This window comes from Dermacentor silvarum, chromosome 4 (genome assembly GCF_013339745.2).
Source record: "Dermacentor silvarum isolate Dsil-2018 chromosome 4, BIME_Dsil_1.4, whole genome shotgun sequence".
Taxonomy (NCBI): domain Eukaryota; kingdom Metazoa; phylum Arthropoda; class Arachnida; order Ixodida; family Ixodidae; genus Dermacentor; species Dermacentor silvarum.
In genome coordinates, this window is record NC_051157.2 from 182,597,919 (window position 1) to 182,742,097 (window position 144,179).

General features: G+C 48.5%; 3 protein-coding genes across 3 annotated transcripts; 1 reads left to right on the plus strand and 2 right to left on the minus strand.

Annotated features, from left to right (window-relative positions):
• Positions 1 to 3,616: 3,616 nt before the first annotated feature.
• Positions 3,617 to 101,384, minus strand: LOC119449094 (beta-1,4-N-acetylgalactosaminyltransferase bre-4). The gene is made up of 7 exons (XM_037712284.2): positions 101,138 to 101,384; positions 100,833 to 101,016; positions 47,265 to 47,497; positions 44,132 to 44,316; positions 23,152 to 23,274; positions 7,694 to 7,792; positions 3,617 to 3,948 (listed from the first exon to the last, which is right to left on the minus strand). Exons 1-7 carry the CDS (start codon positions 101,240 to 101,242, stop codon positions 3,816 to 3,818), a joined length of 1,062 nt encoding a protein of 353 aa, XP_037568212.2. The 5' UTR covers positions 101,243 to 101,384; the 3' UTR covers positions 3,617 to 3,815.
• Positions 93,943 to 96,633, minus strand: LOC125944859 (uncharacterized). The gene has a single exon (XM_049666258.1). It carries the CDS (start codon positions 96,606 to 96,608, stop codon positions 95,493 to 95,495), a length of 1,116 nt encoding a protein of 371 aa, XP_049522215.1. The 5' UTR covers positions 96,609 to 96,633; the 3' UTR covers positions 93,943 to 95,492.
• Positions 101,385 to 143,030: 41,646 nt separating the features above from the next.
• Positions 143,031 to 143,980, plus strand: LOC125945073 (uncharacterized). Its single transcript, XM_049666641.1, has 3 exons — positions 143,031 to 143,214; positions 143,292 to 143,388; positions 143,445 to 143,980. The coding sequence occupies exons 1-3, from the start codon at positions 143,031 to 143,033 to the stop codon at positions 143,941 to 143,943; spliced, it is 780 nt and encodes a 259-aa protein (XP_049522598.1). The 3' UTR covers positions 143,944 to 143,980.
• The last annotated feature ends 199 nt before the right edge of the window (positions 143,981 to 144,179 follow it).

Genomic DNA, 144,179 nt, shown 5'->3' on the forward strand with positions numbered 1-144,179 from the left:
AGCAACATATTCTGTTTTTATCTAGTTGTTATTGCTGCATCTGAAAACGGCAATGCGCATTCTTTGGATGCTTCCCACGAGGCTACCCCATCACCAGCGCGCGCCTAGACGGCGACAGGGCCCGACGCTGAAAATTGACAGGTAAGCAAATAAGCTCCCTTCCATGTGACAACGCCCACCGCATTCTGTGGAAGCGCTAACGACCGCCGAGGCCAGTCTCCTGACAAGCTGACCGTCACGGAGAGTCCAATTGCGGCAAGGAGCCAAGGCCGACGACTCCCGTGGAAACAGCGTGGACCCCTGTTGCCCCGATTGCCTCGTAGGCGGGTTTGAAGGTTGCACATCAGAGGCGGAGTCCAGCAAGGCACGTGGTGCGACCACGCGTGGAGCGCTGTGAGAGGCGCGACCCCTCTGATTGGCCGCAACAAGGTCATCCATTGCGTAGGGAACTATAAGGGACCTGAGGGAACTGGCTAAGGGAACTCTGACTGGAATCTGACTACTTCCTTCAATATGTACATAAACTTTTTCTTTCGCCGCTACTGCCGGGCATACTCGCCCCTATGGCGGGACGGTTCCTGGACTACACTACCCCTAGTCGCAACACCGTATAACGCATTCCGTTTGGTCTAAAAGGGCCAGCTTTGTAGATATATTCTTTCGGCAACCATTAAATAACGGGGTTTTACGTGCCATAACCACCATCTGATTATGAGGCACGTCGTAGTGGGGCACACCGGAATAATTTGGTCCACCTGGGGTTCTTTAATGTGCACCTAAATCTAAGTACTCTGGTGTATTCACATTTCTCCCCCATCGAAAATGCGGCCGCCGTGGCCGGGATTTGATCTCGCGACGTCGTGCTTATAGCAGCCCAACACCATAGCCACTAAGCAACTACGGCGGGTTCGGAAACCATATTGTGATTTGCTGATAATATAGATTTCGAATAAAGTAAGTGGACGACTAAAAATAATCTTTTCGAGGCCTTTGGAAAATACGGGAAGAACAAACACTGGTCGATGGCTCGAAGCGTCTAGCCTATCTCCTTTCTTATACACTATTATTACGCGCGCCACTTGTATTTTCAAAGAGAAAGTGCCAGTTGAAATACAAAGGTAGAATGTAAGCGTTAAGGCCTTATACTTATCTTATCAATGGAACATTTAACTGGTTTGATATGAAGATCCTCGGCATCACAGCTCCTGCTGTCCTTGAGAATAAGAAAACGCTGAACAGACTTCCTCTTCAAGTATTCCGTTCATTTAAAATGTACCTTCGTTTCCTATAGGCCCAGAGTGTGGTAATACAACGCGGAACAATCGTTAAAACATCAATAAACACAATAATTGTTAAGAGCATTGCCATTGCTTCCCCTGTAATTATTTTTCCATCGTGAAAAATTTCGCGCACCGGTTCAGCCTGTTCATTTCGTCAAACGAAAAAAAAAATTATTTCTCACAAAGCAAAAGTCTATTTTTTTCGAACGTGGAGCGAAAATTCGAATGTAATTGTTTCGATTTTTTTACCTTTTTACTTATGGCATTGCGGAAACGTTTGAAAGAAATAAGATTCCTTTCATCCCGTGTTCGCATAAGTTTTCAGAATAATCTATCTTTCCTATAATTTTTTTTTCAGGACCTCGCGCGTTACACCCAGTTTCTAAGAATATGTGATTTTCATCTGACATAAAAAAGTATCTTATAGATGCATCGAAAAAAGGATAAAGAACATTCGTAGGCTATATTTGCATCACTAACATGACAAACATATTCCAACACACTTCAGCAAAGCTTGCCCACTCATTCCTGAGCACAAAGCACCATGAAAAGAATGTTCGCATTCACTACAAAAATAAGACTCGCATCATTATGAATTTGACTGGCTCGGGCTTACCCGAAAGACCGGGCCCGGCCCGGCCCGTGGGCCGGGCCAGGCCAGGTAGAACAGTTTTTTCACGGGCTCGGGCCGGACTCGGGCACGGCGTGTGCTTTTTGATCCGGGCCCGGGCCGGGCTCGGGCTTTCTGGTGGTGTGCATATAACGTGCAGCGAGTTATTCTCGGGCGTCTCAACTCTGAAAAACATTATTTTTCGTTCTCGGGCCGGGTTCGGGCCGGTTTCGAGTCGGGCTCGGGCCGGGCTCGGGCCTAAGGTAAAGGGGTGGCGGGCCGGGCCGGGCGGGTAACGTAGATTATTTCCGGGCCCGGGCCGGGCCCGGGTCTCGCCATAAATGTTTTGATCGGGCTCGGGCGGGCAGCCCAACGTAAAAACGGGCCCGGGCCGGGCCCGGGCTGAAAAAATGGGCCCGTGCAGTGCTCTAATCTAGCCATGCTTCACGTCAAAAATTTCGGCAAGAAAGCATAAACTTGGCAAAATATATAACAAAATTCTACATACTAAACCTGTGTAAGTCCGCCAGTGTGTTGCCGTGGTACGGAAATATTACGCACTGAAGTACACTAACCTAACCCCCAGGATGAAGATGCTTAAAGGGCGGGTCAACTTGAAAGGCATGACAAGAGGACGACGTGGTGTGCACTGTCACAAAGGGAAACACAACACACCGCCTCGTGGTCACCACCTTCTACGTGGCAGCAGGATTTCCACCGTGGTTCTCGTGCCTCCGCCTTTGCCAGAAATCAATGTACCCTTTGTCGATTATTTTTCGGCTTCAGCCGAAAAACGCTGAGCCCTATATATACCATGGACAGCAGCCGGCCGGGCTGCGGTAGCGTCTACCTTCGTCACATCGGCATACGCATAACATGTGCACGTGCTTTATGCGAGAACCGCGCGCAGACGAAGCAAATGCGCGAGAAAAAAAAAATGTGGTAGGAGCAGAGGATAACTCAGGAAATGCGGCCTCATGGAGGGCTCTAACCAGGCGTGCCTTGCATGTCCAAATTGCGAATGGATTGTAATTGGTTCCGAGCGCATCTTTTACAGCTCGCCACGTGCTTTTTCACATCGCTGGAGAACTATTTAGCTTTGTCGAATAGTATCCTGAAACTCTGGACGTGGCAACATGGTTGTCTCCACTTTTCAAAAGTTCTGCGAAGCCCTTCCGAAGATCACGAGGCAGCAGTGTTTGCATAAATTGTATTGTGCGAACAATTGGGCTAAAGAACACCGACGGTATCCCGCCTAGCGCAACTTGCCCCGCACATAACATGCTGATGCGTAGTGCCTGCGGCGTTCGTGTTCGTGCACGCGGCCTCAAGTGTTACCTGGGAAGGTGAAGAGTTCGAGAAGCCAACTAACAAAATAACGTCGCACCAGCGAGTGTCTCCTGTTGCTCGCAAGGTACACGCTTCTTAAGATTCAGTGGGAGCCGAAGTTTGCTTAGGAATTTGTAGAAGTTCTTCAGGGGGCACTGAAGGGTTTTACATATTTTCCAGAAGGACTGCAAGGTTCTTCTTAGGGGACGTAGCAGTCTATAAACGTATTAAGCAGGAAGGGGGGGGGGGGGGGGCTTATCAAGTGCGTTGGCCGACATTCGTTTGAGGGATGAAACAGTCCCTGAAATTATCGCATAAACGCAAAAGACCCCTCACGTAAAACATACAGGACCGGATTATTTAAGTCTGCTGATGGGTGCATTTAGATTTTCACTTCACTTCATTTTATTACCTTAGACCCCGGTTAGGGGGGTATTATATAAGGGGTGGGTTTACAAATAAAGGTTACAGAGAATGATCTTCATGATAAACAATATGCAGTTAAGTTGTCCGCAAAGGTTGATGAACACGTGATGGCTGTTATGTCACGGGGAAGGCCATTTGGTATTCATTTGGCATTCAGTGGCACTCGAGCTTTAGTTTCCTTCTTTCAGGTCGACCTTTAACCATGTGTACAATTTCTCGAAGGATATGTGTAGCCTCTCGTAGACCAGGCTGTTGAGACCATCTGTCTTGTCCCGTTTGTCCCATGCTTCGAGAAGCTCCAAGCTGCAAGAGTAAGAAACCAGTTGCGTGCCAACGTCTTCATGTATGCATATAATGAATGCGTAAATAGGGGCACGAGGTGTGCCTGTTCTAAACCGTTGGCCGATTTCCGCTCAAATATCGCACAGATGCAGCATTTACAGCGGGGTCAGTTTAATATCGCATTTGCGGGCATCGTTTACCAGTTTGGTCAGTGTGTCTGCATGTCGATTTCACTGCAACTGAACGATGGTGCCATCTGCCATGGCTACGGTGAATACCATGTTTTCGCCGCAGTCTTCATAGATGGCACCACCAATCCGTTGCAGTAGAATCTATTGACCCTTTTCGTGGCGATCCCGTGGGCGCTGCCATGTTTGATCACGTGGTGACCCGTCCATTGCTTGCCTCAACTGCCTCCGTTGCCTCCGTGTTTACAATGGATGTGTATGACGCCGGTGCGGCTTAGCAAACCTCTGTTTCGGCAGATATCGTAGACAGTGATTGAGTGGACGACACGAAGCTTCGCCCACAGCTTCAGAGAACATGCAAAAGCGCTTTCGGAGCTGATTAAGCTACGTCCAAACGGCGCGAGCAGCACATATGGTGCTTGCTCTATAGCGGGGCTAAATATGAATTTCAAACTTTCCGCTCATGAAATGGATCAGGATTAGTGTGTTTTGCGCTTCGTTCTTTATTTGGCAAATTATTTTGAAGCAGCTCATATTTTTGACTCAGTAAAGTTCGTCGGTGAGGTCACTATATCTGATTATTTTCTGCCTAATCACTCGCGGTTGTGCTCAGTTTCGTTAGATTTGTTGTTGCTGCACTTAAGGCTTGAAACGTTGCTATTCTGTACACTGTAATACCTTGTAGCAAAGATGTATTATTGCTGGTAACTCGCTTACTCTCGTGGACCGTCACGAAACATTTAGCTTCGACCATTCGTGCGCTATCGGTGTAGTCCGTCATTTATTGTGTGTATAAACTGCACATATATTCAAGTGTGCGCCCATTCACTTATTCTTGACACATTGGCGAAAGAGTGGGCGTAAAGTTTCCGTGCCGGTTGGGGTAGATGGGTGTAGATACTGTGCGCGAAACCTACTATGACAGGAAGCGGCGCTACTCCCTTTATCATTGTTTAACGAGCGGTACTCACTCTTGCCAACGTACCGGGGCTGAAGCCCTATCATTGAAGGTTAGCGATACAACGCTGGCGGATGAGCAAATTTGTGTATCCTAGAGGAAAACCGTACATCTCAAAGTGCCGGTAACACGTACGGACAGTTGCAGCAGTGGTCCGCGAACTTGGCCCCACATATTCATTGCATTTCTTAATATGCCAGTCGCTATTTTTGCAGCCAACTACTGCACGCGTCTTCGATCCACATTATTCAAACCAGCATGAATGGAGCAGAGTGCGTTAGCGAAAATTCAGTTGCATTTCCGAAAGCTGCTCGCACAGAAGCAAGGTAGAAGCGGTAATAGTTTCGTTTTCGTGCGCTGTCGCTGAGGCAACGTATGGCGCACCGCCGTAAGCGCCATCTCGTTTCTCTAGAACAAACTGCTCCGCGAAAAGGGTCAATATGTTTAGAGTGGCGTCCCACAGGCACACGCATCATTCGGAATCATTGTGGACTAAACTGGTAGTGCCCGAAGATGTGGTATTAAGTTAACCTCGCTGTAAGATGCTGCATGTGTGCAAAAAATTAGCGCGGACGAGGCAGCGGTTTAGAAATAAAAGTGATGTAAACCCGGGGATCCTATTTATGAAATACTTAGTGTTTACGTCTGTGTCTATTGCATGCTCCATACAGCCGATAATAGATGCCCCGTCATCGGAGTAGAATGCACTGGAGCGTCAGCACAAGTGCAGAATGGGAAATTATTTTGGCTGACAACAGCATCTCTTGCCTATTTTGCTCCATCAAAAGATGTCCTTATCAATTATCTGCCATATTTTGCACGATACCGAGTTCCTATTGGTGACAAAGACATGCACATAACCTGATAAAAACTATCGAGAAATATCCTTACAAAATTCACCTTTTTTTAAATAAAATTCCGTGCAGCTTTAGCAAGACACTGTATTTGTGACATGAAGTCACACAACAACAACAAAATGATAAAGAGACGGTTAGCTAGGACATGGAGACAGTGTTCTTATTCAACACCGCAAAACTGATACAAAACTAATCCATAGGATACACAACTGATAAATGGAACTCTGTATACATACTGACGACACACAAACCATGGTGGGACATTGAGCGTCTTACGCTAAATCGTAATGACCGGTGCGAGCCGAACATCTCTCTCGCGGCGCCCGCGACTACAGCCTAACTCTTCGGCCGCACCGAGTCCGAAGACGATCCCGAGAATCCCGTTCGCGTCTGTCGAAGGCCGTAATAGTTAACTTTGCACCGTCGCTCTCGAGGCAAGCTTCGCTGTAAACGCGAGTGCCGGGCGCGCTCGTTCAGCGCCCACAGGTAGATCTTCTGTTGCTGCTGTTTGTGTTCGTCTTCGCAGCGTGGACTGAACGGAAGAGGCAGCCAAGAGCCACATCGCCAGACTGTATGTTTAGCGACGTCCGCATGCTCCGAGCATGCGCGACCACTTAGTGAATGAAATTGCTTAGACCGCACATTCGTGTAATTATTACGTAGGACGTTGATAAAGCCGCAGCCGACAATTCTGCGGCACCACACATCTGGTACATCGGGTACATGAGCTCGGACTGCTACTTACCGGAGCATTCTTTACCATTTACGCCCAGTCCAGCCGGCGGAAAGAGGGGGGTCTTCAGGCATATATGACATCCCCCTCAACTGGCACCTGCCCCTCCCACGCTCCTTCGTTACTACGCCACTGACCGCGAGTCATCGACAAATTAGACTTACAGCCCGGTGCTCGCAGTGGTCTTGAGCTTCTTTTCGAGTAATAAACTGTAACGTACTTCTTAGTCTAGAACGTTTAGATTTCAGTGCATCAGGCTTCAGTTTCCTGGTTCATGCACCATGGCTAGCACTGGTGTGCTCTACCTATATTCCCATTGCTTCTATAAATGTTTCATGCATTTTAAATAATTAAAGGTAAAAGTGTCTGCGCTATTTTAAAGAAAAGAGAACAATCATTGCATTCTATCGGTGCTAACATATGGGACAGAAAATTGGAAGTTAACAAAGAAGCTCCATTAGAGTTACAGATTGGGTGCCAAGAGAAGGGAAGCGCAGTCGAGCACGGCAGAAAACTAGGTGAGTGATGAAATGAGGAAATTTGCAGGTAGAAATTGGAATCAGCTAGCGCAAGACAGAGGTAGCTGGAGATCGCAGGGACATAAATGTCCCTGCAGGGACTTCGTCCTGCAGTGGACATAAAAATAGGCTGATGATGTTGATGATACTAGTCACCACCTATCTGAACACAGGAATGGTTACCGCTGTATAACTATAAAAAAAAAACACTCCGAGTGGGCGTATCTTACGCAAAGTAAAACAAATATTGGGTTGTATGCACGTTTTTTCTCACATACGTATTAATTGCCTTTGTCTCAATACTGTTTTACAAGCAAGTTTACGTGTACTGCAAAGCAGCTACGTTTTGAAGTGACGCAAGATCGCATTTCTTGTCGCACCGTTGTTCTTAAACAGTGTAGGGTTAGTCCGGAAGCCACGCACCTATTGTAACACACCTGCTGCTGCCTGCTCGCTGCTGTATCCTGTTGCGTTTTTTTACCACATGCAAGAGACTTCTGAAAGATGCTTACCTTCTATTGTTGGTAATGGTGGTGTGGACATGCAAAAGGGAAGTGTATCTCGCCACGTCAGGGGACCTCCTGTAAATCATCAAACCCTCGAAGCTCAACCTGGTACAGAAAAACACATTTTTAGTAGTGAAGGTGAACTCTGACGCTTGCAAAGGGTTAATAGTTAACTGCATGCTTAATTTGGCAACTAACGCACGAATATTCGCCATCAAAGCGTAATGTATAAATACTAATCTGTTTGTTCCCCATTCAATTTGTTTATTCTGTGCACGGCGCTCCAAGATTCTGCTACGTTGGTGGGAGTCAGATATATTCCCGGATCCATCACCTCGCCTTGTTAGCACATATTGGTTTGACTACGACGGCCCATTGGAAACCGTACAAAACTGTCCAGGCTTCAAGAAAATGCACTCACTCCAACGACATTTGCACATCACAGGACGCATTGGCTGTCTTACGCGTGCGTTCGCCTTTACGTTTATGTTCCGTGCAGGTTTAGCTGCTGTTCAGTAGGGCCAAATATTAGCTGCGTGCTCTGCTAGTAAACCAACTGGGGGCTTTACAAGAAAATGCCCCGATGGCTGCGGCATTCTGCATCTTTAGATGGCCTTTTTGGAAGTCTGTCACAAGCAATGTATGAGCGGTTCAGAGTGCCTCCTGACCACGCATTTGCGCTGCACTCTACAAAGTGCAACAATCAGCTCAACTTGTTAGCCTGTACATATAAATTTGCGCTCAAGTGACAGTTTTTCGTTGTACGCATGGTTTCCGTTGTGCGTTAATTATGCTGCTCCATCATGATCTTATCTACTTAAAAACCAGGCACGTTCCCAGGATTTTTGTTCGGGGACGACGGCGAAGAAGTGTCTCTTGTGTGGAACCCCATTTTCTACTACTGTCATTTTACGAGTATTTTTGCGTGTTTTCGGGAGGCGCCGCTCCCGAGACCTTCGGCGATGAAAGTGGAGTCAGCTAGGCGTCCGGATGAGACAGAGGTCACAGCGTCAAGCGCTCCGAGGAAGCGCAACCACCTCATGAGCGACACAGGCAACGAGGACACCATGCTGTACTACTCTGCTTCAGAAGATGTGTCGGATGACAGTGACTACTTGACAGTTGTAAGGCAAATAGGAAAGAAGAGAATCGTCACTGCTTCATCGTCTTCAAGAAGGACGACGGCGACGGCAAAGAACACTTACACGGTTCATACCATCCTCTTCTTTTCGGAGACGCCGACCGACGATTTAAATCGCCTAAACAGGCAATCAATATCTGTCACGCTAGAGGCTCATGTTCCGAGTGAGATTACGGATGTGAGAATAACTACTTGTAAGAATATTCTCGCGCTCGATGTCAAGAACAGAGCAGCGCTGGATATCTTGAGCACAGTCAAAGTTCTGGACACGATAAGTGTTCGCAACAGAATACCACATGACAGCGGTACTTCATCAGGTGTGATTTATGATGTCGATGAGTAAATCAACGACAACGACCTGCCTATTTTGGTCACACCTGCCACAGCAGATGTAAATATTATTGAAGTCCGCCGCCTAGGAGAATCACGTTCTGGGAAGATAACCTTCAAGGGAGGAAGCTTGCCGTCACACGTGAAAGTTGGAATTTTCCGTCATCCAGTGCGAACTTTCGTTCCTGCTGCAGTCATCATCCCGGCAAAATGTGAAGAAATCAAGTTAAAAACTTCATTTGTTACCACCTCGACGGGTGCAGAACTTGCGGCAATCCGTGCTGCACTTTATTTCATTAATCAGAAACCGCCGCAACAATGGACACTTTTTAGTGATTCCAAGGCAGCCCTTCAGTGCATACAAAGCCCAATGCGCCACGGACCCAGTGAACTGGCCTCAGAAATACGAGAGATAAATCATCGCAGCCATGACAAGGGACACAGCATAGTCTTTCAATGGCTTCCAGGACATTGCAACATCAGCGGGAATGACCACGCCGACGAAGCCGCCCGGTCTGCACGTGAAAGTGGTCAACGTGTCTTGATTCCACTTTCGCGAACAGACGCTGTGGTTGGGCTGCGATTGATGTCCCGTGAATTTATTTTGCCCCTGTAGGACTCGAACGCTTTCACTATGTGTCGTTTGTGTTTGTTGTCTCCGGATATACGGATGCATCTACCGCCTGGGTTACCATGACGTGAACAGACCATGCTGTACCGTCTGTGGCTAGGCGTTGAATTTACGAACTCGTATACTTTCCTGAGCACGCAATTGGCAACTACGGCATCGATTCTAAGAACACTAGAGGAGAGATGTTGGTAGAATTCGCGGAAAGGAACAGGCTCCGAATAATGAATACCTTCTTCGGGAAGCACAGCAACAGGAAGTGGACCTGGAAAAGCCTTGGTGGAGAAACAAGGAATGAAATAGATTTCATACTCTCTGCCGATCCTAGCATAGTGCAGGATTTAGAAGTGTTAGGTAGGGTAAAGTGCAGTGACCATAGGTTAGTGAGGTCTATGATTTCTCTCAATTTGAAGAGAGAAAGAATGAAGTTAGTCATGAGGAAACAGGCCAACCTAGACGCAGTAAGGGTAAAAGCAGACAAATTCAGGCTGGTGCTCGCAAACAAATGTGCAGCTTCAGAACAGGAAGATGAAGACAAAATAGAGGCAATGAATGAAACCGTAACTAGGCTGATCACAGAAGCAGCAATTGAAGTGGGAAGTAAGGCACCAAGGCAACCAGTAGGTAACTCTCCCAAGTAACAAAAGACCTAATAAAGAAACGGCAAAACATGAAAGTGACAAACTCGAGAGATCAGATAGAATTCGCTGAACTGTCAAAACTGATCAACACAAAGAAAGTAAGGGATATCCGAAATTATAACGTGGAAAAGATTGAGGAAGCAGTAAAATATGGACGCAGCATGAAATCAGTAAGAAAAAAGCTTGGCATAGGGCAAGGCAGGATGTATGCACTGAAAGATAAGCATGGTAATATAATCAGCAATTTCGATGACATATAGTAAAAGCAGCAGAAGTATTCTGTACTGACCTGTACAGTCCCCAGAGCAGCCACGCTACTTTCATTCGAAGTAGTGATGAACAGGATACAGAGGCTCCTTCTATAACTAGCGATGAAGTTAGAAGGGCCTTGAAAGTCATGACCAGGGGAAAAGCTGCTGGAGAAGATGGAATAACAGTCGATTTAATCAAAGATGGGGGAGATATCATGCTTGAAAAACTTGCGGCCCTTTATACGCAATGCCTCACAACTTCAAGTGTACCAGAAAGCTGGAAGAACGCCAACATTATACTAATCCATAAGAATGGAGACGTTAAAGAATTGAAGAATTATAGACCCATTAGCTTGCTTTCAGTAGGAAGGGATATTCTACGATGGATCATACCCATGTCATCAATCAGGTAATAGAGAAATCTGCGGAGTACAATCAACCTCTCTATATGGCTTTCATAGATTATGAAAAAAAAGCATTTGATTCAGTAGAGATACCAGAAGTCATAGAGACACTGCGTAATCAAGGGGTACAGGAGGCATACGTGAGTACCTTGGCAAATGTCTACACGGATTGCACAGCAACCTTGGTTCTCCACAAGAAAAGTAGAAAGTTACCTATTAAGAAAGGGGTCAGGTAAGGAGACACAATCTCTCCAATGCCATTCACTGCATGCTTAGAAGAAGTATTCAAGCTGTTAGACTGGGAATGCTTAGGAGTGAGGATCCACGGCGAATGTCTCAGCAACCTTCGGTTTGCAGATGACATTGTCCTATTCAGCAACAATGGAGACGAATTACAGCAAATGATTGAGGACCTTAACCGAGAAAGTGTAAGAGTGGGGTTTAAGATCAATATGCAAAGACAAACATAATGCTCAATAGCCTGGCAAGGAAACAAGAATTCAGGATCGCCAGTCAGCCTCTAGAGTCTGTAAAGGACTACGTTTATCTAGGTCAACTACTCACAGGGGACCCTTATCATGATAAACAAATTTACAGAAGAATAAAATTGGGTAGGAGTGCATATGGCAGGCATTGCCAAATCCTGACTGGGAGCTTACCACTGCCATAGAAAAGGAAAGTGTACAATCATTGCATTCTACCGGTGCTAACATACGGGGCAGAAACTTGGAGGTTAACAAAGAAGCTCGAGAATAAGTTAAGGACCGCACAAAGAGCGATGGAATGAAACATGTTAGTCCTAACGTTGAGAGACAGGAAGAGAGCGGCGTGGACCAGCGAACAAACGGGGATAGCCGATATTGTCGCAAGATGCGAAGAACGGCACACAGAACGACGGTGGTGCGACAACAAACACAGGCTCTATATTCAAGGCCCAACAATAATGTTCCGCGCCAACTTTATCTTCTTCGGAGAGAGAGATGCTTGCGCTCGTGTCCCTCCCTTCATTGTCTTCTTTAGTCGTGACATTGCCTCCCTTCTAAGAAAGCATCGTCCCGATGCTTTATCGTGATGACGCCAGGATCTGTCCACGTGTATGCTGCAGTGATTTCATTCAGACAAATAAGGCTTCATCTGGACAACGTGCACAATCTCCGGTGTATGCCGTCGACGCCTTGAGGAATGTGGACTATCGGAAACGACTTCATAGTTGACATCAGAGAGACGTCGTATGACTTTATACGCACCGAAGTACCGCCTCAGTAGTTTCTCTGAAAGGCCACGACGGCGAACAGGAGTCCAGACCCAAACACTCTCTCCAGGCTCGTAGGAGACTCTTCGGGGGTGAAGGTTATAGCGCCCTGCATCGTACTCCTGCTGCCGACGAATACGTATGCGTGCAAGTTGTCGGGCTTCTTCAGCACGCTGAGTGATGTAGTCAGCATCAGTTTCGACGCCATCGCATCCATGTTCATGCGGCAACATTGCGTCGAGCATGGTTGTGACATCGCGACTGTGGAGAAGGCGGAACGGTGTCATCCTCGTTGTCTCTTGCTGAGCCGTATTTTATGCAAATGTGACATATGGTAATATCTCGTCCCAGTTTTTATGCTCCACATCAACATACATGCAAAGCATATCCGCAAGTGTCTTAATGAGGCGCTCCGTGAGTCCATTCGTTTGCGGATGGTACGCCGTTGCCTGCCGATGAGATGTGCCACTAAGTCTTAAAACTGTGCCCAATAGCTCGGCTGTGAATGCAGTTCCTCTGTCAGTTATTAATACTGTGGGGGCGCCATGTCTCAGTACGACATTCTCTATAAAAAATCGAGCTGCTTCACTGGCCGTTCCCCGCGGCAGAGCTTTGGTTTCGGCGTAGCGCGTGAGATAGTCCGTGGCTACGATAATCCATCGGTGTCCCGTAGCAGAAGTTGGAAATGGGCCTAGCAGATCCATTCCGACTTGTGCAAATGGAGTTCTGGGTACTTCGATAGGATGGAGGAAGCCTGCTGGTTTGACGGCTGGCACTTTCCGCCGCTGGTAATCAAGGCATGTACGGATGTACTGTTGAACGGTCGCCGTCAATCTTGGACAGTAATACTTTTGTTTCACTCTGCAGAGCGTTCGTGTGAAGCCCAAATGGCCGAATGTTGCTTCATCATGGCATGCCTGGAATATTTCATTCCTGAGAGATGGTGGGACGACGAGCAAGTAGGCGCTGCCGTTCGGAGAAAAGTTCACTTTATAGAGGACGTCGTTGCGTAAGCAAAGCGATGGAAGTCCTCTTCCAAAACGTTTTGGCAGAGTAGAAGTGCGACCCTCCAGGAAGCTAATAATGGGCTCCAATTCTGGGTCTTCGCGTTGCTGCTGTGCAAGCGTAGTCGTGTTGACAACCGCAACAAACGCTGTAGCGTCTTCATCTTCTGTACTTGCAGGTTCGAATGGGGCACGAGAATGGCAGCCGGTGTCCGTATGCCGCTTTCCCGACTTGTACACAATAGTCATGTCGAACTCTTGAAGTTTAAGGCTCCAGCGCGCCAATCGTCCTGATGGGTCCTTTAAGTTCGTCAGCCAGCAAATTGAGTGGTGGCCACTGACAACATCAAACGAGCGGCCGTACAAACATGGGCGAAATTTGATCACCGCCCAAACCACCGCAAGACACTCTTTTTCTGTGGTGGAATAATTTTCTTCTGCGTGGGAAAGGCTTCTACTTGCATAAGCTATTACTTTTTCAGCGCCGTCTTGTCACTGTACAAGTACAGCTCCTAAGGCGATATTGCTGGCATCGGTGTGAACCGCTGTCGGGGCGTCTTCATCGAAGTGTCCCAGGACCGGTGGATTTTGAAGGCGTTGCCGTAGCTTGTCGAATGCTTTCTGCTGATCTTCATCCCATACGAATGCTACGTCTTCTCTGGTGAGGCGTGTCAACGGCGATGCAATGCGTGAAAAGTTCTGAATAAAACGCCGCTAATATGCGCATAAACCTAAAAATCGTCTCACTCCCTTTATGTCGGATGGCACAAGAAAATGTTTAACGGCAGCTATCTTTTCCGGATCAGGCCGTACCCCCTTATTACTGACAACATATGGCCTAGAAAAAGAAGCTCTTCGAAGACAAAATGGCATTTTTCCGGCTTAAGCGTGAGACCGGCGGACCGTATGGCTTGAAAAACAGCACGTAGTCGCCTCAAGTGCTCGTCAAATGTCGCAGAGAATACAATCACATCGTATAGATATACTAAGCACGTTTACCACTTGAGTCCTGATAGAACGGTGTCCATTAGCCACTGAAATGTTACCGGCGCGGAGCATAAGCCGAAGGGAAGTACCCTAAATTCATAGAGGCCATTAGGTGTCACGAATGCTGTTTTCTCGCAGTCTCTTTCGTGTACTTCTATTTGCCAATAGCCACTTCTTAGATCCATTGACAAGAAATAACGTCCATGCCGTAGTCTATCGAGAGAATCGTCTATGCGGGGTAGCAGGTGAACGTCCTTCTTAGTGACCTGGTTGAGTTTGCGGTAGTCGACGCCAGTAGCGCACCCAGGATCTCTGCCAGGAGGGGGGAAGCAAACACTTTGCATAATATGCAATTTCCTTGCTTTAGCCAGAGAAATCCAACAGCAAAAAAACCCTTATAATTATGATAATAATGACACCAAGGATGATGACGATGTTTATTTCTTCAGCGTTTTACTCAAAGTAATGTAAGAGTGAATGAATAAATACAAGACAGTGCGTGTAGTGATAGAGTGTTTTTGTTAATCAGGAAAATTCGACCTCAAGCCACCTCCTGAATAGTAATGACAATGAGAACAGAGCACTGAAGGTACAGTCGTTTGCGGACCTGGTGCGGGTCTCGGACGCTACGTGAAGACGGGCCTGGGGGGTGACGAGCCAGGGCTACACAGAATATCAGTACCAGACAGCGTATTCCCTGTTATCAGCTCTATTTTCGCCCACGCTGTTTTTGTTTTTTTTTTTTTGCGTGAGTGCGTGAGTGAGCGGTGAGGCAGCCATGGGACACAGATGCTTAGTCAGTAGGCCATCGCTAAGTGACAGTAGCGGCCGGGATTTGATCGCCTGCGCCCAGGTTTTGCTGCGCAAAGCCCGAACCACCGCGCTGCTATAGTGGTTACATTTAGAAAAATAAGAAATAATCGGGTGCGATGACTCTTTTTATAACCCTTTGCGACACGGCGTCCTCGTTTGGGGACTCGAACTTCGGAGGCGCGTCCCACGCCACGTGTTTCTTCAAATGACCTAAAACTCAGTGTGCACATTCGTGTCCGCTTCCTGATGGGACAACTAGCGGTCAGTTAACTTCATTGTCCTGCGTATTGCTGCAGATGATCACTTTGCTGGAGACACTACCATGTTAGACAATCGTTCGACGTGCCGCGTTCCAAGACCAAAGTCAAGAGTATTTTTTTTCTCCGGTCGACACGAATACAACCGAAAAAGCAAGTGTGCATGCGTTTCGGGCCTAATAGTTTATTCTTTTTATGCAAGCATTGAAGCTGACGGATTTCAGAATAATTAGATAATGAGTTATACGCTAATTAATTTTTTTTTTACTGAAACTCGCACAAAGCAGCACATTGCTTCGTCTTCTTTCTTGGAATGTAATAGTGAGCGTCTTGAAATGATGCCATGCGCATTTGACGAATTTGCAGACAGTGCATCATAATTCGTGCTGAAGGGGATGAATTTATTCACAAGACATTTACAGAAGTGTCATGAAACATAGGTCTCTCAATGATCTAGTAGGAAGTGAAATGTCCGCCGTTTTCTAGCACCTTATTGATGCGTGTGGGCATCGACTCGTACAAAGATTCAGTAATCTCCGGTCGACCGCGCAGGCTTTCCCATTCTTGTGCGATCGCTTGCCACAGCGTATCGGCCGTGCGGCCGCGGTTGGCTCGTGTGGACAGCCGTTTCTTCAACATGCCCCAGACATTTTCTATGGGATTCAAGTCGGCGCCACATGGAGGCCACTCAAGCTGGCAAACAGCATGTTCTTCTAGCAATGACTGGACGATACGTGCTTTATGGATCGGGCTGCGGTCGTGTTGAAAAAAATAGCAGCCGTCGCTGAAGGGACCGTCCAGCGCATACGGAACGAGGTGTCTAGTGATGACGTCGCAGTACCGTGACGCAGTGAAGGGCCCTTCCAGACGCACAAGGGGACCAAGGCCATCTTTGCTGATTGCTCCCCACACGCTCACGGAACACCGTCCACTGGATAGAACACTCTGTGTGTAATTAGGCAGATATCTGCAAGAAATAGCATACAATTGGGTTCCAGCGGCACGTCTAAAAATGTTGTGATTCCTCTTGCGTGTGAACTTTATAATGCTGTTATAGAGTTGCAATAGAAAACGTGCAAACATCATTAGATAGTACTGAAAGACCCACTGGCAGCTTTTAATTAGCTTCAGAGTAAGTAGTACTATGAAACAATCGTTAATGTTTTCAACATAATACCACTACAGAAAAATCTCGTAATGTCCAAAAGCTCATTTTACGTGAAACATGTTGTGATGCAGAACTAGCTTCGTGAATTAACTGCCAATACACTGTAAACACACCTGCAGTTTAGTGGACGCCAAACCCGCTTCCGTTGGTCCCAGCGCGTGGAAAAAGTTGACTCGTCGCTAAAGATGACATCGCCCCATTTCTCTGTTGTCCAATCTTTCATTGCTGTAGCGAACATGAGTCGTTCTTGTAGCTGGCTGTCTGAGAGGCAGGGCTTCTGTGCTGCTACGAAAGACTGCAGGCCAAGCTCACTCAGCCTTCTTCTTACAGTCTCAGACGATACCGTGAGCGAGAGCGCTTCTCGGATATCCTCTGCACTTTGAAAAGGATCAGCCACGATGGCGGCCGTAATCAGGCGGTCCTCTTCCTCAGTCGTGGCCCTTGGACGCCCACTGCGCTCCATATCTGTGAATCTGTCATCGTCGCGGAAAGCTTGATTAACCCTATTCACGGCAGTCCGGCTCCTGTTGGTTTGGCGGCAGATTTCGCGCTGAGGTATTCCCTCTATAAATAAACGCACAATGTGCCTTCTTTCGTCAAGTGGAACACGCAGTGGCATCTTTCCAAATAGGCAATCACCACGTGGCCTGAAGCAAGTCTACTACGTTTTCAGCGACTGATGCGAAGATGCGCCTGTGTGAAAGAAAATTTTCTATGCATCCGCTTTTTCTTTATTTTTGATGACAGTGAAACACCTCCCTACCCTTTCTCTCAAGACGCAGAAGCAGCAACACTCATTGGACCAAGATGCTGCCAACCAAAGTGCGCCAGTAAACGTCGCGTAAAAAAATCGTCGCAGCGCTTCGTGAAACTTATCTACCCACTGGCACACCAGTCGACAAAGGTTGCAGTGATTGCTCCGATACTGCTATCAAGCCAAATATGTGGCGGTCTTATCGCAGACAGCGCTCTGCGTCAACACAACGAACTAACAATGTCATGCACGGGAATAAAAAATTAACAGGCAGGCGAGTACCAAGAGGGCTCATATCCGGGAGAGCGCCCCTGTCGCCGCTAGGTGGCGTACAACTAGGTGGCGCGGATAGGCAGTCTGGCACGCGCTCGCGTGGTCCGCAAACTTTTGTGGTTGACTGTACACGTTGGCCTGGTGGGGCTGGACGCGTGGGGGGGGGGCAGGAGGTCACACCCCCACCCCCTCCCCCCATCGGTGCACCACTGGTCGACGCAGAAGTGCAAGCTGCCATCCTTTTTTTTTTGACTAACACTACCGGCGATGCCCAAGGACTTTTCGACGTCTGAATAACGTCATCTTGAAGCATTTTCCGTACCTGGTTTTCTATCGCTTCGCGTTCTCATCTTGCCACTCGGTATGGGTTTTGCCGTATGGGTCTGGCTGTTTCGTCTGTAATAATTGGATGTTTGGTCAGTGGCGTTTGGCCAACTTTGGACGTCGAAGAGAAACAGTTCCGAAACTCATCAATAAGCTCGAGGAGTCTTTCTTTCTGTTTAGGTAGCAAACTTGGGCCGACATCAATGGATAGAGGCACGTCCGGCAGACCGGGGGAATCGTCTTGTTCACCAGTCATGCAGTCGGTAACCTCATTCAGCTCTTCCACGTACGCGACTGTCATACCTATTGCAAGATGCCGGCGTTCAGGACTAAAGTTTGTTAGTAGGACGTCCGTCTGACCGCGAGTGATGTCAACGACACCTCTTGCAACTGATACGCCATGACTAAACAGCAGACCAGGAATTTGTTCGGCGATCATGTTGGAGCACCTTGGCGAGTCGCATTTACAGGCACAAGAGCGCTTGAGTGCGGAGGGATGGTCACATCGTCATCGAAGATACGTAAATGCTCACGTCGCTGATCGTCACAGGGAAAGACCGAATCTGCGTTCATCCAAAACGTGACCGACCTGTCCGGAATGTTTATAATAGCGCCGTATTCGTACAGGAAATCCATTCCCAGTATCACGTCTCTGCAGCACTCCAGCAATATAACGAAAGTTGCAACAAACGTCGAGCTACCAATATCAATTCTGGCCGTGCATTTGCCTGTAGGGGTCATCAGTTGACCTCCCGCCGTTCTTATGTGGGGACCAGTCCATGATGTCTTGACTTTATTAAGGCTATCGGAGAGTTTCTGGCTAATTATTGAGAAATCGGCCCCAGTATCTACTAACGCGGTTACTGGGTGTCCGTCTATGAAAACAGCGAGGTCGGCACTTACGACTTCCCTTGGGGTCGGCAGAGGCATATTGCACAGATAGTGTTGGGGGTGTTGAAGCATTTCGATCGTCACGGTCGGCAACATCCCCCCCAAAGGTCGCTTCTGTTAGTTTCCCCGACGAGGGCTAGGGGACCTGCCGCCCCTGGCTACATCGTCGTAACTGCGACCTTGCGGCGAAGAGCTCGGTGCAGGTGACGGAGAGCGGGTTCGACGAGTGAAAGGATGTCCTTGTGGAGCAACATCGTCACTGTAGCGCCTGTTTTCGAAGCGAACTCGAGGAAAGGTGGGTGGAAAGCTCTGGTATCCGGGGTCACGATACAGGCAAAAACGGTAAACGTGGCCGGCTTCTCCACAATGAAAGCACAAAGGACGGCGGTCGATGGTGCGCCACATGTCCGTCGTGCGAACAAGTGGTCGACTTGTGGGCGTCCTCTGCGGCCAAGCTGTAGTTGCCTGCGGAGGGAAGTAGGCCGATGATTCCACAGGAACACTAGGTTGCGCGGTCAGTGGCTGCGCATTGCACGGCGGAGATGGCGGCTCGTTGAAAGGACGAGCCATTGGTGATGAGGCTGCTGCTGGAGGAGGACAACGAACAGCCGATGCGTAGCTCAGAGACCGTTGGTCCGGTAGGGGTTCGGGCAACGAGAATGCCTACCTGATTTCTTGTCGCACAACCTCTGCTACAGAAGCCCCGACTGACTCCTGCGGGGTCACAAGGAGGTTGCGAATCTCTTCACGAACAACCTCCCGGATGAGCTCACGAAGCTCATTGCCGGCAGCCAGAGCAGAAACGTTGCTCGAGGCGTTGCTCGAGGCGTTGCTTAGTTGACATTAAGAAGAAATGGAGCTGGGCAAGGCATGCGATCCGTAGGATGGATAACCGGTGGACCATTAGAGTTACAGAATGGATACCAAGAGAAGCGAAGCGCAGTCTAGGATGGCAGAAAACTAGGTGGGGTGATCAAGTTAGGAAATTTACAGGCACAAGTTGGAATCAGCTGGCGCAGGACAGGGGTAATTGGACATTACAGGGAGAGGCCTTCGTCCTGCAGGGGACATAAATATAGGCTGATGATGATGATGATGCCTTTCCTATTGGGATGGCCAACAGCCCCACGTGCGACATGCGCAGCTGCGACGAGACGCTCGCACACATTATCTGTGTCTGCCCGCGCTATATTGCCGAGAGACAAGTGCTGTACAGAGTGCTGGACCAATTGGACAATCGTTCACTATCGGAACTGAAAGCTTTAGGTCAGTGCTCCGAAAGAACATCCGCTCTGAAGGCTTTACTCACGCTGCTAAGAATCCTAAGGTCTGCGGGCCTTCACGATAGACTATTAAAACACCGCCCCCTACCGCTTTATAGTTTACGCGGTTTGTTTGTGCTCGTCTCTATTTCTCTCTCTCTCCCCCTTCCACTCTCTTTTTATTCCCCTACTCCTTCCCCTCGTGCAGGGTAGCCAACCGGAACAGGGTAGCCAAGCGTAGGGTGGCTTGGCCACCAATTCGCTCGCTGCTGCTTCCGCACTTATTCACTCCAGCGTTTTGACAGTGAGTTTCCGCGGTCATCGAGTGAGATGTCTTCATGTTTGCTTGTGCGCACGAGACACCACATTGCTCGTTAATTTAGTTAGTATGCCTATGTTTACAAGTTTTATACGGCCTCTACACTACTATCCTTACTTGGTATAGCTGTCCAATAATTTGCTATCGCAACCGATACTTCGCCTGCGAAACTGCGATTTTTTTTGGCACGCAATTCCATTAATGTGCTGGAACACCCTCCTTACACGCCGGGTTTACCTCCTGTGACTTTTTTTCGCCGAGTGAAAACGGGTGCTTCAGGGGCGGTTTTTCTGGGAGGGACGAAAATTGAATGGGAAATGACATCGCTGGTGAAGTACTTAACAGAAGAGGACTTTCAAGGATGGTTTCAGCAATGAAATAAAAGGTAGAAGCAATGTATTGTGTCCAATCGGGAGTATTTTGAAGGTGACCACATTGATGCATCTGAAACCTTATGAAATAAATTTTTAAACATATGGCCCGAACTTTTGAGACAGACCTTGTATGTAGCGCATCGCTTCAAGCGTGCTGATGCTCATTGCTTGTATATTGTGCAGATACGTTTCGTTCATTCATTTTCTCATGTAGTTTCTGCATGTTGATTATGCAGTCAATGCAAAAGCTGGCGACATATGTTGCCAACATTTCCAATGTCATCAAATAAATAAATCGGTAAAAAAATTACACCTACCCATGACTGCCGACGGTAATGCAATTAGCATTCGAGCAGTGTAGAGCGGCATGACTGGAGTCGTATGACAGAGATGGAGCTACGACGATGGCACGACCTGATGGTATGACAACGGATGTAAGATAGCGACTGTCTGACGACCACACAGTGACGGCATATCATGACAATGGCGCGTCGTCGTCGTCGTCGTCGTCATCATCATCATCATCATCATCATCATCATCATCATCATCATCATCATCATCAGCCTATATTTTATGTCCACTGCAGGACGAAGGCCTCTCCCTGCGATCTCCAATTACCCCTGTCTTGCGCTAGCGTATTCCAACTTGCGCCTGCAAATTTCCTAACTTCATCATCGCATCTGGTTGTCTGCCGACCTCGACTGCGCTTCCCTTCCCTTGGTATCATTCTGTAACCCTAATGGTCCACCGGTTATCCATCCTACGCATTACATGGCCTGCCCAGCTCCATTTCTTCCGCTTAATGTCAACTAGAATATCGGCTATCCCCGTTTGTTCTCTGATCCATACCGCTCTCTTCTTCCATCGCTCTTTGTGCGGTCCTTAACTTGTTCTAACAATGGCGCGTATTTCTTATTAAATGAGGACGTCATAATTACGATAGAATGACTAAGACGGCTTGATAGCGATGGATCAACGAAAGCGAAATGGCGGCAACGGCACGACGACAATATAGGATAAAGTTACTGAAGTGATGACGATGGTAAAGTGACAGCGTGACCACGATGGCAAATACGACCGTGTTACCACGACGAACGTGTGACGCTTACGGCAGGACAAGAGCCTGATGACGAATTTACAACGACGGCGATCGAATGACCGTGACTGCACCATGGCAACGAATGCGTGACGACAACGCCGCGAAAACAATGGCATGACAATGGTATGGGGGTAACACGATAAAGACAAGTGTACGACGACAAATGCGCGTGACGACGACTGTACCACGAAGCCTGTATGACGAAGATGGCGTGACGACTGCGGCATGTTGAGAGTCGGATGACGAAGCTGGAGTATAACGACGACCATGACGGCTTCACGACGACCCGCACATACCTCGTGGCCCAAGCTATTACACAACTTCGGCCACTGGGTCGGCGTAGGCGTGACGGCGGCGGCACGACGCGAGACAGATGACGAAGTCGAAATGACGACGATGGAACGACCACGACAACATCACGACCCCGAACACACCTAGTCGACCAAGCTGGTAAACAACTGGGGCCACTGGGTTGGCGCAAGATGCTGGATAGATATATTGCTAGATAGGCTCAAAACGCATGAAGTGGGCAAATAATGCTAATCGCAATAAAACACGTTACAAGTTGACTACCAGTTGAAAGCAGCTCAAAAAAAAAAAAAAAAAATCACCAGCCCTTCCCCTGTCGAGAAAATGGGGGTAAGCGAAGCTTGTCGTGTGTGTATCTGACATTTGTAGTGACTTTCTTTCTTTCTTTCTTTCTTTCTTTCTTTCTTTCTTTCTTTCTTTCTTTCTTTCTTTCTTTCTTTCTTTCTTTCTTTCTTTCTTTCTTTCTTTCTTTCTTTCTTTCTTTCTTTCTTTCTTTCTTTCTCTCTCTCTATGTATCCTTTTTTCTTTCTCTCTCTCTATTTACCTTTCTCTTTATTTATTTCTATCTCTCTCTATCTATCTCTCTCTCTTTCTTCGTTCCCACTCTCTCTTTCTTTCTTGCTCTCTCTCTTTGTCCCTGGTATGTGCCATTGAGCTTGGACCCTTTCTGCACAATCGCCAAGATCGGCCCACTTTTCAGCGTGACACCACCACCACCACCACCACCACCACCACCACCACCACCGACACTTGTGAGCCTATAAAGCTTCGCTTAAAACATACCATCGTGACTCTTATTATTTTTGTTTACAATTAACCACCCACTCCCTCATATAATGTCTTAACAAGAGGCATTTGAGGAAATAAATAAACAAAAATAAACAAAAAGCGAGTACTTCCCGACAACAAAGGCGACATATAGTGGTGGATAGAAAGCTTTGAAGTTCCCTTCACTTAGCGCAACTAATTCAAGACCACTCACCTTTTAAACATGTCGTCGTCTTCAGCTCCCCACCCCCAGTACATATTCGAATATCCATTTACACGCAAGAAATGCTCCTTGGTCATTGCAGTAACGCCACCGAATATCTGACGGTAAAATACGCTGAAAAGCAGGGCAAGATGGTTATTGAAGTGTTCTGAGTTTCTGTCACTAGCTATATTGTTTCTGCATATAATTACTCAAACCTTGACCCAAAATCAGCGATAATGACGCTTTCTAATTTAGCTCTCCGTGCATCATGGTGAGGTATCGTTGCGCGAGCTACACTGGCCGCATTCTCACCCTTTCGCTGTGGCTGCACCGCGAGCTGAGCCGTTGCCTAGCAACCGCCGCAGCTGGCAGCGCCGCTGGCCACGCCATCTGAGCCACGCAAGCGCTTGCTATCGAGCCGCGGAAAATACCCTATAAGGCAAACGCAGGGGGAGACAACTCGATCCTCCGCCAGTATGGTGGCGCCATCTAGGTAAGATGCCTGCAAACGCAGCGTCCGCAGGCGCAGACGACGATATGCGATTCAGACGAGGCGCGCAATAAACGCGCTCCCGAGCTGCCGAGCCTCCGCCAGTATGGTGGCGCCATCTAGTTAAGGTGCCTGCAAACACGGCGCGCCCGACATGTAAGTTGCAGTTGTAAGGCTTGATCGGGCTCAGCACACTGCTGTGCAGAGAGCATTACAACCCGCAGCTCGCCGTCGACGCCGGGCGGACAGTTCAGATCGTTCTCATGCAGACTGCCGTACAGATCGATCGTACAGACTGCCGCGAAGACCCTGTTGTGCGTGGTGCTCAAATTGGAGCTAGTCTTGAGCCGTTCCACCAGCTTACGCTGTGATTGTAATGCGTGTGCCGCGCTGGCCTGTGACTTGTTCTTGTCACTGATTTCATGCTGCGTCCATATTTTACTGCTTCCTCAATCTTTTCCAGGTTATAATTTTGGATATCCCTTACTTTCTTCTTGTTGATCAGTTTCGACAGTTCAGCTGATCCGATCTCTCGAGTTTCACGTTTTCATGTTTTGCCGTTTCTTTAATAGGTCCTTTGTTGCTTGGGAGAGCTTACCTACTGGTTGCCTTGGTGCCTTACCTCCCACTTCAATTGCTGCTTCTGAGATCAGCCTAGTTGCGGTTTCATTCATTACCTCTATGTTGTCTTCATCTTTCTGTTCTGAAGCTGCGTATTTGTTTGCGAGCAGCAGCCTGAATTTGTCTGCTTTTACCCTTACTGCGTCTAGGTTGGCCTCTTTCTTCTTGACTAATTTTATTCTTTCTCTCTTCAAATTGAAATAAATCCGAGACCTGACTAACCTATGGTCACTGCACTTTACCCTACCTAACACTTCTACATCCTGCAGTATGCTGGTATCGGCACAGAGCATGAAATTTATTTCATTCCTTGTTTCTCCATTAGGGCTTTTGCAGGTCCACTTCTTGTTGCTGCGCTTCCTGAAGAAGGTATTCATTATTCGGAGCCAATTCCATTCCGCGAATTCTACCACATCTCTCCTCTAGTGTTTCTAGAACCGACGCCGTAGTTGCCAATTGCTTGTTCGCCAGTCTGCTTTTCCCCACTTTTGCATTGAAGTCGCCGATGACAACAGTATACTGATTTGCACCTTTCGTATTGCTAATTGAACATCTTCATAAAACTGTTCTATTTCTTCATCGTGACTGGAGGTTCTATACCTCCTATGCAGCTTTATTATGACGACTGCGGCCCTCCTATTAATGCTGTAGAATTCATCAATGTTGCCCGCTATGTCCTTATGTACTAGAAATCCTACTCCGAATTCTCTCCTACCTGGAAGACCTCTGTAGTAGAGGACGTGGCCGTTAGTCAGCACTGTATAAGCTTCACCAGTTCTTCGCACTTCACTAAGGCCAATAATATCCCAGGAAATACGTGATAATTCTTCAAATAGCCCTGCTATGCTAGCCTCACTCGATAGGGTGCGCGTGTTGAATGTTGCCAGGTTCAGTTTCCAGTGGCTGCCTGTCCAGACCCAGAGATTCTTAGCACCCTCTGCCGCGTCGCAGGTCTGACCGCCGCCTTGGTCAGGTGCTCCGCAGCCGCTGGGGACTAAGGGCCATGGGTTCATTGTAAGACTCATGAGGGAGGTAGTGGTGGAATACTGCACCAGGGAGGCCAATTCCTGTTCTGGTAAGGGAGCGATTTTGTTGAAGCTTAGGGTTCCTTCCTAAGTTGGTTGCATCTGGACTAGTATAGCCCCACTAGCTCTCGGCGATATTCTTTTTTTGCCGGTGTAGAGGACTGGAGGAGGAATCGAACTTACGACCTTTAGATTAGAGGCGGCGAGTGTTCTACCTCTGCTCCACGCCACCACTTTATACGCTCGTATTCTTTATACGCTAGCTTTATACGCTCGTAAATTCCAAATCATTATATGGCCCATGAAGCAAAAAATCCGGCGTTAACATCCGATGGTACCAAAACCCTTGAGACCAAGTGGCGACGTCATGTTTGACAAGATGACGAAACGTGATTACGTCATCCCGTTAAACGTAACGTTAGGTGATAACAGCATCATCAGGTGACGATACCGCCTGATGACGTCATGTGATGCCTTGTGAAGGAGCACACTGTGCACTTTCTGCTTCTTTGCATGGTCTCCGGGATCAGCCCATGATGACGTAACGTGGTTACGTCATCACGTGCAGTGTCGCCTGATGTGATCACGCCAAAGGTCGCGTGATTACAACATCACGTCAAACGTAACGTTACGTTACAACGGCATCGTCACGTGATGATATCACCTGATGACCTCAAGCGATGACGTCATCACGTCAAACGTGGCGTCATGCGATGACGTCAACGTCAAGTGAGGATGTCCCCTGATGACGTCATGTGATGTATGTTCGAGAAGCAGCACACTGTGCACTTCCCGCTTCCTTGCACTGTGTCTGGGTTCGGCCCAGATTCTAGTGTGAGCACGCGGCCACGGAAAATCCCGACCGACTAGAGGCTATAACAGCTTCGCTGTAAAAGTTACTAAGGCTTAGTTAGTCCCACAGCAGCCCGGAATGCTGCTGTGGGACTAACTTTTTTCAATAAAACGCAATCAATACAGAACAGCCATATATTTAGTCTAATTTATACTTAGATTTTACTTAGAATTTAGATTTAGACTAAATATTTCCATTAAAATACGATCTAAAGCAAAAAAGCCCGTCTATAGTCCCAACACCAAATGGGAGCAACGAATCCAAGGAACGAACTTTTCTTCTCCATAGTATTTCATTCTTGCCAGCTTCATACGGCAGAGTGTTGAACGTTGGCCTATGACGGGGAAGCCTTTGGAAAGCTCTTGCGAAAACTTTAGTCGGAAAAAAATGTCACAGTTTCGCCCTAAGGGCGAAGCAATGAATGCGATAGCAACACAGCAATGTCATACGAAGTAAGGTGAGCGGCTTTGGTAGCAATATGAATTGTAGTAAACATGAGCTGATTAAGTAAGCAGGTGTGCTGCGGCGTAAGTAGACCGACATGAAGAGAGACTCGATGACCACGAGAAGGCGCGTGTGAAACGGTGGTGTTGATGAGAAGCGCTTACCGTGGGCAGCGCGTGCGAAGGGACACACCTGTAGTGCTGCACTGCCGATCTGGGCAGCATTGCATGTGTAGCGTGCGTTGGAAAATGTGGCCCGACTATTACTAACTGAATGAACAAGCGTGGTGTGAGCGCGCACAAACAAACATGAATAGATCACACTGAATGACTGCAGCCAACGACTGTCAAAACGCTGGCAGCGAGCGCATACGCCGCGCAGCGGGCGAAGGTACGTGCGGTCTATCGCTTCAACGGCAACTGAGCGGCGAATGCACGGCGCATAAAGGTCAGAGCCGTGTGGAGATAAGAGACGGTGCGGGCGAGCGACGAGCGCGGTTGTTGGCAGAGTAGAAGTGCCCCCCCCCCCCCCCCCCCGCGCGCGCTCTCTCCGGCGCTGGCTTCCCGCTTCCTTGCTTGCGCGTGGGTGATTGAGTGCGTTCGCTCTCCGTGATAGCGCGCGTCCCCGCACGCTTCCGCTCGGGCATACGGCGCGCGGCGAAGATTTTATCTATAGGGAACCTCACGGCGACGGCGACGACGACGGCGACGGCAGAAATCCGGTTGAAGTGTCCATATAATTGCTATCGCAATAAAACGCTAATTTTTAAATAGTGGTAAGCAACCATGTGCCTGTTGCTTTGCGAGTTCAAGTTGTGCGGTGCCATCACATGGGTGCTGATGTTACGCGCTCGTTGTTAGTGCGTTTTGTGCTGCGGTTCTTTGTTTCGAGCTCCTTCACGCGTTGTGGCGAGGCTCTTGGTTTGCTGTTCATCATCCCACGAGGTATGTACGCCCAAATTTCAAATACAAGCTCGCAAACGGCTGTTTGTGCTGCTCGTGCGTGGAAGTGGTGTGATAGCCATTGTGCTAGTGAACGTGTGGTTCAATGTCACGACTTAGTACTATGCTTGTATTGCGAGGCTTAAATGAAACACGGGGGTTACAAAAAAGCTAATATGAACACCCTTGCGATGATCTAATCCCGACAGGGCTCATTTACTTACTAGTGTGGAATGTGCGGTCCGCCTCGTTTTTCTGCCTTGTGTTTCATTCCTGAACCATAGCGGCCTTCAAACGTAGACCACGATGATTTTTACGTAGTACCTGTTGGCCATTTAGTTGTGATTTGTCATGACATTGCTTTTTATTTTAATGCCCATCTCCAAGGAACAAGTTTCCGGTGGTTTTAGAGCGATAGCTCTACTACTCCAGGTACAAACCCAGAAAACGCCTGGTTCCGTAAATCTGACCTTCAAGCCCAGCCAAATTCAAACTGGGACTTAGCCTGCCACTACCGGCGACTGCTGCATCCGCTGCGTGGACGCCCATATCTTGAAAGCGATCTGCCATGTGGACAAAGTGCGTGGTCACGCTGCCTCATCTTCAAAGCGATCTGCGATGTGTACAAAGTGCGCCGAGAGCTGATAGCTTCGTATGCGCTGTGCTTTCAACGCTTAGTCCGCGTTCAAGCGAGACGCAGCATGAAGGTCAATCGCTCACTGCTGCTGCCGCGCCGAGCAGCGTCTATGTGTTGTCTTGTGGTGCAATTGTGGATGCGGTAGCTGCTCACGGCGCCGAGCAGCGTCTGTGTCCTTTCCCAAAGCAAGCAAAACCATGTTGTCACTCGACAAACTTGGTGTAACCGTGTTCAACCACGGCAAATTTTTTCGGCATCGGCCAAACGTCGCCCGGCTTTCCTGCTTTGCTTGCCACTTCGGGCGTCGGCTTTGTTATCTGATATGGGTAGACTCAATGCCTCCTCATTAGTGGACTTCGGCTACGCTAGACGCCATGTTTTCGCGTCGTGCGAATATCGCACTGTATTGGACGGTGCCGAAAATCCGCCAGAAGCTAGTTCCTTGTAGTTTGGGCTTTAGATATTGAAATACCGCATAGGAATGCAACGCGAACTAAGCTATACTCATCTAAATGCATGACACGGACGATTACATATCGGACATATAAGCTTTAGCGATCCAGCATGTATGTCAGCGTGCATTGTACCAAATCGCACGTCGCGCATTTTATTTGTTACGCGTGATCATTCATTAATTTTTGTATCGTAGTCCGGCCTGATGGTACATTAGAAACTTCCTGTCGAATTCGCACGACGCGCTCGCACCACGTCACGCGATCAATATTATGCAGGTTATTTTTTGTTTATGTTTTTTTGTTAGTGACTCAAGTTATTGATAACTATTTTTGTAAGCTTTTAGCACTCACAAGTGATAAAGAGGCGTGATAGATTTTATTCAACTTGTACAGAATACTGGATGAAATATCATTGCAGCTTTTATATTTTGCGAGACGCAAGCAGACAAGCTCTGCAGAATAACAATCAGAGGGCCAAATTTAACATTTACTATATCAAATAGTCGATCCCGGGCCATGGGAGAGAATGCTTTGCATGGCAGCCAACATTTACTAAAATATGTTGATTGATGCACCTTCACAAAAGAGCTTTTCAATTATGCAAGCCGTATTTTACTTAGCAAGAAGTGCGCGTGAACACTGCGCATTGCTTTCGTGTAGTCTTACGTAACTTCAAAAACCTTCTCTGAGCCCACAAAACCCAAACATAATCCCCCGCCTAGGAGAAGTAAATCAACTTAATCACCTTTATTTCTGGCAATGGAGAAGACATTCGAAGAAAAAAAAACTATAAAATGTTACTTGATTTAGAAATTAGTACTGCAATTGACTAACTAGTAAATGCTTTGCTGAGCTAGCCACATCTTAAAATTCCCTCCAGCATGTCAGAAAAGCTACAGTGGGCTTTATGCTAAGCTTTCCATTCTCAAATCAGCTATGTGAGCTATTAAGTTGTCGTGTTCAGGGGCTTCCATGAACGAAGAGGCAGACTGTACTTGAAACATGCTTTATTGCATGGCGGCAACTTAAGTGGCAGAATGACAGCCAAGGAATACAAAGGACTGCACACCCAGCCTTGCAGCCAGCGATTATATACACATAGTGGGCGAGGGTAATGTGATAGCGATATGGGCCGCGTGACAGCAAGGGAACGCTACCACGCAAGTAAACATACAAGCACGAAGAGGACTGAGACTGAGAAATCTAAAGCCGCGGAAGACTGGCCTGCGCTTCCGCGCAAACAGCCTGCCAAGGAGCCTCCCCGCCTGATGTCTACTTCCACGCACACTTCGGTGGATGAAGTACCAAGGGTTGACCGACAGATCATACCGATGCTGCGGTCCCTAATGAATGTCATTAAAGAGCTACTGACAAGTATTGCAACCCCAGCCGCTCGAAGTGGCCTGCAAGTGCTGGACGCGCTGAGCCCAGTCCTAGCAGCCCTCGAGTAGAACCATGGATGGCAATCACCAATCGTTCCGCCAAGAGGTCAGAGAGGCATCTATTATCCAGTGGAACGCCAGAGGACTTAAATGTCGGATGCCTGACTTTCGTCAGTTTGTATACTCTAACCGCTTCCCAATCATCGTAATCTGTGAACCAAAATTAACAAACCTAATCCGGCTATCCGGCTACGAATCCATCATGTCCTCAGCCTGCAGCGAAAGCAGCAAGGTCGTTGTATTTATTCGTTGGGAGCTTACCTACGTCGTTCAGCAAGTGCCACGTCATGATGAGAATCAGTATGTTTGCCTGACTGTTAAGAAGAAAAAGGTAGCCTTTACACTGGTTTGTACCTACTTATCCCCTTCAACCCGGTTTGATAGCAGGAGACTAGAAGACATCTTGACAGCAACCCCTGGTTCATGGATTATCACGGGAGACTTTAACGCCCACCACCCTATCTGGGGAAGCTCTAAAATTAACGCAACCGGCCGACGACTCGCTTCATTCGCATCTGACCATGGACTGTCCCTGCTTAATGATGGGAGCCCTACATTTTTACGAGGCTCATCATACAGCAGTTGCTTAGACTTGGCTTTTGTGTCACGTCGCTTGGCTACTCGTGTAAAGTGGTTTTTAGACATTGAGACACATGGGAGTGATCATATCCCCAGTTACCTTAAGATCAAGGGTTTGGCCAGCTGCCATTCTCCAAACACAATCCGGCGAATTGACTGGCCTACATTCGAAACCACCATGGAAGAAGCTTGTCGCAACGGTCTCCCTTCTGGCCATCAAGCAAGCTATCAAGAAGGCAACGCAGAATGCGATGTGCACGCTCACATGCAATCCAAGGTTCTCCAAATCCGACGTGGAGTTAGAGCGACTCCGTGCGATTCGTCGGCGGGCCGAGCGAAGATACCGACGCACAAAGTTCATTCATGATCTCAGAATAGCCAGACGCACGCAAAAGAAAATTCAGCGCCGAATGGCCAAACTGGAATCTCAACGGTGGGCAAAATTTTGTGAATCCCTAGACCCCCGAAAATCTCTTTCTCATATATGGAGAACCGTGCGAGGCCTACGTACACTCGGCGGCAAAATATTGCGGGGCACGCGAGCGCGTGGCGAAACGGTCCTCCTCGCCTACTGGCGCCGCACCCCTGGTGTCGAGACCGACGCTTGCGCGCATGCGCGTCCCTCCGTTACTGCAAGCGTGCATGTTTCTGCGCTTCTTCCTTGCGCGCCGGCGATATCGAGTGCAGCCGCGAGGGGCCCCTCTTGCGATTGGCGCTGTGGCAGCTTCGACGGGCAAAACTTCGTTGATATAACGGAAATAAAAAGTTCCTTTTATCTTGCCTGGCTCTTTCAATAGAGCGTCTTTTCTGCCTCGCTCTTCGGTGGGAGAACGTCTCGTTCGTGAAAAGAAATAAGGAACGATCATTGGCCACGAAAAGGCGCAGTGCAGAAAAAAAAAAGACTTGTTGCGTTCGTGACCGGCGATATGCATTCGCGCTCGTGACTCGACAAAAAGCGACCGGTGTGGCGCGCGCCAGCTCACGCTTCATTTACTTTTGCCCGTCGAAGCCGCCACGGCGCCAATCGCAAGTGGGGCCCCTCGCGGCTGCACTCGGATATCGCCGGCGCACAAGGAAGAAGCGCAGAAACATGCACGCTTGCAGTAACGGAGGGACGCGCATGCGCGCAAGCGTCGGTCTCGACACCAGGGGTGCGGCGCCAGTAGGCGAGGAGGACCGTTTCGCCACGCGCTCGCGTGCCCCGCAATATTTTGTCGCCGAGTGTACATTTCCCGAACAACGCGTGCCATTCAAAGCCTTGGCACTGTTCCAACGTCGAGAGGACATCGAGGTAGTGGAAGATTTCTGCAGAAAGATTGCAGGTCAATCAACCTACACAGGCTCCCTTGGTACGGATAGCACTGAGCCGCGTACACGGTACTCACGCATGGACTTGCCCTTCACCACCGAGGAGCTTGATGCGGCTCTTGCTTTGTGTAATGGGTCGTCGTCTCCTGGACTAGATGGCATATCGTACCGCTTCTTGTGGCACCTGGGTGAGCGAGCTCGAAATGCCTTGCTGGATATATTCAATGAATCCTGGCAGGATGGAAACGTTCCTCAAGAATGGAAGACAAGCCGCCGGTGCCACTCCTCAAACCTGGCAAGTCACCACTAGAACTCGCGTTTTACCGCCCAATCGCGCTGGCAAGTTCCGTAGGGAAGGTGATGGAACGCATGATCCTTGCCAGATTGGAGTGGTACCTGGAACGCTACCAAGTTTATTCAAATGCTATGGCCGGCTTTCGACGTCTCCGCTGCTCCATCGATAATGTCATCGATCACTTACGTCCAGCATCAAGAGATGTAAACGATTATCGCTCGCTATGTTTCTGGACGTAAAAGGAGCTTATGACAATGTTGCTCATGATGCCATACTTGATGCTCTGGAATCGGTTGGCCTTGGTGGCCGCGTGTACCGGTGGACCCGCAACTACTTACACATGAGGTCATTCTTTGTGCAGACCGAGTACGGTCCGACGTCTCAACACTGCACATACCGTGGTGTTCCCCAAGGTGGCGTCTTGAGCCCCACACTATTCAACCTTGTTGTTGTCGGTCTCGTGGAACGCACACCAAATGCTGTCCATATATCAATGTATGCTGATGACATCTGCGTGTGAACGTCAGGTGTAACACGTCCTCAGGCGCGCGCGAGACTTCAGAAATCTGCGACATCAATTTCGGCGTATCTCAGCGAACAAGGCCTCCAGATTTCACCTGAGAAATGTGCGCTGGTCGCGTTTACGCGGAAGTCAATGACGTCTTATGCCATATCCATCAATGGGCAAAACATCTGTTACGCCAGGACGCATAGATTCTTAGGGGTGATCATTGATCGAGACCTCAGCTGGAGTCCCCATGTGGCCTACCTGAAGAAACGCCTAATGGCCATTTCACATGTTTTCAAATTTCTTGGAGGGAAAACGTGGAGAGCGTCAGTACACGCAATGTTACAACTATACAGGGCACTGTTTCTCGGATATCTGAGATACAGCTTACCTGTACTGAGCAATACCTGCAGAAGCAACATCCGCACAATCGAAAGTGCTCAGGCGCAGGCACTAAGGGTTTGTCTTGGATTGCCACGATGCACATCGACAGCGGAAACAATTGCAATAGCTCAAGATTACCCAGTGACAACTCATATGACATTGGAAGTGCTCAGAGCACACATCAGGCACATTGCCCGCTCCCCTTTCCATCACCTCGCCACTCTGCCGAATGACCGACCCAATGCCTCCTTTTGCCAGGCGATATCGGCGTACCGTGACTGCCTCCCTCGAGATTATACGCTTGCCGAGAGATTGCTATCACCTCCTTGGTGCTTGGCTCGTCCACAAGTTCGACTCTTGGTACCAGGGATTCAAACGAAAGCAGGACTCTCGTCCCCATCTCTCAAGCAGCTATCTCTCCTAATGCTGCACGAGACATACAAGGACCATTTTCACATTTACACTGATGGCTCGACAACTCTTGACGGATCTACAGGGGCTGTGATCTTCCCCACAAAAGCTGTGACCCTTCAGTTTCAAACTTATCACCGGACAACGTCGACTGCGGCGGAGCTTGCTGCACTTCGCTGCGCACTTCACATGATTCACGAAGACTTACCACGAAGATGGAGCATATTTACAGATCCCTGCATTGTCTGCTATCCGCTCTACGTCGTGGACAACAAGACAAACTTGTGCTGGAAATAAGGCACCTTGTCACTAAGTAGCAGAAAAAGGACATGACATCACTTTTCAGTGGCTCCCAGGCCACTGCGGCATCATGGGCAACGAACAGGCCGATGAAGCTGCGAGGAGGGCTCACGAAAATGCTATGAAGGAACCCATCCCGCTATCAAGAGCCGATACAGCAACAAAGCTTCGTATAGTCGCGCGTGATTCCACATGAGTCATGTGGAACACAGCTGGTTCCCAACATACTCGACTGCACCGCCTGGACCCATCCCTCCGACGACGCACTCCATCTGGACTTCCTCGAATCGAGACAACTGCTCTCTGCCGACTGTGGCTTGGAGTATCATTTACGAATGCTTTTGCTTGTCGCATCGGAATGGCTCACAGTGCTGCCTGTGATACGTGCGGCAGCGAGGAAACAGTCCAACATATCCTGTGTCATTGTCCCCGCTACAGCTCATAACGGAGTCGCTCATAACGGAGTTGGCACGCCTCGACGACCGGCCGCTTTCTGAGCAGACGATTTTAGAATGCCGGCTGATACGGTCTTCACAGCAGAAGGCGACGAGGGCGCTACTGAAGTTCCTCCGGTCAAGCGACCTGTTTGAACGACTGTGACGCTCCTGAGTTCCTTTGTGTGTGTGTGTGTGTGTGTGTTTGTTTCTTTTTTTTATCTCCCTCTCTAAGTGTGTGCATTTTTCTTTATCTTTCTGTCTCCCCTTACCCCTTCCCCAGTGTAGGGTAGCAAACTGGATATTTACCTTCCGGTTAACCTCCCTGCCTTTCGCATCTCATTTATCTCTCTCTCTCTCTCTCTCTACCACGCAAGTACACGTGTACAGATATGCGACAAAATAACACGTAAAAATTGATATGTCTTTCTTTCTGGGGTTAAGTAGACACAAATGTTTGTTAGATTTTACCTGATAAAGTCGATCAAGAGCTGTTTCCCTTGTAATGCATGGTTACACAGTGCTACACGGCTGCTTCACATGACTGAACTCTGCTCTCACAATGGTGGAAGCGGGCGCGGCATCGTGTGTTCTGCCATCGATGGAAACATCTGGCTCTCCTCTCAAATTACTAGAAGCAGACATGGCATCGCGTGAGCACCCACCAATGGAAGCAACTTCTGGCGTGCTGTGGACAGCTACGTCGACAACGCTAAACTGAGGAAAGAGCTAAGAAATGTTAACACTTTAAATGTGAGGTTGCACCAACAAGTTCAACGCACCCTCCTGCAATTTATATGCAACATATGCAAGAAAAAAAAACATGGTAAAAGTTTCGGGAGTCTAGTTTGCAACGAGGCATAATCGATATTACGCGCTAGCGATTGTAAAAGAGCCGCCGTTACACTTGTGCATGTCAGGTTACGTCGAGTCAAACAGATGCATGGCGACAAATCCAGTGGTGCGCAGACAAATTCGAAGCACGGTAACAAAACTACACGGGGCCTCTTCTTAGTGTTCTCTCGTACATATTAGAACGTCTCAAGAACGTTGTATTTTGAAGCCTTAAAGGGACACAAAGGGCAGGTATTACCTTCGAGTGATACACCAGTATTTGTTCTGCATCAAGAGATGATCTATTAGCTGATAAATAACAATTTATGACACCGAGTCTCGCGCAGAGAGCAGAATTCTCAAAAGATACAGTACACTTGCGGTACCTTGCAGCAAAGCTGTTGTTTTGGGGCACTTCCACTAGCAGTATTTCTTCCTAAACCCGTAAATGACCCAGACACTTCAAACATTTTCCAAACGTCTCCACTTTGGTTCATGCCATTCCCTGGAGATTTGAACTCGGTGTCTTTATTTGAACTCTGAGATATATTATATCTCATAGAATATTATAGAATATATATTAATATATATTGAGAGACTGCGGGACCGGAGAGCACCCTCCACCACTTGAAGAGAGACAACGGTTAGGCCGCAGGTCTTCCTTTTGTTTCAGCCAGCGAGCCACCCACAATTAGGGCCCGAGTGGTGCTGATGAGTATGTACAGATGGGAAAGATAAAATGCACACGCAGCGCTCACAATATACTTTGTTGTATGTACGTTTTTAACACACACACACACACACACACACACACACACACACACACACACACACACACACACACACACACACACACACACACACACACACACACACACACACACACACACACACACACACACACACACACACACACACACACACACACACACACACACACACACACGTGGAGTTAAGGCGGATCCACTTGGAATGAATTCTCGGGATGGCACCAGTTTCGAGATATTAATTCCCGAAGTTTGCGGAAGAATGCATTGGCGTTCCAGTTAGTTCCTTAAGAAAACGTCGCTTTCTGCATTGAAGCACAAACTTATCTGGAACGTCAATGCATTTTTCCGCAATATATATATATATATATATATATATATATATATATATATATATATATATATATATATATATATATATATATATATTGTGAGACATCGACCGATGCGATGCCTTTATTTCCGAGCAGTCGCCCGAGTCAGAGACGAAGTACCGCACGAGACAAAATATGATGATGAGTCGTATTTACAGATGACGACGACGATATGCCCAAAATGCGCTCACACTAACTCCCCCCCCCCCCCCCCCCCCCCTTCAGGAAAGCGGTCAGCAAGACCGCAAGCTAGAAAGGGGAGGTACGGCGAATGTAGGGTTTCAGGCGAGATATGTGAATTTCCGTAGTGCGGCGGCGGTGGTCAGTAGCTGAGCTGACAGGAATGACGCGGTAGTTAACGGCCGAAGTTTTTTGCAAAACGGTGTAGGGGCCGAGATATCTGTGGAGAAATTTTTCACAGAGCCCCGGATGCGCGAACAGGTGTCCCACAAAAGAACTTCGTCGCCTGGGCGGAACAAAGCAACGCGACGCGTCGCATCATAGCGAATTTTCCTTTTGTCCTGAATGGTAGCGGTGTTGGCGCGGGAAATTTCATGGCAGCGGGAGATGCGAGCAGCAAATTCTTCAGGAAGAGACGCGGATGGAGCAGCAGGTGCTGAAAGGAGTGTAGTGTCCAAGACGAAAGACGGCGCACGACCGAACACAAGGAAGAAGGGACTGTAATTGGTTGTACGTTGGACGGCAGTATTATACGCAAACGTCACGAAAGGTAGGATGGTTTTCCAGTTGGTGTGATCGGGTCGAACATACATTGACATCATGTCAGACAAAGTTAGATGAAAACGCTCCGTAAGACCATTTGTTTGCGGATGGTACGATGATGGGGTCTTATGGGTGGTGTCCGAGGCCTGGAGGACTTCACGTAGGACATGCGATAGGAACGTCTTGCCACGGTCACTCAGGAGGACACGAGGTGCGCCGTGGCACAAAACGATACTGTCCACGAAAAACTCGGCGACTTCGGAGGCAGTACCAGAGCGAAGGGCAGCTGTCTCAGCGTACCGCGTTAGATGATCCACTGCGGTAACGATCCAGCAGTGACCAGCGGGCGTGAGTGGGAGGGGCCCGTACAAGTATATGCCCACAATTTCGAAGGGGGTGGACGGGCATGGTAGAGGCTGCAGAGGACCGGCTGGAAGGGATGTCGAGCGTTTTCTGTGTTGGCATGACGCGCAGGATCCAACGTATTTGGCGACAGAGGTGGAAAGGCCCGGCCAGAAACAACGCGTTTTGATGCGGTCGTAGGTCTTATGAAAGCCCAAGTGGCCAGCCGTCGCGTCGTCGTGAAATGCTTCTAATACTTGGAGTCGAAGTGAGCGAGGTATGACTGGTACCCATCGGTTACCGGAAGGATGGTAGATTGATCGAAATAACGCTCCACCTTGAAGCTTAAAACGCGAAAGTTGTCGTCTTAAGCGACTGTTGGGGGGTCGTGCCAAGCCAGTAAGTCGGTCGATCAGCGTACGGCAGTATGGGTCAGTACGTTGGAGTGAGACGAGGTCAGTAGACTGGAGAAAGTCAACTGAGGCAACTGACTGTCCCGGGGTACTGGGCGTGTGCTGAGACGTGTGGCTAGATGGTGACGTGCAGACCGAAGGTGAAGCATGGGCGTTTGGGGACAGCGGGCAGCACGACAAAGCGTCGGCATCTTGATGTTGTTTGCCGGACCTATACGTGACAGTGAAGTCATATTCCTGTAAGCGCAGTACCCAACGGCCGAGGCGTCCAGACAAGTTTTTCAGGGACGACAACCAACAGAGAGCATGATGGTCGGTCACAATTGTGAAATGGCGGCCGTAGAGATAGGGTCGAAATTTTTGTATTGACCACACGATGGCAAGGCATTCCTGTTCTGTAATCGTGTAGTTGCGCTCAGCAGGAGAAAGAGCACGATTTGCATAAGCCACGACTTGCTCTTCGGACTTCTGATTCGGCTGCAGCAGGACAGCGCCAATTCCATGCCCACTGGCATCAGTGTGTAGAATAGTCGGGGCTGTTGCATCGAAATGACGGAGCACGGGCCCTGACGTGAGAACTCGTTTGAGGGTCTGAAAGGCGGCTTCACAGTCGTCCCACCACAGAAAGGACGCGCTCGAAGTCAGAAGTTTGTGTAGAGGAGCGGCGGGGGTGTCGAAGTCACGGACAAAGCGGCGGAAGTAGGACGCCAGTCCTAGAAAGCTGCGGAGTTCTTTAAGTGCGGTTGGTGGCGGAAATTGCAGTACTGCAGCGATTTTATCGGGATCAGGTTGGATGCCATGCTTACTGACGACGTGGCCCAATACTTTAATGCTTCGGCTTGCAAAGCGACACTTTTTAGTATTGAGTTGGAGAACAGCTTTTGCTAGACACGCGAGAACTTGGTGTAGACGTTGTAGGTGCTGGGAGAAACTCGACGAAAAGATGACAATGTCGTCCAAGTAACAAAGGCAGGTCTTCCATTTTAAGCCACGCAGTACTGTATCGATCATACGTTCAAACGTAGCTGGTGCATTGCACAGTCCAAAAGGCATCACGTTGAACTCGAAAAGGCCATCAGGTGTAGCAAACGCAGTCTTTTCTTTATCCGGCTCATGCATTGGAATCTGCCAATATCCTGAGCGCAAGTCGAGGCTCGAGAACTACTCGGCACCTTGTAAGGTATCCAAAGCATCGTCAATACGAGGCATTGGATAAACATCATTACGGGTAATTTTGTTTAGTGCCCTATAATCGATGCAAAAGCGCACAGAACCATCATTTTTTTAACAAGAACAACACGAGAAGACCAAAGGCTTGCTGAAGGCCTTATAATGTTGCGTGTCAGCATGTCGTTCACTTGTTCTTCTATAACTTTTCGCTCCGAAGGTGACACACGGTACAGGCGACGGCGAATGATGCGAGAGCCGTCTGTTTCAATTCGATGAGTAGTTACAGTGGTCTGACCCAGGCCTCGCGAAGGAACGTCAAAACAAGCTTCATGCTTCGTTAAAATGGTGAGGAGTGCATTGGTCTGGGCCGGATTGAGATGTGCACTCAAGGTGGCCTTAATAGCACTAGTGTGGACCTTCTGCGGGCGTACAATGCGCGGAAGATGTGGCAGGCGAAACATTGACGACACATACCGGCGCAGCGTCGGCGAGCTTGGCGACAGTAGACCCTTTCGGCAGTAGTAGTGGCTCAGGAGTCGTATTAAAGGCTGTGAGGCTGGCATAGCCACTCGAGAACCGGACCAAGCAAGAAGCGATCGCGAGTCCTCGAGAAATGCAACGCTGAGAAGGTACAACCAATGCGTCTCCGTCGACAATGTCTGTTGACCCAACGGTAAGAATACGTTCTTCGTCTGGTGGGATAAGAAAATCCGCTGCTGCAATAAGGTTGGGACACGGGGAATCGAAAACTGGATAAGTCTCGGTGTCGCTGATGTGAATCCTTGGGTCGCCGCACGAAATTAGTGCAGAAGCAGCGGACAGGAAGTCCCATCCTAATATAATCTGATGAGCGCACGTCGAAAGCACCGCAAGTTGCACATGATGACGAATACCGTCTATCAGAACGCGAGCTGTGCACTGTCCGGTAGAAAAGATGGCAACGTCATTGGCACCACATAGGACCGGACCAACATACGGCGTTTGCACTTTTCGCAGACGAAAGCACAGTTCACGATGTATAACAGAAATAGCGGCTCCAGTATCTACAAGGGCGTCGACAGAAACACCTTCCACACAAACCGAGAGCAAATTGGCGGGGCGAGCAGGAGGAATTGGGATAGTCCGACACGATGCAATTTCTCCTCCAAAAACTGCAGCCTCTAGTTTTCCGAAGGGGTGTCCACAACATGGGAAGCAGCGCGCAAGGGCGATGAGGAACGGCGGTAAGGTGAAGGAGAGCGACGCCGGGGCGAGCGGGAGGCTCGAGCCATGTCCTGGGAAGGTGCGCGGACATGGCTCGGTCCTGGGAAGGTCGCGGTAAGCTTCGGCAGGTGGAGACTGAACGGTCGAGAGCGGCCGGGAGGCAATTTCGGCATAACTTGGCGGACGAAATGGTCCAGTAGACTTTTCCATTTGGGCGTTTGTCATCGACGCCAGTTCGTCCTTGATGATGTCACGCAGTCCAGTAGGAGCGGGGCGAACGGTCGCAAGCGTCGCAGGTCCAGAAAGGTGTCCGTGAAGTTCCTCCCTGATGAGAGTGCGTATCAGGGCTCGCAACTCAGCATCACCGTTGAGACGAGGGTCGCAAGAGGCGCGTGGCAGGCGAATAGACTGAGCGTGTCTAGACGTTGGCATGCTGTGATAATATCACCAACGCAGTTTGGGCTCTGCATGACGAGAGCATTAAAGGCGACTGTGTTGATGCCCTTCAGTATGTGGCGAACGCGGTCAGCTTCCGCCATGTCACTCTGTGCGCGGCGGCAGAGAGCGAGAACGTCCTCAATGTAGGATGTATAGGACTCGTCCTGTTCTTGTACGCGCGTTGCCAGCCTCTGTTTCGCGATTTCGGAGCGTCCAGACGACATGCCGAATATCTGGCGAAATTGCTGGGTGAATGATGGCCAGTCCGAAAAGTCATTTTCGTGGTTAAAAAACCACGTCTTCGCAACTTCGGTTAGGTAAAAGGAGACATACCGCAATTTGTGCGTGTCGTCCCAATGGTTGACGTCGCTGGCTCTGTTGTAGTGATCGAGCCAATCTTCCACGTCGTCGCCGCGGAGGCCGGCAAAGACGGGAGGATCGCGGTGTTTGGTGTTCACCGTCCAGGTAGGCCCAGCTGGATGAGCAGAGGTGGTAGCAGCACTGGTGGATGGGTTGGTTTCCGCCATCACCGTGTTAGGCGAGAGCAAACGATGACCGGACCGGAGCTCCAGGGGAATCGGGAAAGTAAGAGGATGTGGGAATCGAAGCACGCTCCACCACTTGTGAGACGTCGACCGATGCGATGCCTTTATTTCCGAGCAGTCGCCCGAGACAGAGACTAAGCACCGCACGAGACAAAAGATGATGATGAGTCGTATGTACAGATGACGACGACGATATGCACAAATAGCGCTCACACAAGATGGTGAGTCGTTTGTACAGATGACGACGACGATATGCGCAAAATGCGCTCACAATATATATATATATATATATATATATATATATATATATATCAGTGAAGTGAAGTGAAGAATAACATGAGCCGGCACAGAAGTAGTTCAAAAAATAGAAGCACGTAGGAGGAGGAGGAGTAGATTTTAATGAAGAGAAGGGAGGAGAGGTCGGCCTGGAGAGCGTGTCTCTAGCCTGCCACTCCTCACCGGGGTAAGGGGAAGTGGGAGATACAGGGAGAGGTAGGTGGCAGGTGATTATGATATCGTACAATGAGCTACTATTTACACACGTTGTCCAATACGCGGTTGTGCACTTTTCACACACTACACGCAGGAGTAGTGTTGTCCACACAAAACGTCATCGCACAAACACACTTCGCGCACTGCACACTGCACAGGTCCTAGAGACGACCGTCTAGGCCCGTCTCACACATAAAGTTCAAAAGTGATCTTATGGTGCGCTGGGCATGATCAATGCTTCTCCACGCGCCTAAAACCTTTGCTTCTGACAAGGGGCGGGAGTCCAAACAGTCAACAGTATGCTTTAGTGAAGCACATAGAAAAACATAACAGGACTTGTCCTGTTATGTTTTCCCTACGTGCTTCTATTTTTTGAACTATATATATATATATATATATATATATATACACGCACTCGAAATACGTGTAGCTGCATTGTACAAGAACTGCATAAATGTCTCTGAAAACTTGTCTGTCACGCAGTGGTCATCCATGTTTGCTTCTTACAGAACACTGAAAAAGCAGGCGTGCAGCCGTGCTGTACCACTTTAGGGTGCGTTTATTAAAATCTCCTTAGAAGCCTGTAATCAACTCCCATTAAAGGGACACTAACGGCAAATATTATTTCAACGTTGACTATTAAAATATGGTACCAGAAACCTCGAAACGCTTGTTTCGTGCCAAGAAAAGACTTATTTTAAGAGAAAATTGCGTCTGAAGCGTCCGCGTACGTTTAACGCAGTTCAAATCGCGCGCCCGAGCGAGGAATGGTGACGTCATGGCCATATCGTGACGTTGTGCCCCCGGTGAGTAAAACGGCGCCCTCAGACGGCGCTACGGTTTTTTTTTTTTTTTGCGGAAAACGCAAACGCGCGGCCAGAAACAGAGCCAAGACAGAGCCGACGGCAGTGCGAGAGCGGAAGTGTGGTGCCTCGCCACCATAGCGGAAGGTAAAGCGCGCGCCGAATTGTCAACACGGTGATCGTCGACGCTCGTTGCAATGTACCAACTAGTTGACGACCGTGACAACGACACATTGGCTCGCGACGCTGGGCTCGATTTTAGTGATTTAAGCTCCGATGAGCGTGACATGCTGCTGAGGGCTCGCGCTGCCGGCGTCGTTGCCTACTACGACGGCGGCCTCGACACTGGCTCTTCCGAGCGCGAAAGCAGCGAGGACTCCTGCAATGCGACGTCGGGCGACGAAGCTGGTCACCGTCTGGACGTGCCGTCACGACTCTCAAGCTTCTAGCAAATTCAAGTGCGAGTTTAGCGAGCCAGCAATACCAGCGCAGTCATGGAGTAAGGAAAAGATTTTCCCCCATGAGCGCAGTACTACGCGATAACGTAACTTCTGAAACTCGAAAGCGAGCGCGGCGCTGAGTCGAGCGAAAACGAAACCTTTTGACCACCCGCGTCGTTATCAAGTGTAACGTCAAAAAGGTTTTTTTTTCTAAAAATCTAGTAGAAGTAGACAAGTAGCATTTTCTTCTGTCATATAATCCAACGAAACAATCTTTTTAATACGAGTGGTTCAGTACTATTGACATAATTTTTTAGGAGTGCCTTCGTCATCGGGGGGCTAATCCTGCTCCTAAGCTTACATATTGCTCCGCATGTAACCTGAATGTCCGTGGGGAGTCTCTTATCGTGTCCTGCATTTACCTCAATTTCTCAATTACTAAAGCTCTGTTCGCGATTATATTGACGCCTTAGACGTTCTAGAGCATTGCTCTATGACTTTAGCTCGACTTTTTATTTCACTTTAGTGTCCCTTTAACTATGGCCACACAACCCCATAACAAGCCACCATTCTCTGCAAATTGAAACTTGCTGCGACATTTATTTTTGCGATGACAGCGGGCAAACTTTATACGCGTATACGCGCTTCGAGGAACGCCTCTAAAGAGAAGAAAATAAAGTATTCTGTAATTTTTCCGAAGGCATTGTTTAACCCACACATTTAAATGGGCACTGCTCGAGCTTGACTCCCAGCATCATTCCCTTCAATATTATACTCGGTGCAACTTAAAGAGTTCTACACAAACACGTCAAAGCACGTGTATAACGCTTTCGAGAGCTACTAGTCGCATTGACAGCTTCGCTATAAAACCACTGAAAATACGTTGGTGACAAGGTGGCGCCGCGAAGCCTATAGAGAAAGAATCCTACACTGCTTCATCCATCTCCGCAGTAATTATAGTCATATTAGAAAATTTTATCAAGTTCTCGAGCAATGTAACCAAGTTCTTTCGATTACTATTCGGAATTTCTATTCGAGCTGCTGTTTATTTTGAGCAGTTGAGCGATGCCTAGATATCAATACATAGATGTGACATAACCTTTCGTTCAGAGCTGCCTTCGCGTTTCCACAGTTGTAGGGATAATCCTGCTCCTAAGCTTACATATTGCCCCGCATGCACAAATGATCATGTTTTGGGGAGACTTTGTAACTGTTAATTAAGCCTAACGTTTGCTAGTACTACGCTTTAGAAGCTGGCTTGTAGAGATATCGTGTATTGTAAGACAAGAATGTGCATTAAGAACGTGAACATACTCACCCCGACTCGCCGTCTATAGTAACACACATGTGTCTTGGTTGCGTCGGGCACGTGTACAAATTGCGGTCGTCAATGGGCAGCAGGTCGACGTCGTGGAACACGAAGCACTGGTAATCGTAGAGCGCTGTCGACTCGACGAAGCCAACGTTGAAAAGCTTGGCACGATTAAACGGTGACTTATCTGCCTGCGAATATTGAGTATGTCGTTGTAACTGTCAGTTTATTGAAAGCTTTTCAGGTCTAGCTCTAAACCGGCAACGGTCACAGCCCTCACACTGTCAATTCCTATAAAACGCCTATTTGCGCATTCCATAGATTTTCGGTTGATCTTAAGCCTTTAGATTGGGGCCGTATAACGTAAAACTATTTTATTTTTCACTTTATTCGAAATTCTTAACGCCTAATTTACGCACCCGCCGATGCAAGCATCGGCCGGTGACACTCAGTGTGTTGTTCGAACAGCCGAATCAAATGCTCTCCGCGATTATAGGAGGTCACTTTTGTTTGCTTTGGAAGCGAGCAGCATTGAATATACCTTGACAGGTTTTTCTGATTTAATTGTAATTGGATAATCAGAGGTGAGGAGCGCGCACCAGTGGAGAGAGCTTTGCTGGGTCCGAGCTAGCGCAGTGAAAGTAGATAACTGGCTGAGGAGGGCGGTGGCTGGCGTCTATAGTTAGCCCACTTGCCCTTGCCTAGCTTGAGAAGGCTGGTCGGAAATTGTGGAAGGCTGCAACGGGAGGTTAAAAATGCCGCTCACACGGATCCTCAGAGAAGAAGAGTTGGCAAAGCGATGTCCTATACGTGTCGAAAGGGCTCGACAACGTATTAATTTTTCTTATAATTATACGCAGAAAAATTCTTTCTCGCCGGGAGCCCCGAGCAGCCAGTGCCAGTGCGATAGCTGGGAAGCCATCTTTTAATCCTTTCGGAACGGGGCAGTCTCCGGCTATTCCTAAAATAATTCAAATTTGTTCGGCATATTAATTTCAACTTTAGCTCGTACACGTCACTTTGACCTGGTGAGTTCGCGCGGTTTTGTGATCTCACGTAACAGAGAAGCGAAGTGGGAGCAGCCCCCCCCCCCCCCCAAAAAAAAAAAAAAAAAAAAAAATTGACCAGTAGCGTAGAGCTCATGGCGAAAGATGCGTAGGTTCGTGAAGAATTTTTTTTATGTTGTTTTGTATAATCATTCACAATGAGTGCATACGTGTCATATAAGGGGAGGGGGGGGGGTAGGATGGTGTTCACGATTTTTGTGACGCCGCGTGGCAGACAGGCGAAGAGGAGCGGCCCGAAAAAATTTTGACCAATCGTGGAGGACTAGTGGCATAAATGAAGTGGAATAACTATGTACATCGCCCCTGCTTAGGCCTCTATTAAGGAGCGATGGTAAGTTGAATTCTTCAGAAAAGCGTTTTTTTCAATCATTCCATCAAAATATATCTAATTTCACGACAAATATATTCGCCAAAGGCCATGTCATAACGAGTGCTAGACGTGCATCAGAAGCGGCAACAAAATTATCTCCCGCCTATAAAACAATCCGCTGGGCTTCATGGCCATCTTACACAACTTCTTCAACAGAACTTGAAAATTGCAAAGAACTTGTATTTTCCTTTTACAATTCAGAATGAGGCTTCATAACTCCACAGTTTGAATCATTCACAGAAAACGGAATTGCTGACCGTTGGAAACATTTAGCGCGCTAGATTGTGTACCTTAGCAATTTGTTCGTCGTAGTTCAAATTTTCAAATTAAAAAAAACAAATACTTACCTAGCTTTTTTCACATGCTACACTCTACACGCCAGGATGCTTCGTTTCTCATCTATAACCCGATGAAAAGTGCATTTTCTGTGGAAACCGGTATGCTACCCTGCAACGACGCCGCAGTCAGCCCGTGCTCACGAGGGCAAGTATCACGAAGATCGCTGCTGCCCCCCCCCCCCCTCACTCAATTATTAAAAAAAAAACCAAAGAAAAAAAAAACCTAGAGTAATTGCCAGGAAAATTTTTGCAATGAAAAGCCTGGTCAATAATGCTGAGAATAATGCCCCTGGTGCCTTTTAGGCTTGATGTTTCACAACCTAATACTTAAACGGCGATTTCTGGAAAAAACTTTTCCTCACAAAAAGAACATTATCACCCTTACTAACAAACCTTTTGCTGCGAGATATTGCGCAAAGGTTTCAATTTGTTTAATGCATCTACTGAACTAAAGCAATTGTGTTACATCAATAGGATTTCTAAATAAGCGCAACTCGTTTTTGAACATTCCAGGATTGCCTGATCTGAAAGCGGCCGGTCGTCAAGACGGGCCAACGCGGTCGCGAGTGACTGCCTGTGTGCGCGGTAGCAGGGATAGCGGCAAAGAACATGCTCGATAGAGAGTCCTGGCTGTCGCAGTGGTCACAAGCAGCACTATCGTCCCTTCCGATGCGGAAAGCAAATAATTTTGTGAAAGCTACACTGAGCCATAAACTTTTCATTGTGCCACAAGGAACTGCGCTCCAGGCATATCAAGGCACCCATCGAGTAAAAGAAAAATAAGCCAGTTCCACGTTTACGTAATCTGATGAAACAGCGGAGCTCTGCAAGCGTGGGTGCATAGCGTAGAGGGTATGACGCTCGCCTTCGGGCCATGAGTACCCGGGTTGAAATCCCGCCTCTCCCTCTCTCTGTTTCTCTCGCTCTCATTTTTCTTTCTCTCGCTCATACCCGGGTTCCAATCCCGCCTCGCCAAGAAAGTTTATTTTGTTTTATTTATTTCTTTATATATCTCGCTGTCTGTCTGTCTCTCTTTCTCTCTCAGCCCCTCTTCTCCTAATTTCACACTCCCTCCACTTCGCTCAAAACTGCGAACACCATCGCTCCGTAAGGATCAACCTCGACATTAAACAGCTCCGCTGTTAAAAGGTGCTTGAGATAAATCTGTTCTTAAAGAGTGCGCGGCAGCCAACGCGTTATGCACACGGTATACCAATTGCACATCTGTCTTACGAGCGAAAAGCTGGCCGGCCCCTTGGAAGAGCTATTTGGTGGTAAGATTATGTACTACAGAGCAGGTCTCTTGCAGATATACCGCAAGACATTGTCATTGCTTTCCGACGTTCTTCCAGACGTCAACTCACTTGCTCGATGATGAAGATGCCGTAATCGATCTGCTGCCGGGACAGGAGCCGGTGCATGTGGAAGAGGAAGAACTTGAGATGCACCGCACGGTCACGATAAGGAACAAGGATGGCTACGCGATGCCTTGAGGTGCACTCCTTGGGAGCGAAGCGGCCACCCTCGGTCACGTGAGGAAACTCCTTGTGCATCACGTCCAGAGACGGGACACGCCACTTTACCGGCAAGTCGCCTACTGCACGAAACAGACACAAAGAAAGGACTCTCTGGAAACAGCAACGTAAAACCTATTAGGCGCTAACTTTTTCTCCGGGGCCAAATACATGACTACGGAGAAATCATTTTACTTTGCGGATGTGTGTTTCATTTAAAAGCAAAAGTTAAAATCTAGTGAGCGCAGGAAGCAGATTTTTTGAAAATTGCAAAATGTTGAAAAGAACGAATGTATTAAGTTTAATGCTGTGTAATGCATCAGTGAAAAACAATCTCCCAACTCTATAAAATACACCTAATATAAATTTCAAGCTGACAAAACAAAATTGGTGTATTGGTGTACGACTAATTTTTGCGTGGGACTTTTGCAAAACCCTTGAATACATTGTAACAAGTTCACGTAAGTGGAAATTATTGAATCAGACTTGGGCGCTTTAGATGCTCTTACGGTTGCAGTTTTACATAACTTCGATATTTGTTTTTGGTGCGGAGTTCGCGAATTTTAAACTTTGCGCTATTTTTTTATTCACCAATTTGAGGCAATTTTTCTAAAAACCACCTGGATTTAGAATTTAATTTTCTCTGTTCAGTCTAACAAATTTAATTCAAATCGGTCCATTGATTGTATCATGAAAACGTTTCTGCGTTTTACGTGTGTTTGAATAAAGAAATTGAAGTTAGCCCCTACTTAGATCTAAAGCTTCCTCCTAAGGCGTGCATTCCTCCAAATGAATCTTATGTTCTCGGATATTTGGATGGATGAAGGCTATCTCATTGCTTTCTTTATAATTTATTGTCCGAATTGTAATACAGGTTCTTGCAAGGTAAAATCGCAATAACTTACAAAAAACTGCTAAGTTGCAGTGAGTATGTATACTTATACAGGGGCACAGGAAAGACATTGACGACTGTAGTAATGTGAGCGATACAAATAATTTTCTTTAAGAACTGACGTCGGGCCTTAAAGTTCGCCTGTCACAACATGTACCGTTAAGTGTACGCTTAACATCTCACGTATTCTCAAAAATTTACTGCTTGAGCACGTCGTAGTTAGGCAATCAGCAGAGTTCACACATCTCATTATATCAGTTGCTGCTAAGAGCAGTTATATGCATTTAAAGCATACGACGTGACCTTACAATACAAGGTTAACCGACACCCCCTCGTACTCCTGCAAAACATTTACCGAAATGTGCATTGCCGCCCAATAACTTCTAGACACCCTATAATGACGCGATGAGGCTTACTCTCAATTAAAAAACAACAAAACAATGTAGAGTGTAAAGGGACAATGAACAAAAATAATTAGTCGTATCGTATATTGAGAGATTAGGTATATGATAAGGAGTTCGTAATTCGTGGCGAGAACATAGGCTTTGGTAAGTAAGAAAATGACTAAAATGGAAAATCGGAGTGGCGCCGCCAGTTGTGGACTACGGTACCTCTGATATGACGTAAGCACCGCTTGATTCACGCAGAGCAGCATAGAGGAAGGTTACGGAGACGAGGTATAGATTACGTTCTGGCGCGGGCGGCTCAGATTGAGGATGAACAGTGGGACACAAAGCAGTAACGTTCTGCACAATTGCATATCGGCACACAGAAGACTATGATAGACTTCTAGACGAATAATCTATCACACTAGCGTGACCTAATGTTTTCCTTTGTTGCCACTTTATAACGTCCAGAAGCTGCACCATGGTCTATGCGGCACGTAGCTGTGATCTGCTCCGGATTATTTCCGGCCATTGGCTGTTTCTAAAACCGGACGTTGTCTTACATTACTGGTTTTACTTGCAAGTTTTCTTTGTGTTGTTCGCGCAGTGTTTTTGTTCTAGGAATACAAGCCCATTTGTGTACGTTAAGCAGTACGCTATCAGAAAGGCGTCTTCAATAGTTGTACTTTATTTAGCATCTAAACGCACGATCGTTTTCGCATTCCGCCCCAATCTGCATGGGGCCATCGCGGCGGGGAGTCGAACCACTGACCTCGGCCGCAGAACGCCGTGGCCGCTGAGCCACCACTCCGCCTCAGCTCGTAGGTCGTGTACTGCACGTAGCGCTGTGCCGTGCCAAATAAAGTTCGGCGGCATGTTACGTTCCTGTAACAGGTGAAGGCGAAAGCCTGCTGCACAACTGGTAATGCGCCGTCTCGCATCGTCGCGTTGCTGCTTTCGCAGTTCGGCTTCTTCGCCTCGTTTTTCGACGCTCAGCTGCGGCTTCGCGCGCTCGTATGGCGGGGTCAGACTCGCGCCAACGACGTGTCTCTTCGACTTTAAGTGGCATCCTCTCAGCAGAGGGTTGAAACGTATGCTGTTCACTTTGCTGAGTGCTTATAGCCTTTGCATTACGAGAGGTATGAGCCTTTTCATTTTTGCTTGCTTAGGGGGGTATAAGCCCTTGCTGATGATGACAATTTTTGTACCACTGGACCGGACGACGCGTTTCTTCCAAGGCCATCGCGGGTATACGAGATATTTAGGGCTTTCGCCTTAACAAATGGGTGACGCGTGAACACACGTGATCGCGCTCTATGGCTCATACCTGCTACTTGCATTCAAAGTGAATTCCGGCCACCTGCTTGCTGCAAAAACGGGCTGTGCTTCTTTAATAAGATGCGCATCGGAAAGCTCCCGTGTACTGCATTCACAAAGCTTCTCGTTAATTATGTTCTTTTCTTGAAGAGTACGGCTGGTGAACGCGGTTAAACGGGGCCATTTTTTCTTAAGACGCCTTCGACGTATACCATCTAAAACGTCCTATTGGGAAGTGAGAAGCTGGTTGTTTCCTCAAGAAATATGGACGTGTTTGCCAGTACTTCTTTTCTTTCCGAAAGAAAAATATTTGTATATTCGTAGAATGTATCCGGTTACTTTATTATTTCGTATATCGTCACGTAGTAGTGACGGTGAAGGCAACAGTCGCAAAACTGGGATTGACGAAACGGACTTTATTGGGCAAACCTGTGCCCACAAAAGCAAGTTGCACTCGAAGCACAACGATAGTGGCGAACACACCCGCCGTGGTTGCTCAGTGGCTATGGTCTTGGGCTGCTGAGCACGAGGTTGCAGGATCAAATCCCGGCCACGGCGGCCGCATTTCGATGGGGGCGAATTGTGAAAACACCCGTGCACTTAGATTTAGGTGCACGTTAAAGAACCCTAGGTGGTCCAAATTTCCGGAGTTCCCCACTACGGCGTGCCTCATAATCAGATCGTGGTTTTGGCACGTAAAACCCCATAATTCTGGCTCCTCAGGACCTTAATAAAGTTCTTTGTCTGTCTGTCTGTCTGTCTGTCTGTCTGTCAATTCAAGTCAATAGCGGTGAACGCAGTCGGTGATCGTCGAAATCTGATCAGCGGCGAAGCGCGTCGGCTTTCATACACGAGTCATCGAAGGTTCCAGAGTAATCCCTGGTGCCCGCGTGTCTTCCAGAACGTTCTAAACGATTTGCGTCGCTCATACAATCAGATTACACAAGCGCCGGTGACAACAGACAACGGATAGAAGCATCGATAACGTTCGAGAAACTTCCGATACATGCAGGCGCGTCCTGCGCCTAGCGATAACGTTTAACATTTGTTAGCCGGTGAAAAGCGGCCACCGGTGAAAGATAAACAAGTACACGTCTTACCTCCCCTAAAGAAACATCGTCCCGATGCTACAAACAAACACGAAAGCGAAAACAAGACCACGCGTAATAAAGAAAAAAAAAAAGAAAACAACAAAGCAACAAAATCCCCAAGTTGAGTAGGGCGTTCTGGCGGGCTAGTTGGTTCATAGCTTTTAGACGTTTTTAAAACTGCGCGAAAAAAACGAGGACACACGAAAGAAACACACATGACACCACGAGCGCAGACTGCCAACTGTTTATTTCTGGAAAGCAAGGAACATATATTTCATTCAGGATCCTGAACACGTGTCCGCATTGTCACTCTCACATGAACCGATAAACATAAAAATACAAAAAAATATATCCATTGGGTAACAATGTAAAACAAGATTGCGACAGCCGATCACCAAAATAACTGTGAGTCTATATCATCAAAAGAGGGAGAGAAAACCGCGAGCGCGTGAACGAAATGAAGAGGGCAGATGTCACTTGAGAAATAACCAGAGTAAAGGCGTAGGATGAGGCCATAAATACGTTTGATCAAAAAAAAAAGAATACACCAATCATCAACTAATACGCCAAACAACAAATGTAGAGGCGATGATGTCATAAAAAGGCATGAAGGCTAAAGATATGGCTTAATGAAAAAAGCCCGCAGATTCCACGTCCTGTGGGAATCGATGCTATGTGAAGCAGTGTGCAGGGAGGCTACCAAGTTGACGAAACGACCATGGCCGGTATTTTGTAGCGATGCATTATGACTTATTCTATACTAGTCTTATCATCCGCCGCTCACGGCCGGCTGATCCCGGTGATAACGCTAGCGAACCGTCGCCCTGACCACTGACAAAGCGCGATAAGCGCGAAAAGGCATTAGCACCGGAAAGGCATCGCTACAAAATACCGGCCCATGAGAACACCAAGAATTAGGCGGCTGTTTCATGACCTGCACGACACGCATGCCATGAGATTCATGTCATGAGTCCTGAGGGGTCCCTTTAGTTAGGCCTGAGAGATCTAAAGCGAAAGCCTTAGTCATGCTCATGACTATGACTTCCACCATCAATCTTTAGCATTTTCCTTCACTTAGTACTACATCCGAACCCCTTACACTGGTTTTTGTGTTAATATTTTTTCGATGAATCATTGTCATTTTTGCTGAGTCATTGTCATGACTATGACTTATACCACCATCCTTGTGTGTTTTCTTCACTTAGTGCCCACGTCCGAACCGATTCCAGTGGTTTTTGAGTGTTAATCTTTTTTCGCTAAGTCATTGTCATTTTGCTGAGTCATGCTCATGACTATGACTTCTACCATCGTCCTTTAGTGTTCCCTTCACTTAGTGCCCACGTCCGAACCCATTCCATTGGTTTTTGAGTGGTAATCTTTTTTTCGCTGAGTCATTGTCATGACCTACATGACACACATGTCATGATATTCATGTCATGACATATCATTTATGTTCGTCATATACTCTTGTCATAGTATGTCAATTTTGGTACATACCAAGTTAAGAAGTGCGCCTTTACGTTCCAGGAATAAGAAAAAAGACGGACCTGCCCACTTTGGCCTTGAAGCAAGCAGCTCTCGATTGCTTGCACTCTCTCTACTCTGACCGAATCCACATATATACGGATGGCTCTTCCACTCAGACCAGCTCCACCGGCGCAGTGGTTATACCATCACGATCAATGAGCATCACATACAAGACGTCTCACGTGACATCATCGACCGCTTCGGAACTTGTTGCCCTCCGAGGTGCCATTGATTATATTAACAACCAACCGGCTAATCGGTGGGTAATATTATGTGATTCAAAGGCGGCCCTACAATGTCTTTTGTCAGCTCTCCGTCGCGGGTCCTGCGAACAACTCGTCTCGGAGATACGAGAAATGCACCACCATACGATCGCAAATGGACACGACGTCGTGTTTCAGTGGCTGCCGAGTCATTGCGGTATCACCGGCAACGACATCGCCGACGAAGCTGCTAGGAAAGCACACGAAGGAGCAAATATTGTTTCTGTACCTTTATCGAGGACTGACGCAGCCCAACACCTAAGCAAGCTGGCGCAAACTATGACATTAGAGATGTGGCATACAACTGAATTCGCCCAACATTGGTTGCATTCTCTCGACCCATCTATGCAGCTGCGGCTGTTGCCTGGACTTCCTCGAAATGAGGAAACAATGCTGTGCCGCTTACGCTTGGGTGTTGCATTCACCAATGCTTACACGTGTTTGATTGGAATGGCTGATAGCGCCGAGTGTAATGCCTGCGGTGTCGATGAGACTATAGAACACCTACTATGCTACTGTCCATCTTTTCAAAACGAAAGACATGACCTCTGCAACGTTCTCAATAGGCTAGATAGAAGACCGTTCACTTTGAGCAAGATCTTGGGACCATGGCCTCGAATATCATAGCTGCAAAAGGCCACAAAAGCGCTGCTGCGATTTTTAAAAACTACAGGACTGAGTGACCGTCTATGACCCGGACTGATTGATAATCAGTGATAGAACAGATCTGTTGCTACGTCGGCGATATCAACAGTGGACTTTCTATTCTTCTCTTAATCTCTCTCTCCCCTTTTTCCTTCCCCCAGTGTAGGGTAGCCAACCGGGCTCAGTCCTGGTTAACCTCCCTGCCTTTCATTAAATCATTTTCTCTCTCTCTCTCTACCAAGTTAACGAAACGACCATGAGAGTACAAAGTCGTAGGCGGCTATATAGATAGATACGGTCAAAGTAGCAAATGTTCGCCAAGAAATGCTTCGCATTTAAAAACACCACAAGTAAAGATGAAGGCGACGAAGCTGTAAACGTGGCTATGGAAAGAGTAAAACCTTGTGAAAAACTGACAATGAGGCGTTTCAGCATTTTCTTTCTCTTTTTCTCCTTTTTCCCCCGCGGTTTTTGGTCTCGGCCGCAGTTTGAGCATAAAACCAACCAACAAACAATTAGCAAACAGTTGAACGCCAAGAAGAATTTTTACAAGACACATTCCAGAAAAGTGACTTCTGGAAACGAGACAGATGGCGTGCTGATACACTTGTTGCCAGTTTTTATTGCGATAGCAATTATATGGACACTTCAACCGGATTTCTGCCGTTGCCGTGAGGTTCCGTATAAAGTCGAAGGGCGTTAAAATCTTCGCCGCGCGCCGTATGCGCGAGCGAAAGCGCGCGGGGGACGCGCGCTATCACGGAGAGCGAACGCACGGCGGAAAGCAAACGCGACCATCGCGCGAAAGGCCGTGGGGGTATGGGAGGGAGGGAGGCGGGGCGACGCTGTGCTCCGGCACTAAAGGCGTATCTTGCAACCGGGCGTAAGGGGAACTTGCCACTCAATCTCCCACGCGAAAGCAAGAAAGCGGGAAGGCAGCGCGGGAGGGAGGGGGTGGCGGAGCTTCTACTCTGCCAACAACCGCGCTCGTACTTTGCCCGGCTGTGGCGGTCGCCCGCAGCGTCTCTTATCGCCACACGGCTCTGACCTTTGTATGCGCTGTGCATTCGCCGCTCAGTTTCCGTTGAAGCGATAGACCGCACGAACCTTCGCCCGCTACGGCGGTAGTGCTTGCTGCCAGCGTTTTGGCAGTCGTTGTCTGCGGTCCTTCAGTGTGATCTATTCATGTTTGCTTGTGCGCGCTGACACCGCGCTTGTTAATTTAGTTAGTAAGCGAATGTGTCCAAGTTTATGCAGCCGATAAAACTACTATCCCTACTCCGAATAGCTCTCTACTAATTTGCTATCGCAATTGATGCTTCGCTTTTCGGGTGAAACTGCGGCATTTTATTATGTAAAAAGCTTCAACAATCTCTCTTTCGGCCTGGTCCCTCGATTCGAACAAGAACGTTGTGTTTTGAAGAATTGGTTTGCAAGGGTTGTTTTTTCCGCCCTCATCTTTTCCTCTGCATCTGTTACAGTGTTGGGCAAAAGTGCCTCCTGCATTGTTCTTTGCAAGTGCCTCCTGCATGGTGTTCCCGCGCCCTTTCATTAAAACACCTGCCCGTTTGTCCAATATAAATGCTGTCACATGTCAAGGAAATCAAATACACTACCTCACAAACCGACTTTGTGTAGTTCGTTTCGTGCATGGTTGAGCCAACGCCTACTAAGGAGGCGTTGGTTGAGCACTGGGGCCTAATCTTTTTTTTTTTACCTGTCACCATGGGCACACTCTACTAAGCCTACATGGAGCCGAAAATACGACCTTGACCCCGTATCGGCTTGCCACTTTTTATGTTGTGCGAAACTGGATGTATGTAGGGCATGACCTGCAGTCACGGAGCAAGAAACCTTTAGGAGTGGAAACTCCGCCAGTTGTGGCGACCAGAAAATGTCACTAGCCCGCGGAGCCACGATCAAGCTGGCGGCACTTGGCGGCCGAGAAAGAAATTATCGCCGTCTTGGTTGCCAAGGCTACCGGTCACGTGTGTTGCTCCAGTTCGGCCGCGTGCCTCACAAGCTCTACTGAGGACACTCACGCGTCCCACCTGCGTCCCATCTTAGGCTAGCAAATTCTGAACAAGGGTACACTGCACGTATCAGCGCTATTAGTATTATGGCCCTCAAACAGACACCGACAAGAACAGTTGCTGTTTGACTTAAAGGCCCACAAAAACAACGTTACGGCGTGTACGCTGAGGCGAACGCCGAACGCCCGTGTGTCTGCTTGGCGTCTGCTTTGAGCGGGAGACACGGGCGCCGCCGAAGAGAACGCGCCCGAGCAGCCCGCCGGGCTTCTGCTTTTTTCTTTTTGTAGCGTTAGCTACACTGGCCTAGCCAAGCCCGTTTCGCGCGGCACATCAAGAGCCGTGCTGCGCATGCGCAAGGATCAGTGATGTCACACGGCTTGCGCACCGGAACCACCGGAGCCGGCACCTCTAGGGTGCCTCGATGACTGCGGCGCTGGGCATCGAGGCACCCTAGGCACCTCTCGCGCACTCCGCCGCCGCCGCGCGCGACTCACCGCCGCCGGTCTGCGCATTCCAGAGGAGTGACGTCGTAGCCGTGGTAGATGCACTGGCGCCGGCGCGCGCTCGCTGTGCAGTCGCCGTCTGACACTCCGCTGGAGCCGCTGCGCTTCTGACTGGCGTTTGCCAGTGTGGTATAGCCATGGAGAAGGAGAGCGCAAATGCTGCTCAACAGCGCAGAAGAACGGAGAAGCTTGACTCATCGGATCCCGAAGTAGTTGCCTGGCAATTAGCGGTTGAGCGTAGGAGGAATGAACAGAAGAAGGCTAAACGTGCTGCGGAGACACTGGAGCAAAGGGACGAACGTCTAGCAAAGCGGCGTCGCCAGGAGGCTGAGCGACGTGCCCGACCGCCCCTGCAGCAACAACAAAACGCCGTCGATGACGTCAAGGCTCGCCGATCGACTGAATATACTGTGAAACTCAGCGAAAGCGCCAGTGCGACTCGGACCTTCCAGACGGACTTCGTAAACAATCCGTTTGGATATGTGTGCGACGTGTGCGAAAGACTATGGCACATGAAAGACTTGACGCCGCTGAGTAGTGCCATGCGTGAAACGTTGAGTTTAGCGGCGGCGCCTCAGTGGGCTGAAACCGTGGCGCGGGTTTGTACAACGTGCAAGAACTTTCTCGTTAAGCAGAAGATTCCACTCTTTAGCGTTACCAATCCTTGACAATCTAGACAACCAGGAAAGCTAAGAGAGAGAGAGAGAGAGAGAAACGAGAAGGGAAAGGTAGGGAGGTTAACCAAGGACGTGCCCGGTTGGCTACCCTACGCTTGGGGAGAGGGAAAGGGGAAGAATAGATAAGGAGCGAGAATACGAAAAAAAACACATAAGGAGTCAGTTATTAACACAGTCAGTCGCAGAGGAAGGTCCACTGTCACAAGCGCTCATATAGTCCAGTCTCCTTCAAGAACTGAAGAAGAGCTTTTGTGGCCTTTCGCATGCAGGAATGCGTAGGCCATGGTCAGGAAAGCTAAGAGTAATCAGCTGAACCTTTGCTAACGCTACGTATATCCTGGCATAGCCGAGCTAAGCCACTGCAACTTCTTTCTTTTTGGCTGCTGCTTGCAAGCGCGCCGCAAGGGGCCGCCACTGCATGCGCCCCCGTCGGCGCATACTATTGTGACGTTATCTGGTCGCACGCGAGCGCCCGCGCTGACGGGAGTTTCTACTCCTAAATAATCTTCCTTCGTACCTGCAGTTTATCTCTCTTAATATCCTCTCTCTGTTGCTTTACACCTCTCAGTTTTTCAGCCACCTGCACGCACGCACGCACGCACGCACGCACGCACGCACGCACGCACGCACGCACGCACGCACGCACGCACACACACACACACACACGCACGCACGCACGCACGCACACACACACACACACACACACACACACACACACACACACACACACACACACACACACACACACACACACACACACACACACACCTGTGAGGGTAACCAGCCCAAAGGAAGCGCCTAACTTGCTGATTGAAACTGGTGCCTAATTTGTGCTCGCAGGATTTTCCCAGGGCGGACTTACAAGCTAGGGTTACGTTTGCTCTCTAACTGGTTTGGAATGAGCACTTTCAAACCGCAGTGGGGCCTTCTTTGTCCTTGGGTTGTAATACCAACAGATGTGTTTGGCGTCAAAATGAAGGCTGAGGTCCAGAAACTGAAGGGCGTTATCCCTGGCTAACTCGTGGGTGAAGGTGAGCTCTCCCGAAGATGATTGAAATATTTTTAATACGCGATCTATGGCATCATTAAGCTTATCTTTTTCGGACACGTGGAGTATGACTAAGTAGTCATCGACATAAGGGAAAAAGCGCACGACATGTTGCCCGGAAATTAGTTGCTGAACTCGTTGATGAAACACCGACAGATAGATATCGCAAAGAACTGGCGCAACTGCACAACCAATACAAATTCCAGCCTTGTGCACCATAGCATTTTCCATCAAACTCAATGGCTGTAGAACTTAAATAAATTCAAGGAAATGCTCTGTGCTCACCCCTGCCGTATTCTACTTCTCCAGTTTCTTGAATTTGTTGCCTTGTTGCGGGATTGAGTAGAACAGGTCCTCGATGTCAATCGAGAACCCTGTGGTAGCCATCGGAAGACCTTCTTGCAGGTGTCTGAAGACTTCTGTCGTAAATTGGACTAAAAAATGTCACAGTTTGGCCCTAAGGGCGAAGCAATGAATGCGATAGCAACACAGCAATGTGACACGAAGTAAGGTGAGCGGCTTTGGTAGCAATATGAATTGTAGTAAACATGAGCTGATTAAGTAAGCAGGTGTGCTGCGGCGCAAGTAGACCGACATGAAGAGAGACTCGATGACCACGAGAAGGCGCGTGTGAAACGGTGGTGTTGATGAGAAGCGCTTCGCGTGGGCAGCGCGTGCGAAGGGACACATCTGTAGCGCTGCACTGCCGATCCGGGCAGCATTGCATGTGTAGCGTGCGTTGGAAAATGTGGCCCGACTATTACTAATTGAATGAACAAGCGTGGTGTGAGCGCGCACAAACAAACATGAATAGATCACACTGAATGACTGCAGACAACGACCGTCAAAACTCTGGCAGCAAGCTCATACGCCGCAGCGGCGAAGGTACGTGCCGCTTCAACGGAAACTGAGCGGCGAATGCACGGCGCATAAAGGTCAGAACCGTGTGGAGATAAGAGACGGTGCGAGCGAGCGACGAGCACGGTTGTTGGCAGAGTGGAAGTGCGCCCCCCCTTCTCTCCCCCCGCTCCCTCCGGCGCTGGCTTCCCGCTTCCTTGCTTGCGCGTGGGATATTGAGTGCGTTCGCTCTCCGTGATAGCGCGCGTCCCCGCACGCTTCCGCTCGGGCATACGGCACGCGGCCAAGATATTATCTATAGGGAACCTCATGGCGACGGCGGCGACGCCGACGACGCCGACGGCAGAAATCCGGTTGAAGTGTCCATATAATTGCTATCGCAATAAAAGGGGTCCTTGCCGTCAGCGTTCAAGTTCGTCGGCGGGCGTAGAAAGGCTTAAGACGCACCACGTGGATGACATCAGGTCGTGCGTGGCGCCGCTATGATTGCGAAATGCCGTCTGGCACGACCTCATAGTCCAGTGCGCCAATACGTCGAATGATCTTATAGGGTCCGAAATAGCGTCGTAACAGTTTCTCGCTAAGTCTTCGTCGGAGTATAGGAGTCCAGACCCAAACCCGGTCGCCGGGCTGGTACTCGACGTAGCGTCGTCGAAGATTGTTGGTTGCTGGTTCTTGATTGCTGGTTCTTGATGCACAGGCGGGCGAGCTGTCGACCTTCTTCGGCACACTGCAAGTAGGTGGCAACGTCGTGATTGTATTCGTCGGTGACGTCCGGTAGCATGGCGTCAAGCGTCGTTGCCGGGTTCCTTCCGTATAGATGGTTTCAGTGTTTACAAACAAACCTCGCTTTCCGCTGATTGGTTGCCCCATCGGAACTTCCGACAGGAGAGCTAGAAGCACTTCCGGCTATGTTGTTTGAAGGCATGCGCGACATGAGGCCGGCGTGTCGATGTTTGCACTGCTTGGTGGAATCTGTGATGAGCTGATTCTACATCGTGAATATTGTCGAGGTGACGAGCGACTACTTTAAGGCGCTTAGCACCGAAGCAAAACATCGGTATCTCCAAAAGCTGATGTTTAGAGGCAGAGAGCTGCCCGATCCGCTGGACGATGATGTCGTGCGATTTTCCTTTTCGCCGGGCTCTAAACACCTTCCCTCAGTTACAACCCCGGAGCAACAAGCGGAGCATCTTATTAGTGAGGACATGCAATGAACGCAGACTGTTGTCTTCAAGGCAGGTAATGGGACTGCCGAAAACTAGAAAAACTTTAATGGCACTTTTTTCTTCTTTCTGGGGTTTTATGTGCCAAAACCAGTTCTGATTATGAGGCTCACCGTAGTGGAGGGTTCCGGATTAATTTTGACCACCTGGTGTTCTTGAACGTTCCCTACAGCACAAGCACACGGGCGTTTTTGCATTTCGCAATGGCACTTTTATTGCTGCAAGAATGGAGGATGAAGTGGTAAGCTGCGCATGTGTACATGCACATGTTTTCTGCGTCATATGCCTTGTTTCTGCTTTTCAATATGCATTCACAAATAACTGTACATTCTCAAAAGTCATTTAGTGCAAGAAGCCTAGGTCGACTGAAACGGGACTAACTTAAATGCTCACGAATTTACCACACTTCTAACAAAATGAAACCTGTAGTGTTGGGCACGAGATTGCAATCCATAATTGGCCTCCGTTAATTCGTAAATGCTTTTAGAATGTGGCCGAAGCTCCCTACATGCGTGCACGGAAATCGCTAACTTTTCTGCTATTATGCTCTGCGATACCAATACGAATGCTCACATGCCGCCGCGGTTACGGTGCCCGTTGCTGACCCGAAAGACTCCGTTTGGGCCCCGGCTGTCACATTTCGATCGAGGCGAAATGCTAGAGGTCCACGTACTGTGCGATGTCACTGCACGTTAAAGAACCACAGGTGGTCGAAATTATCCGGAACCCTCCACTACGGCGTCCGTCATAGCCGGAGTCGCTTTGGGACGTTCAACGTGATAAACCAGTGCGCACATGCACCTAGGTAGTAAAGTTGCAGAAGTGCACTTGTGCCCCAGATACGAAAAACATTAAAATAAAACGGCGGCAGCATGGCACCTGCTAAACGATAATTTTAACTCATGTTCGTAGCATGGCGATCCACGCCGAGGCAAGAAACTGGACGAGTGGGCAAGCTCGATGCGAGAGACGAGCTGCTCTCGCGTGAGTTACACAACATACGGCCAGAACAATCGTGCAGTAGCAATTTTATTATTCAGCATTATAGCAGTCCGGCTACTCCACGTAGTAACGTACCTTGGATGAAGTGAGCAGAGCAAATCTGGGAGCTCTTGATAGGCTCCCAGATTTGAAAAACACCGTTGACGAGTAAACGTAATGAAAACAGTCGATGCTTCAAGAGCTACTCGCCGTCACGCAACACACTGAATGCCACAAGTCGCACTTATACTGATACACCCGAAAAATAACACAGAATATGCGCAGGACGAGCGCGCGAGCGAACAAATACCAGCAAAAACGAGCAAAAGGAACGGTTACCGGAAGTTTCCTAGGGGCGCCGGATGCCGGCGCACAGCGTTTCCAGAGCGCGGTGGCGCTGGATGAAACCGTCTATAGACCAGGTTGAACGGCGCCATGTGCGTCGTTTGTTGCACGGCCGTGCTGTATGCGAAGCTCACGTACGGCAGGATGACATCCCACGTCTTGTGTTCGACCTTGACGTACATTGCGAGCATGTCGGAGATGGTTTTATTTAGGCGTTCGGTGAGGCCATTCATTTGCGGGTGGTAGGCGGTGGTCGGCGATGCTTGTCTGGCTGTATTGCAGGATGGCTTGAGTTAGATCTGCCGTAAAGGCCGTACCTCTGTCGGTGATGAGGACTTATGGGGCACCGTGACGCAGGAGGATGTTCTCAACGAAGAATCCGGCTACCTCGGCGGAACTGCCTTTGGGCAAGGCTTTTGTTTCGGCGTAGCGGGTGAGGTCATAGGCGGAAAGTTTTCATTTTTCCGGGAAGGGGGGCGGGTGCTGGGGCCTGACCAGCTTTCCGAACCCTACCCCCCCCCCCCCCACACACACACATATATATATATATATATATATATATATATATATATATATATATATATATATATATATATATGTCAGCACCAGTACAAGGAAGCGGGTCGTAAAGGTCGATTCCGACCCGATCAAAAGGACGGGATGGGCAAGGAAGTGGCTGCAATGGTGCGGCAGTGGAAGTAGGGGCCGACTTTCGGCGCTGGCAGTCGAGGCAGCAGCGGACGTACTTCCGCACGAACTTGTACATGCCAGGCCAGTAATACCGGAGCCTAAGGCGGGTGTAGGTCTTTAACACGCCACCGTGTGCACATTGGGGATCAGTGTGAAACGATGCGCATAAATCAGCCCGAACATGACGCGGTATTACTAGGAGCCATTGCCGACCCTCGGGGAGATAATTGCGACGGTATAGGAGTTGGTCGCGAATAACAAAGTGATGCGCCTGCCGCCGTAGAGTCCTAGACGCCGTAACAGTGGTAGGATCAGAGAGAAACTCCAAAAGCGAAGAAATCCACGGGTATTTGCTCTGCTCAGAGATGTCATCGATGGCAAGTGCTGAGAGGACAAAGTTGAGTGGGCAAAGACTGTCAGGATCAAGGTCAGGTGATATTGGCGAGCGGGAGAGAGCGTCGGCATCGGTGTGCTTGCGTCCAGAGCGGTACACAACCCGGATGTCGTACTCTTGCAAACGGAGTGCCCAGCGTGCGAGGCGGCCAGAGGGGTCTTTCAATGAGGAGAGCCAGCACAGCCGTTACTACATCAAATTGGCGGCCGTATAAATAAGGGCGAAATTTTGTAAGGGCTGAGAGTATGGCTAAACACTCCTTTTCTGTAACAGAGTAGTTTAGCTCCGACTTTGTCAGCGTGCGGCTAGCATAAGCAACGACGTATTCCACAAGACCACTTTTGCGTTGGGCAAGAACCGCCCCAAGGCCGACTCCACTAGCATCTGTATGGGCTTCAGTTGGGGCATCGGGGTCAAAATGCCGCAGGATAGGAGGAGAGGTGAGCAGATGGCGAAGGGTCGTGAACGCGTCATCGCATGCTTTCGACCAGGCGGATAGGGCGTTGTCTCCAGCCAGCAGTTGAGTCAAAGGGCCGATGATCATGGCGATGTTCTTCACAAAGCGGCGAAAATAGGAGCAGAGGCCGACGAAACTGCGTAGTGTCTTCAGATTAGTGGGCTTGGGGAACTCGGCAACTGCACGGAGTTTATTTATTTATTTATTTATATACAATACCTACAGCGCCCTCTAGGGCATTATTGTAGGGGGGAACATCAGAAATAAATCACAAGACATATACTATAAGTTAGGCAAATGATGCAGCATATAAATCATCTAAATACCTATGCACTATTTCAATAAAAAGCAAAAACAAAAACTAATATACAGTAAATATTACTATACAGTACTAGTTCTAGTACTAGTACTACTAAACTAGTACTAGTACTAGTTTTGCAGGATCCGGAAGCACGCCTTCTTTGGATACGATGTGGCCTAAGATGGTAAGCTTACGAGCAGCAAAGAAGCATTTTTTTGATGTTAAGCTGCAGGCCAGCCTTAGTCAGGCAGCTTAATACCTCTCTTAGTCGTTGGAGGTGAGTCGAGAAATCAGGTGAGAAGACAACATCATCATCTAGGTAGCACAAAACCCGCGTGCCACTTGAGACCGTGCAAGATACTGTCCATCATACGCTCGAACGTAGCGGGCGCATTACTTAGGCCGAATGGCATGACATTAAATTCGTATAATCCGTCCGGTGTAACGAAGGCGGTTTTGGAGCGGTCAGCCTCTGCCATGGGGACTTGCCAATATCCAGACCGCAAGTCCAAAGAGGAAAAGAACTGGGCACCTTGCAAACAGTCAAGAGCATCGTCTATGAGCGGTAGGGGATATACGTCTTTGCGCGTAATTTTGTCAAGACGTTTGTAATCAACGCAGAAGCGAATAGAACCATTTTTCTTTTTTACGAGGACAATAGGCGATGCCCACGGGCTGTGGGACGGCTGAATCACGCCACACCGAAGCATATCGCTCACTTGTTCGTCGATGACGCGGCGTTCAGAAGCTGAGACACGGTAAGGACGCTGCCAAAGTGGGGCGTGCGAACCGGTGTCGATGCTGTGTGACACTGCGGTGGTGCGGCCGAGAGAATGTTGATGGCAGTCGAAGGAGGCGGCAAATTCGCGTAGCAGGCTGACAAGAAGCGCGCGTTGTGTGGTTGTCAAATCACCGGAGCTTAACGGTTGGAAGCACTCCAACGGCGGTCGAGTCGCATTGTCGAGCGCGGCGAGGGATGTAGAAAGCGCGGTGTCGGGAGCTTCGAAGAGCATCGAAGAATCCACAATTTGAGCGTAATCGAGGCACTCTCCGCGATGCAAAGTAACCGGCAGGAAGACACATTGCACACACACATCACACCACGGCCAGCACTGATGGCGATGACGGCAAAGGGCAGCGGAAGGGAACGGCGACGGGCGAACAAGTCACATGGCGTGAATAAGACGGTTGCGTCACGTGCAGATACGCAAGACACAGAGACGACGGCGGCGGACTGAGGAGGGATATCGGTAACTTCGGCCACAATCATTTTTATAGGCGTCACAGGATCTTGGTCCATGGCTGCAGCGGAAGGAAAAGACAACTCCACCTCGTCGCGGGCGCAGTCAATGATGGCATTGTTCGACGAAAGGAAATCCCAGCATAGAATGACATCGTGGGAGCAGGACGGCAGGACAACGAACTCAATGACATGAAGAGATTCCGCGATTACAACACGAGCAGTGCAGGCTCCCAAAGGTTCGACAGGCTGTGCGCTCGCAGTACTCAAATACAGTCCGGAAAGCGACGCCGTTACTTTTCCTATCCGTCGGCAAAGTCTTGCGCGTAACACCGAGATTGCTGCGCCCGTATCGACCAGTGCGAATGTTGGAATCCCTTCGACGTATACCTCAATTACGTTGCAGGGGTGATTTCGAGGCCTTGGGTAAAGCGAAGGGGACGCAGTTCTCGCCTCGGGAACTGCGACACTTAGTTTCCCTGAGGCAGAGGGCTTGGCCGGCGTCTCATCGGTGAGATGGAACGGCGGCGTTGGGATGGCGAACGACGAGTAGTGTAGGGAACAGAGGTTTCATCTGGCGGCAGAGGGGATTGTAGCTGTTCAGGAGCGTAACTGTTCATGGGTCGGCGGTAATCATAAGTAGGCTGCATAAGGCGTCGACAAAAGCGGGCAACGTGTCCCGGAATACCACAATGGTAGCAAATTGGGGGGTTGTCGGCTGTGCGCCAAGGATTTGGCTGGCGTGGTAGCTGTGGTGCAGGCGGCGAGAAGGGAATCGGGGGTGGTCGCGCAACAGCTTGGAGAGGTGGACGTGGAGTGAAGGGCGGCCTTGCAGCGACGTCAGCGTATGTCAAGGGCGCCGCGACTGTAGGCGGTGGAATAGAAGCTGGCAGGCACTCAGCGACTTGCTCCTTGATGACGGTCTGTAACCCCCGTGTCAGTGGGGAGTGTGGTTGCGCGTTCGTAAAGGGCACCAGGGAAAGCTGCCGAGCAACTTCTTCTCGCACGAACTCCTTTATCTGGTGCATTAGAGGCGACTCGTCAACACCTAGCGTCAGACCTGAGACAGGGGCGAATTCTGAGGGCGGGTGTCGTGTGACAACTCGCTGCCTTCGAAGTTCGTGGTAACTTTGGCACAGCGCAATGACGACAGACACTGTGGTCGGGTTCCGGGCGACCAACATCTGGAAGGCGTCGTCCTCAATTCCCTTGAGGATATGCCGGATCTTATCGGCGTCTGGCATCGTTGCGTCGATTCTGTTGCACAGATTAACGACGTCTTTGATATAGCTGGTGAAATTCTCACCTGGTTGCTGGGCGCGTCCGCGCAGGCGTTGTTCGGCCTGAAGTTTACGTACAGCAGGACGACCAAAGATTTCCGTGAAGTTGGTCTTGAACGCCGACCATGTCGAGATGTCGGATTCGTGGTTACGATACCACAAGTGCGCAACGTGGCTCAAGTAGAAAATTACATTGTTGAGCTTTTCCCTATCGTCCCAGTTGTTGTGCCTGCTGACTCTGTCGTACGAGGCGAGCCAGTCCTCGACGTCCTGATCACCGGTACCCGCAAAAATCGCAGGATCCCGCTGACGCTGCACGCCAGGACAGATGATAGTTGGTGCCGTGACTGCAGCTTGTTGGGCTGGATCGTCAGGCATGGTTCGAGAAGACTGGGCTGGATCGTCCGGCATGAGCCGAGGTGATTGAACGGTTCGGCTTCGAAGTTCCAGCGTTGATGGAGTCGTACCCAGCACTCTCCACCAAATGTCAGGGTGTTTATTGACAAGATTGAGAGATCGAACTCGGTGCGGCAGTCAGAACCCTGCGAGCAGTCAGGACAAGCCCCGTGCGTAAAAACGCTGGTGATGCGCCTGACTGACCGGCACTTCGTCGTATTTCATACACCGGAGATGCACCTGGCTAACCGGCACTTCTTCTTCGTTACAATATATATATATATATATATATATATATATATATATAACATTTAATAAAAATTACACTGGGAACTTCGACTGACCTCGGAAGATTGTTCACTGAAGTGACGAGCTGCTTATATGAGCATTTGCAAGACCTCAGAGTAGGAGACAATTCAGTTCTACAGTCTGAGTCCCCTCTTACCACCAAGAGAGTGGTATCTCTCGGATGAGCCATGCGACAAGCGGATTCAGTTAAACACGTTAGGGAGTTATATTTGTTTTGTGCGCATTACGTCGCACAAATACACATTAATGAAAAAAGCCATGTAACGGCTTGTAAATGTTTTAATACAAAGTATACAACCAAGAAATCTTTTCCTGACGGAAGGTCAGTTATTGAGAAGGTAAGACATAACATATAGAAAATTAAACGATATATGCCAATTTCTGAACACAACTTATGACGAATAAGTATAATGTGATCTCATAACGCAATAGTTTCATTACTGGTCAAAGCATGCCTTATGCCCCTGGTTTCGTTGATTTTCCGGAGGCAGAATAAAAGATTATAGAGTAAAAATCATCAGGTACCCAAATGAATAAACATATTAACAAACAAATACATAAATCAGACAGCGATATCTCAAAAGCGCGAAAGGAATCGATAGCAAATATAGGAACAGCCTGGATTGTGTTATTGAGCGGCGGTCTCCCCGCACGCCTACAGTTATGTTTCCGCTGGTGCTTATACGGTGGAAAATACGCTTCCTTTTCAGTGTCAGACGTGTTCTGGCGGAGTACCGATAAGCGAGGTGCCCACTGTTGGTTTTGTCGTTGGTGCTCATGCTGTGTTTGTAGCCGGTGCACATTGCAACTTCTGCAGCCGCGGTACAAGCGATCTCGAAGCCATGTTTTCTATTTCTCCTTTTATTGCGACACCAATTGTGTCGACACTCCAGGTAAATTTCCGCTGTCGTCGTCGCCGTGATATTCCGTATAAAATCCAAAATTCATATGAGTGTGCGACCCATGCACTGTGGGTGCGAGAGAAAGCGCGTAACACTGAGCCGAAAAGGATGGCGGCTTGATCGAAATTATCTTCCCACGCGGTCAATATCCGGGTTAGTTGGAGGTCACATGATCAAATGCGCGCTATGGGGAGGAAAGCACGCGTCTTCTCATCTAGCCTTGCCGCAGCTGCGAATGACTGCGCGGTTGAGGCTCATGCGGCCCGCGTGCCTTATCCAATTGTTGGTAATCATTGGGGGGTGCAATGATCAAGGGCGAGCAGGGATGGCTGCTAACTTCATGCGCGCTGTATTCCTTCTTAGGATGTTTTTCCGTGCCCCAAGTGTTGCACATCGCATAGCCTAAGTTATAAGAGACAGGGGTAATTGGAGATTGCTGACAGAGGCCGTCCTGTAATGGACATAAAAATATGCAGATGATGATGAATCTAATTTTCGGAGTCGCGGTGAATCGCATGGCTGTACGAACCGTTCGTCCTCGCTGCCGGCGTTCTTCACAATGCCAGCGTTGTGATAGCGACTGCTCTTCGTGCGAGATATTTACAGGCTTACATGGTCGGTGCATTGCACGATGTTTGGTATTTTAATTAGTAAGTAAATGTTACTACAATTCATATAGGCGACATGGCCAACATACAGACTCGTGTGAGGGCCGCACTTTTTTGCCGCAATTTTGACGAACCTTACATGGGACCGGGCCATTGTATCTAATTTTTCCAACTATACGAGTACATGAAATCCGCCGTAAGCCTCCTCGATCGTCTCCTCTCGCCATCTATAGTCGTGTACGTACAACTTTAGAAGGCAGCTAAATTTGCCCCTCAAAGGTGGATGCACACGAGCATACATCCACCAATGGGCGCGCACTCTAGACTGACATCATGAGCCAGACTGCCGGTGACCCCGCCGACAGAGGACATGGCAGCCCGCGCTTCGAGCTGGGCCGAGTCGCGTCAGCGGGACTATTTCTTTAGTCGCGGTGGCAATCGGCTGCTGCGCTTCAGTGATTAGCTGGCGGGGCGCCTCTCCTGTTTTCTTAAGTTATAACCGACTTTTTTTTATAGAGTTGCGACGCGCGAAAGTACGCTGCGCGGGAAAATTCGCAGCGGCGCGCGATCGGAATCAGCGGTGAACGCGATTGCTTCTCGGTTGCATTAAAAAAAAACAAAAAAAACATTTGCTTTAGAGTTGAGGGTGCGGCTCTTACACGGATTTATACGGGAAGAATCTTCCTTCGTGTAATTGTCTTATGCTTCGCTATCTCTAATACTGCTTCGCCTTTGCGGCGAAACTGCAGCCTCTTTTTTTTGTTAATTCTGAGTCCTAGTAAAAGCTCTGCTGCGCATGACTGCTATTGACACTGATTTCCAGTGAATCCGGCTTGGTGTCACTTCGGTTACTAAGTTAATTATATATATTTATGAACTCTGCATTCACGTTGCGATGTTTCCATCCCCAATAAATGTAAATTATTGAGCCATTTTTTTGAGTTGCTAGCATTACCTACTGGAAAGAGAAGCAATGCTGAGACACATATCACTCACGTGAATTTCACACACCATTGATAAAAGACTCTGCCGAAGGGGTCACTGAAGTCTGCAAGTCTTCTTCAGTGTCAAAAAAGCGCGCAAAGCAATTTGTAGCGAGTTGAACATACAGAAACATATTCATTCTCTACACATATAGGCTATCCATATCATTAAAAATAATTGTTAGCTTGCTGCCTCTTTCTCTTTAAAAATAATAAACTTTGTCCTGCGTACACATTGAAATACAATATGTCTGTGCAAGGTGAATACACAGTGGAAATTAAAATAACATGTTGAAGTGAAAAAATACGTATGAGGTAGGCGCTTCTAATGCAGTTGTTTTCCTATTGTCAGGATTTTCAGAAATAAAGCGAAAGTAAGAATAAAAGCCGTGCACGTCCACGTCAATAATGATGCTATTAGGTTTTAGCCACATTAACATTTTAAGGGAAAAGGTAGAGGCAACTCAAAAGAAAGCATAAATGATTTGGGTACCAGCACTCTGGTAATGACATTTTAGGAGAGGAGGGGGGGGGGGCGCTTCGGCATTCACGGGGGGGGGGGGGCAGGGCCCCCCTCCCCCGGAAAACTCCGGAGGGGGCTCGAGCCCCGGAGCCCCCCCCCCCCCCCCCCCCCTCTCCCGTAGTCGGCGCCTATGGGTGAGCTAGTCCGTAGCTAAGGCGATCCATTTATTTCTGGATGTCGACGTCGGGAAAGGCCCCAGTAAGTCCATCCCGATCTGCTGGAACGGTCGGCGAGGTGGCTCGATTGGCTGTAGAAGTCCGGCTGGCCTTGTCGGCGGTGTTTTGCGTCGTTGACAGTCTCGGCACGTCTTTACGTAATGAGCGACGTCGGCAGTGAGGCGAGGTCAGTAGTATTTTTCTTGCATCCTCGCGAGCGTGCAGGAAAAACTGAGGTGTCGAGCCGTTGGGTCGTCATGGAGAGCTTGCAGAACCTCTGGACGCAATGCTGAAGGTACCACGAGGAGGTAGTTGGCTCGGAGTGGCGAGAAGTTCTTCTTTGGGAGAATGTCGTTTTGCAAGAAAAACGACGCCAATCCTCGCCTAGACACATTCGGCACAGCGACGCTCTTGCCTTCCTAGGTATTCTACAAGGCTGCTTAGTTCCGGGTCGGCTCGCTGTTCGGCGAATTCGCCGGCACTGATGGGTCCCAAGAAAGCGTCGTCATCCTGGTCGTCCTGTGGCGGGTGTTCGACGGGGGCGCGAGACAAGCAGTCGGCGTCAGAGTGCTTTCTCCCGGACTTGTAAACGACGGTGACGTCGAAAGCCTGAAGTCTCATACTCCATCGTGCGAGGCGACCTGAAGGATCCTTCAAGTTAGCTAGCCAACACGAGGCGTGGTGGTCGCTCACAACTTTGAAGGGCCTGCCATAGAGGTATATAGGGGCGAAACTTTGATGTAGCCCAGATGATGGCGAGGCACTCCTTTTCTGTTGTGGAATAATTTGCTTCCACCTTCGACAGCGACCGGCGCACTACTTCGACTTGGCATTCTTCTGGCACCCGGGACTTGGTACCCGGGAAGGTTATGGCAGATTACCTCGCCACCTGCCCCGCTGTAGACCCAGAATGCGAGCCAGTTTTACCACCACGGGTCTCGGACTCTGCGACTACCACTTCCGACACTTTACCATCACGTCCAAAGACCGAGACCACTTTCGGTTCGCAGCCGTCAGTGAAACGGCTCCGGAACACATCAACGCCGTGGTGCATGGAGGCGCCGACGCTATCACTCCAGGAACCTGACCTATCCACGGATTGTGGCAGGGAGACGCTTCCTGACTCGTCGGAGCCACATCGTTGCATGTCCACGGAGTCGTTGGCCGAATTTGCTGCCGTTCACAGTGCACTGAGAGAGGCCTCGCTGAAGGCCATCGTCATCAGAGAGCTGCCCGCACGCGAAAGACGCGTAGCACGCGCAAGACACCGAAAGAGACGCGCAGAAAGAAGACCAGTAACGCATTGCTCGCGGTCTTTCGTCAAGCGTGGCTGATTCGCGCGCAACTACGAGCCTCGTTAATTTTGCGGCAACGATGCGGAGGTGTACGCGACGACTGAGCAAAGCGGCTGCTCATTGTGCACGATCTCCTGCCCTACGTGTCCAATTGCGACGGGATATACGTCGACGAGACATGCGACCCGATCGTAACACGCAGTGCCGACCCCCAGAGACGCTGGTTGCGCACAGGATGGCTTTCCCTGGTTTCCATAATCAGCGTGTCCTCACAACCACCTGAGCTATCTTCGGCAGCGTGGCCGAGTGTAATGAAGAAAAAGACGCACCTAGGCCCAGGAACGGGTGCTGTCTCTGTCTCCTTGTTTCCTTTACAATATTTATTATTCTTACATGCTACGTTCCCTGCCATCTTGCGCATATTTAACATGGAGGCAATGCCGTCTTCTAACACAGCCAGAGCACTGGCCACTTAGAATAGATGCCGATGGGAATTATATATATATATATATATATATATATATATATATATATATATATATATATATATATATATATATGAAGTGAGCTTATGCCCGGACCCGGTAGTTGAACAGGAACTTTTAGGTTGAGGACGCACGTACGACAACAAAGGCTACTTTATTTCCTACGCTTCGGCCGGGGTCCGGCCTTCGTCAGGGAATACATGAAATGGTAAGGTGGTGTGCTTAAATACCTACATGGTATTGGGGGGGGGGGGGCGGGGGGGAGTCCTCATGACACAATGTTGCTGTAAGGTACCCGTGTCGAATCAGCTTTGCACATGCCAAACGTGATTAGAAAAAAAGAAGAAACGAAATATAAATAATAAAAATATAAAAATTATAATTTTTTTACGCCACAGCATGGTTGTAAGAACAGACTTGTACAACAAGTCCGCAGAGCAGCCAATGTCACCAAGCATATACACGAGAAGATCAGGGTTTACAACAAGATGACACATCAAACAACCTCGACAGGAAACAGCTTTTTGCTGTAGGGTACTTGCACCATGAGGAATCATCACTCAAACATGCTAAGAATGCACCACGGGATGATTGCAACAACAGGTTCGTAGAGCAACAGTTGCAACAAAGGAACGGTTTACAAAAGAGCTTAGCAAGAAAGGTGTGTACACAAGTTCTAACAAAATGAGACAGCACTAAATCGTTAATATCACTCATTCTAGGTTAAATATAATAGAATGACACATCATCAACTAGAAAATTGTTTCGGTCGAAGCTTGCGCATGTGTGTCGGGTGTGCGAACAGCTGTTCTGGCGATGTGGCATAAACGAAGCGACGATACATGAGCTGTTTCTTCTGAGGAAAATAGGAATATGAATCTCTATTTCGCGGACAAAAAGGTTCATTGTTCTACAAGTCTGTTCTTACAACCATGCTGTGGCGTAAAAAAATTATAATTTTGATGTTTTTATTATTTATATTGCTGTGCTTTTTTTTTCTAATCACGTTTGACATGTGCAATGCTGATTCGACACTGGTACCTTACAGCAACAATGTGTCGTGAAGACTCCCCCTCCCCCCCCCCCTCCCCAAATATCATGTAGGTATATAAGCACACCACCGTACCATTTCATGTATTCCCCGACGAAGGCCGGACCCCGTAGGAATAAAGTATCCTTTGTTTTCGTACGGGCGTCCTCAAACCTACAAGTTCCTGTTCAACTACAGGATCCGGGCATAAGCTCACTATATATATATATATATATATATATATATATATATATATATATATAATACACACAAAGTTGTAGCACAAGACAAACAAACGTCCCTACAAGCAGTGACCAATGACCACTGATTGGACACATGCTGGATTCCCATCGGCATCTATTGTAAGTGGCCAGTGCTCTGGCTGCGTTAGAAGACGGTATTGCCTATATGTTAAATATGGGCAAGATGGCAGCGAACGTAGCATGTAAGAATAATAAATATTGTTAAGAAAACAAGGAGACAGCGACAGCACCCGTTCCTGGGCCGGCTGTTCTATTCTCTCCTCGTCGTCTTCTCCCTGTGTCCGCGCCCGCAGTCCGAGCGCCCGAGCCTAGGTGCGTCTTTTTCTTCATTACACACGGCCACGCTTCCGAAGATAACTCAGGTGGTTGTGAGGACACGCTGATTATGCAAACCAGGGAAAGCCGTCCTGGGCGCAACCAGCGAAAGCCGTCCTGGGCGCAACCAGCGTCTCTGGCGGTCGGCACTGCGTGTTACGATCGGGTCGCATGTCCCGTCGACGTATTTCTTTCTAATCACGTTTGACATGTACAAAGATGATTCGACATGGGTACCTTACAGCAACACTGTGTCGTGAGGACTACCCCCCCCCCCCCCCCCCCCCCCATACCATGTAGGTATTTATGCACACCACCTTACCATTTCATGTATTCCCTGACGAAGGCCGGACCCCGGCCGAAACGTGGGAAATAAAGTATCGTCTTTTTTCGTACTTGCGTCCTCAACCTATAAGTTCCTATATATATATCAAGAGGCCGAATTAAGAAAAGGCCGAACGTCAAAACGCTGCGAATTTCAAATGCCAAAAAAAAAGAACGAAATGCCGAAAAATCAAAATGCCGAAAGGACATAACGCCGAAAACCACGCGAAGAAAAAGTGACGCGCTTTATGACTAGCACTTGTTCGTGTTTTGCGACATCACTTAATTTCCACTGACACGAGAGCCGGTTTAACTCGTTCTGCAAAGTCACCAGTATCAGTATATTAAAGTAATGTAAAATGTCGTACTTTTCTATCTGTCGTAAAGCTAGGCATATCAGTCGGACAGGATAACTCTTATGGGTCAGCAGAAAAAACAAAAAACAGTGAGTACAAGAGCAGCAGCAATGTGCGGCAGTAATCATTTCATTGATTCGAAGGTAAATGGACGAAGACGCGGTTGTGGTGTGCTCCCAGAAGGGAACAGCAAAACTTAGCTGCAAAGACGGTTGTGTTTACGTGCCTGACAAGCAACTAGGTTCTAGACACTATTGGAGGTGCGTGAAGCGAGGCGAATGCAACACTAGAGTGATTACCGACCGTCCTGTAGAAAATACGCACAAGGTCATCTCGAAGAGAGTGACCCACGCAAGCCATGCTCCGGATATCTGCAGAGTTACAGTTCTTCGTACTCAAGAACGGATCAAAGCTCCGGCGGCGGCCTTGGGCGAGGCACCCGTGAAGATCGTGCAGCAGGTCACGGCAGATGTACCAGCGTCTTCAAGGCAGCACCTTCTAAGCGATGAAGCCTTGCGCCAGATTGTGAGAAGGAAGAGGAAAGTGGACTGCCCACACGAGCCGTCTGCCGTGCAGGAGCTCAACATCGAGGGCCAGTTCAGAATAACTATAGATGGCCGGGAGTTTCTGCGGCGCGACTGCACCAGCGCAGATTGAGCTCGACTCCAAATTTTTTTCACGGACGAAAACTTGAGGAAATTGAACGACGCTCCAATGTGGCGCATGGACGGAACATTTAAGACTGCGTCGCCGCTCTTTGAACAGTTCTACAGAATTCACGGTTGTCTTCATGGTCATGTGCTCCCTTTTAACGCGACAGCGTTAAGGGCCCCGTGTCGCAGAAAATCCGGCGTCGGCGACCGGCGTGCATTTCGGCTCGGTGGCGGAGAAAATCATCCCCAACAACCCCAACAACTTCAACCGCAAGGCCCTGCACGTAGTGCAAGGTTTTGGTGAACAAAAATTGAATTTCTCACAGTGAAATTCGTCGGAAAAATGGTAAACTACGACTTTACCAGTCGGCGTCGGATTCGCCGTCAAATTGTTTACCAATCGGCGTCGGATTGTAGTTTGACTGTACGAGAAAACCTAATTCTGCTACGAGGAAACCCAAACACAAACACTCCCTTTCCAGCATTTCTACCAGACTTACAGCCGCGCGTTCGGATACATTACTTGCAAAATGATATCCAGATGGTGCTCGCATCCCAGGCAGCTCAAATTGGGATTTCACCTGCTAATTCGTTTTGGACACGCGCGCGCGTCGGGGCAATAGCAAACAATTAATAAAATAATAAGGAAATGTGCTGGCACCTTCACATTTTAATATAAGATCACTTATGTTGCCCCTCGAAAGAAGTCTTTCGAGGGGCAACAGTTTAAAAGTGAAGCCGACTTAAAGGGGATTGGTGTAAGCTTGGTCTTTGTGAGCTGGCTTTCCCACCTTCAGTGTTGCAGTGAATGAAGCCTACTTGCCGTATGCAAACAATGCGATGTGAACGGGTCCCGATAACTATCGTGTTCTCTTAAAGGCGAAGCTTAAGCGTCCTCCAAATTTTATTTACTGCATAATGACTCGACGAACCCAGATGGCGTACGAGGCGATGAATTTCCAGGGTGACACCAGTTTGGAGATACGCGCCATCAAACTGGCCGTAAAAATGCACTGTTGTTTCACTCACTTTTTTTATCAAAATGCTGTTTTATACATTGAAGCACAAAAGTAACTGGAACGCCCATGTATTTCGTCCCACACTTTGGGAAATAATATTTCAAAACTGGTGTCATCCTGGAAATTTATTTCAAGGGAATGCGTCTTGCAAACTCACCGGCTACATTTCGTAAATTGCAATATGTGTCGTTAAGTATTTAACTAAGAAGTTCATTAGTCAATTTTTGTGAATTAGTTGAATATGTGTTTCGATTTCTCGTGCTACTAGTGTCCGCCTCTTCGAATAACCCAGCTCAGCGATAAGAATTATGCTACTTGCCACAGACGATTTTTAAAAATTCCGTAAAGCCTAATTTTGAACACCTGCAGGGTGTCCCAACTATCTAGCATCCAAACTTAAATGTATGCAAGTGCCATGTAGAAGACGAAGAAGTGCGGAACGAAGATTCCCTTTCTGTCTGCTCTGCGCTTCCAGCTTCAACAAGTTCGCCGGCTCTAAAGACGTTTCTAACATTAGTTCCCCCCCCCCCCCCCCCAGCTGAATCTTGTAAAATTATTATGGGTGCCAGGACACTGCGGATTACATTTAAATGAAATGGCCGATTCATTAGCGCGAGCATCCCTGAGTGGACCAATAATATCGGTCCTTCCAGTGGTGGCACAAATAACCGCGATCAGATATCGGAATTTTTCAATTCGTAGAGATATAATTGAAACAGTAACATCATGGACTGAATTTCAGCACCTAAAATTTCCGTGGAAAATACATTGGTGTCCATCAAGACAATCGGATGTAATAATCACAAAATTACGCTGCCGTGTCCCACCATTAAACCTATATTTACACAGGGCTGGTCTGGCGATATCGCCGCTGTGTCCATTCTGTCTAGAAATAGAAACCATAGAACACTACTTTTTAATATGTCGTCAGTATAAATTACAAGAAAAAGACTTCTTGAAATTCCGCTCGCTAAATTAGGGGTAAATTTTGCATCAGAAACAGTACTCTCTTTCGGTGCCTCGGTATTCGGCTTTAGCCACAGGGACGTGTTTGATGCCGTTTGTGGTTTCATTCAATCAACTGAACGAATAAAATTTTAAATCCATACTTTTACAACTAGAGATATAGCATGACATTTATATTATGAAAAGTGCAGTATAGGAAAATTATTCTGTCTGTTCTGATTACTAAATTGCACTGTAACAGTAGTTTCAAAAACCGCATCTAAAAGTTCAGGTGCCCAATTCTTGGCCAATCCCCCGGAGTGGGTACGAGCCATGTGCTGAGGATATCATCATCATCATCATCATCATCATCATCATCATCATCATCATCATCACGTGATTGTTCTGTGGTTCTTCAAAGTTCTGCAACTTCTGGATATAAGGAGCTTCCCCGAAGACGTCGTCCTCCGGAATGGGGGACGGAGGACCTCCGCGCCCTCCTGACAAGGCGAGTCCCGCGGCGGTAGCCCTGTCCGTGGGAAACCGCGACATCACCGACTATAGGCTTCCCGATTCATCTGATAGCTCCACAGCGGCAGAGATGAAATCGGACAGTGATTACACGCTAGTCCAATCGCGCCACTTGAAGCGCAAGCTTCGCCGGACGTCAGCAGGCAGTGATTCTACTCATAAAAGCAGATGCCATGAGCGGGTCTTCTCCGTGAGCTACACCCCAACTACAGCAGGAACGAATTTGAATTCGTTGAACAGACAATCGCTGACTAAATTTTTCGATCGAATAGCCTCAGGACATGCGAGAGAGATTAATGCTCGGAAGAACATTCTAACGGTGGACGTGAGTTCTCAGGCAGAATTGGAGGCTTTGAAATCCATTGAAGTGGTTGGCAACATCCCAGTTCAGTCATTCCTAGCGTACGGCAACGATACATGCACTGGTGTTGTATCAGATGTGGACATTGACATCAAGGATGAAGACCTACGATCTCTTCTATTGTCGACAGTGCGAATACTCGACATCCACCGATTCGGCCGTTCCCGGTGCATCAAGTTGGTCTTCGAGTCAGACTCTTTGCCAGCATCGATAAAAGTAGGTTATGTGAGGCACTCGGTGCGTCCATATGTGCCACGACCGTTACAGTGTCTCAAGTGTTTCAAACTGGGCCACGTGAGTGCTGTGTGTAAGAGCCCTACGTCGTGCCGTAGATGTGGTGGTGCTCATCAGGTAGACTCCTGTGAGATTGACGCCATGAAATGTGCAAATTGCTCCGGAGCCCATGAAGCGACATCCAAGGACTGCCCCAAAATGGCAGAGGAGAGAAATACTGCGAAAAATGGTGAGAGAGAACTCCACGCACAAGGAGGCTGCCAATTCCGTCCGCAAGAAAAGGCGCCGGTTGCGGCAACGGCGTCTCCGCTCCCAGAGCAAGTCCCGAGGGAAAGAGGCACTTCCTTTGAGTACTTGGATGCAAAACGTACCACAGAGAGAGCAAGGCCGGGACACACAAGATGCGCCTCCCCCAGTACCTTCGCGCCCGTCAAGGAATGAAGCGTCATCCAACGTGCGTCCAACCTCTTCGGCTGTAGCGTGGCCTTCGCTACCACAAAGGGCTTCAGGTGGAGATACTCCTTCGGTGCTCCAGCCAAGAGCCGGGAGGGTAATGAAAGGCTTGAAAATGAAAAGATGATAGACATGCTTAAACATCTAGTAAACACTATGCGTATATTGATCTCCGGATTGGCAACGCCAACTGCACTATCTGTCGTGAAGGCGTTAGACGCTATGGAGCCGCTATTAGCAGCTCTAAAATAAGGGTGGCAATCATGGCTCTCACGATAAAACACTGGACATTGGAACAGAAGATGCATCATTCTGTTATAATGCAATGGAATGCTCGAGGTCTACGCGGCCGCATGTCTGACTTTAGGCAACGGGTTTTCAAATACCGCTTCCCAGTGATCGTGATATGCGAGCCAAATCTCAAGTCGGACTTTCGCCTTTCTGGATACGTTAAGCTCGGGTCATGTGAAGATGGACACAAGAACAAAGTGTTAATGTGTATACGCAGCGACATGACGTTTGTTCGGCACACGATCACTCCACATGACAGCAATGAATATGTGTGTGACACTAAATCATAAACTGCATGTGCTTTCGATCATCGGCGCCTACATACCTCCTAGACAAAGATTTGACCTCTCCTACCTATCTACTGTGTTACAAAGTTCCCCAGGCCCTCATGTTCTTATTGTAGACTTCAATGCTCATCATCCTTACTGGGGAAGTGCCGCAATGAACTGTCGGGGTAGGAACGTGATGGACTTCATAGAAACTGAGGGTCTGACTGTCATCAACGATGGGTCTCCCACTTACATCCGCGGCACTACCTACGGAAGTTGCTTAGACCTCACTATTGTATCTCAGAGCCTCCTGCCCTCAGTTAGCTGGTGCTTGGACATAGAAACGCATGGGAGCGATCATATACCAACATATGTGCAGATGAAGTGGTTTGTGCAAGCAACTGCATCTACTGTACGCTGCACTGATTGGTCCACATTCTCTACATGTGTCGAAGAGTATTGCGGAGACATCACTTCACCATCTGATATAGAAGACGTTATTGTATCATCAGTGCAGAAGACAACAAAGTTTATCAGTGCACCTACATCCAGAACGGCGATTGATGTTGAATATGAACGGCTCCGCGCAATCCGTCGTAGAGCGGAAAGGAAGGTTGGGCGAACTCAATCGTCATTAGACCTTGTCTCATGTCGACGAGCTCAACGAAAAATACGGCGTCACCTTCAAAAAATGGGAAAACAACGGTGGAGGACCTTCTGTTCGTCTCTGGATCCTCGAAAGCCACTTTCTAGGATCTCGCAGATAGTACGAAGCCTTCGTGCCCCTCCTCAGCAAAAATATCCTTTCCGTGCTCTAGCACTTCACCAATCTGACAGAAGTGCAGGTTGCCGAAGACTTCTGTAAGAGAGTCACCCGTACCAATATTTTAACATGTCCAACATTGTATCAACCCGTGCCACCTACTAAAGATGCTCGTCTTGACCTTCCTTTCACGATGCCGGAATTGGAAGCTGCACTTGCTGCTTCGAGACGATCTTCTGCACCTGGACCTGACAGTATTTCATATACTGCTCTGTGCCACCTTAGTGTGGAAGGTCGGAAAGTCCTGCTGTCGTGCTATAACGCCACGTGGTCATCCAGTACAGTCCCGAAGCAGTGGAAAACCAGCCGTTTGGTGGCCCTCCTAAAGCCAGGAAAATCGCCTTACGAAATGTCATCTTACCGGCCAGTAGCTTTAGCTAGCTGTGTCGGTAAGGTGATGGAACGAATGGTGCTCACTAGATTAGAATGGTTCATGGAAGGGAATGAGTTTTATCCTGAAATGATGACCGGATTTAGACGTGGACGTTCTGCAATAGATGGGGTCATTGATCTCGTGTCCACGATCTAACACGAAAAAAGGCGACACCTACTTGTAGGAGCAGTTTTCTTGGACATAAAAGGAGCCTATGACAATGTACTGCACGAAGCCATTCTTGATGCCCTCGGTAATTTGGGCATCGGCGGCCGTCTCTACATGTGGATTGAAAGTTACCTAGATGGTCGCACAGTCTTCATGTCCATTACTGATGGCGGAACGAGAAGACACGTTGTGGTCCGTGGAGTGCCTCAAGGAGGAGTGCTCAGCCCAACTCTTTTCAATATTGCCCTTATTGGCCTTGCGGAAATAATTCCTGATACAGTACGCATCAGTACCTACGCAGATGACATATGCATATGGGCGTCCGCAGTCACGCGACCGCAAATTCGTGCAAGATTACAGCGAGCTGTTTCTTTAACGTCTCAGTACCTGCAGTGCCAAGGACTGCAACTGGCTCCAGAAAAATGCGCTGCGATAGCGTTCACACGGAAGCTTATGTGTTGGTATCCAATTATGATCAATGGCAATACCATCCCATATGTTACCCATCACAGATACCTCGGCGTTGTCATTGACCGCGGTGTTTCATGGTCAAAGCATGTGGCAATGTTAAAGAAAAAATTAACTGGGCTTGCTCAAGTGTTTCGCTTTCTGGCCGGTAGGAAGTGGGGTCCATCTGAGCATTCGCTACTCCGGCTGTACCAGGCTCTCTACGTCGGCTACATTCGGTATAGCCTGCCAGTTTTATCAGGTATGAGCCGGTCATGTTTGCGTACGCTGGAAAGTGTCCAGGCACAGATGCTGAAAACATGTCTCGGTGTTCCACGTTGCACCTCAACCTACGGAACAATTGAGGAGGCTCGCGTCACCCCTTTACCTGTCTATCTACGATGCGAACCTCTTCGAGTATTCCTGCGACTGCTGTGCTGTCATGGATGCCACCCCTTATCGACACTTCCCGACATACGGCCGGACTCCACCTTTTCAAGAGCCATTAAATGCAAAGAATCTGCCATACCATCATACTTTGCCCCTGCTGACCTTCCACGTATGCCCCCATGGGTGATGTCCAAAATACGGGTGCGTCTATCTATTCCCGGAATTTCTAAAAAATCGCGAATACCTACCGTCGGCCTCAGACATTTAACACTTGAATATATGTCGAATGAATATAACTCCTCGGTGAATGTGTATACAGACGGATCGGTCTCGTCGTATGCGTCGGGTGCGGCTTTCGTCGTGCCTACGCATCAAGTCATTCGACGGTTTCGTCTGTGTAACAAGACGACTACAACATCTACGGAACTAGTGGCAATCAGAGAGGCCGTTCAATATATTTTGCAACAGCCTCCTCAAGTATGGACAGTCTTCAGTGACGCAAAATCGGCTCTGCAACTACTTAGACTGGTGTTGAAAGAAAGCGCTTACAGAGTGTTGGCTCTTCAAACTGCCTGGCTATACACTTTAGCGCAAGAAAACGGCCACCACATCACATTTCAGTGGATTCCCAGTCACTGTGGTATACACGGAAACGAATTGGCTGATGCCGAAGCGAAGAAAGCACTCGAAGAACCAGAGTCAATGCTTGCAATTCCATTTTCAAGAGCGGACGCCAACTGCCTTCTCTCCAGTGTCATCCGAAAATCGACAGAAAAGCACTGGGACAATCCGGATAATCGACACAGACGACTGCAGAGATTGGACCCTACCATGAAATTTAGGCTACCACCAAAAATTCAACGCAGCTGTGCCAGTCTTCTGCACAGACTAAGGCTGGGGGTAGCGTTTACGCGCGGATACGTACACCTCATGCGACGCACCGAGTTTCCAGACTGTGAATTGTGCAATGTCAATGAGACTTTAGGTCATGTGCTTTGTGACTGCCCTAGGTACAGTCAACCACAAAAGTTTGCGGACCACGCGAGCGCGTGCCAGACTGCCTATCCGCGCCACCTAGCGGTACGCCACCTAGCGGCGACAGGGGCGCTCTCCCGGATATGAGCCCTCTTGGTACTCGCCTGCCTGTTAATTTTTTATTCCCGTGCATGACATTGTTAGTTCGTTGTGTTGACGCAGAGCGCTGTCTGCGATAAGACCGCCACATATCTGGCTTGATAGCAGTATCGGAGCAATCACTGCAACCTTTGTCGACTGGTGTGCCAGTGGGTAGATAAGTTTCACGAAGCGCTGCGACGATTTTTTTACGCTACGTTTACTGGCGCACTTTGGTTGGCAGCATCTTGGTCCAATGAGTGTTGCTGCTTCTGCGTCTTGAGAGAAAGGGTAGAGAGGTGTTTCACTGTCATCAAAAATAAAGAAAAAGCGGATGCATAGAAAATTTTCTTTCACACATAGGCGCATCTTCGCATCAGTCGCTGAAAACGTAGTAGACTTGCTTCAGGCCACGTGGTGATTGCCTATTTGGAAAGATGCCGCTGCGTGTTCCACTTGACGAAAGAAGGCACATTGTGCGTTTATTTATAGAGGGAATACCTCAGCGCGAAATCTGCCGCCGAACCAACAGGAGCCGGACTGCCGTGAATAGGATTACTCAAGCTTTCCGCGACGATGACAGATTCACAGATATGGAGCGCAGTGGGCGTCCAAGGGCCACGACTGAGGAAGAGGACCGCCTGATTACGGCCGCCATCGTGGCTGATCCTTTTCAAAGTGCAGAGGATATCCGAGAAGCGCTCTCGCTCACGGTATCGTCTGAGACTGTAAGAAGAAGGCTGAGTGAGCTTGGCCTGCAGTCTTTCGTAGCAGCACAGAAGCCCTGCCTCTCAGACAGCCAGCTACAAGAACGACTCATGTTCGCTACAGCAATGAAAGATTGGACAACAGAGAAATGGGGCGATGTCATCTTTAGCGACGAGTCAACTTTTTCCACGCGCTGGGACCAACGGAAGCGGGTTTGGCGTCCACTAAACTGCAGGTGTGTTTACAGTGTATTGGCAGTTAATTCACGAAGCTAATTCTGCATCACAACATGTTTCACGTAAAATGAGCTTTTGGACATTACGAGATTTTTCTGTAGTGGTATTATGCTGAAAACATTAACGATTGTTTCATAGTACTACTTACTCTGAAGCTAATTAAAAGCTGCCAGTGGGTCTTTCAGTACTATCTAATGATGTTTGCACGTTTTCTATTGCAACTCTATAACAGCATTATAAAGTTCATACGAAAGAGGAATCACAACATTTTTAGACGCGCCGCTGGAACCCAATTGTATGCTATTTCTTGCAGATATCTGCCTAATTACACACAGAGTGTTCTATCCAGTGGACGGTGTTCCGTGAGCGTGTGGGGAGCAATCAGCAAAGATGGCCTTGGTCCCCTTGTGCGTCTGGAAGAACCTTCGCCGGAAAAGCCGGGGAAGACGTGGACGGAGGGCTCAGCTTTTACCAACGCGCAAGTCGGTTCAATGGCTGGAATGCCACTGCCCAGCTTAACAACGTTGCCTTCTTCCTCAAGGGAGTCGCGTCAGTGTGGTTTGAGAACCACGAAGAAAGCATGACGACGTGGGAACGGTTCGTAGAGGAAATCAAGAAGTGCTTCGGAGATCTGGCAGCTAAAAAGTTGTCGCAGTTTCACCTGAAAGGCGAAGCATTAATTGCGATAGCAAATTTGTAGAGAGCTATACGGAGTAATGATAGTAACTTTATCAGCTGTATAAACTTGGACATGCAGCAGCACCGGCAACACGCAGAACTGTTGTCGACGCCGTCGGCGTTTTGCCCGCGTTCGCACAATATGCGTGCGGCGTTGGTGACTGTTGCCGGAGCCTCTGATATAAATAGGCACTTGGTGCCGCAGCTAAACGTCGCCTCCCTTCCCTCCCCCTCCCCCCCCCCCCCACAGCTTTTCGTGCGTCAGAAGAAGGCGCGTTTGCTCTACATATATGGTGATTGTAAAGGAGGAAAGAGACGCCTACTTCTGCAGCCCTTAAGGGATCACGGCACAGAATGCGCGTTTGTTCTCCGCCGTGCGTTCACTCCCCGTGAAAGCGCGCGTCCCTCGCGCCCTTTCACTCGCACATACAGCGTTCGGCGGCGCGCGGCGACGATTTCATCTCCATTGACGTCATACGGAACCTCACGGCGACGGCGACACCGACGCCAGAAATCTGCTTTGGAGTGTCCATATAATTGCTATCGCAATAAAATAAGCGTGCGGAACAAACCCTAATGCAGCGAGCCCAAGTTCCCGGCGAAACATGCACGACGTACATCGAGGAAGTGCTGAAATTGTGCAAGGCCCTGGACCCTCAGATGACAGAAGAGGGCAAAGTTGGTCATCTTCTAAAAGGGATCGCCGAGGACGTGTACCAGTTCCTCATCGGCAAAGAGAGTCTGGACTCCGTAAGCGACGTCATTCGACACTGACGCACGTTTGAGGCCTTGAAAGCTCGGCGTATCACACCGAAGTTCGGCGGCCTGGCCAATGTAACTAACGTCGCCAGTGTTGACGTGGTCCCAGCTTCATCCGACCTTGCGTCAGTTATTCGGCAAGTGATGCGCGAAGAGCTAGACCGACGTGAGGCGGCTTCCGTCTCGACTCCGCGGATTCGAGAGCCCCTTTCTCACTACGACTTCGGTGAGACGTCCATCACTGCCGCCTCCGTAGACGCCAACAACTTCGCTCCTCGTTCAAAAGCGCCAAACGCTACTCTGAACGCGTATCCCAGTTATATAAGTTCCACGACGGTTACTCACCCAGAGCACCTGCAGTTTCTCAAGAGTAGGATGACCATGCCAGTTATCCTGCTAATGACAATTTCAGTGCGACCCGTGAGCGTCCCATCTGCTTCCAATGCGGTATTCGCGGTTACATCGCCAGATTTTGTCCTCATCGCCCACGCACGTCACCCCCGTCGTATGAGCGACCGCGCACTTTTTATCGGCGTAGCAATCGGCACGGCGACGGGACACGCTGGCCTTCTGACTCCGATAGCAGGACAAACCACCAGGCGAATTACCGTGGTGACTCTCCAGCTTCTGTGCGGAGCTTGACGCCACCGCCTTCACGCCAGCGCAGGTCTCAATCTCCGCGACGACGTCTCACGTCACCGCCGCCGGGAAACTAGGCGGCGCGACCAATGGAGGTGAGGTCGCCAGTCATCATCAGCTACACGCCCCTATGCCTCCACCAGTCACCATGCGTCATAACAAGATTCATGTTTTAGTAGACAATGTTGCTACGTTGGCCTTAGTGGACACGGGAGCGAGTGTGTCCGTTATCAGGCTGGATTTCAAAACCCGACTAGGCCGTAAAGTGATGTTCCGCTGGGGTAACCCTAATGCATTTCGTGCTGTGAGTGGAGAGTGGAGAGTAATCCGAGGGCGAGAAATGCATAGAGCACACCATCGGTTTCTCTGGCTCTTTTGCCGTTTTATCATCGGCACAGCACTGAGCGATTGCGAACGCCGGGGCTCATCGCGCGGCACCACATGAAAGGACACAGTCGGGTCAACACTGCCGCTGCCCCTGAACAAGCGCCTTGCGCCGTTGATACAGCCCTCAACACTACACACAAGCGGCATTTTCTGGCTGTTTCCCGCGAAGTCAACGTTTTTCGAGCCACGCAACACGCAAACAAACACTGCAACACCACTGTAGAGCGGAACAGGCGTGCACGGTGATGCATAGAGCAAAAATGAAACTATCACGACCGCATGCAACGCCACGCCATTTCTTCATATTTATTTAATTTTGCGCTAAACTTGTACTTCCTCGCTTGAAACGGTTTAAAAAGTTGGCAAATGCGGTTTATGTAGGTTTAAGGTGTATTTCATTTTGTGTTTTATTAGCAGTGATAAATTGCTCTCGACCAATCGCGACCGGGCTGCGTTTGTGATCTGTGACGTCACGAAGGTGTAGTGCGGGAAGTACGAAGGGGCGTCAGCACCTATCCTTCAGTTTTTCGCTTTTTTCTCGCTTATTAAACCTCTGTTTGCAGTAAGAATCATATGACTGTGATCGTGAAAGGATAATCTACCATTTAAGCTCAACTTCCGGTTTCTCTTTAGTGTCCTTTTAAGCATGAAATGCTTATAGCTCCCGTTGTTGGCGACCTTCCAGTGACCTTGAGCCAAAAGCTCGAGCCGTTATCCGGGCACTTAAAGGGCCCCTAAACCACCCAGAGATCGAAATTTAGTTCTGGCGTTGCAGTTGTGCACGAGTCTACAACGGACACGTAGCCGCGAGAATTTTTCGAAATGGTGCTGTAATAGCGGAGTTACGCGCGTTTGATGATCGAAAAACGGCCCACCCTCGTTTCGCTCTTCGCTACTCTCCTCGTCGGCTGGTCTCCCCTCCTCGCCGAGTGCTGCTCGAAATGTCACCTGCCAAAGGTCATCGCCAACGCGCTTCTCAAAACACTGCCTACTTCCGGTTAAGGCACGTCCACGCTAGCCATGCTAGCGACGAACCGCCCTCCAGTCTGCCGCGCGAGAGGTGCCCAAAGTAGACGGCAGTTCGGCCGGCGCCCCGCCAGCTGCACCATCAATGGCCCAATCGACGACCGCGAACCTGCGCGCCTCCGCCACCGGCAGCGAAAACATCAGCTGCAGCCGGGAGACGATGGGCTCGGCTGTGCTCGCATCGCAGCCGACGGCGCCGCTAATATCAGCGTATTTTTCTTCTTTGTGTACAATTATTGCGAAGAGCGATAACAACGATAAGAAAATATTGCAGCTTGTCAGCGTCGGTAATTCATTTCGAAGCGCCGTCCGCTTTAGCTTTGAAGGGAACCGGAAAAGGCCTAGCGACGATATCGGCGCCGTCGAGCGATCAGCGGCGGTGAGGCTGCCGCACAAATGAGTCCCGGTCTCATCCTCTCTACGTACGGCAAGGAAATCTCGTCGCTCGCGATCAAAACCGCTGTCGAACGGCGGCCCGCGAATGGCAAACGGCGTGCGGCGAGTTATCGTGCCGGTAACGTGGACGTAGACTCGGTGCTTCTCGGCTGCCCGCTGTTGTTGCGGTGCCGGCGCGTGTCATGCGAAGCGTGCCGCTATAGACCCTGTCTTGCGCGCACGTCTGGGAAGGCCAACACTGTCGCACTCTGTTCGCACAGTTAATCAGGCCGCTAAGCATGAAAGTGTTGGAACACGAACGATTTGGCACTTGCGTTGCGGGCTGTAATTACCTATGCGCAAGCGCGCACAACCGAGCAACACGGCGAGGACGAGCAGGGAGCGCGCGTACCTGCTAGCAGACAAACCGGAAGTCGTAGGTTCTTGTTCGACCAATGGACATCGTTTCCACCATTGACATCACCAGATTCCTCCTGCTGACATCGTGACGACCGCTGGGGATACCGGAAAGGCGAGGGGAGGAGGACGGCATTGTTTTTTTTTTTTTTTTATTATGTGGCGATCCCGCGGCGCGTAGCGCTGCAGCGTTTGGCATCGTTGATCGTGACGGCATTCTGAACTCGATGCGCGTGTTTACTTGAAATGTTCAAAAAATATCTGAGGTGGTTTAGGGGCCCTTTAAAACGAGAACATGCCGGCAAGTTGAAAAGGAAATTTAGTCACCCGTAGGCACGCGTACAACTGTGGTATGAACGTAGAGTGCAATATAACGTACCGTACATGGAATGCATCCTACTTGATATGAACAAAACAAATGAGGAAACAAAATAGTAAATGCTGTCTGCTTGACACTGGCCCTTTGCCAAACATAAAAAAACACTATGACAAGTTGCGAGAACAAAACGAGATCATCCTGGCAACCAGTCAAAACTTCAAAAATGCGTTCTCGGGCCCCCAACCCTTTGTATAGGACGGCATTACATGCGCTAGTTACTCTCCAAACAAATTAAAAAAAAATTTTTGCTTCCGAGTTCTTCCCAATGTTTCTTCACGATATCACTCAAGCTGTAACTTCTAGTACGCTGAAGTTTTATTTGTCATTTCCAGTAGCGACGTTCAACAGGCAGATACAGGGGCAGATGAAGTGGGCCGATCCTGGTGACATTGCAGAAAGGGTCCAAGCTCAATGGCACATACCCGCCATGTGGGCCGATCCTGGCGACAGTGCAGAAAGGGTCGAAGCTCAATGGCACATACCCCTGTGGGCTCGGGGACCTGTAACGCGCCCTTGAACTGCCCTTGTCGCACGTGGGCCCAAAGATACAAGATCACCAGCCTTGTCGAGAACAGGGGGGTAAGCGACGCTTGTCGTCCGATTCTAGCGTGAGTGCTTCGGAAGACCAGGCGAAACGTCAGCCAGGAGGAGGAGGAAGGAACTCTATTTTAGGCCAGCACGAAGGCCCAGTAAAGAAGAGCGCTTAAGATCCGCGGACCCCGAGTTGCGGGAGTGCGATGTTGAGGCCAAACGTCAGCGAAAAGCCGAGTTTGGGGCAAACGAAGCGCAACGCCTGCGACAGCGTCGTCTTGCCACAAGCTTCGCTTACCCACATTTTCTCGAAAGGGGAAGGGCTCTGAATTTTTTGTTAAAGTTTGGCCCAAGTTAAGTGAAACACCCTGTACATTCGGGGTTTAATTTAGTGGGCTTTCAAGATACTTTGAATGTTGACGTTCAATATCGCTCCGACAATATTTCATTGGGCTTTCAATATCGACATGCAACACATTACAACAATGTTTTAATGGGCGTTCATTGTTGAGACTAAACACATCTTCACCAACGCTTCAATGGGCTTTCAATATTGAAATAGAACAAGGTTTGAACGATACACAAATGATTTCGCAAGTTAGAATGCCTCAATTATTTGCGAAAAAATGTCGCGGGTTAATTATCAACACTTGTCAACAACTTCATCAATGATGTTTCAACAACACCACAACGTGCTTTCAATGCCATTTGTTGACGTTGATGAATAGCATTTTAATAACTTTTCTACACTTTTTTAGTGGCACGAGCAGCGAGTGACACTCTTGTTTCTTAAGCAGTGGCTTCCAGTCGACCACCGACTTGAAAAAATGTTTCTTCATTCAAAATAAATGATTAAAAATCAATACTGTTCGATATCGATGGTTCTACTTAACTTTGATGGATATGACATCAGAACATAAGTTTAGTTAGAAATTGAGTTAGCTTTAGTGACAGGAATGATTAGAAAATATTCAGAAATCACTAATTGCCATACACCAAAGCTCGGAGGTTAGATGGTTCGGCTCCATGTGCTTGGCGGTTTCCCGCCAGTTCCGTTCGCCATGGAAGCAGACGACGTCGACGACGCCGGGCCTAGTGTAGTGTAGTGTAGTTTACATCGTTTACGTCAAGAATTCACCAGCATTCTCTGTGCCTGTGTCGTACATTACTTTAATAACACAGTTTACACAAGGAAAACACAAAATTAACCGAAACAATACGCCAAAGTGCACCAACGCCGAGGTGCGAGCGCCACTAGCAGGCACCGAAGTCAAGGATTAGGGTTGTTTCTATCATTTCAAGCCCACCTTGTATTGCCTCACAAGTGTCGGGGGCGGCGGCGGCGGTGGTGTCACGCTAAAAAGTGGGCCTATCCTGGTGGTTGTGCAGAAAGGGTGCAACCTCAATGGCACCCCTGTGGGCTCGGGGACCTGTAACGCTTCCTTGAACTACCCTTGTCATACGTGGGGCCCAAAGAGACAAAATCACCAGCCTTGTCGAGAAAATCGGGGTGAGCGAAGGAGGAGGAGGAGGAGGACAGAACATTTATTTGGAACCGGAGGCTCGTGGTTTCTTCAGATGCGGGAGGCGACGACGGTTAGTCGGCCTGGAGTCCTTGCTCCCTGGCGGCGGCCTCTGCCCGCTCCGTGACTCAGGGCTGCTCATCTGGGTTGGAGCTGAGCAGTGTGGCCTCCCACTGCTACATCGTGGTAATTTGCAATCCCTGTGGACTACCGCGGATACGTATATTCGGACAGCCCCGCAGTATATGGAACAGGTCTTTGCACAGCTTGCACTGCGGCGTAAAAGTTGCTGGAAAAATGTATGAATACGGAATCGGTGTTGGGAAGGAGCCCGTCTGTATTTTCCTCCAGATGAGCTCCTGCCGTTTGGTTAGTGATTCGTGAGCTGGTGGGGATATATGTCTGCCTAGTTTATAATTTTGCGTAATTTCATTATACGTCACCATACGGTCTCGTGTCGACCACCCAAATTCCTCGATCTCCTCATTCTCCGTTCCGACCTGGGCTGGGCCTTGGGCTCGGGAGGCGAAAGCTCGAGCCTGTTGGTGGGCGGCCTCATTGCCGGGGAGTGAGGAGTGGGCTGGGGCCCAATGAATTTGGACAGTGCGATAGTTTGTGTTTTGGGCAAGGATTTTATTAGCTAGTGGGGAAATGCGCCCTTTAATATAATTGCGAATAGCGGATTTAGAGTCGCTGATAATGAAAGCGTTGGGAGTGCTGGCTATGGCCAGGGCGATGGCCGCCTCCTCCGGATTACTGGTTTTGATGGAAACTCCCGATATTGTTTTCTCTACATCACCGCGACCGAAAAAGCATGGCATCCTTAGATCTCGGCCGCGTCAACGTAGGCTGCTTTATGATTAGTTGCAAATCGGGTGTGCAGGGCTTTGGCCCGCTCCACCCTTCTTTCGGTGAGATGGGTGGGGTTCATATTACGAGGTATGGGGAGAATTTTGAGATGTGTTCTCTGAACAGGGATATACTGGTTTTGGGGGGTCATGGTAGGGGTGTAACGAATGCCGGCTTCTGAAAGAGTATAGCGACCGGCTGTAGTTAGTGACAACCTCTCATATTGCGCCGTGAGGTGGGCCTCCCCAATCTCCTCTAACGTATTGTTGAGTCCTAGTGCGAGAACCCTCTCCGTAGAGGTGCGTATCGGTAGGCCGAGGACCATCTTATGCACCCTCCGTAGAAATATCTCTACCCTGGACTTGTCAGCTTGCGTTAAGCGTAGATATGGCAGAGAGTACGTAATTCTGCTCAGCACGAAAGCCTGAACAAGTCTGAGAGTTTCCGCCTCCTTCATGCCAGCGTGCCTGTTAGTAATCCTGTTTATGAGTCTTATTGCTTGTAGTGTCGCCTTCTCCAACCTGTTTAGCGTTTCACTGTTCGGTCCGTAGTTTTGAATATAAAGCCCGAGGATCCTAATCGTAGGGACTTCTGGGATCGGATTCGCTCCCACTAAGATTGCGATCTTTGGTTGGGGGCTGCGAGCCCAGAAGTCCCTACGGATACCCAGAGGGTGACGTCATCAGCAGAGATGCTATCTGGGACAGTAGAGGAGGTAACCCTCTCATCGCCAGATTAAATAGAAAGGGAGACAAAACCGATCCTTGAGGGGTCCCTCGACTGCCTAAGTGAATGGTGTTCGAGCGCAGATCACCAAAGTTGATCTCCGCTTTCCTGTTGTGTAAAAAGTCTCTGACATATGAGTAAGTGCGCGGCCCCACGCCTAGCTGATGTAGCGATTGAAGAATAGCTGTATGCGTAATGTTATCGAAGGCTTTTGTCAAGCCTAACCCCAATATCGCCTTAGTGCCCGCCACAGAGATTCGATCCAGCATGTCATGCCGAATACGCAGCATGGCGTTCTGAGTCGACAACCCTGGGCGGAACCCGATCAGGGCGGGGGGAAGAAGGTTGTTGTCTTCAACAAAGTTGCGGAGTCTATTAAGAACAACATGCTCCATTAGCTTTCCTAAACAGGAGGTAAGCGAAGCTTGTCGTCCGATTCTAGCGTGCTGATTCTAGCGTGATGGCTTCCGGAGCCCAGGCGAAACGTCAACGAAAAGCCGCCGACCCTGAGATTAGGGCAAACGAAGCGGAACGCCTGCGACAGCGTCGTCTTGTCACAAGCTTCGTTTACCCCCATTTTCTCGACAGGATGATCATAATGGGTTAATAGCCGAGATAGAAATATTTCAGTGCCGCGAACACATGATTTCATGCAGGAGGCGAGCGTCACTGCCAACGCAGATGCTCTTTCCGCTTGCTCCCGTCTAGCCTCCGCAAGCGAAGTTCCTTCCCTGCGTTCTCCCATACCGGAGCTGGAGGATCGCGTGCGGTATACGTCACGAAGCTGTAAAAAAGAAAGAGGAGCTCGTGACGCGACCATCACTCTTCGATGGTCGCGTCCAGATGTAGAAAAAAACTCTCATTGACCGTATGCTGTATGTGCGAGTAAAAGCGCGCGAGGGCGAGGGACGTGCGCTTTCACGGGGAGCGAACGCACGGCGGAGAGCAAACGCGACTTCCCACAGGAAGGGAAGCGGTGGGCGAGGAGGGCATCGAGGCACCCTAGACTGTGCATGCCCGCTCTCCCACTGCGGCGCATGCGCGCAGCTTTGCCGGCCTCTGCCGCCTGTGCCGCGGACTCTCTCTGGGATCTCGCCCGCCTCTCCCTTAACAGTGTCGACAACGGCGCTTAGCCGTTCCGTCACGTAGACATCGCGCTAGCTCTCTTATCAGCTGCCCTTACGACTCGCCATCGCCCAGCCGCGTGCCGTTCGTTCGGAGGAACAACGCAACGAGCGACGGGAAACTGTCGACTCAATCTCCCATGCGAAAGGAGGACAGCGGGAAGGCAGTGCGGGAGGTAGGGGTTGCGGCTTCTGCTCTGCGAGCAACTTGTACTTTGCGCGGCGCCGGGCGGTCGCGCGCACCGTATCTTGAAAGCGATCTGCCACACGGCTCCTACCTTTGTATGCGCTGTGTTTTAACCGCTCAGATTCTGTTGAAGCGATAGACCGCATGAACGTTCACCCGCTGCTGCTGGCGCGCTTGCTCCCGCCAGCGTTTTGACAGCGGTTGTGTGCGGTCACACAAACAACGCGCTGTTGTCGACGGCAGCGGCCTTTGGCCGCGTTCACATCGAACGCGCGCGGCGTGGGTGCCGTATTTATCAAGAACGTGCCAACCTTTGCCGTATACCCTATGGCGGTGTACCGTAGCGACCATAAGGCCATGGTCCCTGTGGTAACTAAATAAATGAAAACCACCGGATCATATATATTTCTCATTCTTTAATAGCTCAAATAACCAATTACACCATCACATCTTAATAGTCATAATTGGAAATACATAATTCCTACCATAGTACAGCTTCGCTGGTCTTCAATCACTGCGCGGCAGTGGGAGAGCGGGCACGCACACGCACCGCTCCCCTTCCACTGGAAAGTTGCGTTTGCTCTCCGCCGTGCTACGGTGTCTAGCCGTGCGCTCGCTTCCCGTGAAAGCGCGCATCCCTCGCCCTCGCGCGCTTTCACTCGCACATAAGTCGCGCAGCTCGCGCTTGCTCTACGCCGTGCGTTCGCTCCCCGTGAAAGCACGTAGGTCGCCCTAGCGCGCTTTCACTCGCACATACAGCATACGACCAATGAGAGTTTTTTTATTGCGATAGCAATTATATGGACACTCAAAAGCAGATTTCTGCCGTCGGCGTCGCCGTCGCCGTCGCCGTCGCCGTGAGGTTCCGTATGACGTCAATCGAGATGAAATCTTGGCCGCGCGCCGCCGAACGCTGTATGTGCGAGTGAAAGGGCGCGAGGGACGCGCTCTTTCACGGCGAGTGAACGCACGGCGGAGAACAAACGCGCGTTCTGCGCCGTGCTTCCTTAAGGGCTGCAGAAGTAGGCGTCTCTTTCCTCCTTTACAATCATCATATATGTAGAGCAAACGCGCCTTCTTTCGACGCGCGAGAGGCCGTGGGGGAGGGGGGAGGGGGAGGGAAGGGAGACGACGTTTAGCTGCGGCACCAAATGCCTATTTATATCAGAGGCTCCGGCAACAGTCACCAACGCCGCAGGCATTTTGAGCGAACGCGGGAAAAACGCCGACGGCGTCGACAACAGTTCTGCGCGTTGCCGGTGCTGCTGCATGTCCAAATTTATACAGCTGATAAAGCTAATATCATTACTCCGTATAGCTCTCTACAAATTTGCTATCACAATTGATGCTTCGCCTTTCAGGTGAAACTGCGACAACTTTTTCTATTGCCGGACGCCATCATCGAAGATTGATCCCTTAACAGCTTCGCTGTAAAAACACGAAGACATTCGGTATGAGGCTTTATTATTTCTCTAAACTTTAATTCGTCCATTGAAGCAACAGATCGATCAAACAAATAACAGCTGTTTCTTTGAATAATTCTCGAAGTCACGGGCCACTATGAGCGACGTCATAGCGCGGAGACCTATGCCAACACCCTCTAGAAAAATATGAAGGCCTTAGCTCTCTTCGCGTGACGTCACACGATGGGGCGGATTGAAAAAAAAAAAAGATATGGAACGCTGTTCAAGAGAGGTTGTCTCGCAGGTGCATTGCGCGGAAACTTTTTTTTCTGCAAGAACAAGCATGCATGTATTTAAAAAAGAATAGAACGCCAGAAAACTGTAGCAGCAAAACATTTATTTACGAAGCCCAGTTTCTTTTTGTGCTGGCTTTATATTAGGAGCAATGCATGCAGTGATTTGGCCTCGAGAGTTGTGGCTTTCCTTTTTTTTGATTTATCGGCAGCGTCGATAAGTTTGTCGTTCAGCTTCCTACAAAAGTTCTTTAGCAGAATGTTGGTGCTGCACCGCAGGATGTGTTTAAGCACTAATTCAACTGTGTGGCCATTCTCACACGTATCGAAGTCGGACTGCTCTTCACTAGCCAGCAATTGTAGCATCATTTTCGTTACCACCTGGCGTTGTTCAGGCATCATAAGCAGTGCTGGCTCTGTAGCGAGCTGCTCTACTACAACGTAGCTATGAGCAACTGCGTTAAGTGCAAACATTGATGGATAAACTAAACCTCCTCGGTCCAGCTGCTTCACAAGACCATAATGTTCGTTTGTGGCAGAGACTGTGATCTTCTTGTCCACGGTCAACGAGTCCCTGCATTGCTCGCACTTCAACTTTTTAAGGGTCCCGTATACTGCATAACCTGCAACGTAGACGAGGACTGGGACGACGTCCTGCATCTTCGTAAGAGCCTGGCTGGTAAAAACAACGTTGCTGCTGGGAAGCAATGCCTCGACTTGCTTTCGGACACATTCCCAGTGCTGGTCAGGGGAAACTGTAGGCAAGGTGCTCTGCAGGCGCAGCTTGTTTTCGACTTCATATATCTGCCTGATGGAGATGTGATATTGCGCACCCGCCAGCTGCCTATACTTTCCAAACCGATCTTCAAGGCAGTCTGCCTGAATCTTCCCAAAAAGGACATATGACATTCCAAGCTCTTCGAAGCTGTACCTAGCGAGCTCAACAAGCGCATAGGTGGTGTGTTCGAGAGCAGCGTGAGTCTCCTTTGTCAGAGTACCGTTGTCAAAACCTTTGTTCTTCTACTCATCCAGCCACTTCAGAAACATGTGCAAGAAGTCAATTTTTGGATCGTTATCAATGGAAAGCACCGGTTGTTGGAAGTGATCTCTAAGCCTTTCTCCCTTCCATGGAGTTTTGACGTTTACAATTTTCCACCACTTGAGTATGATCTCGACGAATGTAGCCGTGGCCTCGAAAGAGAATAGGTTGTGCTTTGCTCCAAGAGCACGTAACGCCTCTGGTAAATAGTCATTGAAGATTTGTAAAGCAAGCTTTACGTCCTGACTTTCAAGACTCGAAGGGTAGAGGGCTTTTCTTGACAGCCCATAGCCATATTTCAACAGCTGGTCACACTCTTTGCTGTGAAGGTCCCTGATTGTTGCAAATGACGCGGTTTGCATTCGCTCTGATTCTGGTGTGTCTCCTTGGATCTCCGGGAAGTAGAAACAAATTTGGTCATTCTTCTGATTGATCCAGTTATTTCGTATGCATTTTAGAATGTGCACTGGGTCTATAACGAAGAACAGCGGCCTTGAAGGGTCTGATGGATGTTGGTACACAATTCTGTTACACGGAGGTGATTCGAAAAGTGACATCGCTTTTCTGTTCACAGAGTTGTTGTCGCTGACGACGCACATAACCCGGTACCCAATCTTTTCCAGCCCACAAATCACGTCTTTTGCAGGAACTCCGCCTCTACTCGGTGCACCGGCACGATGTGCGCAACTTCTTTGAATTTACACGTCACGCTGCGCACCATGAAAACGAGCGCACAGTTAGCAGCTTCATTTCTATTAATTGCAGCGCCGGTAATATTGCCTCCTTTGTAGTCAAAGTAAGGTTTTATATGTATTTCATCAACCATAACTGTGACAAAGCGCTGGTCATCTTTCAGGTCAGAAATTCTTGTTGTCATGTAGCTGAGGAATGTTTCACTCTGATGCTCTTGTTGAGGACTCATACCATAAGACGAGCACACTGATCTTATCGTCATAGGACGCGGCAAGGTGATGCTTCCATGGCTACGTATGAACGCGTATGCATGGGGCGATATAGTGAAAACAATACAGCAAACCTTAATGAAATCAGCAGAGTAGCGCCTGCGCTGTTTTTTCGATAGGTGCAAGGTGACTTGCTCTTTCAGAAATTGAATACAGTTGGCGTCATCTTCTGCTTGGGACGTGCAAAGCTGATCAAGCAGTAAACAAACAGCCTCGCAAATTTCGGCGACTGAGTTGGACATCAGGTCACAGTCCCACTTCTCGATGCCTTCCAGGAGTTCCACCATACCCCTTTTACTGTTAGCGATTTCGGGAACGCAGAGATTTGCATCGAGCTTTTTTACGGCCGTTTTCATAACGTGTAGTGTCACGCTCAAATCTCCTTTCACGCAAACAGAGTATTTCAACCACGGTGCTTCATCGTCGACAATGTGTATGAGAAGAAGCCTTTCATTTCTTTCGATAACATCCCAGAACTTCATCCCTTGGCTCCTTAAGTGGTTGGCAAGTTCGCTCACACTGTTGACTTTATCCTCCTCGCGTGCTCTGATAAATGCCTCGTTGGATTCAGCGATGGCTTTCTGAAGGGCTGCATTCTCTATTCGCGCGCGCTTGGAGTCAGGATCTTCCCTCCTCGCGGTCTTTCTGGACAAGTAGCTCGAATGATTCGGGAACTTCGACGGTACAGCGTCTGGGCGAAGGCGCACATGAGATAGCGGCACTGTCATTACGCGGCCAGTTGCTTGATCTGTATGCGTCGCGTCTCGAATAATGTCCTCGTCCATGAAATGAAGTTCACATACCTAGAAAAAAAATACGCTCCAATCAGCAAACCGACGGCTACAGGTCACACAAACATGCGGCTCATGAGCCACTTACACGTGTACGTTTATATTCTTTCAATTAACTAACACCTAAATAAAAAAACTTACCCTGGAATGTTCGGTGACCGTGAGGTTTTCCCGTGGCACAGCGCGAATCCAAGCGTCCCTTAGAGCTTGATCTCTCGGGAACTTGAAGACGTGCACCTTCGTGTCCCCGTGTAGTTTCCGCGGCATCGAGGTACACAGCATTTGCACGGCATCGCGGCGGGATTCTTTTCACAGCGAGGAAAACACGTCCGACTGAACAGCGAAGAGATGTACGACTGTACATACACGCCGGGGAATGATTTTCTGGAGACGCGCGATCAACGCGCACCAGCGCGATCCGGACGCGCGGATGCGTCGTGTCGCGGCGACGGGCAAAACCCCAAAACGCGCTCGCCGCCTCATGCGTCCGCCCGATCTGCTGACGTAGCGCGAAGAAAGGGAAAAGAACTAAGGCCTTCATATTTTTCTAGAGGGTGTTGAATATACTCCGCTACGCGCCGCGAAAAGAGCTGACATTTCAAGCCAGACGCCCTTCGCCCTGCGGGTGCCGCGCTCCCAGCCGGAGAGTCGACGTCAATCGCGCAAGTGCGCCTGCATAGGCAACACCCTCTGATGATAAGTGGTTCTTGAGGGAAAGGGAAAGGTTGGCGCAGAAGATAGCGCCAACCTTTCCCTTTCCCTCAAGAACCACTTATCATCAGAGGGTGTTGCCTATGCAGGCGCACTTGCGCGATTGACGTCGACTCTCCGGCTGGGAGCGCGGCACCCGCAGGGCGAAGGGCGTCTGGCTTGAAATGTCAGCTCTTTTCGCGGCGCGTAGCGGAGTATATTCTAGGAACAATAGTAATACTTAGGCGAAACGATGTTAGCACGCATTGTATGCACTACGCTTGTCAGTTCAAAATGGCCAGACTTTGTGAGGGGCCCTTTAAAAACGCAAATGCCCACTTCCTTTCTTTTCATACTACGGGTGTTTGTTCTGCAGCTAAAGGCTGAATATTTTTCTTTGTTTTTGAAATGTTCGAAGTAACGAGTACCGCATAACTCCCAATTCAGCACGACATCGCATCAAAAGCGCATATTTGCGTGTATGTTTTGTATTAACATGCAGAAAAGCATGAGTCTGCAATTATTAAAAAAAAGTTGTCGCAGTTTCACCTGAAAGGTGAAGCATCAATTGCGATAGAGAGAGCTATACGGAGTAATGAGCTTTATCAGCTGTATAAACTTGTACATGCAGCAGCACCGGCAACACGCAGAACTATTGTCGACGCCGTCAGCGTTTTGCCCGCGTTCGCTCAAAATGCGTGCGGCGTTGGTGACTGTTGCCGGAGCCTCTGATATAAATAGGCACTTGGTGCCGCAGCTAAACGTCGCCTCCCTTACCCCCCCCCCCCCCCCCCCCCCCCCCCCGTCCCCAACGGCCTCTCGCGCGTCGGAAGAAGGCGCGTTTGTTCTACATATATGGTGATTGTAAAGGAGGAAAGAGACGCTTAATTCTGCAGCCCTTAAGCGAGCACGGCGCAGAACGCGCGTTTGTTCTCCGCGGTGCGTTCACTCCCCGAGAAAGCGCGTGCCCCTCGCACCCTTTCACTCGCACATACAGCGTTCGGCGGCGACGATTTCACCTCCATTGACGTCATACGGAAGCTCACGGCGACGGCGACGGCGACGCCGACGCCGACGGCAGAAATCTGCTTTTGAGTGTCCATATAATTGCTATCGCAATCAAAAAAAAATTTCAACAAAAATGAACAAACCGTTTTTTTTTTCACATGAATGTCCATATTACCTTTATAAAAATAAACGTGCACATGAAACGCAAGAAATGGCAACATTGAGCGCGGAGAAGGACCTACAGCGATATGTGTATGGCAGGTATGCGTAGTGAATGCACAGTGTATGCTTAGCCACGTGCAGTACACACTGCCTACGTAGCCGCTTGAATACGATTAAGATACGTTTATGAAGAATTGTGGCAACTGTGTGCGAAGTGTGCAATCAGGCTTTCGTTTTCACGTTTTACGAACGTTTAACACTTGCTCAATTTTTTTTATGTACCATGTCCGTCGAAGGTTCGTCCATTTTGTCTTGCGCTCCGCAAGACAAAACTCACCGAAATCACCGCACCTGCTGGTAGTCGGCCACTGTCGTCAGCGCCTTCGCAGAGGGAGTGGCATGATCAGCGGCATGATGAGCGGCATCGGAGCCAGCTGTGGAAGAAGACGACGACGACGAACGCGCGAGAAGTGGCATGAGCGCGTCTCTGTGAACCGTGTATCAGCCGTGGATTCAGGGACAATAAAAAAAAAAAAAACGTGGATTCAGGGAAGCATGCTCGTCTCTCACCCCGCAGGTCCGAGTTCGATTCCCGCCCAAGTAGAAATGCACAAAGTTTTTTAGGGGCGAAACACCTTAGGGCCGAGGCTTGTCCCTCGTCGTCCGTAGCTCTGGTTTGCATGGAGACCGCTAGGGGCACTGCGGTGCACAAGCGCGTTCGTTCCCGACGCGCGCTCTCTTTCTCTCTTCAGCCATGGATGATAACGGTCGCTTCTAAATAACGGCTCGCCCGCTATGATGAAAAGGCGAGAGTGGCGGCTCAACTGCAAGCGGAGTCGAGGGCTCGCAAAGCTGCTGCAGCACGGCGACGCAGACAACAAGCAGACCCGGAGTCTAGGGCGCGGGAAGCTGCAGCAAAACGGCAATACCGGCAAGCGGACCCGGAGCTGAGGGCTCGTGAAGCTCGCGCTTGAACCGAGCATCGGCGCCACCAACCTCAGGTAGAGAACGCTTCCGGCGTTTTGCCGCCGCTTCCCGCGCTCTCGAATGTACGGGGGATTCACAGTTACCCGAATGATCCCCCAGTGCTTAATTCGCCCACTCATCATCACTCACTTCGTGGATATGCGGTGTATTTTTTAAGCCACTAATTTACTTTGTTTACAGGAACCATCCTGATAAATGCCACGCCAATCCGAGTATTTTTAGACGTGTTTTTACTGTTGCGACGTCGGCCATTTTCCGTCACAACGCAGTTTCGCCAAGTTCACCGCCAAGGGCACCGCCAACACCTAAGGCTTTCGCCTTAAAAACACCCGTATTCATTCGAACGCTGCCGTGGACCGGACAACGCTTCCACTACATCATACTCCGTTTCATAATTAGCGTACAACGCTGTGAAAGCTACGCAAGATGTTCGGTTAACCAAATGCACAACTTCGCGCGTTTCGCGGTCGAGCTTCATTTTTGCACATGTTCGCGCGAACCGGCGCGTGAGGCGCCGCGACAGGCTGCAAATGAAAAATCCGAAAAGAAAAACAACGAAACGCAAAATGATCTAAAACAACGGACACAATAGGACAGTTTGTTCATTTTTAAGTTATAAAAGGAATTTTTTGCTATTTATTGATGACCCTAAATAGAGAACAATTACACGCAATTGCTGGTGAAAAACATCCAACTCTTTCCTGTTGTGAACGTATCTACTGCAATGAGCCCTGGTAGCTTCTACAGCGTTGGACGCTATGTACGAAATGCACTATAAGCTCAAGCAAGCCATAAACCGTGCGTGTGTCTGTTTCTGCTCAGGATCGCGTTTCGTTTGCGTCGTAGCCCAATCGGTTCGCGTCAGCAGATCTTGTAGGAAGGTGAAACAGTCACTACGCGCCCCGTGCATGTATGGCAAAACCGGCGCTCATGTCTCCAGGAACGTCACCCTTTGCATTTGTTGCCACGTGCATGGTATATGCGTACTTAAACAATCGATCGCTTGAACTTTAAAAGAAGATCTGTATCTGTCAGTGCTCCATTTGTCATGGCTTTGTTAAAGGGCCCCTAAACCACTTAAAGGTAGAAATTTAGTCACTTTGTTCACTCGCGATCTTTAGTGTGCCATTCGACCACTTTTAGGGGGATTTTAACTCTCAAAGCTCCAATGTGGTATTCGTGGCTCTCCAAAGCTAAATAATTTTGCATACTGAAACAACATATTGGAAGTTAGGCACGAACATTACTACAGTGACATTTTATGCCACGCGCCAGGAACCTTAATAAAGAAACAGACGAATTTTACGACCTTGCAGAATTACACATAAATTACCAGCGATGTCGTTTCATTCGAATCGCTTGCTGGCTTACCTAAATTTGGAGGTGTGATAGGACAACGCTCTCTTGTTGATTTGTTCAATGCAGAGCTATTAACAACAGCTATTCGGAAGACATCCGATCCATTTTCAGCCTTCTTAACATTCCCGAGGGAAAATAATTCTTGGCCAGAAATCTTTAGCTTGCTACTGACCCAATAAATGTTTCTTGTGGCGATCTGCAAGAGAAGGATTGAGTGGTTTACTTTTACATACCTGCTACAATGCCCTTCAAAGTCTTCTACAGAGCATGCAAAGCAAGCGTGAGAAGTGTCATATTTATGACCGCACATGACTTACGTTGGATGCTTTTCGCCGAACTGTGCTCAAGCCGAAGAAATGCATGACTAGCAAGAAAAGCAGCATGTAGCCCGTGACCAAACAGAGCAAGTGATGTCGGCGCATAGTCAAATTAAGGACGCCGGTGCTTAGTCACTGCATACACGCACGCTTCTTGATGAAAGCACAGTCGTTGTCCGAAGGTTATACCACAAACACCGCCTTCGCATATGCTCAGTCTTCAGGCTATGGAAGGGCACCGCTTGTAAGCGTCTGTAAAATTTTTTCACAAATATAAGCTCACAGGTCATGATAAGAAGGATGTTTCGACATCGTAGCTATCACTTAATTTTACTAAATGTTATTTCCCTGATACCTCTTCAAACTTATAGATGTGCTGACCGTTCAACTTTGCCCAGTTTTTTGTGCAAATTTTACGAGAATAAATGGGTCATCCTACAGGACTGAAGTACTTGTTTGCATGTGATGATAAAAAGCTAAATAATTCATACCAGCCTGGAAAATAGCTGCATGGTCAAGGTCTATCGTGAAGTGTCCAAGTGGGTTTCGTCCACCATTTCCTGCCGCCCGGAAAGGATATCTTCGGAGGTAAAATTACACGGGAATATCAGAAGGCGTTGCACAACGACTCGATTGGTTCATGGGTCCATGTAATTTATGAATTATACCTAGTGCCAGCGTAAATAAAGTGTAGATGCAACAGATTAATACGTCATTGCTATAAGGAGTTCTTCGTGCGAACATTACCACAACAGCACTAAAGAAGATGATATTTTTAATAAAAGAAAATTCACCAAAGGACCGACACCGCAATTCTTTTACGTCAGTTAAATTATCTGAAGAGGCGAACAGTTACACAGTCACAACGAGTGCGCGGTGAGATAATTGGAAAATGTTCACTAATTAAAGGGCCCCTCACCCGGCCACATAGCAAGCTTTGGTTATACGCTGGAAGTTGTTACATGACCTCTAGGGAGCATTCTACCGCAAGTTTTTTTTTTCAAATTGGTTCATTAATAGCCCATATAGAAATATTTAGTGCCGCGAACCCATTATTTCAGGACGCGAGCGTCACCGCCAACACAAACACTCTCTCCACTTGCCCCGTCTAGCCTCCGCAAGCGAAATTCCTTCCCTGCGTTCTCCCATACCGGAGCTGGAGGATCGCGTGCCGCATACGTCACGGGGCCCGCCTACTGTTTTTTCTCGCTTTTCTGCTGATCGGCAGTCTTCCGCTGACGGTCTCGTGCGCTAGCTGTGGTGTTGATCTCCTTTCGCGTAGCGCATGAGTTTGCTCGCTGTGCACGAGAACGGATGACTAGCGGCATAAGTCAGTGCTACACGAACACTGAGGCAGACGCAAGCGGACCACACAGCATGATCGCGCGCTGGAACACAGTAGAAAATGACATAGTTTTGCTCTCTGCGCGCGCGCTACTGCACGACGTGGAAACGAGCCATGTTTTGAGGCAACAACAACAACAACAACAACAAGCAGACGAAACGGAAGTACATCTCTCTTGCTACGGTGCGAAGTAAAACAAAAAACACGCAGACATTCGGTATCGGTTTCAATGATTTTTCGGTTTCTCTAAACTTTAATTCGTCTATCGCAGCAGCAGATAAAACAAACAAGTCATGTTGCCTTGCAGAATTCTCGAAGTCACGTGTCACTATGGGTGACGTCACAGTACTACCATGTACGTAGGCGCACTTGCGCTATCGACGTCGACTCTCCGGCTGGGAGCGCGGCGCCCGCGATTAGAGGCCAAACTGCGCTTGGTTTGAAACTTAAGCTTTTTCCGCGGTGCGTAGGGATTTAATTCTCAGCAGATGCGATCGTTAGCGCGCATTGTATGCATTGCGCTTGTCAGTTAATTCGAAATGGCGAGACCTGCATGGTGATAGGCCTTTTAACATTAAGGTATTCATCTTATGGCGCTCATCCCGACAGCGGCAATGAAGTTTAGCAGTCATGAAGTTTTATCCATTTAACGGACATACTGTGGTTAGCACAATATTTGAGAAATACGTCCCGAAATTCTGGGGCAAAATATATTGACGTTGCAGTTGAGAGTTATCAGCACTTAGCATTCCTTATTGCTCATAAGCTTTAGAAGTGTTGACAACATGGTGCTTCAATTGGCCAATGGCCCCATTGACGCTGAGGGAAATGATTGGGCTGACGAAGAGACAGAACTTCATCATACAGACGCTACTGTAATGGGTATTTTGAGTGCTCTAATCGTAATGTCAGGATTGCTATATTCTGTTATACTAAGCTCCTGCTATATATAGTTGCACTTGGATGATCCTTACCACCGTAAAAATCAACTTTTTGACTAGCCACTGACCTACGAGACAGAATCTAACAAGAACAAAATAGTACCATCAGACTCTACCGCAGATATTGGAGATGGTTTGGGGCAGTCACTCGTCAATATGTGCACAAGAGAGGCTACGAAAACAACTCGCAAGATCCGGCATAGTGACCTGGGAACACCATTTAGTGTGTTTATTGCGTGTGCCCCGAGCACAAATTATATGCGCAACATTAGTGGTTTACGAGTTCCATTATTCAAAGCGTGTAGAAAAAGTTTTAAACTATTCCAGGGCTCTTCAGATTTACGCGACTCATGCTTACGAGTGCCATCAAACGGAGCTTGCAGAAGGCTATTAGAAAACTTAGCTTTCATTTAACTTTACGAGGCCGCTCTTTTGCGGTGCTGGAATTCGGGCGCCCCCAAATTACCGCGTGCTTGATGCATAACGTGCCTCGATATGCAATACGGCTCAATACGCAGTAGGATTCACTTCTAGTCGAAGTCGCCGGACATGTAGCAGGGGCAATCGCAAGCCCTGTTGTATGGTGCTTTCTCGAGGAGTATGTCACTGGAGGGCTTGTTCCTGACTCATTCATCTCGACGTGCCGGAGACCTTTCCACCGCGTCACCGATAGCCGAAACAACAATTTGGTTGATGAATTTTCCCGTTTGCATGAGGCTCAAAGTGACAGCAGTTACTTCGCAGTACACCGCGGCGTTCCAGGGAAGATAAATCCTGAGCACTGTTTGTGTAAGCGTACTGTCAGTCGGATTACTGGGTTTGGTAAGTCATGCGAAGAGGTGCTTGTCATTGAAGCTGCTTAGATAAGTCTTTTCACTGCGAAACAATAAAAAAAACTGCTTTCCATTGAGGTCTCTCATACTTTCCCAGAGTCTTAACATCCACACTTTGCCTGCACACTGGACACTACTTTGTTATCATACTCATAAATTCAGGTGGCCCCGCAGTTACCGCAATTTCTGAGTAAGATGCGATATGAGCGCCTTGAGATACACGGGGAGAATCCCGTCAGTCGCCGCCTCACAGTGAGTGCAATTAACACAGCTTAGCATAACCCGCATGGTATGCTGTTCGCCCTTACCTAAATATGATCCCGAGATCTTGGGAGAAGGCCAACGCCACCGAGCCAAGGACGAAGGTCTCGAGGTCTTGCCGCACAGAAACTGCGGAGCTTCAATCACCGGCTTTTCTCAATCTAGGATCTTGCAGCGAACGAAAGCGGGGCGACCGCGTCATTGTTTCTGGGGAACTACGTGGTAGCACAGATGCGGCGACAGGGCAATACGTGTAGCAATAGTTCGGCGTGTGGCAAGACTACCTCTTCGAAGCGATCGGAATATATTGCATGCTTAAGTGCTATCTAAAAAAAACACAAAAGAGCTTTACGGTAGTCTGAGTGCATTGTCACTTCGACGGCGCTGCGGCGTTTTGATACATATAACGCGGCTTCGATCTCTCGCCGAACGACACGAACGATGCTCGCGGACGTTGGCGGATGATGCGGAGAGTGAAGATCCTCGCACGACGACGTAGCAGCTGTGTTTGGAAGACGCATGAATTCGTGTGCGATGCGACGACTTTTTGCTTTTTCGAAGCGTCGACATTCATTAATGACGTCGTCGATGGTAGAAAACTTCTTATATACCAGCAGATGAAAAGCGTTGTCCGCTATGCCCCTCAGTACGTGGTTCACTTTGTCTTCTTCTGATATCCGCTCGTCATGCCTTACAAGGGCGAGAACATCCTGGGTGTATGTCAGGCAGTGGCGCACCGACGGGGGGGGATTCGGGGGTTGTAACCCCCCCCTGAGGCCGACTTAACCCCCCCTTTTGTTTAACCACTTTTCTTTCCTTACGCATTTGAGTACTGCAACTAAGATGTAAGACGCGCAATCGTCTGCACACTCGCAAAAAGCGCATTTTTTGACAATTTCCCGTGAAGAAATCGAAATTAGTGCTGTTTAGATGGTATTGGCAAACTGTCAACCCCCCCCCCCCCCCCCCCCCCCCCCCTGGCAGAGATCCTGGGTGCGCTACTGATGTCAGGTATTATTCGGTCGACGTCTGGACGCGAGGGCCAAGTTCCTTTTGCGCAGCTCGCTGACGGCCAACAGGCTTGCCGAATAACTCGCGGAGCTTTTGCTTGCATTGCTCCCAGCTAGTCAATTCTTCATCGTGGCTTCGAAACCAGACCCGTGCCATGCCTTGTAGGTAGAAAATTAAGTTTGCCAGCATAACAGTTGGATCCCACCTGTTATGGGCGCTGCTCGAGGCTCGTACAAGTGGAGCCACTCATCGACGTCAAGATTGTCGGTCCCGGAAAACGTGCCTGGGTCGCGGGGCTGGGACAAGATGACTGTCGGCGTTGGGGTAGTGGTTGCTCCTGTCAGCATGGCGGCTGTCCCAGCACCGGCTGCAGCGGTCGTCATGTTGTTGGTGGCCAGGCTACGTCCGCTGCGGAGCTCCGTCGTGCACAGTAGTACCCCGCAATTCCACCAAATATGTGACGGAGGGAAGAAGCAAGACGGGAAAATATATTTACAATATTGACACAATTGACAATGATGGTCAAAACCAGTCAGTCACTGTAGCGTCGTCTTCTTCAGCCCTCAAGCTCGTGCTCCTCTTCCTGGATATTGTGCAGAGCAGAGTAACAATATTATTACGGGAATAACGTTTATTTACCGACAGTAGCAGCCCCTTCACTGTCTCGTGGCACTACCCCCCCCCTCCCCGCCCCGGGCGAGAGCGCCGACCCGGCGCTTGCTACGACGGACCAGAGGGGCCAATTACGTACGGCTTAAGTCTCGCAACGTGCACGACAGCAGAGGGCGGTGGCGTAGACGGCGCTGGCGCGGTGACTGGCTCGATCTCGTACGTAACGTCGGTGACTTGATGTAGCACCCTGCAAGGACCATCGTAGCGGAACAATAGCTTTTTGGAGAGACCGATGCGGCGGGACGGAGACCACAGCAGCACAAGGGCACCTGGGGAGTAAGAAACGTCTCTGTGGCTTCTATCATACAGGGCTTTTTTGGAAGCCAGAGACACTGTGAGCCGTTCACGAGCGATCTGGTGATCTGTGTCGGCGCGCGCTATGGCGTCGCTAACGTACGTGCTGGGTGAGCTGACAGGAAGTAAATTATCGAGAGGCAGAGAAGGTTCGCGTCCATACAGGAGATAAAACGGGGAGTAGCCAGTGGTGTCATGTCGCGACGAGTTGTAGGCGAAAGTAACGTACGGCAAAGTAGCGTCCCAATCGGGGTGATCGGCGGAGACGTACATTGAAAGCATATCGGTCAGATTTCGGTTCAGGCGCTCTGTGAGTCCATTCGTTTGCGGGTGATAAGCAGTTGTGAGCTTGTGGTGGGTAGAGCAGGAACGAAGGATGTCTTCGATGACGCGAGACAAAAAGTATCGGCCTTGATCGGTCCTAAGTTGTCGAGGAGCACCATGATGCAGGATGATGTCATGAAGGAGAAAGTCGGCGATATATCCGTAGTGAAGCTGGTTGGGAGGGCACGGGTAATGGCGTATCGCGTCGCGTAGTCGGTCGCGACGGCGACCCACTTGTTGCCTGATGTCGAGGTTGGAAAGGGGCCAAGAAGGTCGAGCCCAACACGAAAGAACGGTTCGGCGGGAATGTCTATAGGCTGAAGCAAGACGGCAGGTAACATAGCTGGCCTCTTGCGGCGCTGGCATTTGTCGCAGCTAGCGACATATCGTTGGACGGAGCGATAGAGACCAGGCCACAAGAAACGGCGCCTGACGCGATCATAAGTGTGGGTGACACCAAGGTGATCAGCAGTGGGCTCATCGTGAAGCTGGCGAAGGACAGCTGACTGCAGATGGGCAGGCACGACAACGAGGCGTTCAGGGCTCTCAGGATGCATATTATGGCGGTATAAGGTGCCGTCCTGAAGGAAGAACAAGTGGAGTGAAGGGTCGGGTGTGGCGGAGTTGAGACTGTCGATGATAGACCGTAAAGCCGAGTCGCGGCGTTGTTCGTCCCGTATATTACCGAGGTCCGAGATAGACAAGACGCAGGCGTCGGTGTCTTGCTCGGTGACGTCAGGGGAATCCACGGGATGCCGTGATAGACAGCCGGCGTCTTGATGAAGCTGACTGGACTTGTGTACCACTGAAAACGAGTATTTTTGGAGGCGCAGAGCCCAACGACCAAGGCGGCCTGTAGGGTCTTTGAGCGAAGAAAGCTAACAGAGGGCATGATGATCCGTTACGACGGTAAAAGTGCGGCAAAACAGGTAGGGACGAAATTTGGCGACAGCCCAGACAAGAGCAAGACACTCTTGTTCCGTGATGGAGTAATTCTCCGGTGCGGACAGGAGGCGGCTAGCGTACGCAATAACACAATCGTGGCCGCTCTGACGCTGAGCGAGGACGGCAGCGATTCCATGGCCGCTGGCATCTGTGCGAAGTTCCGTCGGTACAGTCGGATCAAAATGCGCTAAAATAGGGGAAGTCGTGAGGGCATCCATAAGCGCCGAAAAGGCAGCAGCTTGGGGTGAGCCCCATGTAAAAGCAACGTCTTTTTTGAGGAGCGCAGTAAAGGGACGCGCAATGTCGGCGAAATTACGAATAAAACGTCGGAAATAGGAGCACAATCCTATGAAACTGGGTACGTCTTTAGCCGAACAAGGTACAGGAAACTGTTTCACAGCGCGAACTTTGTCAGGATTGGGCTGAACACCTGTGGCATTGACGAGATGGCCAAGTACGGTTATGTCACGGCGTCCGACACGGCATTTTGAGGCGTTGAGTTGGAAACCGACATTGCGGAATACCTCGAGAATGGTGGAGAGGCGCTGAAGATGGTCGTCAAATGTTGGCGAAAAAACAATGACATCGTCAAGGTAGCACAAGCAGGTTGACCATTTCAAGCCACGAAGAAGCGAATCCATCATGCGCTCGAATGTGGCCGGCGCATTGCAAAGACCGAAAGGCATCACTTTAAAGTGATAGAGGCCATAGGGAGTTACGAATGCGGTTTTTTCGCGGTCCAGTGGGTCAACAGAAATCTGCCAATAACCTGAGCGAAGGTCAATAGACGAGAAATATTGGGCGCCGTGAAGACAGTCGAGTGCGTCGTTGATACGGGGCAAGGGATAAACGTCCTTTTTCGTGATCTTGTTGAGGTGTTGATAATCAACACAAAATCGCCAGGCGTTCTCCTTTTTCTTGACCAGCACAACTGGAGCGGCCCAAGGACTCGAGGACGGTTCGATGATGTTCTTGGCCAACATTTTATCGACTTCCTGTTGGATTATGGCGCGTTCCGCAGCGGAAACGCGATAAGGGCGCCGGTGAACCGGTTGAGCATCACCGGTGTGGATGGAGTGCTGAACAACTGTTGTCTGGCCTAAAGGGCGATTTTCGAGATCAAAGATATCGGAATACGACAGCAAGACCGGCGAAGATCTTCTGCTTGCGTATGCGAAAGGTCGGCTGCTATCATTTTCTCGAAATTGGCACATAGCGACGAGGTGGCTGTGAGAGAGCCGGAAACAGTTCGAGGGCCGTCGACGGCTAACACAGAAATCGCGCATTCTTGCAACGACGACATGGTGCCAAGCGCGATGCCAGCAGGTAGCACGTGGGTAGAAAGACCAAAGTTCAAAAGCGGCAGGCAGGTTTTGTTGTCGCGTACGGTAACCACAGTGTGCGGGAGAACGACAGAGTGCATCAGGACCACGTCGAGAATCGGGGAAACAACGTATTCACCATCGCACACAGGAGGAGAGGGACTTAATGGGACGTACGTGGAGGCTTTCGGTGGCAGGTGGAGGAACTCGACAGAACATAAGCGGCTGGGAGTGTCCGATAGTACGTGGGCGTCGAAAGGGAGCTCCAGTTGAAGTACACCTGTGGAGCAGTCGATAAGGGCTGAGTGCGTCGAGAGGAGTCTAGGCTGAGGAAGCACGGCGAACAAACCAATGGTCTGATGGCCAGCAATGCACACTCGGGCAGTGCACATTCCAAGAACGGCAGACGAGCTGCCATCAGCGACCCGTACTGTGCTCTGAATTGCGGGCGTAATCACGTTGCGTAGCTGAGTACGGAGAGCAGCGCTCATTATTGAAATCTGCGCCCCGGTGTCTATGAGGGCCGTAGCGGTGACGTCGTCCACTTGAATGTCCAGAAGGTTTCGGCGCGTAGGTACAGTCAACAGAGGATTTGTATATCGTGTCACTGATGCAGCGTCACCTCCGGGAGCTCCACGGCTTAGTTTTCCGGAGCGTAGGTGCCAGGCCAGGCCATGTAGGGGGACGATGACCGGTATGGTCGTGGCGATCGAGATCGACGGCCTTGTGGGGACGGTGAGCGGCTAAACCTGGAGTGTGGAACGGCGGCATCGGAAGCATGTGGATCAGAGCAAGGGGAAAACCGTCGAATGTTGCCTCCAGGATGACGCCAAGATCTAGTGGTCCAGTTTGAAGGCGGCGACCAGCTACTGCGGCAGTGACGGGCAATGTGTCCAACGCGAGAGCAGTTGAAACATACGGGTCGGTCGTCTGCCGTCCTCCAGGCAGCCGGGTTTCTGTAGCGCGAAGGGTAGACCTGGTTCTGGGTGACATTTGGAGGGGTACGTTCGGATGTACGGATGGAACAAACGGCCGATGATAATCACATGTTCGCGAACTCCTAGCGAATGACTGCTTGTATGAGCGACACGCGGGACAGGTTGGCTGACTGAACGTCTGGAAGAACGGCCGTAGGAGCTAGTGCTTCGAGTTCGCGGCGGACAATGCGCGTTGCATCATCTGACGCTGTAGCCTGTACAGGCGTCGGTGGGTCTTCGCATGATGATGTGGCGGCGGTGTTAGGTAGCCGAAGGAACTGGCGGGTGATGCGGCGACTCTCGCTTGTTCAAAGCGCTGGCATTCCTTAACTATGGCGTCGACCGCCGTACAGTCCTTACATACAAGTAGATTAAACGCGTCGTCGGCTATTCCTTTCAAAATATGCGATATCTTGTCATCTTCGGCCATTTTTGCATCAGCTTTTGGACATGGGCCCAGTACGTCCTGTATGTACGAAATGTACGATTCAGTGGTCGTCTGGACACGAGATCCCAACTCCTTTTTAGCGGCCTGCTGTCGGCCAAATGATCTGCCGAACAACTCACGCAGCTTCGCCTTGCAAGCGTCCCAACTTGTAAGATGTTCTTCATGCGTCCAGTACCACACGCATGCCGTTACTTTCAGATAGAATATCGCGTTGGCTAACATAACCGTGGGGTCCCACCTGTTGCGGTTGCTGACGCGTTCGTACATGTCGATCCAGTCTTCGACATCCAAGCTATCTGTGCCAGAAAAGGTTCCCGGGTCTTGTGGGTGCAAAAGAATCACAGGAGCCGGTGGCTGCTGCACCGTCGGCACTTCACTGGTCATCACGGAGCAACCAAGGCGGCGACCGCTTCGAAGTTCCGTGCTTGGTTGACGGAGAGTTGGCAGGTTTACCCAGCACTTCCACCAAAAGATGTTACGGGGATATCGTTTATTTAGGAAGTATTACTCTATACGAGGTTTGGACAAGCAGCGGCGACGGATGCAAGGCTGTCGCGCGCCTCTGGCTACTTCGTCGCCGTCGTCTTCGTCCGACCGACAGTAGCAGCCCCTTCACTGTTCGTGGAAATATGAAGGTCAATTATCTGTGCAGTCGGTGAAAAGCTTCGGCTGCTTGGCGCGTCCGCTACCGCTGTTCTTTATTGCTTGCGAGGCCCGAGCATGTGGCCGATTTTTCCAATGTCTAACCGTAAACACGCATGCAAAAATTTCACCGCAATTTCGCTGGGCTGATTCGATATCTTTATAACAAAATATGCTCTTTCACTTCCACCATGTCTCGGTTATGTGCACGGATAAAAAAAAAAAGCTCCGTCGCATGCCCGCGCGCGAGGGACACGTGTAAATGCAGAGCATAGTGGGGTTCCAACTTCCGTGGTGTTGTTGGTGTAGTGGTGGTGGTGATGGTGTGGTGGTGGTGGTCTGGGTTGAGAGAGAAGAGAGAATCGTAAGTAGGTAACGTAAAGTTGTTTTTATTGACAAAGTTGTTATATTGACAGACCGTTATTGTTGCCGGTGCAGAGAGAGAAGAGAGAATCGTAAGTAGGTAACGTAAAGTTGTTTTTATTGACAAAGTTGTTATATTGACAGACCGTTGTTGTTGCCGGTGCCGTTGTCGCCGCCGCCGTTGACGACGAAGCCGCTGAACCCGTCGTTATCGTTGACGCCGTCGCTAACGTTATCGCCGGTGTTGTCGGGCTTGTTGTTGGCGGCGTCGACGACGAACGCGCTCCAAAGAACCCGCAAGGCGTTCGTGCGATGCTTCGCGTTACGCATGTTCCCGACCGTGCTTAAGTTGTTGTCGAACCACAGCCGGTCGCACACGTCGCAGCTGTGCCCGAAGCTCCGGTCCAGGAACTCGTGTTTGAAGCGCGCGTCAGCACCCCCAAAGTCCCGTTGACGTTGCCCGACGGCTTCCGCGCCAGCGCCCTCCGGGGCGACGGGCTCCGCGGCTTCGGCGGCCGCGGCGGCCTCCAGGCGACGACGCTTGCTCGCCGCCGCCTCTCGTTCCCGTACGCCGGGGTCCGCGGCCCGACGCTGACGTGTCGCAGCCGCGTGTCGTTCTCGACTCGAAGGGTCCGCGGCCCGACGCTGACGCCTGCCCGCGGCTTCTCGTGCACGCTGCTCGGGATCCGCTTGTCGACGTTGACGCCTGGCCGCGGTTTCTCGTTCACGAAGTTCGGCGTCGAGTGGGGCCCTGGAGTAGGGGCTTCACCCGCAAGAACCTCAGTGTGCTATTTTAATAAAATGTTTATTCCTCCTCCTCCTCATCGGCGTCGGCAGCGCGCCGCCTCGCCACCTTGTCTTCTGCCGCCGCCGACGAAGACGATGGTACTACGTCTTGAACTGGTGCTTCGGCGCTGATGTTGGATTGCGTCGAGGTACTGGATGAAGGTCTTGCTTCCATCGCTTATCAACTGCGACCGCCGACGAACGCAAGAGAAGAGAGCGCAGGAGTTGACGAGTGGAGCCCGCGCCAACCCGCTTTATATTCCTAGCGCGCGCGTTAGAGGGAGAGGGGTTGGAGAGAGGGCGCGCTATCACGCCAGCACCTGCTGTTGCTACGGTACCGCCTCCACCATGCTCCTGATGGCAGAGGCCTGTTGTGTCGCCTCCAGTCCCGGCCTTCCTCACGGATGGGTCAGCTGTGCCGCCTCTACGAGGAGGTGGTTGGCAACCCACCGCCGAACGCGGTACAGCTGCCTCCACCACAGAGGCTCCTGTCCCCATCGCCACGGAGCTTCCTGGGACTTCGAAGAGGCGCTCTCCTGCCTGCGCCCTGCAGCAGACGGCCGCCTGCCTCCTGGATGAGACCCTCGGAGACCACCTCCTGGTGTACGTCGACGGATCGGTGGTACCAGACACCGGCTATGCCACGGCGGCCTGCACGGCTCCAGCCCTGCAGAAGAGCAGGCAGTGTCGACTGCCCAGACACGCCAGCGCGACTGCAGCGGAGGTGGCAGGCCTCCACCTGGCCGTCGACTTACTCTCCGAGGAGCTTCCTGAGGTACCGGCGGCCATCCTCTGCGACTCCAAGGCAGCCCTCGTCGGCCTGCAAAGGCCAGAAAGCGCCAGCCTTGGAGTCGCACTGCTGTCTACCCGGCTGACAGCGCTGCAGGATGCAGGCCACCCGGTGTCCCTGCACTGGATCCCCGCCCACGTAGGGATCCCGGGCAACGAGGCCGCCGACACCCTGGCGAAGGACGCCCACCACACCACTGTGCCCCTCAGCCGGGCCGTGACGGAGGGCGACTTCACAGGGCTGCGGCTGCGGCGACACCTGGCGACCTACCACCCAGACAAACGGGTGTCACTGGGACGCCCCCCACGCCCACTCCCCCAGCGAGGCCTGGCTCGCAGGGAGACCTCGCTCCTGCTGCGGCTTCGCATCGGCTGCAGCTGGACGGCAGCACGCAGCCACCGACTTGGACGAGCGACGTCCCCGGCCTGCACTTCCTGCGGGGAGCCGGAGACCATTGAACATCTCCTGCTGGCCTGCCCGGCGTACCTCCAGCAGCGGGGCCCACTCCTGCAGGAGTTCCGCCGCCTGGGCCTCCCCTCTGGCAAGGAGGAAGATCTCCTGTTCCCCGGCCGACACCACCTTTCTGCACTTCGAGGCGTCGTGGAGTACCTTGACTCGTCAGGGCTCTCCGCACGCCTCTAAGACATTTCTGCAAGCGGGAAGGCCTCACGGCCTCCCATCCCATCCCGGGCCTGAAAGGCTCGGAACAACACCCCTGCAGACTCTGCAGCACTCTACGGCCTATCACCTCGGCCGATACGTGCCGCCTCAGCCTGCCGGTTTGCCCCGTCCAGCCATGGTGACGACTCCACTCTACCCCTCTTTCTCTCCCACTTACCCCTCCCTGTTGGCGCTGAGCCGTGCTCCCTCAAGGGCTGCAGAAGATAGCGTCAACCTTTCCCTTTCCTCACGAACCACCTACTACTACTGTTGCTACGGTGCTTGCAGCGCCGGAGCGCGACTCAACTACGACGCTTCGCGCGCTGCACATGTGCTGCAAGCGTGATGCGGGAGAGGAGGAGTGGGGGAGAGGGCACACCTGTGCTCGAGCTGTTGCGGACGGACGGCGCACGCTACATGTGAGTTAAAGAAATGCTCTGCATCTAAAATTTCGTTCGACACTGTGCATGAAGGAGCAATGCTGGGAACTGTGCGCGCCTGCCTAAAGATCAAAGCATCTCAGCCGTGATGAAAAGTGAAGGTGATGTTTGGATACACCTATAACTGTGGGATTTAATTGGTTTCGTGCTATCATGTTATGGCTGTTTTTTAAGCAGTTTCTCTAAAACATTTGATTTCAAAGAAGCACCGTGACAGAATTATACGGTGAATGAAGTTGAATCTTTTTTTTCCTCTGCTTACGCTGTATACTTGCAAGTCACACTGGCGTAATTGAAGATAAATAAGGAAGCACCAGGAAATTGTAAGCTGGTTCCAATTGGGAAAGCGATTGGAGTCTTCACTGGTGCTATGACCTGTGCTGCGCTCCCGCTTCCATTGCAGTCTAGACCATGGCCGCACGTGCAGTGCATACTGCACTAACCATATCGTTTTCCTTTTGGAGTAGAGATGGGTCGCTCAGGAGCGAGCCGGATCTTGTGAGCGGCTCTTCTTAAAGAGCGAGTGAGCGGTCGTTCAGTAAAAATGAGCGGCGGCTCTTTTGGAGAAAGGGAGCCGGTTCTCTCGCGTTCAGATAGCCGTGCCGATGCGTTCCGTCACAGCCGGGTTTCCTGCTGGGTTAGGGTGCCTCTATGCCAGCGCCGCCGTTCAGGGTGGTGCCATCCATGGAGGTAAAAAATACTAGGAGGGAGCGTCACGTGATTCCGCTAGCCTCGGCAAGCCAACCTCCTCTGAAGCCACCCCTCCCTCTCTCAGGGGCCCCGTGCGCGGTGCCTTATGAGTCGGAAAAGGCCCACAAGGTTGCCGGAACATTCGTGATTGTTTGGTACGTGGTAACATTTAGTGGCGCCTGTCGTCACTGGCTTGGAGGCCCGTATGCGGGTGGTTGTTTTCTGCTACTGCGCGCGTCGTTCTTCGCTTCAAATGCGATGCCTTGAAACGTGGAGCAAGACTGGGGCGTCTGACTCATGAAGACAGAAAATTTTCAAAGCGTCACTTGCGCTTACCACCGCGGTTAGTGGAGTTGCCAGCGCTCGCGGCTCGAAACCCGTCCAGACGCCCGAGTGTGGTCTATTTTTTCTACGTACGTACTCAAGTTTCGTCAAATCAGCCGTTGTGCACCTTAAGCTCTGGTGCGTATTATCTTGCTAATTTTTCGTCCCGCTGTCTTGCACCTAGAAAGAAACGAGATGTCCTGAGGGACACTTTTTTTTCGCATTTTCGCTAATAAAAGGCTGGTGTGTGTGTTTTATTTTGAGAGAAATGATTTTTGTCACGCTGTCTTGCACCTAGGAAGAAACGAGATGTTTTGAAGGACACTTTTTTGTCGCATTTTCGCTTAATAAAAGGCTCTGGTGGGCGTGTTTCATTTTGAGAGAAATAAATAGCATTAGCCTGCATTCTAAACGCCGAAGTAATCGCCGTTTATTCAGATGTACGTCTACTATTTTGCAAGATTCTGTGGTGCGACGACGCTGTTGAGACGCGTCTCGGGGATCAATTTTCGTTATATAATAAAGCAAATGGACGGGATTTGTGCATTATCTAGAGTTTATTCAGCTGTTTCCGAATGCGAGTATAGCCCCACAGCATAATTATGTCCTAGAATCAAACACTGCCAGGGGGACCCTTCTTCCTCTGCTAGTGTGAAACGGCATGAAAACTGAATACATAGCGGCAAGGGAAAAATGGCAGCATTCATTTGCACTTGTCGATTCATTGTGTTGGTGGTGTACTTGTACTATGGAAAGCACATTTTTATGACAACAGTAATTGTTTCATTCTTTATTCAGTGTTTATTGCACCTATAGAAGCCAGAAGATTTCACACAAATACAGAAGGAAGCCACATTTATAATTTAAATGAAGTACATTGCAAAGATAATACACAAAGGAAAATTATAAACAGCAAGTAGGAAAACTTATTGTACCACTACTCTTCGGTATCAGTATTATGCCACAGGGCATTTGTATAATAATGTTATACAAAGTAAACTATATCACACGTAGTATTGATACCTTTAATAAAACTGGTCAATGGGATCAGCTGTCCTTGAATGTAGCTGCAGTTTTGCTTACAATGCCTTGTATGCAACGCCTATATACAAGGCATTGTAAGCAAAACAAGGCATTGTATGTATACAATGCCTTGTATGCAATACAGGGCTATAATTGTATAATATTTATATCTGCGCTGTCCTCACAAATATCGAAAGGCTTCAGTGATTGTGCTTGTCATAAAAGTAAGCAATACATATGCAGAAATTAAAAAAAAGAGTGGTAGTTCACAAAGTCAAAGTTGAAATAATTGATGTGAGGTCAGACCCACAAAGTAAGTACGTCAACATTAAAATACAATGCATTTTGCTGCAAGTAAAATGTACAACAAAGCTTATGTTGTATCACATACCTACAAAAAAGTTAGCACCGTCGAAGCTGAGCCAACACACCGCAATTAGGACGCGATGGCTCTATTACGTTGTGAACCTCAAATGAATGAATATTTCACGGTATTTAAAACACTCATTGAGTGGTATACACCAAATGTTTGTGGTTACAGTGAATCTGGCATCATAAAAGGCTATTGTAAAGCAAGTGAACAAAGTGAGCACATTAAATTATTTAAATAGTAATACCAACGGTTTTCCAGGTGGCAGTGGCAAATTTTCACAAAAGTCAGGTAAAAGACATACAGGATAAACATTAAAAAAATATTGTCATCCTCAAGCGTATACCTAGCTCACACATAATCCATTGAGAGCATTCACAGCATGTCCATGTCATCACACAGTTTGATCTAGTGAAAGGTAGGCCAGCTAACCTACCGTCATTGTCCACACGGTTCAGCTTGGGCTGAACAGAACAATTGTTTAAGCATAATTTGCACGCAGGCGATTCAAGCTACAACATTCAGCAAGACAACAAACATGTACTTGCAGAATTTAAAATAAGGTATCACATTTTCCCTCTATAAAAGTTTGACATCTGCATACAACGCTCTTGAACAATATATGCACTTTACAAAGTCACTCAAAAAACAAATAAATGCCTTAACATAAAACCTGGTGGGACAGCTGAAGTTGATGGATAAAGGAATTAATTGTGTGGGCCATCATGAACATAATTCACCCACGAGAAAACTTGTGTAGCAATTCTTCCACTACTGCGCGCCGCAGGCACCCAAGCTCAGACACATTGCCTGGGTCAGCAGAGTAACCATGATCCTGTAAAATTGCTTCTGTGAGTGGTTCACTGGCTGCAGGGCTTCTCTGAGGGGCAGTGAGGTTAATTACATCGATGGAGTATGGTTTTTTCAGAGGAGCGTACAAAGAGAATTTCGATGTGTTCCAATAGAAAGCAATTTCCGCCATCAATGTCCTTGACCTCATTACGAACTATCAGACGCTTCAATGCTGCTGCAAACTGCTTTGCTGTTGGGTTGTCATTGCAGCCCCCAAATGATTTTATTGCAGCAAAAAAGTAACTCAAGGTGGTCCTGACTGAGCTTGGAAGTCGGAAGATATGCCAATAGGCCATTTTCTGTAACCAAGTGGTTGTATGGACGGTTGTCTAAGCACACCACAAAGCAAATGAAGCCTGTCTTTTGGTTGGTCCCTGTCATTAGTTTACCAGCTGCAGATTCCCTAAGCGAGCAAAAGTAGGCCATAAGTTCTTTGACATACGCAGTGACACAGCCACATTTTCAGGACACAGCGGTCCTTTCTATTCTTCTTGCCTTGGATGTCTTGAATTTAAAATGTCGAATGCATTGTTGACATGTCTGATAAACTCTTCTGTTGGCAAGGAATTTGAAAATTTTGAATTTTTTTTTGAGCCCTGCAGTCACCAAGAGCATCTGCTACCGATTGACTAAACGTTTGAGCCAACAATGAGACTTTCATGGGCTGGCTTTTCCAGGTAATATGTGCTTGTCTAAGTTTGTTTGCCAAATGTAGGCCCTCTGTGTACTGGATTTCATGCAGCTCATCAATGTGTTTCAACAATATGAACTGTTTGTTCGTATCACAATAGCCTTTTTATCAAACAGGGTGTGCTGCAGTAGCTTCAACATGTGACAGGGATCCAACATGGCAAAGAAAAGCTTTTTTTGTCACTGGATGTGGAAAAGAAGCATCCAGCTCAGTCAGGTCCATCTTGCAGCCAAGGCTGTGCAGCAATGACAAATTCGCTGCAGCGCCATCGCAGGTCAAACTCACAATGTGTGCACCTTTTTCGTGAGTGAAGCTAGCAGCTTGCAGCACCAAATTGCACCTTTGCTCACCACCAAGGCCATGCACTAGAAAGTAGCCAATCGGCAGCTTCCATCTGCCATTGATTGCAACAAGCATTAAAACAAATGCATCTTAGGCAACTGGAAAGCTGTCATCATTGACATCAATGCCCATGTCAACATATCCATGGAAGCTTTTCCCATCCCACACTACTTCTTTGAATGGTCATCTCATCCACAACCAGATTGCATAATGTGGAGAGCCGTGCTTTACCTTGATAGCCAATGCAGTCATTGCCTCTTTTGAAAAGTCAGCAGCCCTATCAATGGATTGATATCATTTACACAGTGTCTTTGGATGCGGGAGGCATGTGTTGAAAACAGCTCGTACATATCTGTATGCTCTAGGGGAATAAAAATGCAAAGTCAGTGCAAATGGCCTGAGCTCTGGCGAGTAAGCGGGTGACATTGCTGGCACCAGACTTATGTGGCAGTTGACGCATGAGCAAGTCTTTTTTTGCCCCACCAAGACTCTGCAATATGGCGACATCCTCATTTCCTAGAATGCGATTGTCAGATAAAGCTTCTATGACATTTTCGAGATGAGCAACCTTTTGAAAAAGCTGTTGATGGGATTGCCGTAGAGTCTTCATCTTCTTCTTGGTCGCAGTTTGTAATTGTGTAACGCCATACTTCATGCCTCAGAAAGGCCTTTTCAGGTGCATCTTTCAGGTGCATGGCTGCAAAATATCACACGCTGTAACAGGTGCATGAGCGACCAACATGACACAAAGCACGTACGCAGAACAAACTAATTGTTGTGCCATACACTCTTGTGCAAGTTATGAAGAATATAATGCTTAAGTTTAGGTCATTACATTGCTCACGATGGTTTCCGTTTACACTTTTGTGAACTTAAAAACTGTGGGGGCATAAAATTGCCATCCACAGGAGCTTGCTAGTGCCACTTAATTTTGTTTGTTTATTTATTTGCTAAATATTGCAGGCCCATCTGGGCCCAGGCAGGAAAGGTAGAAGTACAAAACAACTAACACAGAAGAGGCCAATGTAGCATAGTTCAATGAGAGATGTTTTACAGAAGCCTTTTAGTTTGAGTGGGCAAAGCATACTGAGCTCATATATCACGGCTCATTGTGACCGATCGAACATATAAAGAGCATAGAAAATTGTGAAAAACCTGTTGGTCTTCTAGTTATCGTGTCATTTGAAGGGAAAGGAAAATTGAAAAAGGATCATTGGCCGATAATAGGTGTTTAATGCAAACCCTGAGGAAACTCATACCGCTGCGGATGAATATGAATGTTTCAGTATTTAATTAGATGGTTAGCATGATCATAAATGTTAGTGTCCAAGTGCAGTTCACTGAGTGACAATTATTATGCTTGAGCTATTAAACAGTTGCCACGAAAATATATGCCACTTCACTTGCAGCTACCTAAGGAAACAAGTATGTAAAAATTGTAGTGGTCGAGTATTATCCTCACCATAGTATGCCTTGTTGTTCGATGTGTCGCTGGGTTGTGTGTAGGCAGTGCTGCAGAAGCTTCACCCTTGAGCGTCCTGGAGGGCCTTGGACTGGGAGACTGGACAAAACACACCAAGTGCAATGAGGAGGGACTGCTTACTGCAACATAACTTGAAATTGCTGACCGTGCAAACGAAACACCAGATGCACAGTTGAAGCTAAAACCTGGGACTAATAGCAACACCATTGGCTTCATTTAAAATTTAAGCACAATAATGACCAGCAAGCAGGACATTGTTAGGGAGATCAGTGGCTGTGGCTATATACTGTATTTTTTATCTACTGTCCCAAAAAATGTTGATAAAGCTTACCAGCACAGTTGGCGTGTTATAAATTTTATTACTGTGGTAAATGTTGGAGCCTAGCAAGGGTGTTAATTATGTGTGTAATGAGAGGACATGGCTGAAGTATAATTCAGAGAAGGAGTGTGTTTTCCTTATTCCAACTTTACTTTTAAAAAAGTGGTTTTTCATCTTACATAACACTGCTTTGCTGCAGTTTGTTTTATTTTCCTTATCTTTTACTTATCCTAGATTGACTAAAATCAGATTATGATGTAGCATATATGGCTTTCATTCATTAGCACTTGCTTTTGCCAGTGTTAACAATGAAATTTGAACGCAGTATGCTTGTAACCTGTGTCAAAAAAGGGCTGTAATGTAGCCAGTGATAGGTTGAACAGTTCTATCTTTCTCTTCATTCTGAGCATTACTAATAGACCTTTTAAATCTGTCGAAAACATCTTACAAAAAGCTGTATGACAGTCTCATATGCATTTTTGAAACTTAAATAATTACTTTAAAGGTGAAATCCAAAATCTATATTAAAGGGAAATACCAGATTTTTGCAAAGCAGATCAGAACATGAATCAACCAAGGCACACATGTGAGAAAATGTCTTAAGCAAGCTCTGTGATCATTACGACAATCAAACATGCCAGGACATGTTGGATTTCGGAAGGCTCATCAGCGATGTCTGAATCAGTCAAGGATGCGCTAGCAGATGTAGCAGTACCCTCTGCTAGCACATCAATCAGACAAGCCCTCAGAGATGTCCATATCCATTGTGGCTTGAGAGAGACCTGCCTGAATATAAGAAAAGCATATTTCACTTCAGGAATGGTGGGGGACATCTACCACAGTCATGAAAAAGGTATGATCAAACTGGAAACATGCATTATGGCTGCATACAGCTGTGCACCAACTTACTGGCTCAACTTGATGCAGTTATGTTCCCGTGGATGTAGCTGCTTCACTTTAAGGTTGACTCATTGCTGTGGCATCGTCCTTTGCAAGCGTCTGCAGTTAAAGAATAACCCACCAGATATTTTTAAGGTCCAACAATAACATTTGCTGTGGAATGCATTTACACAACCTTTGCAGAGTCATGCAAAAGACCTCACATGATCTGTGCATGCTTTCCCTACACACCGCATCACCTTGTGTAGAAAACTATCTTTGATCTGAGTGTACGTGTAAAATACACATACAGCTAATTGAATCTCGGGGGAAATGGAGCTGTAGTAACTTTGCAGTGCATGTTTCACACAAAAATATCAGGTATAGCTGTAACACATACATAATGTAATGTAATGCCCCCTCTGTAATGCCTCCAGGCCTTCAGGGTACTACTAATAAATGAATGAAAATGATGTTCACTCCTGTAATTTAAAGTAAAACTGTGTTATTTCATCTCAACTGTTATTTACCTGTTGTTTAAAATATGTCAACCAACATCATATCTTCTGAAAGAAAAAGAAAATGATATTTAGCCTCAACATGGGGAGTGATTGAACTTTGCAACATGATGTTTGAACTTTGCACTCACGTACAAGCCGAGTTACTAGGAGCAGAATATTCTCTACAAAATTGTTGTTCTTGGCAACTATTGCAAAACTTGGTATGTTATGTCAAGAGTAATCGTTCATGGTTTCTTCAATTAATTAGTTTTATTGCAATTTTGATTGTTTTCAGCCACAAGAAATACATACAAAATTCAGTCAATAATAATTTTTATAGCAGTAAATGTAATTCTTCGACAATAAATAGTTTCACATCGTACCTTTTTAGGAGTGTACGCTAGCTGATAAAAGTACTTTAAAGAGAAATAAATGTTTAACACTTAGTGGGAATTATGACAAAGTTGGAAAAAAATGGTTTGAATAGTATTGCACCACTATTTTGTGTTATAATTCACACGAGCACGTAGTCACTATAACGATCGCGAATATTGCAGTTCCATTTTCATAAATAACAGAAACGTTCATTGTGCTTACCTATGGAAGGACAGGCCATCGCGCCGATTTTCTGTTCGATTAGGGCATCCTGGCACAAAACACTTCATCACGCAGGTGCGCCTACTGCTGACGGGAGTTCTCGCCGGTCTGCTAAGAGGCCGAAGACTTGAGCAGATCTCGAACAACAGTGTCGACTGCGCTACGGGCCGGCACGGCCCTAAATATGTTCGGAGTCTCCGGCTCGCCAGTCCATCCTTGGGCACAAGACGGGACGCATTTTTTTCCCGTAGGGACAGTCGCTTCGCACCCTGTACGCTCGCTTAATCGCGTGCACATTTTGCGGGGGCGAAAGGCATCATTGTTTCCCAGAAGACGTCGTCAAGCGCAACGAATCGTCGTCGGAAGGGCGGCTTGGTTGCCTTCACACGTTTGCAGGGCGAAAGGTTCCCTCGTTTCCCTGAAACCACACCGAAACGCAACCAGTCGTCCTTGAGGTGGTCCTCCCGGGTTGTTCGGCGCAATGCCGGTTAACCGACGCCTTCGTTCGCAACAGCCTTGGCGCCTGTCTGCTAATTAGGCGGCGAGACTCAACTGCTTCACACACTCGAATTCCTTCACTAACCTCGGCGCGCGTTTGCCACGCCGAGTATGTGCGCATATTCCGAAACCCCCGCAGCAGACGAAACCGAAGCCACCGAAGCGAGCCGAGTAAAATCTACCGCTTGCCTATCACGTGAGGGCCTATTTCCCATCATCCCATTCCTCTAAATTTTTTATGACTAGGCTTCAAGATTGTCACGTGACGCTCCCTCCTAGTTTTTTCCCTTCCTCCATGCTGCCATCCTTTGACCGCCCCCGCGCCGCCGCTTTCTCGCTGCGACGCCATCTTGAATCACAGCGAGCGGTTGCGATTGCTTGGCGCCAGTGCTTGGTCAGCGCGCGGATGCTTCGCTGACGCTTCTGCTTGCTGGACAGTGTTCAGCCGCATGACTGACAAGCTTGTCAAGTGCATCTAGTCTACATGACGGGCTGTTGTGTTCCCAAGTACGCCGGATCAACGCGTAAATGGCTTCGTTGTTTACGCTTCCCCCGGGACGCGTATTTCCATTTGCTAGTAGGTACAGCGTTTGACCGCTGGCGCCACGCTGCGCCGCTAGCGCGTACCATGTTTCGAGCCGCCGCTGTTGGAACGGAGGAGGCGTTGACGGAGAAAACGCTGGGCTGGTGGTGACTTAGCCTGCTGTTGGGATCGGTGGTATTATAAACGCATCACTGTTTTGATGATCCAAATATAATCTCACTATCAGGGAGGGAGCAGTCTACCTGACTGGAGCAGTATTTTTTATTTGGGGTGTTGCTACGCTGCGCTCCGCAACACCCCAACGACCGCCGCTTCGCGTCGGCGCCCGGCACCACGGCTGCCGCCGTGGCGCCGGGGTTCAAGCGACCGCGCTGGCAAACAGTGGGAGAAAAAAAAGGGAAAAGCGTGATATTAAAAAAAAATGTAGCCAGAGCGGGTTTCGAACCCACGTACGTAAGATCCCGAAGCGAGCGCCGTAACCACTCAGCCATACAGCCTTTTTTTTTCTTTCATGGTATTTAATACATTAACATGTCATCCAATAAAACATTCACTAATTGTGCATAGTCATAGAAAGGTGGGTACAATGAGTCACACACAGAAAAACAGAAGAAGCACTGTTCCGCTTTAAAAGGGTGGTAAGGCTAAGCACCTCACCAAAATGGGGTACCAGTCCGGTTGAACATCAAGTCCATCATAAACATTCTTTAGGTGCACAGTCATCTGGATGAAATTTACTCTTGTGGGTACAACCGGTTCGGCGTTGCGGTCCAGTCATACAGCCACGCTTCCCAGGATGCATTCGTGCATACCATATCATTGCGTTCGAGCGCCCTCGGTGAACGGAAGCACCTAGAAACGCGGTACGTGCGAGCGGCGCAGCGTGGCGCCAGCGGTCAAACGCTGTACCTACTAGCAAATGTAGTGTTGCCCCCGGGACCCAGACCGAAGGAAGAGATGGGAAGCCCAGATAAAGCGGGATCACTGGAAGGCAACGGATAGCTCCTACATTTGCGAGGTAAGTGTAAAGAAAGTTTAGTCCACTGCACCGTGTTTTTCATTTAAATAAGAATCTATTATTTGATCCTCGCTCACGTACCTACGTTCGCTCACGAACTAAGCACTGCACCGATGCTGTCTGAGTAGCGTGTGGTTTGCGAGCGCGCGTCACATAGGCTTTTGTCGTTTTGATCGGCGCAGTCTATGCGAGTAACACCCTGACTTTAAGGACTGACGAAGATGATAGACTTACATTAGCTACGAATCGTCCAGTACACCACCTATTTTACTTTTTAACGGGAAGCGCACATCGTGCTTGTCTCTTGTTTTTTTTTCTTTCCTTTCTTTTTTTGGGCACTGGTTATTTGTGACTAAAGAACGCAGTGCTTCGTCTGGGGACAGCGGCTGTTGTGCACGTGGCAAGCGAAGCATTGTGATTGTCTCTGATTTTTCAGCAGATATCTTGCGGATCTCCGGGTGTTACATTGCATAGCTGATTTTTTAGACTTGTATATATTTGTAGCGTGGTGTTCGTAAGCCGATGGTCATTCGTGCTCATTCCCGATCGCAGTGGGTACTGTGACGGTCTTTAAATGCCTGTGCACGGTATGCCCAGGTGTAGTAGAGCTAAGGAGCATCATGGGACCAAAATGTTTCGGCGCTTTCTGGCATGGTGTCTGTTGTAGCCTGTGCATTTCTGCGAAACGTGTGAGGCGAAGTAATACAGCATTACTTCGGCAAAAATTTATTTTTAAGCACTCTAATGGGTTCTCTTTTTTTACAAGGCATCTTTTCATACCAATTTAAAAGTCAATAATCACTTTTGTTGTTTTACTTGTAATTAGAAACACTTTGAAGAGGACCAGTACGAGGGAAATCGACAGCGCACTGACCACCCAAGCGTAATGCGAAAATTGATGTGCCGTTTTGTCGTCATGCGACTGCGTATCCACCTGCGCTGGCTAAACGAGCCTGATGATTCAGACGATGTTTATGGCAGCAAGACTGTGGCTGAAGTCAACTTGCCGTAAAGTGACTTGCTTTGCTGGTTGCACCACACATTACGTTATCGTCGCCATCAGCATGATTGAGTCCACTGCAGGAGAAAGGCCCGTTGCATCTCTATACATCATGGACTATTTTCGAAGTGAAAAACATTGCTAATCTGTATTTGGCTTAGTTTCATTTACGGTTTTTGTACGCGATATGTATGCAGTGTTGTTTATTTTTTCAATGTAGTTATCAGTGTTATAATGGTTATTTATAAAATGTTCTGTACTCGCCATCGATGTGTTTGGCTGATGCGACGTATTCGATGGTATCTGATGTAGTCTGGCTGGATATTTTGATTAATATTACCCGCGGTTGCGTTTTCTTGTTTGTATTCTTGTTTTCGATTTATATTGTGTGTAATAAGGTTGATGTACTCACTTGAACCCCCCCCCCCCCCATGTAATGAATAAATTAAAAAAAAACTCTCACTATCCTGAATTGTGTGTCGAGCCTACCTTGCGAATTTTTTTTATCTCGTCTTTCAACATAACCTTCAGGCGCCACACAGTACATATAATTTTTCATGTACATATCTCTTTCATGATTGACTGTACTAGACATTACTAAGTAAATGTATTTTGTGCATCGTTTGGTTTCTTGTGTGTACTACGCAAGATTGACACAGACAAGTTACCGTTACATTTTTCTCTACAGCACTAACTAAACCTTATTTTCACATCGCAGTTATTTTTACACCAGCTTAATCCTGTCACCACACAGTTTTGTGGGCAAAAAAAGCAAAATTGCGCTTAGATATCGTCAAATAATTGCAACGAACGCGAAGAGCACGCGCACCGCAAAGGAATCTAACCGCCGTGTGCGAGTGGCTGGCTACGGTAAAGGAGGCGTGACGTGTAAACCAAAATACAACAGCGAAACAGAAAAACTTCCACACACAGGGGGTCGCAAACCTTATATACCAAGCATCGAAGCGCAAAAAAATGTGCGCATTTCAAACATACACACGGCATATTAAATGTGATTGAATTAGGCAACTTGGGGCATGTTCCCGGCGCCATACATTTACGTCTTCGACCTTCGACGAGTTAACGGCTATTTGTTACGAAGATGTGCAGATGCGATACCGATAAAAAAATACTCATCAAGGCAAAGCACTTGGAAGCGCGCCGCGGCTAACACTATTTATGAACGCAAGCGTAGGTGAGTATGAGTTCGTGTGATTCAATATGGCGGCGCCAGCGGGGTTGTCTCCACTAGAGTGTACTAGACAATGGTCGAGTGGGCCGAACGGTGCCCTGCCGCTGAGACGCCGCGTGTGGAAAAATAGTGCGAGGGCGCTGCGAGCGAACTGGATTGGGGTGGAGCCGCGCTCCGCGGCATATTCAACGTATTTCGCTGTGGGCGCCGAGGCCGATTGCGCATAGTACGCTCTTAAAATAGCGCTTTATTTCAACTGCTAACTTTATGTTTACACCATTTTTTCAAACATATATATTTGAGGCATAGATTATACAACGCTACGTCTTCAATTTTGTTGTCATTGTCAATCGCGTCGTCTGCTAGTGAGCGCGCGTTCGCTACGCGGACACTGGCGCACGCCCAGTTTTTCTCGCAGAACCTCTGTGCAGTACATTTTTTAATGGTTTAGTTGCTTCGGTGCGCCCATGACTCTTGACGGCCGGTGGCAAATGTAGTTTTAGCCAGGTGAACTGCTGTTTTTACCACTGTCCTCTAAATGTAACTGGTATCTCCGCGCCATGAAGGCTACGTAAGAAAATTTTATTATTGATATCGTGTCATTTTACACGCACTTCTTGTTGGTGGATATTGATCAGGGACAATGATGATCAGGACAATGAGTGAAATAAACCAGGTTTATTAACTGCGTGGCGCGAAGAATGACCAATGTAATTCTAGGTAATTAAATCAAAGGGTATATATATATATATATATATATATATATATATATATATATATGTGTGTGTGTGTGTGTGTGTAAGGGAAAAATAACAAATATTCTAAATGCAATAACTGCAAAAGTGAGAACTTCCGACCGGAATAAGCGGACGTGTTTGCAGTGACCAACACACTTATTAGTGAATATTGGAAATAAAACTCTCATTCGCAGAAATAGTACTCATAGCAGGCAAAACCATCTTATATATATATATATATATATATATATATATATATATGCGTGCGTGTGTTTGTGTGTGTGCAAGTGTTATTATTATACTGTATGACGCGGAATAGTCATTTCCGTTCGAATGTGACGCATAACAGCGCTATTGAAATCTTAAAGGTGAGTGACTGCATGCAAGTGAGGACTGTTATTCCGAATAATTTTGCTGCCGGAGAGTCGTGGCGGTTGCGCAGAGGCGCAGTTCCTGAGAGAATTAACGGAACAAGTTCCTAGCTCTCATTCAATATAAACGCCCCGTTTTGGCGCAGCCTGTAAACCTGCTAACATGATTCAGACAAGAATTTCTGACAGTCTCACCATGCATGTTTGCAACCCATTAAAACTGAGTGCCCCATATGGTACCACAGTTATCTTCTTCAATGAACGCAACAGATCTGCACATATCTTCACGTGTATGTGAGACATGCCGTTCCTTTAATTGTTTCATTATGGTCGTTATGATAGTGCAGCGGATAACTGAACGCTACAGAGTTGAGCGGTCATACATTTGGGAACGGCATTACATTTACGCATGAAATATAGGATAAGCTTAACATGTTTTTCTCGGAAATCAGACTCGAGAATATTTTATGTTGTTTACACCCCCATAAATAAGCCGAAGAACGCAGCCACCTGCTTTTTATTTTTTTAATATAAGCAAATTCTTGGGTTTTACGTGGCAAAACCACGATATGATTATGAGACACCCGGTTTAGTTTTTGCCACCTGGGGTTCTTTAACGCGCACCTAAATAGAAGTACACGAGTCTCTTTTCATTTCTTTCCCATCAAATTCTGCGACCTGGATTGAACCCGCGAGCTCCAGAATTAGCAGCGCAACGCCGTATCCACGATATAGGCACTAATTAGGCTACCGCGCAGGCTTTCTTTCTTTTTATTTTCTTTTTTGAAGTAGCGACTGGAAAAAATTCCACGTACGGCTTACGGCCAAAGATTAGCATATACAATGGCTAACTAAAACCGTTTTCGGCGCTCGAGGTCCGACTGCAATTAATGACCCAGTGCCAATTACTCCGCATTCTCTTACGCGAGAAAGGCGGAAACTTGAATGGAATGTTGCACTGCAGTTTATTCTTTTTTTTAATCTATACCAGTGCTTCCCGTAAATCATAGTACAAGGCGCCGGATGGGGCAGATATGCTTTACTTGTTTGAAGCGGCAAGCAGGAAGGTTACATATGTTGCTTCGTCTGCGTTTCGTCAGACCTACTGATAGAAAACTATATGCGCAATAATACATACGAGAGATACCTGTTGCTTGAAGAACGAGAATTTTTTTTTCTCCAAAGGGAACCGTACAATAACATAGTAGAATGAAAGCCGACACTGCGGCCGCAATGCACGCGCAATCACCGAGCGGCATTAGAAAATAATAAAAAATAAAGAAAGAAGAGAAAGGAAAGGAATTTATTCTTAAGGTATAAATACATGTCATATGCAATTATGAACCCCATTTGATCGGTATGAACGCAAATACCAGCGCGCGAAGTAGTACGAATGACCCTGCCGAGCAGTATCGCCAGCAGTTTCCAACGGCGCGACCTTGATGCGGCCCAATCCACTTCGACCGCAGCGCCGCCCCAGTATTTTTCCACGTCGGGCGCCTCACTGCAAAGCATGTGCCGCCCCAGCCGCTCGTCCCACTCGACCATATTCTAGTACACTCTAGTAGAGTGACCTAGAATATGGGAGAGTGTCCAAAGCGCCGCGCGAATGCATGGGAGGAGCGAGAACCTTTTTGTGTGAACTCCCGCGCCGCGGCGCTGCTGTACCGGACCCGTACACGAGTGAAGCCGACGGGAGCGGACGTGTCGAGTTGAGGTGCCATTTCAGCGCAGCAGGAGCAGCGTGCCAAAAGATAAGTTTTGTTATTTTATATTTCACTTTTTGGTTTCTTTTTTAGGAGGGTTAGCTTAGCCAAGCAATCTTTATAAATTATTTTAATGCTTTTTCACTTTCTTGGTCTTCTCGCTTAGATAAAAGTAGGTAAAGAATTTTTTTTTGCCACATCTACGCCTTGTTAGTACGAGATGATGGTTGGTACTAGGGGGAACCCACGCGTGCGTTGTTCTGAGTGCGAGCGTTCCTACGCGCTGGAAGAAACGCGGTTTAAGTCAGCACGCGAAGCGAATGGTGCAGATTTTATCTGTAGGATGTGTGTGCTAGGGTCGCGGCTAGACCACCTAGAGCAAGACAAGGATAAGTTAGCTAAGCGGGTTGGAAAGCTAGAAAAGGAACTTAAAATCGAGCAGAAGCAGAGGAAGGAGGCAGAAGAAAAGCTAGCTAACGCAGAAATCCAGCTGAGCGCCACCATTCTGCAAAGCAATGATGAACGCATTGAGGCGAGCACTGCGAACGGAGCTGGCTCCGATGCGAGTGCAGAGACAGCCGAACCCGCCACGCCGGGAAGCAGTGGCGGAAACGTCAGTGATAGTCACGAAGGGGATACCACTGACGCGGCCGGAGAAGAAAACAAAGCCAAGGGCAAGGATAAGAAAGGAGGGGAGGGCATTGTGACTTCGGGGGCAGCTTTCGGCGGTGAGGGGAAAGGAAAGCGTCGAGTTGTCTTTGTTGGGGATTCCAACATGCGTAAAGTAGAACCGGCGATAACAGAGAGGGTAGGTGCAGGCGAACGAGTCCAGGTTAGCGCGCTTCCGGGAAAGCCGATTAGAGAGGTGATAGCGAAGGCCAAGGAACGCATGTGGTGATGATGATGATGATTTATTGGCATCCCCTTTGAAACGGGGTGGCGACAAATAGTCACCTAGCCTGCTTGATTTAATCAGGTATACTACACATGTTCTTTATCTAGCATTTTTGTATACCTCTCATTATCTTTCTTTTTCAAAAATTTAGCTTGTACCGCTGCCTATGATTTTAAGAGATCATGTCGTATCCATCTTTTCCCTGCTTTTTTTTCACCAGTACTCTAATCGTCTCTTGCTGATCTCTACGGCTGATCTGTTTATGTTTCCTTCCACTTTAAACCCAAGCGCTTCTGGGAGTTGCACGTTACCTACGGTTCTCGCTGGGTGGATCCCGTCGCATTCCATTAGGATGTGCTGAGTGGTCTCTGGATCTTTACTGCAGCATAGACATGTCTCATCTAGTTCCGAATATTTGTTCCGATATGTTTTCGTCCTTAGGCAACCGGCTCGAGCCTCAAATAGCAAGGCACTGCCCTTTGTGTTATCGTAAAGACTTTCCCTTCTAATTTCTTTCTTCTCATTCTTGTAAATCTCCATTGTCCTTTTCGTTTCCATTCTTTGCATCCAATTCACGGTCTCTATTTCTCTCACTTTCTTTCTGATGACCTCTGGTTGTCTATTTACAGTTTCGATTATCCTGTACTTGGTTGCCAACTTCCTTGACCTCTTCCTCCATTCTGTGTCCACGCTTTTCATGTAGAGATACTTGTGCACTTTAGCCGCCCATTTATTTTCATCCATGTTCCTGAGCCTTTCTTCAAAACTAATTTTGCTTTGTGCTTCTCTGACTTCAAAAGAGGCCCAACCCATGTCTCCATGCACTGCCTCATTTGTCGTATTACCGTGTGCTCCCAAAGCCAACCGGCCTACTGATCTTTGGTTAACTTCCAAACCCGCCAATATATCCGATTTTAAGTATATAATGGCATTTGCGAATGTTAGCGCTGGCACCATTACTCCTTTCCAGATTCCACGCACCACCTCATACTTATTGTGGCCCCACAGTGCTCTGTGTTTCATTAATGCTGCATTCCGCTTCCCCTTTATTTTCAGATTATCTTGGTGGTTGCTTGAGTAATTCTTTCCTTCGTTTATGTGTACGCCGAGGTACTTATATTGCTTCACTATGGGTATTACTTGCTGTTGAATTGACACCACGAAGTTACTCGTGTGTTCATTAAAGATCATAATCCCTGATTTCTCTGTGCTAAACTTAAGGCCTAGATTTGTCGCTGCGTTCCCACAGATATTCGCAAGTATCTGTAAATCTTTTTTATTGTCCGCTAGTAGCACAATGTCGTCTGCGTACATCAATCCAGGGACCTTCTGTTGCACCATTTGTCCATTACGCATGTAGGATAAATCATTGGTAGGATAAATCATGTAGGATAAATCCTCCATTGGAACACAATGGAGGAGAGACACCTAGTGGTGATAATGGGTGGAGTGATTGACGTACTGCACGGACAGGGAACAGGGATCACTAAGCAAATAGCCAAAGGGGTCACCGACCTGCGGAATGTTTCAAAGGAAGTACAAATCGCGGTGTGCACGGTGCCAGAGGTTGAAAGGCAGGGTTATGAAATTGAAAGGGCAGTTCTTGCAGTAAACAGGGAAATTTGGACTCTAGCTAAAGCAATGAATTTTACGGTCATTGACATCAACCGAGAAGTGCGCCGAGCAGGCCGCGAAGACGCTTTTGTGCGTGACGGGATACATTTTAGTGAAAGTGTAGCAACACCGGTCGGACGTCGATTCGCGGCACGAGCTGTAGCTTTTTTAGGCGGGCCCCAGGCAATCAGGAAGCAGGATTAAGTATTGAACATAGCGAAACAGCAGTAAAGGGCAGAATTAGGAGACCAGCAGTCAGGAAAAGACGCAGAAAGGATAAGAATAGAGAAGGCAAAATTTGCTACATTAACATGCAGGGTGGTCGCAAGCAGGAAAAATGGCTGGAAATTCAAACGCAATTGAATGATGAAGCGATTAGCGTGTACGCCTTGACCGAAACGCATCTACGAGATTTGGAGCAGCCGCCTGTTATTGACAACTGTATGGGAAGGGTGCAACAGAATTACTGGGTCAAGGAAAGGCGGAGGCGTAGGCGTACTAATTAGGCGAGGACTGAAGTGGCGAAGGGTAAACGAGACATGTAAAGAGCATTTATGTATTAGTGGGACATGGCAAGGTAAAAAGACGTGGCTGGGAGTAGCTTACCTATGGACAGGTAGTGATAGCAGAGAAAAAAATAAGGAATTGGTTGATTGCATTAGAAGCGATATTAATGAGTTCAGTAAATCGGGCCAGGTGATATTAGTGGGAGATATGAACGTGCACATGGACGATTTAGACGGATATACTGATTACAACGGCTCTCTAGTGCTGGATCTGTGTGATGAACAGAACCTTATAGTAGTTAACAGGGAGAATAAGTGTCATGGACAGGTAACGTGGCAATGCGGAAACAGGCAGTCATGTATCGACTATGCCTTAGTCTCAGAAATGGTGTACGAACAACTAGACCAAATGATAATAGACGAAAATGGAAAAAAAATAGCCTGGGAAGCGATCACAGACGTTTAGCATTAAAGTTTGGGCGAGATACCAGCGCAGAACATGAACCAATAGCCTCAGAGTTTTTAAAAATGAATGACGAGCAAATAACAGAGATCGCAAACAACATAGAGAAGAAAATTGAGGCTTTTCCTACAGCAGTCTGGGAATATAAGGAACTGGTGGAGGTTATGCAGCATGAAATAAGGCGGACACGGCAAAATAATTGTTGGATTGGAAAGAGGAAACCACGTAAGTGGTGGAACAAGGAAATTAAACAAGCTATAGAAGAGCGTAAAGAGGCATGTAGGGTTCATCGAGAAGCCAAAAAGTTGGGATTACAGGAAGAAGAGGTGCTCCTTAGATGGAATACATACCGAGAAAAGAAAAGGATTGCGAGTGAGCTCGTGCAAGAGAAAATTAAATGCGCAAGTGAACGTTGGGTGCATAACATTCACAAAAGAGACAAAGGCGCCCCAAAAAGATTCTGGAACCATATAAAAGCACTCGGAGCTCCAACTATAAACTCGCAAACGGCTTTAAGGGATGAAGACAGTAACATCTATGAAGGCGATGATGCGCTGCGGTACATCACAGACGTTATCAGGCATAACTTCGGCACGAGAAAAAGCGTAGTTCAGACAACAGATCCAGCAACAACAGAGAGGCCTGAGAGATCAAAATTTAGCATAGAAAGCTTTTATTGGAAAAAGGCAGCAGAAAATGTCCCTAACGACACGGCAGCTGGACCCTATGAAATCCCAATACAGCTAATCAAAAACCTCGGTCCAAAAAGCAAGGCACTGCTGACTAATGCCATAGAGCAAGTGATTATAATAAAGAATATTCCCGATGGATGGCGTGAAAGCAAGATGAATCTCATCTACAAAGGCAAAGGAGATAAGGATAACACGAGCTCGTACAGGCCAGTTACAGTAACGTCGGTGATATATAGAATGGCAATGCAAGCCATAAAATTAGAACTGTCGAAGTGGGTGGAGGAAAACGATGTATTGGGGGAACTACAGAATGGGTTCAGGCCAGGCAGACGCTTAGAAGACAATATGTTTGTACTAACTTAGTGCATAGAGATTTCAGTAGCTCAGAAAAGACCTTTATGGATAGCATTTCTAGATATTAAAGGAGCTTATGACAACGTAGACAGGCAATTGTTGTGGGATATTCTTCAATACGAAGGCATAGATGACGATTTCGTGGAGCTGCTAAAGGAGATATATCGAGACAACCAAGTACAAGTGGTATGGGAAGGCCGAAAAGGAAATGAAATGGTGGGAATTCACCAAGGATTGAAGCAAGGATGCCCTCTGTCACCATTATTGTTCACGCTTTACGTCAAGGGTATAGAAAGACGACTGGAAAACAGCGAATTAGGTTTCAATTTATTCTACATGCGTAATGGACAAATGGTGCAACAGAAGGTCCCTGGACTGATGTACGCAGACGACATTGTGCTACTAGCGGACAATAAAAAAGATTTACAGATACTTGCGAATATCTGTGTGAACGCAGCGACAAATCTACGGCTTAAGTTTAGCACAGAGAAATCAGAGATTATGATCTTTAATGAACACACGAGTAACTTCGTGGTGTCAATCCAACAGCAAGTAATACCCATAGTGAAGCAATATAAGTACCTCGGCGTACACATAAACGAAGGGAAGAATTACTCAAACAACCACCAAGATAATATGAAAATAAAGGGGAAGCGGAATGCAGCAATAATGAAACACAGAGCACCATGGGGCCACAATAAGTATGAGGTGGTGCGTGCAATCTGGAAAGGAGTAATGGTGCCAGCGCTAACATTTGCAAATGCAATTATATGCTTAAAATCGGATATATTGGCGGGTTTGGAAGTTAACCAAAGATCAGTAGGCCGGTTGGCTTTGGGAGCACACGGTAATACGACAAATGAGGCAGTGCAGGGTGACATGGGTTGGGCCTCTTTTGAAGTCAGAGAAGCACAGAGCAAAATTAGTTTTGAAGAAAGGCTCAGGAACATGGATGAAAATAAATGGGCGGCTAAAGTGCACAAGTATCTCTACATGAAAAGCGTGGACACAGAATGGAGGAAGAGGTCAAGGAAGTTGGCAACCAAGTACAGGATAATCGAAACTGTAAATAGACAACCAGGGGTCATCAGAAAGAAAGTGAGAGAAATAGAGACCGTGAATTGGATGCAAAGAATGGAAATAAAAAGGACAATGGAGATTTACAAGAATGAGAAGAAAGAAATTAGAAGGGAAAATTTGTACGATAACACAAAGGGCAGTGCCTTGCTATTTGCGGCTCGAGCCGGTTGCCTAAGGACGAAAACATATCGGAACAAATATTCGGAACTAGATGAGACATGTGTATGCTGCAGTAAAGATCCAGAGACCACTCAGCACATCCTAATGGAATGCGACGGGATCCACCCAGCGAGAACCGTAGGTAACGTGCAACTCCCAGAAGCGCTTGGGTTTAAAGTGGAAGGAAACATAAACAGATCAGCCGTAGAGATCAACAAGAGACGATTAGAGTACTGGTGAAAAAACAAGCAGGGAAAAGATGGATACGACCTGATCTCTTAAAATCATAGGCAGCGGTACAAGGTAAATTTTTGAAAAATAAAAATAATGAGAGGTATACAAAAATGATGGACAAAGAACATGTATAATATACCTGATTAAAGTGACCATTTGTCGCCGCCCCGTTTCAAAGATGATGCCAATAAATCATCATCATCATCATCATCATCATCATCATCATCATCATCATCATCATCATCATCATCATCGTGGGCTTTCTCCGTTGCGGAAGCCGCGCCAAGGCGGCGGGCGTCTGCTACGAGCCTGTTATTTTGGTTGCTATTAGCCAACATCGCGATAATTTGAGATATATTAGGTAACACGTCACCGCAAGGTAATACCGCAGTGACTCACCGCATAGAGAACGCGTTTGCCGGCTGTGAATACGGGTATTTTGTCTATTTCCTTCTAGCTCACTTGGTCCACGCATACGCGGCTGTTTGAGTAACGCATTCCGCGCGCTTACTTCATTTGGTTATGCGTGGAATGAGCAACGTGAACGTGCTGCAGAAGAAAATAAGCTGGAGACCGCGATAATAACCAAGAGGATCGACGTAGCAGATATGGCTAGCTCATGCTAACGCTTTTTACACTCTATCGTTTCCTTTCTTTTATTTCATGCATTCGATTTGCTTTGCAAGTCTGCATCCAGCGCTCTGTTGTTTCTTTACTAAAGCGAAATCCTTGACTGGGCTCTTGGGAAGCGGAATGTGTCTGTTGGCCGATGCCGCGGTACCAAAAATAAATACAAACCGCGTAACTCTCGCGGCTCGTTCACTTGGTATATATACCAAAGTACAGCGTGGAAAAGCACAAATGTGTGACTAAGATGACTGATGGGTCATGACATTAGTAAGTTGACATACTTGCGCTCACGTCACGATTAACGATAACAATATGACGTGTGGTCATATGATGACGGCCAGAAATCCCTCTGATACGGTGGGTGTGACAATAAAAACGTGTTGAATGCCAATCTCGATCTCAACGTGTCGAACTTACTCATATATCATGAAGAACTGAGAGCACAGGTAAAGGGTAATAATAGTAATGATAATTTCTGGAGTTTTACACCCAAAAATCACAATATGGCTATGAGAGACGCCGCAGTGGAGCGCTCCGTTAATTTCGACCACCTGGGGTTCTTTAACGTGCACCTAAATCTATGTACACGGGTGTTTGATGCATTTCGCCTCCATCCAAATGTTAGCCGCTGTGGCCGGGAATCTAACCCGCGTCCTCGAGCTTAGCAGTACAACCTACCAAAGCCACTAAGCTATAAAACGGCGTGTATAGGTAAACGGTACTCGAGAAATATACGCGCCAAAAAACAAGACAAACCAAAATAAATGGAACGCTAACAGTTAAACATTGTATACGTACGCCTCATTTCCTAATTACGAGCAAACGTCAGAAAACGAACATGATGGATTACGTATGTGCAACTCGTCTTTCGCCTTCTTGTGTTGCAAGAGCGCAAACACTAAGCGAATTTTAACATGAAAGTAACTTTAGGAATATTTATTGTTTATGCTCGCTGGTTCATACACAGCAAATATACTTACTGATCAATAATTACGTACTTGTCGTTACGTAATGAAAGAGGCAACAAATCACCAGAACAAACTTTTCATTTTTTGCTGTTATTGAAGGTAACTATTTTAGACATATGTAGAATCAACAGCGATATTTGTAGTGCATCAAAGACAGTAATATTTAAGGCGATTTTCCACTCAATATAATGCAAGCACAAACATCGTCACGCGCCATGAATGCTTGTTAGTTTACGTAATAAAATCACACGTTACGCAATAACTATGATATAATGAGAAGTTACATGTTGGTAATTTCAGAGAGGATTCACGGATAATTAAAACAAGACTATTGCAGTAATAACTTGTACATAAAAAATTAGTAAATGGCTAGGCCAGTAGCAGCTATCTATTCATTTCAATGTAGAAAAAAATATTTGTTTAGCTATTGGCTGGATCGAATGGCTTTTCTTTCGAATGTCTGAATTTGAAAAAAAGCTTCGCTCACGGTGAATCTTAAGGTACATCATGCGCGAAGTTTGTATTGAAGAGATAGCGTACAGCAAGAATTGTTCGTGTAAGCAATCTCTGAAGCTAAATAAGACAACAATATTTCGGCGTTAGGGCCGTCTTTGCTCGTTCTCTTGCTTCCCTTACACCTTCTCACTCTGCTCTGTTTACAATAAAATATTGTCGTGGCTAAAAAAAAAATATTCGAATAAATACATATGCATCTGGCTGTAAACCACTACTGACCGTGAGTGAAACGCGCGTAGTGGTGAGCGAAGCGGTCACTGCACGCACGTAAGTATTTCACTTGACTGCGCGAGTAATTTACTTTTTTCGTTAATCTTATTCTTGCAAGCATGGTGCTATTGCCCGCGTAGCCATGCGAATAACGTTTCTTTTTTTTACGTTCTTTCCTTGCGCAGGCTCATTTAGCGCGTTTCTACGCACGCATAGTTACCGTAATACCGTTCCCGATCTCTAGCCCCGGAGCTAGGCCGCGCTGATGAGTTTGATACGTTAGTTTTTGCATTATCTTGCTGCCCAAGCACAAAGAAACGCTCAGAGATGGGTAAGCTCCAAGCAGCACCACACTGTTGAAGTTAAATAGAGTTTAAGTGCTTTGCGTGGAAAATGAACGCAAAAAACTACAGCGCGTAGCAGACGACCCTCGCTTCCCGCGCGCTTCGCGAGCGCGAAAAGCCCACGGGTCCGGAGCAGCAGCGGCGCGGCGCGGCAGTTCACAGAAAAAGGCCCTCGCCAGAGCCGGCGCTTTGGACACTCTCCCATATTCTAGGTCACTCTACCGTAACCCTGCGCCGCGTCGCCGCGGCGCTCTCAGCGCAGTGTTGCCAGGTTTGGCTGTATATAGCCAAATTGGGCTACGGGAAAAATTTTTTGGCGTCGACTTGGGCGAGTTGGCTATGTGGCTATATTTCGGCTACTGAAAATCTGCGACTTGGCTTTGTTTGGGCTATAAGCGGCGCCTTAATCCACGCTCCAGAGGTGGCTCTGATCCGGTGGAAGCAAATCTCGAAGGCTATGTTTTAGCTGGCTGAGCCGGCCGCGTGGCTGTGCAGGTGTGCGTGCACGAAATGACCCCCCCCCCCCCCCCCCCCCCCGCTTTCCCTTCCCTCTCTGCGCCGTTGTCTGAGCCAGTCGCTCTGATCTTTAATGCAATGAAACTTACACCCTGCTTGACCATTCGGCACCCGATCCCCGGGCATTGGGATGAACCTGGGAGTAGTGGGTTTTTCACAGTACACTGTACTAACATGGCTATGCTCAGGAAGGGAAAGCAGTAACATAGGGTCGGGGCCGTCGGGCGTTCGTGGCGCCGACATGAAAGAAGGGAAGCACGGGTGAATGACAAGCTCTAGTGTGTTCATGGCCATGTCTTCCGTGTTAAGTATCGCGCCGGGCATAGCTTTCGACCTACTCCTCGTTTCTGGCGCGAAGGTTTAGTGCCATTTTCCTTTTCCTGCTAGATGGATTTTTCTTCGTGCTTACATTCAAGATTCATTTCGATAGGTTGGACGTAAGATCGGATCCTCCTCAGAGAGGAGAATCCGAACATGGGGAAGTCTCCAAGTATGCCAGACAGTATAAATAAGAATGGGAACAACACCCCGAGCCAAAGGTGGGTTCTGCTGCTTTTACTTCTAGATGATGTGCCCGTAACGCCACGAATGCAGATACTCATTCTGCTAATATCGAAACATGTTTGCCGCGATGACATCGGTGCACCGCGTCACAAAGCTTCACCCACCGTGTTAGCTTAGCTTGTGAGGTGTCGTGCTGCTGGCTCGAGGACGCGGGTTTGATTCCCGGCCACGGCGGCCGCATTTCGATCAAGGCGATATGCAGGAACAACCGTGTACTTAGATTTAGGTGTACGTTAAAGAACTCGAGGTGGCCAAAATTAATCCGGAGTCCCCCACTGCGTCATGCCTCCAAATCATATCGTGGTTTTGGCACGTAAAATCCCAGCAATTATTAGAGAGTTTTAGAATAGGGTCCTCAAACGTCTTGGGGCCCCAAAGAAATAGCGTCGAAGCCACGGCGCATGCGCAAGACGCAATCTGTGGTTGGGGTTTGCGTCGGGCACGCCATTTCATCGATTTAGCTGGAGCCCCAAAAGCTTGCACAAAAGCTTTCGTAAACAAACATGGCGGCGCCCATCGGAGCGACGGCTCTAACCTAGCACAAAACTGGGTTCGTGATTCGTGTAACCCGTCAAGTTCGTACTCTAGAAGTGATTGCGGTTATTGCTTTCTTTCTCTCAACTAACATGTGCAATTAAGATTGATTCATTAACTGGACGCCACTGATTCTGAATTCAATTTTCGGTTTCATGGCTCGTAGGCCTAACACGGATTGACTTGGCTGGGTGAAGGTACGTAAACTTGGTTACTCAAAACAAAGCGCAACAAGTTGCATGCTGCTGATAGAATAAGTTCTAAATTGTAATTAAACACGAAAACACGGAAGTCCAAATACTTTTCTGGTCATAAAAACGTATATTTTATTTTAATATTTAAAACAGCTTTTCCTTGACGCCGTAGTGACGCTACAAGCGCAACACGCTATCCGCAAGCTCAACACGCCTGTTCAAAATCTCTTAACACCTGCATGCCTCAACGCTAACACCCGCAAAACTCTTTAGGGCCTCAAACTTTAGGGGCCCCTATTCTAAAACTTTATTAGCCATCAACATGGTTTGCTTTTTGACAGTAACCAGATTTCACAGCATAACCACTCTTATGAATTTGTTGTTTACCTTTGCTCTTAGTGCGCAGTCGCGGCTTTTACCATTTCGGGCGAGTTACGTTCGGGACGAGCTCGTCGCCGAAAACGACTGCGCGCTTCTTACACTGGTGTGCCGTTTTGCGCTGCAATCTTTTAAAGCTTCGCTTACACCGATTCACAGGGTGAGTGGCATCTGTTGTCTCACACTTTTTTAACGCATGTTCTTGGCGTGCTAGAGACCTAAGATGGCAGCCAGGTTGATGTAAATGGGCAAATCCGGGCAAAGTTAATTGAAAAAAAAAAAACGAAAGAAAAAGAGAAAACAAGATAGGACGATGAGACAAATAACGCGAGATATCATGGCGCGAAAGAGTTGTTGTAGCTCATAAAAAAAGAAGCCGTGAGCACGTCGCTGTCGTAGATCGCTAGGCAGCTGAACTTCTACGCCGTAGGCAGAGATGGCGTGATGGATCGATGACGCTGAACATTATTTTGCGTTCACGACAGCTAAAAAGCAAAGTTCGTAGTTAATATTACTGTCAATAACTAAAAATAATAACTAAGTACTATCTGTCATAAAATAAAAGCAGGGATTTCGCCCTCTGCAGTGATTCGCTGGAACTTAAGAGCTTCCGGGGCCAACCCAAAAGTGTTCTGTGCAAGCATGATGTCGGTTTTGTTGATGTCAAGTGCTGACTGTCTCGGCGGCACGGACATTTTTTTACGACGGGTTGTGCAATAAAGGATTGCCGTAGTAGAATGTGAAAATGTATGTACAAATAAAACTGCAAATAAATATGACTATATTTGGCTACGAATTACTTTGCACTTTTTTTCTGTTTGGCTACATTTGGGCTACAACTTCTCAAGCTTTTGGCTAGGCCGCCTCGTCGGACCTGGCAACACTGACTCAGCGTCGACTGCTCCGGCGCCCGCCAGAGGCGCTGCCGCCAGTTTCTCCTGAAAACTTCCCTCGCTTGGTATGGAGTACGTTCTGTTGGATCGCGACGTTGACCATTCTCCCTCAAGGGCTGCAGAATGTAGCGCCAACCTTTCCTTTCTGAAAACTAACCACTTAATATCGACGTTGTCGGCTCTCGACCGCAAGTCCCGCCGGCGTTTTCAGTAGTATCCTCTGTGCCTGTTCTGTGCTTGACGCTTTACTCAATGTGCACTCTGAGTGAATGAGAATGGCTAGCCGCCGTCGAAAATCCGCCGTCGCCGTCGAAGTTCTGCCGCCGCCGCCGTCGAAGTTCTGCACCCAAGTGCAGAACTGGCTACAGTCGTGTGAAAGATGCACCAAATGCGTCTTTACTCAGCGTTCCACGTGATGAAGAACGGCGAAAAGAATGGGAGAGGAACCTCAATCGTGCAGATAAGACACTGGAGGAATCTTGCGGGTCTGTGAGTTACACTTCGAACCGCGATTCATAATTAGGGTCTTGTGCACCTTATAGAGTGCAAAGAGGTGTGCATTCCTCGTGACAATTGCCACTGCTATCAGAAAATGCTGTTTCCACGATTGTTCCGAATTTACCACAGTACGTGACAAAGACGACACCGAAGCCCAGGAACAAAAGGAAAAGGTGTGAAAGGGTCGAAGCACCCGCGAAGAAAATCCGAAGCGCACTAGACAGTAACTATTCGGAGTTTTCACCGACTGCTCCCGGTGCTTCCGGGATCATTCTTTATTTCGTTGTAAATAAACATTATTATTGCATAAATGTAACCTGGTATTTTCATCCTTTCGATTTCATGTCGCATTAACGTTACTAAAGATAAATAACCAGCTAACCAGCTTAAATTGTTCAGCAGTGAAGCCCGTTATTATGGTGCGATTTTGTCTGCGAATTTGCACGTGCGAATTCGCAGCTGCGGAAAATAGGCCGCCGGACCCTTCGTGCGTGCGTTTTTTCGATGTTCCGCGTGCTGAACTTCTCTACGAAAAACGCAGATGCGTTGGTAGCGACTGTAGCGGTGGAAACAGACGACCAATAGGAGGCGGCTCGCTCATACGTTATCGCCAGTCAGAATGCTTAACGAGTATGCGAAAAACGCAGCTGCCGTAGATCCACGTGAAATGGGATTGCGAATTTCGCATCTGCGGAAATCGCAGCTGCGAAAAACGCACTGCAAATTCGCACCATGTGAAACGGGCTTGATACTTAAATATTCAATTTCGTGAATAGATGGAGCAACGTGAAAATGTCTAAGGCGCTGCACGCCTTACCTGCGGAAAAAAAAAAAAACGAAGTGGTGGTTAAATTCGGCGCGGTGGTGCTGGGAACGCGGATGCACGGTAGTTGTGGGGAAACCACACTGACCATTTTATCGATCAGCTGCAGAAAAAACTCGAGTGTCTCTTGCTACCGTGACTGCAGCGGCCGTATCAAGCCTTTAACAGAACAGCATGCATAGCAAGGCTAGTTCATCCGTGTTACCGGCTCAAAACATCGCCAACCCTCTGTGGATCAGCCGCAACAATAGTAATTTATTTCACTGCACACTGCGAAGGTGCACCAAAAGAACTTTCGTGCGCTGGTCGTGCATTTACTTTTATACGGTGCAAACAGCAACACGCCATAGCTGTTTTACCGCGACGCGTAGGAAAGTTTCAGGTGACGCTGCGAACCGCGCCGCCTATCGGCGGCGACACGAAGTGCGTCAAGCTCTGCCGCGTTGTGAGCGCACTACAACTCTTTCAGTACACTGTAATAGGTGAGGCGTAAACTCGTAAAGGCTCATGGGATTCGCCGTCTGCATCGACTTCCGGTTCAAGGCATCCGCGACGCGCCGTTTCGCCAGCGACTTTGTTGGAGCTGAGACACATTTTTTTCGTTCGATCTCGTTACATATCTTATCGCTAGCGCAATCATGGTTGGTTGTGCAGCTGTCGGTTGCTCAAGTTCGAGTACGAAAGGGAAAAAGATGTTCAGGTTCCCCTGGAGCGAAGAAAAAAAAATGAAGTGGGTTGTGGCAGTAAGGAGAGCCACGGTGAGTGGTAGCCTCTGGATACCAAGCGTCGGAGCCAGAGTATGCCAAGACCACTTCGTCACAGGTGGGTGATATCTGCCGTAGTTCTTGCATGTATGATTTATCAGTGTCTTACATATTCGGTATTTAACTTGCGTACAGGCGCACCTAGCAAAGATCCACACCATGTTGACTACGTGCCATCGATATTTTGGCACGACGAGAGAGCAACTGAGGCGTCAAGACGGAAGCGTGAAAGGTATTTAGGTATATAGTTCTTTCATCGGCACAACCACAATCTCACTGTCTACGCAGATACCACAGGCACACGGCTTTAACGGAAAAACGCACGGCCGCAGTGCAACATGCAGCCGGGGCTGGCATTCATCCTGTGACATGTGTGACACAGCAGCCAACGGCCGCAGGATATCACGCTAGCGGTACCGCCGAAGAATCTAGGGACACAGCAGTAGTCAGTGATTCTAACTGCAACGACACACAAGGAGCCAGTGTTTCCGAAGACGAGGACATCGCACCAGTGGAAGAAAATGACGCGTCGGGAACGTCTTTCGACGAAGCGTTAGCTGATTTTAACTGCAACAACACGCAAGGAGCCAGTGTTTCCGAAGACGAGGACATCGCACCAGTGGAAGAAAATGACGCGTCGGGAACGTCTTTCGACGAAGCGGTAGCTGATTTTAACTGCAACGACACACAAGGAGCCAGTGTTTCCGAAGACGAGGACATCGCACCAGTGGAAGAAAATGACGCGTCGGGAACGTCTTTCGACGAAGCGGTAGCTGCACGCACGTAAGATCTTACTGCTTCGTGACGATCTACTGAAGCGGTAGTTTAAATGTAAGGACTTGTAGATACTTTTTCTTTTTTCAGTGAAAGCACAAGATGCCATTTTTGCGCTACTATGAAAGCAAAAGTGCAGCTGCTCGAGGATGAAATACAGAAGCTAAAACAGGGTGGCTCCCCTTATGCAGCAAACAAGCACCAAGGAAAACTTGTGACATCTATGAGCAATGCTGAAGTGCATTTTTA

What these genes read in the sequence shown, in the direction of transcription:
- LOC125945073 (XM_049666641.1), top strand. Translation starts at nt 143,031, where the DNA reads ATGGTTGGTTGTGCAGCTGTCGGTTGCTCAAGTTCGAGTACGAAAGGG. An exon ending in CCAAGACCACTTCGTCACAG is followed by an intron (nt 143,215 to 143,291) that starts GTGGGTGATATC and finishes ACTTGCGTACAG; the next exon opens with GCGCACCTAGCAAAGATCCA. An exon ending in TCAAGACGGAAGCGTGAAAG is followed by an intron (nt 143,389 to 143,444) that starts GTATTTAGGTAT and finishes CTGTCTACGCAG; the next exon opens with ATACCACAGGCACACGGCTT.
- LOC125944859 (XM_049666258.1), bottom strand. Translation starts at nt 96,608, where the DNA reads ATGGACGAGGACATTATTCGAGACGCGACGCATACAGATCAAGCAACT.
- LOC119449094 (XM_037712284.2), bottom strand. Translation starts at nt 101,242, where the DNA reads ATGCGCCGACATCACTTGCTCTGTTTGGTCACGGGCTACATGCTGCTT. An exon ending in ACTATAGACGGCGAGTCGGG is followed by an intron (nt 23,275 to 44,131) that starts GTGAGTATGTTC and finishes CCTGCTTTTCAG; the next exon opens with CGTATTTTACCGTCAGATAT. An exon ending in ACCATTACCAACAATAGAAG is followed by an intron (nt 3,949 to 7,693) that starts GTAAGCATCTTT and finishes TTACTCTTGCAG; the next exon opens with CTTGGAGCTTCTCGAAGCAT.